We start from the raw sequence: 139380 nt of genomic DNA, 5'->3' as shown, positions 1-139380 counted from the left end.
TACATTGTTTTCGCCGGTTCCCCTGAGTCAAGACAGCTCAAGTAGTCGGCGACGGCGTGTTGTACCCCGGGTCAATGCTGAATCTGGAAATCAAACTCTTGGAATAGGAGCATCCACCGAGCCAACCGTCCGGTGAGGGCTTGTTTATTGACCAAATAAAGAAGGGCCGAGTGATCCACGTGAAAGGTAAACTTCCGGCCCAAGAGGTAATGCCGGAATTTATTGATGCTATAAATCATACCGAGGGCCTCCCGCTTGGTGGTGGAGTAGTTCTTTTCCGCGGTCGAGAGCCGTCGGCTGGCGTAGTACACGGGCCTATACCAATTTGGGGGTGTGCATTGCATCAGGGCACTTCCGATGGCGATGTCCGAAGCATCTACAAAGACATGAAACGGTTCGGACCAAACCGGAGGTTAGACCACCGGGGCATGTGAGAGCATTAGTTTCAGGGTCTGATAGGCCGTGTCCTCGATTGACGTCCATTGGAAGGGAAGGCGATGGACTGCCGCATGTAAAGGTGTCGCGAAATCGGCCAGGTGTCCCACCGGGCGTGCCAAATTGTGTTACCCGTTCCTTTGGGTGAACACCTTCGATAGACCTGCGGCTTTCGGTATCCAAGGGCGTGGTACGTGAAGGCTCGTAACATAGGCTTCGTGAGGGAGAAAATGATCAGAGATAAAACACTAGCGAGATCTTGATAGGCGTTGGCGGCGCTGAAATCATAAGTATGAGCCAAAGCACAGACACATGGAGCAAAATGGACACAAATTAGATATATTACTACAACACCAAAAGGATTACAGAACACGACCTACGGCCGGTGACCTTACAGGATTATCTAGTTACGATGGACTAAGCTAGTGCTTCTGCCTATATTTTTTGCCTCCGCTCTGAGGTACTGGACCTCATTTAAATAACGTTTCCCCTAATACACAGCCGAGCCGTCGGTGGCCCATGATACTCGGACTCGGCGCTCGCTGGCGTTCTTTCCTACTCGGTTACACTACCGCCATTTGCTAATTTCCTAATTTTACATTTCTGTCCTCTCGACAACACACCCGTGTTGTTTTCCTCTACAAGCAACATCAATTGAAGCTCGAAAAACGAACGCGTATTCTCCCTCGTACAGACCGCCGTTTGGAAAGTTCCGAACCTGGACACTAGCCCACCAAGGCAAACTTGCACCATCTCATCCTCCTCGACGTTCACGTTGACGGAGCCGACTAAGTCACAAATTTCCTTGATTCGGGCAGTGTAATCGGCCACAGACAGATCTTTCTGTTGGACATTGCTCTGCTCCTAACTGAGCTGCAGCTTCCTGGTCGTTGTGCTTGCGGTGAAAATCTTTTGGAGATTCGCCCACGCGTCCTTTGGCGTCTTAGCATCCTGAATATAACTCAATAGTTGGTCGCTCACACAAGATGCAAAGCAGTAGAGAACTCTGCTTGCCGCTTGTTCCCAAGCCAAAAAATCTCTGTGTGTCAAATCAGGTGCTACATCATTGGCTCCTTCGAAATAACTCCAGTAGCCGTGACCGACTAGGTACTAGTGCATCTTGTACAACTAAGATGCATAGTTGCTCCTGTTGAGCTTTTTAGTTGGTAGCGAGCTTCCCATACCTTGTACATACTTCGTGCTCAGTGAACACATTTTATACAAGCCCTGACAATTGGGCTGACACAAGTACTGACAGTACTTGACTACTAATATATGAGCCAACTACACACACTCCCAAAATTATTCCTTACAAGGAATAACTTCCTAACCGCCTATTATGTGCACGGTTTTACGCACCGACTGTTGAGCTTGTCTCTTAACAATATGCACGTATCTGTGTAACAATTTGCAATTAATATTCTTAGGACGTAAGTGTTGTTAAAGATAATCCCTACTCTTCTTGTTTTAGGGCGCAACCAAGATTGAAGTGATAACCTATCGGACTGCAGCCAATTCCTCTACCACTGAGCTATGCACCCCTTGATGGATTCTTTTGTTTAACTCCAATATCCAACAAGATTCCTGGCAATAGTATTTGTATCATGTTCATGTGCAAAGATTTGAAATTAATAATCTTAGGTTGTGAGTGTTGTTGGAGGTAATCTATCCTCTTTTTGCTTAAGGCTACATTGAGGATTAAACTGATGACCTATCAGGCACCAACCGATTGCTCCACCATTAAGCTATGCACCCATGATTGGTTCTTTAGTTTATTCCAATATCCAAGAATACGTCTTGCCGATAGTATTCATATCATCTTAGATTTGAAACATTCGACACATAATGCATATGCATGTTTGTGTGTAACAATTTGCAATTAATATTCTTAGGATGTAAGTGTTGTTAAAGGTAATCCTACTCTTCTTGTTTTAGGGCGCAACTAGGATTGAACGAATGACCTATAGGATTGTAGTCGATTGCTCTACCACTGAGCTATGCACCCTTGCTGGATTCTTTTGTTTAACTCCAATATAAAACAAGATTCTTGGCAAGAGTATTTGTATCGTGTTATATTTGAAACATAACGGATACGCATGATTGTGTGCAAAGATTTGAAATTAATAATCATAGGTTTCGAGTGTTGTTGGGTACAAGATTTGAAATTAATAATCTACACTGTTTTTTCTTTAGGGTACAAGTAGGATTCAACTAGGGATCTATCAAACTACAGCCGATTGCTTTACAACTCAGTTATGCACCCATGATTACTTCTTTCGATTATTTCAATATATAGTAAGACGTCTTACCGATAGTAGTCATGTCATCTATATTTGAAACATTCGACACATAAGGCATATGCATGTGTTGGGATTACGGTCCCTCCGGATGGGATGTCCGGAGATGAATGACGGCAAGCCCGGTTGCGGTTACGGAACCGGATGATGAAGACCCCGGTTACGGAGCCGGATGATGAAGACCCCGGTTACGGAGCCGGATGATGAAGACCCCGGTTACGGAACCGGATGATGAAGACCCCGGTTACGGAGCCGGATGATGAAGACCCCGGTTACGGAGCCGGATGATGAAGACCCCGGTTACGGAACCGGATGATGAATGTACCCGGAGAGAGATCCGGATGCGGAGACATATTTGTGAATATGTTTGCCAAGAGCCCTTGAGGCTATATTTGTAAATAGCCCGAAAGTCATATGTGTATAAATATGACTTAGGGCAAACAGTTTTATGTGGTTGTTGCTCATTGTCTGTTTTTCCACTTAGAGGGAGCGAAGTGAGAGCAGCCGAGAGAGAGAGAGAGAGAAACGAAGAGGTCGACGCCTCTGTGTAATACCGCCGCCTGTGGCGAGGACAGCGAGCTCAAGGTCGTCGCCTTGCAGCTCGCCATTGTATATTCCAGTGTATAGTGGTAGTTGGAGTCGTGCACTCCCGTGGTTTTTCCTGTTTAGGGTTTTCCACGTTATACCCTGTGTATTCATCTCTCTGTGTCTCTGTTTTCATTTTTCTGCTGCATTGATCCGTGTTGTCTCGGTTGTGGCCGAGAGGCGAAAGATTTGATAGCGTCAAAGCTTTACAAAGTGGTATCAGAGCGACTGTTGCAGAAAATGGAAGGCGGCGGCAGCGGGCAGCCGATGATGATGGTGCTGAATGCACAGAATTACGCCGACTGGAAGATCAAGATGGAGGATCTTCTGATTGTTCGGGACCTGTACGAACCGATTGACAGGTCGGAAATACCGAAAGGGGTACTTGAGTCGGAGTGGAAGCTCCTGAACCGGAAAGCCGTAGCGACGATCCGACAATACGTCGATGTAAGCGTCCTACAACATGTGGCGAACGACACCAACGCATACGAGATGTGGAAGAAGCTGTCGGGCCTCTATGAGAGGAAGAATGCGTTGAACCGGACCTCCCTGATGAGGAAGATTGTGAATCTCAAGTACCGGGACGGCGAGAGTATGGTGGAACACGTAAGCACGTTCATGGGATTCGTGAACCAGCTTGCGGCGATCAAGTTCCCGTTGGAGGATGCAATGCAAGCCATCATCCTGATGTGTACATTGCCGGACAGCTGGGAGAACTTGGTGGTGACTCTCAGCACCTCCTGCACGGAAGACAACTTGTCCCTACAAACGGTAAAGACAAGTATTCTAAATGAAGAAGCGCGTCGGAGAGATAAAGAACCGGCCTCCGACTCGAAGGCGCTGCTTACCGAATCGGAACGGGGAAGACACTGGAACCGGAGTCCGCAAAGACGGGAGAAGTCGGGGACCCGGTCGCAGTCAAGAGGAAGACCCATTTGCTTCCACTGTGGGAAGCCGGGGCACTTCCGGAAAAATTGTCGGCATTACCGAAAGGACAACGGAGCCGACGACACCGATTCGAAGAAATCACCGGAGAGAAACGGTGCATACCGGGGAGCCACGGACCGGAGAGGTCCGGATCGGCGAGGGCAGGACCGGAAAGGAACGACGGCACTCGCGGCAAGTGAAGAAGAGATAATGCTCATTACCGAAGAGAGGGAGCTGAACCTTGCCGGCGTAGAGATGACCTGGGTGGTCGATTCCGGAGCGTCGTTCCACCTGACCCCGGAGAAGAAATACTTCTCATCCTACACAGCCGGTGAGCACGGCTGTGTCCGGATGGGAAATGAAGGTACGTGCCGGATAGCCGGCATAGGAGACGTGTGGCTGATGACATCAACCGGATGCAAGATGCTGTTGAAGGATGTGCGACACGTTCCGGAGGTCCGATTGAACCTGATCTCGGCCGGGAGGCTAGATGATGAAGGCTACACGGGTAGCATCCGGAACGGCGTAATGAAGTTCAGCAAGGGGAGCCTGATAGTGGCTCGGGCCCGGAAGGTCAACACTCTGTACCTGATGAATGCCCGGTTATGTCCGGAAGAGCTGAATGTAGCAGCCGACACTGCCAGTGAGCTGTGGCACAAAAGACTGTGCCACATGAGTGAGAAGGGGATGAAGAGGCTTGCAGAAGACAACCTTATTCCAGTGAAGCATGTGCACCTGGAGAAGTGCACCGACTGCCTGGCCGGTAAGCAAAACCGGACCTCCTTCCACTCAAGGCCACCGACGAGACGTAGCGCACCCTTGGAGCTGGTGCACACTGATGTGTGTCAGGTAGAAACGAAGTCACATGGCGGAGCCCAGTACTTCGTGACATTCATTGATGATCACAGCCGGAATCTGTGGACGGCACCGTTGAAGACAAAGGACCAAGTGTTGTCCGTCTTCAGAGAACTCCACGCGAGAGTGGAAAGAGAATCCGGCAAGAAGCTGAAAGCGATACGAGCGGATAACGGAGGGGAATACCGGGGGCAGTTCCAGGAGTACTGCCGCTCGAAGGGAATCCGGCTCGAGTTTACTGTGCCGAAGACGCCGGAACTGAACGGGCTGGCCGAGAGGATGAACCGGACCATAATGGAGCGGGTCCGGAGTATGCTGGCGCATGCGAAATTACCCAAGGGGTTTTGGGCTGAGGCAATGTCGACGGCGACATATGTGATAAACAGATCACCCTCAGTTCCTTTGGACGGAGACACGCCGCAGAGAGTGTGGACCGGTAAGGAAGTGTCCTACCGGCATCTGAAGGTGTTCGGGTGTCTCGCATACGTGCATGTGGCAAAGGACCGGAGAGGAAAGCTAGATCCTAAGACCCGGCCATGCATATTCCTCGGTTACGGCGACGACGAGTTCGGCTACCGAGTATGGGACCCGGTCGACAAGAAGATATTCAGGAGTCGAGACATCATCTTCATGGAGGACAAGACACTCGCCGACTGGGAGTCGGACAAGAAGGTAAGGAGCTCCAAGTCGACCGGTGAGGATCAACTCTACGAGGAGCTGTCCCGACCGGCAAGGGACCGGTTAACACTCGAAGACCCGGCCGAAGACGGTGAAGAAACAGAACCGGCTGAAGAAGATGAAAATGATACCGGAACCGGCCCCGATCCCGAAATGGATTCGGATGAAGAAGAAGAATCGGAAGAACCGGTTACCGAAGCTCCCGAACGGAGATATCCTCTAAGAGAGAGAAGGGCCCCCCGGAGATTTCCGGAACCAGAGCACGTGCTGCTAACCGACGAGGGGGAGCCGGAGAGCTTTGAAGAAGCAAAGCACGACACCCAGAGCCGCAGGTGGTTAAGTGCCATGCAGGAGGAGATGGATTCCCTGCATGAGAACCACACATATGAACTTGTGGAGTTGCCGAAAGGAAAGCGGGCACTTCGAAACAAGTGGGTGTTCAAGCTGAAACCGGGAGATGCCGGAAACCCCCAGAGATACAAAGCCAGGATCGTGGTGAAGGGGTTCCAGCAGAAGAAGGGCGTCGACTTCGACGAGATATTTGCCCCGGTAGTGAAGATGACCTCCATCCGGACGGTGCTGAGCATAGCGGCAAGCATGGACCTCGAGGTAGAACAGATGGACGTGAAGACGGCATTCCTTCACGGTGACCTCGAAGAAGAGATCTACATGCAGCAACCGGAAGGATTCGAGAAGAAAGGGAAGGAGCACCTGGTATGCCGGTTGAAGAAGAGCCTTTACGGACTGAAGCAGGCTCCCCGGCAATGGTACCGGAAGTTCGACTCCTTCATGACCGACGAAGGGTACCACAAAACGCAGGCTGATCACTGCGTGTTTGTGAAGAAGTTCGAAGGAGGAGACTCTCTAATACTCCTCCTGTACGTGGACGACATGTTGATCGTCGGACGGGACCAGGTCAAGATACGGATGCTGAAGAAGGCTCTTCACCGAACCTTCTCAATGAAGGACCTGGGTCCGGCGAGGCAAATACTAGGGATGCACATCATCCGGGACCGGAAGAAGAAGCAGTTGTGGCTGTCACAGGAGAAGTACGTGACGAAGGTGCTTCACCGGTTCAACATGTCGGAAGCAAGACCGGTCGGATCGACCCTCCCGGCAAACTGCAAGCTGTCCAGCAAGCAATGTCCCAAGACAAAAGCTGAAAAGGAGGATATGATGAAAGTGCCGTATGCCTCAGCCGTCGGGAGCTTGATGTACGCCATGGTGTGTACGAGACCGGATATAGGATACGCAGTCGGAGTGGTGAGCCGGTACATGAGCAATCCCGGCAAAGAGCACTGGAACGCGGTCAAGTGGATACTCCGATACCTGAAGGGCACAGCGAATGTGTGCCTCCGATTCGGCTCCGGTAAGCCCGAACTCGACGGCTTCACCGATTCGGATATGTCGGCTGATGCAGATACCAGCCGGTCCACATCAGGGTATGTGATGACGTATGCAGGGGGAGCCGTTTCGTGGCAATCGAGGCTGCAGAAGACGGTTGCGTTGTCAACCACGGAGTCGGAGTACATGGCAGCTGTTGAAGCCGGCAAGGAAGTAATATGGATGAAGGACTTCATTAGAGAGCTCGGTATCCGGCAGGAGGAGTACCGACTCTACTGCGACAGTCAGAGTGCAATCCACCTTGCGAAGAACGCGGCCTATCACTCCCGGACGAAGCACATCCAGCGAAGATATCACTGGATCCGGGAAAGGATAGAAGACAAGGAGTTCGTGCTGACGAAGCTCCACACGGACGAGAACGGGTCGGATATGCTGACCAAGGTGCTCACACCCGACAAGCTGGAAGCATGCCGGAAGAGGATCGGATTGGAGAGACATCCCATGCCGAAGTGAAGGGGGAGTTTGTTGGGATTACGGTCCCTCCGGATGGGATGTCCGGAGATGAATGACGGCAAGCCCGGTTGCGGTTACGGAACCGGATGATGAAGACCCCGGTTACGGAGCCGGATGATGAAGACCCCGGTTACGGAGCCGGATGATGAAGACCCCGGTTACGGAACCGGATGATGAAGACCCCGGTTACGGAGCCGGATGATGAAGACCCCGGTTACGGAGCCGGATGATGAAGACCCCGGTTACGGAGCCGGATGATGAAGACCCCGGTTACGGAACCGGATGATGAATGTACCCGGAGAGAGATCCGGATGCGGAGACATATTTGTGAATATGTTTGCCAAGAGCCCTTGAGGCTATATTTGTAAATAGCCCGAAAGTCATATGTGTATAAATATGACTTAGGGCAAACAGTTTTATGTGGTTGTTGCTCATTGTCTGTTTTTCCACTTAGAGGGAGCGAAGTGAGAGCAGCCGAGAGAGAGAGAGAGAGAAACGAAGAGGTCGACGCCTCTGTGTAATACCGCCGCCTGTGGCGAGGACAGCGAGCTCAAGGTCGTCGCCTTGCAGCTCGCCATTGTATATTCCAGTGTATAGTGGTAGTTGGAGTCGTGCACTCCCGTGGTTTTTCCTGTTTAGGGTTTTCCACGTTATACCCTGTGTATTCATCTCTCTGTGTCTCTGTTTTCATTTTTCTGCTGCATTGATCCGTGTTGTCTCGGTTGTGGCCGAGAGGCGAAAGATTTGATAGCGTCAAAGCTTTACAGCATGTTTGTGTGTAACAATTTGCAATTAATATTCTTAGGATGTAAGTGTTGTTAAAGATAATCCCTACTCTTCTTGTTTTAGACCACAATCAAGATTAAACTAATGACCTATGGGACTGTAGTTGATTGCTCTACCACTGAGCTATGCACCCTTGGTGGATTCTTTTGTTTGATTCCAATATCCACCCAAAATCTTGCTAATAGTATTCATACCATGTTATATTTGACACATAAGCGATACACATGTTCGTTTGCAAAGATTTTTAATTAATAATCTCGGGTTGTGAGTGTTATTGGAGGTAATCTATACTCTTCTTGCTTTAGGGCACAAGGAGGATTAAACAGATGACCTATCTGACTGCAACCGATTGCTCCACCATTGGGCTATGCACTCATGATGGGTTCTTTTGTTTTTTCCAATATCCAATAATAGGTCTTGCCGATAGTATTCATATCATCTTAGATTTGAAACATTCGACATATAATGCCTATGCATGTTTGTGTGTAACAAGGACTCTTCCGCGGATCCGCCTTCGGCTTTTTCAGCTGATAGGAAATCGAATTTGTCATCCAATTTGGTGTCACGGTTACTTCCACTCCTTTCTTGCTCCTTTTCGTGGTCTTGCGGGACTTTTCTCCCCCTCAAGTTCAGCACGTCGAGTCACCGCAAACCAAGCACATCCGAGAATTGCCGCAACTTGTCCAGACCAAGGGGCTTGGTGAAAATGTCGGCGTGCTGCCGATCTGTCGAAACATACTGAAGTTCAACTTCACCATAGAGGAGACGCTCGCGGACAAAGTGGTAGTGCACCTCAATGTGCCTAGTCCGGGCGTGGAAGACGGGGTTCTTCGCAAGTTGGATGCTGCTAAGGTTGTTGCAGTAGATTTTCGTCGGTTCAGACACCTGCACTTGCAGATGCTTAAGTAGCCGGTTCAGCCATATGGCTTCGCATGTTGCGACATCCGCTCCTCGATACTCAACCTCTATGCTCGATAGTGCAACTATCGGCTACTTCTGGCTACTCCACACAATCACGGCGCTCCCAAGGGAGAACGCAAATCCGTATGTGGATCGGCGATCGGCGGTGTTTCCGGCCCTCTCGGCATCCATATAGACGACTAGATGCGTGACTTTACCAGTCCTTAGTGCCACTGACGTACCCGAGTACGCATTGCACGCATTGAAGGTGCTCCTCGGTTGGTCACGCCATCAACTGATTAATCAAGTTGACCGGGTAGCTGAGGTCCAGTCGGGTGATAGTCAAGTATATGAGGCTTGACAATCTGTCGAAACCTTTTCGAGTCATAGACCTTTCCGGAGTCGGGGCGAAGCTTCATGGTCCTGTCGAAAGGAATTGAGACGGACTTACAATCCGCCATCCCGAACCTGAAGAGCATACTCAACACATAATGTCGTTGGCTAATCAGTATGCCTTCGGGGGTTCGGATCACTTCGATCCCAAGAAAGTAATGAAGGTCCCCCAGGTCCTTCATATTAAATGATGACGCAAGTTGGAGCTTTACGCGGTCAATTTCATCTAGATCGACGTCGGCGATGACCAAGTCATCAACATAAAGTAAAATACGAACAATGAAGAGTCTGATTTGGATGTCGCAAATCCCATTTGACGCAATCGCTGCGTGATCTTCGCATTCCAGGCACGCAGGGTTTGCTTTAGTCCGTAAAGGGACTTCTTCAACCGGATTACCGCCAAAGTGTTCGTTTTGGAGTGAAATCCGGGGGATTGTGCCATGTACACTTGCTCCTCAAGCTCGCCTTGGAGGAATGCATTCTTTACATCCATCTGATGTAAGTGCCAACCCTTCATCGCAGCTACCACAAGCAAAACACGGACGGTTGTCATCTTCGCAACCGACGCAAACGTCTCATTGTAATCGAGGTTGTGTTGTTGCATGTAGCCTTTTGCTACTAACCGGGCCTTGTATTGGTTGACCGAGCCGTCGGTGTTGTACTTGACCATGTACACCCACCTGCATCCAATCGGTTTTACACCCTTGGGGGCGTCAACCAGGTCTTAGGTTTCATTCTCCGCAAGTGCGTTCATCTCTTCCTCCATGGCGGCACGCCAATTCGTGTCCTTTGCCACTTCTGCGTAGCTCTCCGGCTCACGCACTTCCGCTACGCGTGTCATGTACACATAGTGATGCGTCATGTACTCGTTGTATCCGAACTACACAATAGGGTTCTTCTAGCGATTAGATCGGCGTAATTGCTCATTAGCCGATGTTGAGGCCGTTCTGGCCGACGTCGGCTTCGCTCTTGAAGGCCCGTCATCGCTCTTCTCCGAGTCGGATTCACGTCGATCCGACTCGTCCCTATCCATGCCGTACTCCAGCATCTTCTTCTTTCCCTTTTCTCTGCGCGTAAGCCGTCTCTTCGGCTCCCTGCGCAAGGAATGCACGGCAAAGTCTCTAGTACTTGCCGGCTCTTCATTTGACTGGTTAAACCGACTCAGTTGCTCATTCGGTCCACTTAGCCAAAATGAGATCGGACTCTCTTCAAGAGTTCCGACTTCGCGTTCATCAAGGGGAATCTCAGCCTCGTTAACCTCATCTTTAGAGCTCGGATTGGAGCTGAGGTCTGGAGTCGAAGGCAAGTACCAAGACGCAAAGTCATCGAACACGACATCGCGACTTATGCGAGCTTGTTTGGTTCGGGGGTTATAACTATCAGGAGCAGTACTAAGACAAAGAAGTATTGTCAGTAACAGTACTAAAATAGAGAAGGAATTAGTACTAAACGATGAGGATTAGTACTAAGGGAGGTGTAGAACTCTCGAGAGAAGGAGAGAGTGAGGGAGAGAGAGAGAATGAGGATAACAAAAGATATATATTATGTTATGGGCATATAAAATAGTAGCTATGAGGCTTAAGATTGGTGTTGAACCGATTTGGTTCGAAATAATGCCTTGTGCCTCCTTTTATAGTGTTCTCAAGAGTACTCCTGAAGTTTCTAGAATGTTTTAGAGAAATCTGGAATATACATCAATTTTCTATAGTAAAATCTAAATGAAAATAATATTCTTCGTATTACAACATATAGTCTAATGGTCAAAAGCTCGGCCCATGTAACATAAGGTCATGGGTTCGAGTCTTGGCATATCATGACATTATCTCCCCTTTAAAACGAAGAGTGGCACGAGTCGTTTTGGATTGAGGACCCGGTTTGTCTGGATATTGACGATGGAAATCTTCAAGAAGAGCACAAGCATTGGTCACATTCTCTATAGGTTCCTAAGTACGCTCACTGGGACTATATCCTAGCCAATCGACTAAATAGTAGAGCTTGTTGCGAACAATCTTGGAATCGAGGATGGCGGCAACCTCATACTCAGGTCCATCTTCAAGCTTGATTGGGGCTGGAGGTTGTTTAATACGACCTGGGATGGTGTTGTCTTGATAGGGTTCGAGGAGAGAACTATGAAACACCTGATGTATCCGAAGTTGTGGAGGTAGATCGAGACAAAAAGCGACATCATTAATTTTTCCGATAATACGGAAAGGACCTAATCGTCGGTAATCCAACTTCTCGCATGGGCGAGTAGTCTGGATGTGTCGTCGTAGTAGCCACACCCGATCTCCAATGTCAAAACTGGATGGAAGTCAATGATGATCCGCGTAAACCTTGTGAGTTTGTTGAGCTTGCTGTAGATGAATAGATAAATCCGCTTGTATCTTACGTAGCCTCTCCAAAGGATCCTTTGCACAAGGATTTGTATGTAACTCTAGGGTTTCAAATACACACCACCGGGGCTGACAGCCTGTGTAAGCATAAAATGGTGTCACCTTTGTCGATGAGTGGACAGAGTTATTATACGTAAATTTGGTGAAGTGGAGAATATTTGCCCAGTCATCTTGATGATAGCTTAAAAAGCACCGAAGATACTACTCTAGTGTTTGATTTGTTCGTTCTGCTTGGCCGTCTGTTTGCCGGTGGTAGCCGGAGGAGAGGTTACAAGTGACCTTAAGCATTTTAAAGAGGTGCTTCCAGAACTTCGAGACAAATTGGGGTCCACGGTCGCTGATGATACTATTGAGAAGGCCATGATGCCGATATATTTCACGCATGACAATTTCGGCGGTTTCTTCACTAGAGATTTCCTTGGTACATGGCAGGAAATGGGCCATCTTTGTATATGGATCTACTACTATTAAGATCTCATCGAATCCCTTAGAGACCAGAAGATCTGTGAGGAAATCTAGGGCAATGGATTGCCATGGCTTGCTTAGAAGGGGCTTGGAATTGGTAATGGTTCTAATAAACCATATGGATGATGCCTTGGCATTTTTGCTCTGCAACATGTATCACAAGTCCAAACAAAATCTTCGACAAATTGTCGCATATTGGGCCACCAGAAGGATCATTGTACTAAATCTAGTGTTTTAGTACTACCAAAATGCCCAGTTGTATATGTGCCATGACAGTTTTGGACTACTTGAAGGCGACAAGTACCATTAGGAACATACAAGAGTTTCTTAAAGAATAGTAATCCATCATGACATTTGAATTGTCGATAGTCCATACTTGGTTGTTGCGACTGTGAACAAGATGCCCGAGAGGGATCAATTTGTGCTAGAATGGCTTGAGCGAAAACATATGTCTTCAAGTCCTCACGTATGGTATTGATAATGTGGGAATCCAAGGGCATACTGAAGACCTGCGTTGCTTGCAGTCGTGCCGGTCCCAAGATTACTTGCTTTTGGTTGTCGAAAGCCGGCTCGCCGGGACGCGGTGCTAGATACGAACGTCGTGATAATGCATCTGCCTTCCCTTGTTTCTTCCACAGACGATATGTAATTTTGAAGTCGAAACGAGTGAGGAATTGGACCCACCGAGCTTGACGTCGATTTAACACACGAGCATTCTGAAAGTATGCAAGGTTTTTGTGATCACTGCATACGATGACTTGATGAGAAGACCCGTCTAGAAAATGCCTCCATTGCGTAAAAGAGTCCACTATTGCTAATAGCTCCTTATCATGAATATCATAGTTGATTTCCGCGGCGTCAAACTTGCGTGAATGGGAAGCCACAAGATGTAACTTCGCATCATCGCCTTGTTGAGACAGAATGCTACCCAAGGCGAAATCCGACGTGTCTGCTTCAATGATGAATGGTTTCTCTGGATCAACATGAGCTAAAATAAGAGCTAATGTAAATGCCTTCTTGAGACTCTCAAAAGCAATGTCCGCTTCTTCAGACCAAACGAACGATTTTCCCTTCCTGGTAAGTTGTGTGAGAGGTAGAACAAGCTTTGAGTAATCTTGTATGAACTTGCGGTAAAAATTGGCAAAGCCTAAAAAGCATTGCACATCTCGCAACGAACGCGGAGTCTGCCAGTCTACCACCGTTTTAACCTTAACTAGATTCATGGAGATGCCTTCCGAGGAAATGACATAGCCCAAAATTTCTACCTAGTTGCACCCCAAACTACATTTTTCCAGTTTTGCATAAAGACCATGTTCTCGAAGTCGTTTTAGTACTAACGGTACATGAGAATCATGCTCTTCTTGGGTCTTCGAATAAACCAGTAGATCATCCAAATAGATGATCAAAAAATCATCCAAGAGATCTTGGAATATATCATTTTCCATAGGTTGGAAGACTGTTGGCGCATTAGTGAGGCCAAATGGCATGACCGTATACTCAAAGTGCCCATATCTGGTGTGAAACACAGTCTTCCATTCATCTCCTGGTCGGATCCGTACGAGGTTTACACTCCTCGTAAGTCGATCTTTGTGAAGAACCTTGCACCATTGATCCGTTCTAAAATACTTGAGATAAGGGGAAGTGCATACCTATTCCTGATGGTGACTTTATTCAACCCACGGTAATCTACGACGAGATGAAGTGATCCATCCTTTTTCTTGACGAAGAAAATGGGTGCGCCGGCTGGAGATTTCGAATGTCGAATGAAACCATTTTCCAAATTCTCCTCTATATAGGCTCGAAGGACTTCTAGCTCGGTTGGTGACAAATTGTAGATCCGTCCCCATGGTGGCTCTTTTCCCGATTGTAAATCGATGGGGCAATCATACGGTCGATGGTGACACTTTATCGAACACATCTTCGTAATGATGATACTTCTTTGGAAGTTGAAGGTGGACTCCTCTTTATTGATACTGGAGGGGTTTATTGATATTGCGAAGAGAAACATTTCTTCCTTGCGTCCTTCCTCACACAACTGATGTAGCGAAATGGTTGCAATATTATGAGTAGATCCTTAGGTTTGTCGACACCGTATTTCTCTTGTTCTCCAATCTATGGTTGGGTTATGCAATTCAAACCATGGTAATCCCAAAACAATGAGATGTTCTGGGATACTAATTATATTAAATGATACTACACGTGCTAAGTTATCTAGGACAATATTAACGGGTTCTAACTCTTCTATAATATTCCCGGAAGCAATGGGACGACCATCAATGACTACTACAGAGGCTGGATATGGGAATTTCTTTAGGGATATCTGATGAGCTTGGGCAAAATTCCTATCCATGAAGCAAGAGTTGGCTCCGGAATCTAAGAGTGCTAAGACATGTACTAGAGGAGTACTTTTAGTATTAACCATTACTTGAGCTAAGAACACATTGCTAACTTGCTTAGAGAGAATGGAACCACTAATGGGTTGCACAGATCTAGGGTTGTCCAACCAAACGGCTCCTATTTTGGCTGGACTTAATCGTTTAACTCTTCTTCTAGTTGACTAAGGATTTCAAATTTGTTTGAAAGGCTTGGGCTATTAGGACTATCAGACACACTTAGAGGAATAGACTCGACAGGTTTAGTACTATTAGTACTAGTGGTTATTTGATTTACCTGCCTTTTCAGCCGATGGGGGCAGTTCACTGCAATATGCCCCGGTCCACCGCAATAAAGACATAATCGATTTTCCCTGCATCGTTGCTTTTCCTCTTCCAATAGTGGTCCGCGGCGACATGTGGTGTCGATTTCCATTGGAGTCGGAGTATTTGTTGGAGACGTATTGAATGACTCCCTTGGGAAAGGCTTTGCTACGATTGAAGCATAGGTGGGCTCCGATCTTGTCTATGGCATTTGGAACTGACGTTCCGAACATCGTTCGAAGAGGCGATTATCGCATCGCACCACACGACTGATTGCTTCTGTCAATGACTTAACATCATTACGTAGGCCAAAACAAAATTGCTCCATTAGTGCCTGGTCATCCTAGGGAATATCGTTGGCGAGAATACGGAAATCCACAGCATAAGCCGAGGCCGACCACTCACCTTGGCGCAATCTTCAGATTTTGTTGATTGTTGTTCTAACATTGTCGGTATCTCCAAAACAGGCTTTAAACTCGGTAATAAACTCTTTGAAATTATTTAACAAGGGAGAGCTTTTTTCTAACAAGGGGGGTGAACCATGCCAAAGTCGTGCCACTAAGTAGAGTGCCTACTAGTCCCACTCGTGATGCATCGGTGGGATATCGAGAATGATGCATTTGAATGACTAATCGTACCTGACTAAGGAATCCTCTAAACTGCGATCGCGTTCCATCGAATTTCATGGGAAGGCCAATCTTGGGTTCTTTGTGAATCCCTTGCGTAATGGGTCCTTGTCGTTGCATTGCTACTAAGGTTACTTCGAGTTGTTGCACACGTACCACTAGTTCCCCATGTTGTTGTTGCATTTGCTACTTTTCTAAGGAGATTTGTTGAAGATCCCCCAACAACCGTTGATTTTCTTGTTCCAAAGCAAGGAACTTCTCTTTCAAGCATTGTAGCTCTGAGAAAACAAATTGATATACTTGAGCGCTAACAGTGACCATAGTATGAGAGAAAAGAGGAATAAGAGATTAGTATGAAGGGAGGGAGAAGTAAGAAGATAAAGGAAGAGAAGGAAGGAGAGGAAAATCGGTTCAAACTGTCAGGAGCAGTACTAAGATAGAGAAGTATTGTCAGTAACAGTACTAAAACAGAGAAAGAATTAGTACTAAAAGATGAGGATTAGTAGTACTAAGGGAGGTGTAGAACTCTCGAGAGAAGGAGAGAGAGTGTGTGTGTGTGTGAGAGAGAGAGAGAGAATGAGGATAACAAAAGATATATATTATGTTAAGGGAATATACAATAGTAAATAGCAGGCTTAAGACTGGCGTTGAACCGATTTGGTTCGAAATAATGCAATGTGCCTCCTTTTATAGTGTTCTTAGGAGTACTCCTGAAGTTTCTAGAATGTTCTAGAGAAATCTAGAATATACATCAATTTTCTATAGTAAAATCTAAAGGAAAATAATATTCTTCGTATTACAACATATAGTCTAATGGTCAAGAGCTCGACCCATGTAACATAAGGTCATGGGTTTGAGTCTAATGGAATATACATCAATTTTCTATAGTAAAATCTAAATGAAAATAATATTCTCCGTATTACAACATATAGTCTAATGGTCAAGAGCTCGACCCATGTAACATAAGGTCATGGGTTTGAGTCTTGCCATATCATGACAATAACACTTATAACCCTTTTGTTCGTCCAAATAGCCGACCAAGATACACTTCTCAACTTTCGCGTCAAGCTTCCTCCGCTTCTCCTTCGGCACATGCACATAGGCGATGCTACTGAAAACCCTCAAGTGTCGTAGATTTGGCTTCCTTCCGAAATACAGCTCATGTGCCGACACTTTTTCTCTGATCCGATTCTGGATGTAGACCGCGGTTCGGACCGCTTCGGCCCAATAGAACTTGGGCATGCTCTTTTCTTCCAGCATTGCCCGCGCCGCTTCCACAACCGACCGATTCTTCCTTTCGGCTACGTCGTTTTGCTCCGGCGTATACCTGCAACTGAATTCGCGCCGAATTCCCATTTGTTGCAGATAATTGTTGAATTGGCTGGAAAAGTACTCTTTTCCGCCATCTCACCGCCGGCACTTGATCTTCCTCCCTGTTTCCCTTTTGGCAAGCCTTTTGAGCTTCCGGAAATAGTCGAAGATTTCACTCTTCTTTTCAATGAGGTAGATCCATGTGTGCCGGGTGTAGTCGTCGATGAAGGAGACAAAATATTGACTCCTGCCAAGACTCACATTCTGTGTCGGTTCCCATACATCTGAATGTATCAAGTCGAGCTTATTTCGGCTCCGATTACATCGTTGGGGAAAGGAAGTCGGTGTTGCTTCCCTAGCTGGCAGGCTTCACAAATTTGGGCCTTTCGACCACTGAATTTTGGCAATCCGAACACAACTTGTTTCAATTGCAGGTCCTAAAGCCTTTGGTAGTTGACGTGGCCTATCTGCTTATGCCACAAGTCGATATCCAACTCGACTTTTTGCCCTTTCGCAAAAATGGCGGTACCTACGCCATTAGTGTCGAGGATGAACATCCTCCCATCTCTGCACCCTTGCACAATAACTTGGCCTTCTTCCTCGATGAAGCACCCAAGATGTGTGAACCGGACTTGCATCCCCTAGTCGACGATCTGTCCGACCAACACCAGATTCTTCGTAATTGTCGGGACGTATAACACATTCATTAGTTTCCCTTTTTGCCCAACATGGCTGAGGGGAATTTCACCGACATGTACAATCGGATGCGGAGTGTCGTCTCCTGTTGCGACTACTCCCGGTTGTTTCGGTTTTTCCAGATATGAAAGCCACTCTTTATGGTTCATCATATGGTTTGACGCTCCGGAGTCAACGTACCACACTTCGTCCGATTTCGGGTTGGTCCTCTTCATCAAGTTCGCTTCGTGTCTTGTCACGAAGGTTGTCCCCTTTCCGACTTTCTTGGATCCTTCAGCACAGTGCGTCCGTTGCCGATTTCCTTGTTCGGTCCGTCTGGATCCAGATCCGGTTTTCTCCGAATCGGTGCGCTTCTTCCAGCACTCGCTCTCCTTGTGGCCTTTCTTGCCACAATACCAGCATTCCGCAACGTGTTTCCCGTGTCAGTTCTCGTCGCCTCCTCGACTCCCCCTGCTTCCGGAGGGTTCGGAATTGTTGTCGGCATCACCACGATGCCTTCTTCCTTGCTCCCATCAGTTGCCTCCATTGCACGTCGATTCGCCTCGTCCACCAGGACCATAGGGCCTATCTCTCTCCGTGTACAACAACTTGTTATTGGCGTGCATACTCGTCGATGCACCCGCATGATTCTCCTCTACAAGGAGCATCGACTGCAAGTCGAAAAACGACGGTGTATTCTCCCTTGTACAAATAGCAATTCGGAATACTCCGAACTTCGACGCCAATCCTCTGAGGCAGATATGCACCATTACGCCCTCCTCAACGTTCACATCAATGGAGGCGAGGGAATCGCAGATATCCTTTATCTTGGAGGTGTAGTCAGCCATTGTCATGTCTCTTTCACACACATTGCTTAACTCCTATTAGAGTTGGAGTTTCCTTGTTGTGGTGCTTGCGGTGAAAATCTTTTTCAGATTTCCCCAAGCATCCTTCGGCGTTCTTGCATCCTGAATGTAGCTCAAGAGTTGTTCGCTCACACAAGACGTGAAGCCATAGAGAACTCTGCTCGTCGACTGTTCCCACGTCGGGAAGTCTCTGTGTGTCGATTCGGGTGTTGCATCATTCGTTCCATCGACATAGCTCCAGTATCCATGTCCGAGCAGGTACTGGTGCATCTTGTACGACCAAGATGCATAGTTACTTCTGTCGAGCTTCTTAGTTGGAAGCGAACTAGCCATACCTCTATCCATTTGTTTCCTTTTCGTTCTTCACTGAGATTATGTTTTTTTTTATTGTTTCGAGCTGAAGTCGGTTGCAGAGGTTCTCAAACCTCGTGCTCTGATACCATGTGAAATGTAACATGCGGAAGCTATACGAAACAAAGAATACCGTCAGAGAAAATCAGGTTTAATGGAGAGCTTAAGACACAATGTACGCGGCAGAGACAGAGAGGGAATGAACACACAGAAAAAACTAAATTCAAAATAATGTGTAAAACTCTATACATAAGATGTGCTCAGGGAGCACTTTTATACAATTCCATACTGACTGACAAAAGTACTGACACGTACTTCAATGCTCATAACTGAGCTCCTACACTAACTCCCAAATATATTCCCTCGCGGAATATGTGTTCAACAGCCTCCCGGTTTCCGCACCGATCCGACCTCTTGTTGTGCACCGGTTTATGCACCGATCCGGCCAATGTTGAGCTTGTAACTCAAAATCTTTGCAATTAATATTGTTAGGATGTAAGTGTTGTTAAAGGTAATCCCTAGTCTTCCTATTTTAGGGCGCAACCAAGATTGAACTAATGACCTATCAGACTGCACCTGATTGTTCTACAACTGAGCTATGCACCCTTTCGGGATACTTTTGTTTAATTCCAATATCCAAAAAGAATCTTGCTACTAGTATTCGTATCATGTTATATTTGACACATAAGGGATACGCATTCATTTGCATAGATTTGAAATTAATAATCTCAGGTTGTGAGTGTTGTTGGAGGTAATCTATACTCCTCTTGCTTTAGGGCACAAGGAGGATTGAACTGATGACCTATCAGACTGCAACCATTGTTATGTTTATTCCAATATCCAGTAACATGTCTTATCAATAGTATTCATATCATCTTAGAATGTTTCTTACAGGTAGTATTCATATCATCTTAGATTTGAAACATTCGACACATAAGGCATATGCATGTTTGTGTGTAACAATTTGCAATTAATATTCTTAGGATGTAAGTGTTGTTAAAGGTAATCCCTACTTTTCTTGTTTTAGGGCGTAGCCAGGATTGAACTGATGACCTATCGGATTGCAGCTGATTACTCTACCACTGAGTTATGCACCTTGATGGATTCTTTAGTTTAACTCCAATATCCAACAAGATTCTTGGCAATAGTATTTGTATCATGTTATATTTGACACATAACAGATACACATGTTCGTGTCCAAAGATTTGAAATTAATAATCTTAGATTGTTAGTGTTGTTGGAGGTAATATATACTCTTCTTGCTTTAGAGCACAAGTAGGATTGAACTCACGACCTATCGAACTCCAGCCGATTGCTTTACAACTCAAGTATGCACCCATGATTGCTTCTTTCGTTTATTTCAATATCTAGTAAGACGTCTTACCGATAGTATTCATGTCATCTATATTTGAAACATTCGACACATAAGGCATATGCATGTTCGTGTGTGACAATTTGCAATTAATATTCTTATGATGTAAGAGTTGTTAAACATAATCCCTACTCTTCTTGTTTTAGGGCTCAACCAAGATTGAACTCATGACCTATTGGATTGCAGTCGATTGCTCTACCACTAAGCTATGCACCCTTGGTGGATTTTTTTTTTAATCCCAATATCCACCCTGATGTATTCGTATCGGGCCAAGTAATCAAAACCCTCAGTAGGCATAGAGTGAGGCAACATGTGTTCGCGCTCTCCATTCGCCGAAATTAAGTACCATATTTTACAAATAAGGGATACGCATGTTCGTGTGCAAAGATTTGAAATTAATAAGCTCAAGTTGTGAGTGTTGTTATAGGTAAACTATACTCTTCTTGCTTTAGGGCACAAGGAGGATTAAACTGAAGACCTATCCGACTGCAACCAATATCTCCACCATTGAGCTATGCACCCGTGATTGGTTCATTTGTTTATTCCAATATCCAATAATATGTATTGCCGATAGTATTCATATCATCTTATATTTGAAACAAATGACACATAATGCATGTGCATGTTTGTGTGTAACAATATGCAATGAATATTCTTAGGATTTAAGTGTTGTTAATGGTAATTCGTACTCTTCTTGTTTTAGGACGCAACCTAAGGATAGAACTGATGACCTATGGGATTGCAGTCGATTGCTCTACCACTGAGCTATGCACCCTTGGTGGATTCTTTTGTCTAATTCCAGTATCCAACAAGATTCTTGCTAATAGTATTCGTATGATGTTATATTTGGCACATAAGGGATACGCGTGTTCGTGTGCAAAGATTTGAAGTTAATAACCTCGGGTTGTGAGTGTTGTTGGAGGTAATCTATACTCTTCTTACTTTAGGGGACAAGGAGGATTAAACTGAAAACCTATCGGATTGCAACCAATATCTCCACCATTGAGCTATGCACCCATGATTGGCTCTTTTGTTTAGTCCAATATCCAAGAATACGTCTTGCCGATAGTATTCATCTTAGATTTGACACATTCGACACATAATGCATATGCATGTTTGTGTGTAAAAATTTTCAATTAATATTCTTAGAATGTAAGTGTTGTTAAAGGTAATCCCTACTCTTTCTATTTTAGGGCGCAACCAGGATTGAACTAATGACCTCTCGGATTGCAGCTGATTCCTCCAGCACAGAGTTATGCCACCTTGGTGGATTCTTTTGTTTAATTCCAATATCCAACAAGAATCTTGCTAATAGTATTCGTATCATGTTATATTTGACACATAAGGAATACGCATGTTCGTTTGCAAAGATTTAAAATTAATAATATCGGGCCCTATGACTGTTGGTGGAGGTAATCTATACTCTTCTTGCTTTAGGGCACAAGGAGGATTGAACTAAAGACCTATCGAACTACAACCAATTGCTCTACCACTGAACTATGCACCCATTATTTGTAGTTTTCCTTATTCCAATATCCAGTAAGATATCTTATCAATAGTATTCATATCATCCTAGAATGTTTCTTACAGCTAGTATTCATATCATCTTAGATTTGAAACATTCGACACATAAGGCATATGCATGTTTGTGTGTAACAATTTAAAATTAACATTCTTAGGATGCAAGTGTTGTTAAAGGTAATCCCTACTCTTCTTGTTTTAGGGCACAACCAGGATTGAACTAATGAGGTATCAGACTGCAGTCGATTGTTCTACCACTTAGCTATGCCAGCTTCGTGGATTCTTTTGTTTAATTCCAATATCCAACAAGAATCTTGTTAATAGTATTTGTATCACGTTATATTTGATACATAAGGGATACCTATGTTCGTTCGCAAAGATTTGAAATTGTTGAGAATCAAGCTCAACTTGGTCTAGTGTGTGAACTCACCTTGAGAGTGAATAGACACTCCAACTGTCAAGAGTCACCATTAAGTCACCACTTTGTGTTCTAGCATTTAGTATGGGTCAGAATCATATTCTATGACACATAACTTATGAGCTTTCATATTCCCCATGCTCCATGAGTCTTGTAGTTAATGAAGAGACAGGGTGACTATATAAAGCACCCTCCTCCCACCTTGTATTATGTTGAGTCTTTCTCATTTATTAATATACTTTTACCTTGCGTATACTCTGTGTCTCTCTCTCTCACACACATTTATTCCGCTACCCAAGAATCATACCCAATTCTTTACAGAAATTAATAATCTAGGGCTATGAGTGTTGTTGGAGGTAATCTGTACTCTTCTTGCTTTAGGGAACAAGGAGGATTGAACTGATGACCTATCGGACTGCAACCGATTGGTCTACCACTGAGCTATGCACCCATTATTCCTTTTTTTGTTTATTCCAATATCCAATAAGACGTCTTATCAATAGTATTCATATCATCTTAGAATGTTTCTTACAGGTAGTATTTATATCATCTTAGATTTGAAACATTTGACACATAAGGCATATGCATGTTTGTGTCTAACAATTTGCAAGTAATATTCTTAGGATGTAATTGTTATTAAAGGTAATCCGTACTCTTTCTGTTTTAGGGCGCCACCAAGATTGAATTAATGACATATCGGACTGCAACCGATTGCTCTACCACTGAGCTATGCACCCATTATTTGTTGTTTTGTTTATTCCACTATCCAGTAAGACGTCTTATCAATAGTATTCATATCATCTTACAATGTTTCTTACCACTAGTATTCATATCATCTTAGAATTGAAACATTCAACACATAAGGCATATGCATGTTTGTGTGTAATAATTTACAATTAATATTCTTAGGATGTAAGTTTTGTTAAAGGTAATCCATACTCTTCTTGTTTTAGGGCGCAACCAGGATAAACTGATGACCTATCAGACTGCAGTCGATTGCTCTACCACTAAGCTATGCACCCTTGATGGATTCTTTTGTTTAACTCCAATATCCAACAAGATTCTTGGCAATAGGATTTGTATCATGTTATATTTGACACATAACGGATACACATGTTCGTGTGCAAAGATTTGAAATTAATAATCTTAGGTTGTTAGTATTAATAATCTTAGGTTGTTAGTACTGTTAGAGGTAATCTATGCTCTTCTTGCTTTAGGGCACAAGCCTAGTTGGATTGAACTGATGACCTATCGAACTACAACCGATATCTCCACCATTGAGCTATTCACCCATGATTGGTTCTTTTGTTTATTCCAATTTCCGCTCAGTAGCACTATTTATACAAGTCCTCGTGGGACTGACAGAAGTACCGCGTACTTCAATGCTCACACGAGCATCTGAAACTTACTGCGAGACTATAACTGCCTAGTAGTCTAAACTAATACTAGGGCTCCGGTTACCGTCTACATCCGGCTAACCGGCTCCCCAGCTCACCGGCTCTTTTGCTTGACGGCTCGGTTGCTCATGGCTTACCGATTCGTCTCACTTGCCGGCTCAGGCTTATTCAGCCGATCCGGCTCCAATTGAGCTTGCCGCTCAACACTTCCCCTCAAGCTCAACTTGAGGTTGGATCCTAGTGTCAGCCTCTGTGGCAGTCGATTCTTCCAACCGACTTCTCCTGGCGTCGCTCAGCCTTGGTCGCGCTCCTCGTCTGGTCCGGTTCTGTTTGCCGCGACCCTTCTAGTTCTGCATGCCTCGACCTTCTCGGTCAGGATGTTTGCTCAATAGGCCCCTCTCAGCTCCTTCGTTGTTATAACTCCGGCGCTTGCTGATCCGTCGGTTCCTCCGCGATGGCATCGACTCCCGCTGCATCCGTGTTTGCTTGGCCTTGAATTGATCCGGTTCTTCCGAATCTGTCTGTTGAACCAAATTGATTGTCTCCGATTCGTTCCAGCTCTTGTCTGAATCGGTTGCTCCCGATTCGTCTTCTAGTTCCAAGCCCTTCACCACATCGGACCATGTCCGGGTCTTGGCCTTCATTCTTCAGTCGGCTCTGTCCTTCTTGACTCTGTCGCCGTTGTCGTTTGTTCCGACTTGTTCATGCGTGTCGACTTCCCTTGTCGACTCGGCTCCTTTCTTCTTCTTGACTCTCCCTTCGTCTGTTCTTCCCTCACCGGCGCAATCGGCAGTCTCTTTGCCTTTGCCCGTTCCGGTGTCTTTGCCCGTTCTCCCCCTCAAGTGTGGCAAGCATTTCTGTGAAGTGCTGCAACTTGTCCGATCCGAGTGATTTGGTGAAAATGTCGGCAACTTGCCGATCCGTGTGAACATACCGAAGTTCGACCTCACCGCTTAGGACACGCTCACACATGAAGTGATAGTGCACTTCTATGTGCTTTGTGTGAGCATGGAATACAGGGTTCTTGGCGAGTTGCATGTTGCTTACGTTGTCGCAGTAAACCAGAATCAGGGTCGGTACCTCGATCCGTAGGTCTTGCAACAGTCGCCGAAACCAAATGGCTTCACAGGTGGCAATGGTAGCGCCCCGATACTCAGCCTCAATGGTCGACAGAGCAACTGTTGGCTGCTTTTTGTTGCTCCACGCAACAGCTGCGCTCCCAAGGGAAAACATAAAACCGGAAGTGGATCTGCAATCCGACAGATCGCCGGCCCAGTCAGCATCCATGTAACCGACTAGCTCTTCGGTTATACCTCGCCGGTATAACAGTCCCTGGTCCTTCGTGCCGCTTACATATCGCAGTATCCGCTGCGCGCACTGAAGGTGCTCCATGGTCGACTTCTGCATGAACTGACTTATCATTCCGACCGGATAACTGATGTCAGATCGCGTGATAGTCAAGTAAATAAGGCTTCCGACAATTTGTCGGAACCGTTTGTCGTTGCAGGCCGGTCCAGAGTTGGGACGAAGCTTCTGGTTCCAGTCCAAGGGTGTGGAGACAGGTCGGCATTCTGTCATGCCGAACTTGTACAGCATATTCAAGACATAATGTCGTTGTGAGAGCAATATGTCGTCGGGGGTTCGGATCACCTCGATCCCAAGAAAATAATGAAGGTCCCCCAGGTCCTTCATCTCAAATGCGTCTGACAACTGGGACTTGACGCAGTTGACTTCTGGAAGACCCGGTCCAGTGATGACTAAATCATCAACATACAACAGGATACATACCGAACCGGCTGAGCCTTGTCGGATGAACAACAAAGAGTCAGACTTGGAGGCCGCAAACCCCATCTTGCGCAACTGGTGCGTGATCTTCGCATTCCAAGCTCGAGGGGCTTGCTTCAAGCCGTACAACGACTTCTTCAGCCGGCATATCGCCGACTTGTTCATCTCCGATTTAAAACCGGGAGGCTGAGTCATAAAGACTTCTTCTTCAAGATCACCTTGAAGAAATGCATTCTTCACATCCATCTGATGAAGATGCCACCCCCTTGCCGCAGCAACCGCCAGCACCACTCGAACCGTCGTCATCTTCGCTATAGCAGCGAAGGTCTCGTCGTAGTCGATTCTGTGGGTCTGCGTGTATCCCTTTGCCACTAACCAAGCTTTATACCGATTAACAGAACCGTCGGCATTGTACTTTACTTTGTACACCCACTTGCATCTGATCGGTTTACAGTGACTGGGAGGGTCAACTAGGTCCCATGTCTCGTTGACATCAAGTGCCCGCATTTCTTCCTCCATAGCGGCACGCCAATTTGCGTCCTTTGCCACTTCTGCGTAGCTCTCCGGCTCACACACTTCCACCACCTTAGTCATGTACGCATAGTGATGCGCCATGTACTCATTGTACCCGTACCGCTTGACGGGATCCTTCTGGCGGGTGGACCGGTGTCGAGGTATTCCTTGCGGATGCGTGGAATGTGGCGGGACCTCGGGGGTCCTGTACCGAAGAGCAAGAGAGAAAGGAGAAGAAACCCACTGCGTGCGAGCGTAGATTCACAGGGACACGGCCCTTCGACACAAAGACGCGAGTGGAACAGCGACACAAAGAGACACGAATGTATGTATGTATTAACAAAGACAAACAATCAAAACACGAAGTCAGTTACAACCGAACAGGCCGGCGAACAGATGCCGATGCCTGTTCGCAAACACGCAGAAAGGAAGGAGAGGGTTAGAGGTGCTGCCGGAAGCACTCGGGCATTCCTCAGAGCAGCGCGAGCCTCACGAAACCTGCATAGAAAGAAGCTATGGAGTTTGCGAGCCAGAGAGAGAGAGAAGCCTTCGCCCACAAACCGACAGCACTTCGTCCTCGACTCTCCGCGATCCCTTCCTCCTCCTCGTCTCCCTCCTTTTATAGGCAAGAAGGGAGCCGTTTCCTATTAACTTCTTACCTACCGAGTCTTCCTACCTAGGATCTTCTATGTACAACGTAAGGCGTACGTTGTCGGGGTTGCTACGCCCTTGCGTGTAGAAAGGAGGAGGGACCACGGGGGTCTCGAACCGAAGAGCAAGAGAGAGAGGAGTAAGAGAGAGAGACCCGATTACACAGAACCGAAGATCCGATTGCGCAGAACCGACGATTGCACAGGGACACGGCCCAACAAACAGGGATCACAAATAAACGCCGACGCAGATGGACGCAACAACGAGAGATATGCGCTTATGAATGCAAGAAAATAACAGACTAAAGTATTACAACCCACGGTGGGGCACAAAATAGATACTAACGAAAACGAACAGGGCGGCGAACAGCTGCCGACCCCTGTATGTCGCGACGCACAAAAAGGGAAAACAGGTCGGAGGTGCTGCAGGACGCACTCGGGGCGTTCCACGGAACAGCGCAAGCCTCCTCGAAACCTGCACAGGTACGCGATGGAGCAGAAGACAGAGAGAGCAGGAGTGAGAGAGAAGCTCCGAAATCGGTTCGGCAGCACTTCGTCCTCTCCGCGGGAGATGTTCGACTTCTCTTCTTCCTCTTCCTTTTATAGCCCGTCAAGAGGCCGTTTGGCATTAACTGCATACCAACCGAATCTACCCACCTAGGATCCTCGTATGTGCCTACTTCGTCCTTAGGTACTTCTTGGCGCGCGCGTGTGTGTAGAGCCGTTTCCCACGCCTTGTTCCTCCGATTCCTCTTGTGGGCGGTTTTCTTCACGACATCCGCCCCCACCTAACCGCGCATCCACCGGCATGCGCCAAATTAAGTTGGCACGGAGAAAACCGGCCCGCCTTTACTCTTCGCCTGCCGGCCCTTCCTCGGCCTCGGATCGGTCGTCGCTGCTGTCCAGGAGAATCGGGTCGGGTTCGTCGTCGTGCCGCTTCTTGAAAGCTTTGATCCTCTTCCCGGCCACGGGTATCGCTATTCTCGTACCGTCGAGTTCCGCCAGATGATACGTCCCGTTGTCGTTGGCGCTCTGTACCGTGTACGGCCCGAACCATCTCCGTGCGAACTTCCTTGTTGCTCGGTGCTGGTTGTCGAGGCTGCTGTCGTAAACGAGCACCCAGTCACCTTCGCCGATTTTCTTCGGTCGTAGCCGGTGCGTTCGGTCAAACCGGGCTTTGTTCTTCGTCCTCGCCACCCGGAGCTTCTCCGCAGCCAGTGCCACGTCCTCCGGTCTCCGCTCGAGCTGTCGTATACGTGCGGTCAACAACTCCTCCCGGCTCATCTCGTCCCTCCAGTCGACCGTTGCCCACGAGGAGATCGTCCGTTCAACCGGCATGATCGGCTTCTGGCCGAACATGAGCTCCGTCGGCATGTACCCGGTTACCGAACTGTGCGTGGTCCGGTCTGCCCACAAAGCATAAGGTAGCAGCTGCGGCCAGTTACCGACTCGGCCTCCGCATGCCCGAATCAACGCCTTGACGATCGGTCCGTGTCCGCGCTCCACCTTTCCATTCGCCTCCGGATTGTACGCAGTGGTGAGCGAGAGCTTGACTCCAAGCCGGTCGAACAGCTCCGCGGCCTCTTCGGAGTCCAACTCCCCTCGGTCAGCCACGATCTTCCCGACGCACCCGTACCGGCATATCACGTCCTCGACTAGGAACCGACACACGGCCGCGGTCGTCTTGTTCTGAAGGGCTCGGCCTTCCACCTGGTTCGTCAGGTCTTCCCGCGCTAGGACCAGATACCGCATCTGTCCTACCCCCATCGGCATCGTCACCAGATCTACCATCCATTTGAAGTGGATAGTCGGAGGGTACGTAGGGTGAAGCCCGTCCCGGTGTCGGACTATCGAGTGCATCTGACAACTCTCGCAAGTTGACACGAACCGATGCACGTCCCGGTACAATCCCGGCCACCAGTACTTTCCCTTCAGCTTCTCAAACGTCGCCCACGTTCCACGGTGTCCAGCCCAAGGGCTGTCGTGGTAGGCCGCCAGTAGCTCCTCCTGTACTTCCTTCATTGCCACCACTCGGAGCGGGACGCCGTCCCTCTTCTTCGGGTGCTTCCATAGATGCCCATCTCGGAGAAAGAATCGATATGCTTTCTTCCGGATCCGGTTGGCCTCGTCCTTCGTCCATGACGCATCGGGCGTCATTGTCTTCAAAAACCCGCCGATCTGCAGCCATTCCCCGTCGTACTTGCTCGCGTCGAACTCGTTAAGCGCCGGAGTGCTCATCCCGTCGGTCGTTATGTATGCCGCCTCGAAGAAATCCACGCCGACTTCTTCGTCTTCCGAAACCATGCCGCCCTCGTCGTCGAACCTCGCCCTCGAAAGCATGTCGGCCATGGCGTTGTCTTTCCCGGAAAGGTGTCGTATTTCCGGGTCCAGGGACTTGATGTACGCTATCCACCTGAGCATCGCCAGGTCCGGAGTCGCGCATCCGGAAACCATTCCGAGAATCGGCAGGCAATCCGTCTCGATGATCACTTCTGTCCCTATCAGGTAGTCTTTGTCGGCCTTAACCGCCGAAACAATACCCCAGAGTTCGCGTTTAACCTGGCCGTATCCTCGCTGCCGTTCACTGAGGACTTTCGCGCCGAATCGGATCGGAAACCGATTGCCGTCCTCGTCTTCCTGGTTCACGACCCATCCGATCCCGGTCGGACTGGTATCCACCGTTATGAATACCGGGGTACCCTTCCCGTATACCGCCTTCCGGAGTGCCGGTGCCGCTGCAAGGGCCTCTTTCAGCTTCCGGACCGATTCCGCGTGTTCGTCTAGCCATTCGAACCTTCGCCCCTTTTTCAGCAACCCGTACAGTGGCTCCGCGACGTGTGCGTAATGCGGGATCCACATGTGGTAGAACGCGCATGCCCCCAGGAATCTCCGTACTTCCGTGACCGAGCTGCAGTCGGGCTTCATCGCGGAGATGGCTTCTACCTTTGCCGGAGACGGTTTCCGGCCATATGGTCCGCACAGGTGTCCGACCACCATGATTTCTGACTGTCCGAAGGCCGACTTCTCCCCGGAGAAGGTGAGTCTCGCATCCTCTAGCCTTTGTAGCACCTTCTCGCAGTCGTCGATGTGCGTCGCCACGAATCGCCGGCATCCGTCCGGCCCGATCGTCTCGTCCTTTTCTTCCACCGGGCATCCCTTGATCGGGATGTCGTCCAGAAACGGCATGGTGATGTCCGGGATACAGTCCCTCAGAACCTTGTTCATCGCATTCACCATGTGGGCCACCGAGTTGGTCCCTCCTTGCGGCAGTGTACACATCCGAACTAGGCCGAGGGGAGTTCGCATCGTCGTAATGTCTCTGCTCTCCACGGCTAGCTGGAACTGGTCGTACCCTGAGTATAGATCCCCGACCGAGTAAATTGACCTTCCGGCGAAGGCCTCCGCGAACTCGTCTATGGTCGGTCCGATCCCTGCGTTCCGAATGGTCACTCGATTGACCGGCTGCAGGTCCTGGATGAAGCGCAGCGAACCGTTTTTCTTCGGTACGGTAAACCATCGATTCGAATATGGGGCGCTCGACGGCTCGAGAATTCCCATATCAACTTTCTGCCTCAGCAGCTCCATCAACTTCGGGATGTGAGCTCTCGGAACCGGGATTGGCTTGAGATTCCATGGTACATGCGGTACCGTGAATATCACCATCGGCTCCACGATCGTCGGGTCAACGCACCCGATTTCCTCCGGCGAGAATGCGAAGGCTTTCCCGTGCCTTCCGAGCATTCTCCGAAACCGGTCTTCCTCCGCCGGCAGTAGGAACCCGCCCCCACCGATTTTGAGCTCTCGGAGCGTCTCGTCAGTGAAGGTGTGCCCTATGCAGGCCGGATCTCGTAGACTAGGGTCCGATGCAACCCCTTTGATTCTCGAGGCGCTGTCCTCCGGTAAGGGTGCCGCTACTGGCCTTACCTTCCGGTCCACAGTCTTGTACTTGGTGTTTACGTGGGCCGTCCGAACTGACTCGAGCCCTCGACCGAAGTCCGCGATGACTTCGTACATCTCCTCGGAACACACCGGTATCGTCCGGTCTTCGTTAAGGCCTTCTTCGACTACCTTTCCCAGCATTCCCAAGGTGTCGTCGAATGAGACCGCCTCCACGGCTCCGTTGATTTCCTCGTCCGGGCCGAGAACTCCGCACGCTCGAAGTCTCGCCTCCGTCTTTGTTTTCTCTCGGCCGGCGATGCCGACCATCGCACACGCTCCGCTGTCGGAGAACAAAAATTCCCTACCTATGGTACAAGGTTTCTTCGGTTTTATCGTACAGGTGTGGGGTTTTCCCGGGGTGTCCGGACTGTCGCGGCCCCACGCCTTGGCAGCCCTCTCTAAAAATCCTCTCGGTTGTCGGAACCGAGGGAGTCGCGGTTACGTTCGTGGTTCGGCCGTACCGTCAGAAACTGGACCGAATGGCGCCCGTCTTGGCTTTTGACCCTCGCGTAGGCCGAACCATTGTCCAACACCTTGGTCTCCATCCGCGCCGCCGTGATGTACGGCTCTCCCAGTATGACCGGATGCGAAGACGTCTCCTGCACGAAGAAGTGCTGGTCAATCTCGACGTCGCCGATCTTGACTCGCACATTCGGACAGGCCCCGTGCAGTTCCTCGGTGGCGCGCGTTTCTGCCCTTATTTTCCACCCGTGCTTGGTGTTGATCGGCCATTTGCCCTTCTTATAGAAGTCCATGGACATCAAATTGATCTCCGATCCGTGGTCCACCAAAGCTATCACCGGTTCCTGGACATCGCCGATCTTCACCGGGGTTTCCGTGGTCGCTCGGGCCCAGTGCGGTCTCGAATAGTGGCTTTCCGCCCACTCGTCTCCCAGCGCCATGTCGTCTAGGTGCGTCGTCCGTACTTCCACCGGTCTTTCCGGTTCTGTCTCCGTTGACAGCCTCTTCCGTTTCACCAAGTCCACGATGGAGTCGTGGAACTCCTTCTTGGCGATTCCAAGCACCTCCCGTAGCGACAGCTCCACCTTGCTGTCGAGGATCCGTTCCTCCAGGACCTTTCGTAAGTCCGTGGTTCTTTCTATCTCCGTCCCCAGACGGTACCCGCCCTTCTGGGGTTTATCTTGCGTACTGGCCCCGCCGGCTTCGTCCCGTCGTGGCCCGGACCGGGTCTCGTATCGTTGTGAGGGCCCGGTCGTCCCGGGTTTCCCCACCCGCTTCTCTTCTACCAGAGCCTCGTAGTTCCGGCAAGCGGCTTCCACGAAGCCCGTCTTTTCCTCGACCGGGTCGCTCCACCCGGTCATCTCCCGTACCCGTTTCTCCGCACGGTCCGATTCCTCCCCCTTTAGCCCTGCACCGGCAAGGCCTTCCAGCATCGTCGGCCAGAATCCGGCTTTGCTTTCCTTTCGGGCCTCGCCGCCCCCGACTCGAATACCGGCCGACGCCGAGTAGTGGACGGTTTCCGCATGTCGGGCCGCCGCCTCTTCCATCAACCTCTTCATTCCGCCTCGCCCGTCGTTTCGGTTTAGGGCCCTTCTCGTGTCGTTGGCGTGAACCCGGCCTTCCCATAGGTACACCACCCGGTTCCTCAGCGCCTCTGCGAAATCGCCGCAGTCTTTTCGGATGTGGCCGACCCCGTCGCACCACATGCACCTGTTCCCTGCCGCCGGCCGTCGGTCACGAGCAGGTTCTCCGGCTTCTCTGCGGGCTTGTGCGATTTGGAGGTCTTTTATCGCCCTCGTCAGTTCCTCCAACGCAGCTCCTCCAGTCGAGCCTCTGATCACGCCGGTCGGAGCTGAACCGGATTCCAGCCACTCCCGAGTCTCTTCCCTTCGCACCGGCTGCGCCGGCTCGAGTTTCCTCGCCGCGACTGAGCCCGACCCGGCTGCTCTGTCATCCTCCCATTCTCGCCGTTTGTCGAAACGGCCGCAGGCCCTCTTGACCGCCGCCCAGTCGGCTGTCAGCCCGTTTTCGGTTTCTAGCAGGGCGCCCACGTGACTCCGATCCCTCTCGTCAACCGATTTGACGAACAGCAGGACCCGGCTTGTATCCAGGACCATCCTGTCAAGCGCCGAAAGGCGCGCGAAGTTCTCCTTGAACTCCCGGAGGAGTGCCGACGCATTCCTTCCTTTCCCGGGAGACTCCACCCACTCCATGAAGCTTCGCTTCGAAAGCCGGAGCGCGTCGTCCAGTCCGTATTTTTCCAGGAGCCGACCTTCGAACTCCTCCCAGGTACGGCTCTCCGCCCGCACCTCGAGCACCTCCGCGTGGATGCTCGGCATCGCCACTCGGGGAAAACCGGCAAGGCGCCTGTCTTCCGGAATGTCCCGCATTAACATTTCCGCACCGTAGGACGCCAGGTACTTCGTGGCATCTTTTCCGGTGAATCGACCGATCGCTCCGACGACCGCCTCAATAGCTCTATCGAGGGCGCCGGTGCCCTCGCGCGCGCTTACTATCCGATCCACGGCCGAAGCCATGGCCTCTGCAAGATCCGCCCCCTTCATTTCCTGCTCTTCTGCCGCCTCTTTCACGTCGGGTTCACCAAGATGTCGGGGTTGCTACGCCCTTGCGTGTAGAAAGGAGGAGGGACCACGGGGGTCTCGAACCGAAGAGCAAGAGAGAGAGGAGTAAGAGAGAGAGACCCGATTACACAGAACCGAAGATCCGATTGCGCAGAACCGACGATTGCACAGGGACACGGCCCAACAAACAGGGATCACAAATAAACGCCGACGCAGATGGACGCAACAACGAGAGATATGCGCTTATGAATGCAAGAAAATAACAGACTAAAGTATTACAACCCACGGTGGGGCACAAAATAGATACTAACGAAAACGAACAGGGCGGCGAACAGCTGCCGACCCCTGTATGTCGCGACGCACAAAAAGGGAAAACAGGTCGGAGGTGCTGCAGGACGCACTCGGGGCGTTCCACGGAACAGCGCAAGCCTCCTCGAAACCTGCACAGGTACGCGATGGAGCAGAAGACAGAGAGAGCAGGAGTGAGAGAGAAGCTCCGAAATCGGTTCGGCAGCACTTCGTCCTCTCCGCGGGAGATGTTCGACTTCTCTTCTTCCTCTTCCTTTTATAGCCCGTCAAGAGGCCGTTTGGCATTAACTGCATACCAACCGAATCTACCCACCTAGGATCCTCGTATGTGCCTACTTCGTCCTTAGGTACTTCTTGGCGCGCGTGTGTGTGTAGAGCCGTTTCCCACGCCTTGTTCCTCCGATTCCTCTTGTGGGCGGTTTTCTTCACGACAACGTGCATGAAGAGCCGGTTCCTATGCTCCGGCGCACCGATTCCGCTCGTGGACGGTTTTCTTCACGACATCCGCCCCCACCTAACCGCGCATCCACCGGCATGCGCCAAATTGAGTTGGGATGGAGAAAACCGGTCCAGCCTTTATTCCTCGCCCGTCGGTTCTTCTTTGGTTTCGGATCGTTCGTCGTCCCGGTCCAGGTTATCCGGATCCGGCTCGTCGTCGTGACGCTTCTTGAACGCTTTGATCCGCTTCCCAGCTACTGGTATCGCCATTCTCGTGCCGTCGAGTTCCGCCAGATGGTACGTCCCGTTGTCGTTGGCGCTTTGTACCACGTAAGGCCCGAACCACCTTCTTGCGAACTTCCGTGTTGCTCGGTGCTGGTTGTCGAGGCTGCTGTCATAGACTAGCACCCAGTCGCCTTCCTCGATCTTCTTCGGTCGGAGCCGGTGCGTCCCGTCGAACCGGGCTTTGTTCCTCGTCCTTGCCACCCGAAGCTTTCCCGCAGCCTGCTCCACGTCCTCCGGTCTTCGCTCGAGTTGTCGTATGCGCGCCGCCAATAGTTCCTCCCGGCTCATCTCGTCTCTCCAGTCCACGGTTGCCCATGAGGAGATCGTACGTTTCATCGGCATGACCGGCTTCTGCCCAAACATGAGCTCTGCCGGCATGAATCCGGTTACCGAACTGTGCGTAGTTCGGTCAGCCCACAACGCGTAAGGCAGCAGCCGTGGCCAGTTCCCGACTTGCCCTCCGCATGCCCGAACTAACGCCTTGACGATCGGTCCGTGTCCGCGCTCCACCTTTCCATTTGCCTCCGGATTGTACGCAGAGGTAAGCGAGAGCTTGACCCCTAACCGGTCGAACAGCTCCTCGGCCTCTTCGGCGTCCAACTCCCCGCGATCAACCACGATCTTCCCGACACACCCGTACCCGCATATTACGTCCTCGAGCAGGAACCGACATACGGCTGCAGTCGTTTTGTTCTGAAGGGCCCAGCCTTCCACCTGGTTCGTCAGATCTTCCCGAGCCAGGACCAGATACCGCATCTGTCCTACTCCCATCGGCATCGTCACCAGGTCTACCATCCATTTGAAGTGGATGGTCGGAGGGTACGTAGGGTGAAGTTCGTCCCGGTGTCGGACTATGGAGTGCATCTGACAGCTCTGGCAAGTTGTCACGAACCGATGCACGTCCCGGTACAGTCCCGGCCACCAGTACTTCCCCTTTATCTTCTCGAACGTGGCCCAGGTTCCACGGTGTCTGGCCCAAGGGCTGTCGTGGTAGGCCGTCAGTAGCTCCTCCTGTTCTTCCTTCATCGCCACCACCCGGAGCGGGACATCGTTCCTCTTCTTCGGGTGCTTCCATAAGTATCCGTCCCGGAGAAAGAATCGGTAAGCTTTCTTCCGGATCCGGTTGGCCTCTTCCTTCGTCCATGACGCATCCGGCGTCATTGTCCTCAAAAATCCACCGATCTGGAGCCACTCGTCGTCATACTTGCTCTCGTCGAAGTCGTTAAGTGCCGGAGTGCTCGTCCCATCGGTCGTCACGTACGCCGCCTCGAAGAAGTCCACGCCGACTTCTTCGTCCTCCGAAACCATGCCGCCCTCGTCATCAAACCTCGCCCTCGAAAGCATGTCGGCCATGGCGTTGTCCTTTCCGGAAATGTGTCGTATTTCCGGATCCATGGACTTGATGTACGCTATCCACCTGAGCATCGCCAAGTCCGGTGTTGCGCATCCGGAAACCATGCCGAGAATTGGCAGGCAATCCGTCTCGATAATCACTTCCGTCCCGATCAGGTAGTCTTTGTCGGCCTTTACTGCCGAAACGATACCCCAGAGTTCGCGTTTAACCTGGGCGTACCCTCGCTGTCGCTCACTGAGGACCTTCGCGCCGAATCGGATTGGGAACCGAATGCCGTCCTTGTCTTCTTGGTTGACGACCCATCCGATCTCGGTCGGACTCGTGTCCACCGTTATGTATACCGGGGTACCCTTCTCGTAGACAGCCTTCCGGAGCGCCGGTGCTGCCGCAAGAGCTTCCTTCAGCTTCCGGACCGACTCCGTGTGCTCGTCTCGCCACTCGAATTTCCGCCCCTTCTTCAGCAACCCGTATAGCGGCTCCGCAACGTGGGCGTAGTGCGGGATCCATATGTGGTAGAATGCGCATGCCCCCAGGAATCTCCGAACTTCCGTAACCGAGCTACAATCGGTCTTCATCGCGGAGATGGCTTCTACTTTTGCCGGAGACGGCTTCCGGCCATATGGTCCACATAGGTGTCCGACCACCAGGATTTCTGATTACCCGAAGGCCGATTTCTCCCCGGAGAAGGTGAGCCTCGCATCCTCTAGCCTTTGTAGCACCTTCTCGCAGTCGTCGATGTGTGTTGCCACGAATCGCCGGCATCCGAGTGTCGCGTCCTTCTCTTCCACCGGGCACCCCTTGATCGGGATGTCGTCTAGAAATGGCATGGTGATGTCTGGGATGCAATCCCTCAGTACCTTGTTCATTGCATTCACCATGTGGGCCACCGAGTTGGTCCCTCCTTGTGGCAGGGTACACATTCGCACTAGGCCGAGGGGAGTTCGCATCGTCGTAATGTCTCTGCTCTCCACAGCTAGCTGGAACTGGTCGTACCCCGAGTACAGATCACCGACCGAGTAAATCGACCTCCCGGCGAAGGCCTCCGCGAACTCGTCTATGGTCGGTCCGATTCCTGCGTTCCGAATGGTCACTCTGTTGACCGGCTGTAGGTCCTGAATGAAGCGCAATGTTCCGTTTTTCTTTGGTACGGTAAACCATCGGTTCGAGTATGGCGCGCTCGACGGTTCGAGAATACCCATATCGACTTTCTGCCTCAATAGCTCCATCAACTTCGGGATGTGAGCTCTCGGTACTGGAATCGGCTTGAGATTCCACGGTACATGCGGTACCGTGAATATCACCATCGGCTCCACGATTGTCGGGTCTACGCACCCGATCTCTTCCGGCGAGAATGCGAAGGCTTTCCCGTGCCTTCCGAGCATTCTCCGAAACCGGTCTTCCTCCGCCGGCAGTAGGAACCCGCCCCCACCGATTTTGAGCTCCCGGAGCGTTCCGTCGGTGAAGGTGTGTCCAATGCAGACCGGATCTCGCAAACTGGGGTCCAACGCAACCCCTCTGATCCGGGACTCGCTGCCCTCCGGTAAGGGTGCCGCGACTGGCCTTACCTTCCGGTCCACAGTCTGATGGAAATTAAATCGACACTTTCCAAACTTCACCTCTCGGCCACAACCAAGGAAACACACGAATCGTTGTTGCAGAAAATGGGAAATGCGAAAAATAGAGTGGACACACGATTTAACGTGGAAAACCCTGTACGGGAAAAACCACGGGAGTACAAGACTCCGAACCAAAACTATGCACAGAGAAATATACAATGGCGAGCTGCAAGGCGACGACCTTGAGCTCGTTGTCCTCGCCACAGGCGGCGGAAATACACAGAGGCGTCGACCTCTTCCTCTCTCACGCTCTATCTCTCTCGCGGCTGCTCTCTCTTCACTCCTCTTGAGTGGAAAAACAGAAAAATGATAAGCAACATTAAAACTGTTTGCCCTAAGTCATATTTATACACATATGACTTTGAGGCTATTTACAACTATAGCCTCAAGGGCCCTTGGCAAACATATTCACAGATATGTCCCCGCATCCGGATCTCTCTCCGGGTACATTCGTCATCTGGCTCCGAAGCCGGGGTCTTCATCATCCGGTTCCGGAACCGAAACCGGGCTTGTCGGCATTCATCTCCGATATCCGACCATCCCATCCGAAAGGGACCGTAATCCCAACAAACTCCTCCTTCACTTCGGCATGGGATGTCTCTCCAATCCGATCCTCTTCCGGCATGCTTCCAGCTTGTCGGGTGTGAGCACCTTGGTCAGCATATCCGACCCGTTCTCGTCCGTGTGGACCTTCGTCAGCACGAACTCCTTGTCTTCTATCCTTTCCCGGATCCAGTGATATCTTCGTTGGATGTGCTTCGTCCGGGAGTGATAGGCCGCGTTCTTCGCAAGGTGGATTGCACTCTGACTGTCGCAGTAGAGTCGGTACTCCTCCTGTCGGATACCGAGCTCTCTAATGAAGTCCTTCATCCATATTATTTCCTTGCCGGCTTCAACAGCCGCCATGTACTCCGCCTCCGTGGTTGACAACGCAACCGTCTTCTGCAGCCTCGACTGCCATGAAACAGCTCCCCCTGCATACGTCATCACATACCCTGATGTGGACCGGCTGGTATCTGCATCAGCCGACATATCCGAATCGGTAAAGCCGTCGAGTTCGGGCTTACCGGAGCCGAATCGGAGGCACACGTTTGCCGTGCCCTTCAGGTATCGGAGTATCCACTTGACCGCGTTCCAATGCTCTTTGCCGGGATTGCTCATGTACCGGCTCACCACTCCGACTGCGTATCCAATGTCCGGTCTTGTACACACCATTGCGTACATCAGGCTTCCGACGGCAGAGGCATATGGCACTTTCATCATGTCCTCCTTCTCAGCCTTTGTCTTGGGACTTTGCTTGTTGGACAGCTTGCAGTTTGCCGGGAGGGTCGATCCGACCGGTCTTGCTTCCGACATGTTGAACCGTTTAAGCACCTTTGTCACGTACTTTTCCTGTGACAGCCACAACTGCTTCTTGCTCCGGTCCCGGATGATGTGCATCCCTAGTATTTGTCTCGCCGGACCCAAGTCCTTCATTGAGAAGGTTCGGTGAAGAGCCTTCTTCAGCATCCGTATCTTGACCTGGTCCCGTCCGACGATCAACATGTCGTCCACGTACAGGAGGAGTATTAGAAAGTCTCCTCCTTTGAACTTCTTCACAAACACGCAGTGGTCGGACTGCGTTTTGAGGTACCCTTCGTCGGTCATGAAGGAGTCGAACTTCCGGTACCATTGCCGGGGAGCCTGCTTCAGTCCGTAGAGGCTCTTCTTCAACCGGCATACCAGGTGCTCCTTCCCTTTCTTCTCGAATCCTTCCGGTTGCTGCATGTAGATCTCTTCTTCGAGGTCACCGTGAAGGAATGCCGTCTTCACGTCCATCTGTTCTACCTCGAGGTCCATGCTTGCCGCTATGCTCAGCACCGTCCGGATGGAGGTCATCTTCACTACCGGGGCAAATATCTCGTCAAAGTCGACGCCCTTCTTCTGCTGAAACCCCTTCACCACGATCCTGGCTTTGTATCTCGAGGGGTTTCCGGCATCTCCCGGTTTCAGCTTGTACACCCACTTGTTTCGAAGTGCCCGCTTTCCTTTCGGCAACTCCACAAGTTCATATGTGTGGTTCTCATGCAGGGAATCCATCTCGTCCTGCATGGCACTCAACCACCTGCGGCTCTGGGTGTCATGCTTTGCTTCTTCAAAGCTCTCCGGCTCCCCCTCGTCGGTTAGCAGCAGGTGCTCTGGTTCCGGAAATCTCCGAGGGGCCCTTCTCTCTCTTAGAGGATATCTCCGTTCCGGAGCTTCGGTAACCGGTTCTTCCGATTCTTCTTCATCCGAATCCATTTCGGGATCGGGGCCGGTTCCGGTATCATTTTCATCTTCTTCGGCCGGTTCTGTTTCTTCACCGTCTTCGGCCGGATCCTCGAGTGCTAACCGGTCCCTTGCCGGTCGGGACTGCTCCTCGTAGAGTTGATCCTCACCGGTCGACTTGGAGCTCTTCATCTTCTTCTCCGACTCCCAGTCGGCGAGTGTCTTGTTCTCCATGAAGATGATATCACGACTCCGGAATATCTTCTTGTCGACCGGGTCCCATACTCGGTAGCCGAATTCGTCATCGCCGTAACCGAGGAATATGCATGGCCGGGTCTTTGGATCTAGCTTTCCTCTCCGGTCCTTTGCCACATGCACGTATGCGAGACACCCGAACACCTTCAGATGCCGGTAGGATACTTCCCTACCGGTCCACACTCTCTGCGGCGTGTCTCCGTCCAAAGGTACTGAGGGTGATCTGTTTATCACGTATGTCGCCGTCGACATCGCCTCAGCCCAAAACCCCTTGGGTAATTCCGCATGCGCCAGCATACTCCGGACCCTCTCCATTATGGTCCGATTCATCCTCTCGGCCAGCCCGTTCAGTTCCGGCGTCTTCGGCACAGTAAACTCGAGCCGGATTCCCTTCGAGCGACAGTACTCCGCGAACTGCCCCCGGTATTCCCCTCCGTTATCCGCTCGTATCGCTTTCAGCTTCTTGCCGGATTCTCTTTCCACTCTCGCGTGGAGTTCTTTGAAGACGGACAACACTTGGTCCTTTGTCTTCAACGGTGCCGTCCACAGCTTCCGGCTGTGATCATCAATGAATGTTACGAAGTACTGGGCTCCGCCATGTGACTTCGTTTCTACCTGACACACATCAGTGTGCACCAACTCCAATGGTGCGTTACGTATCGTCGGTGGCCTTGAATGGAAGGAGGTTCGGTTCTGCTTACCGGCCAGGCAATCGGTGCACTTCTCCAGGTGCACATGCTTCACTGGAATAAGGTTGTCATCTGCAAGCCTCTTCATCCCCTTCTCACTCATGTGGCACAGTCTTTTGTGCCACAGCTCACCGGCAGTGTCGGCTGCCACATTCAACTCTTCCGGACATAACCGGGCATTCATCAGGTACAGTGTGTTGTCTTTCCGGGCCCGAGCCACTATCAGGCTCCCCTTGCTGAACTTCATTACGCCGTTCCGGATGCTACCTGTGTAGCCTTCATCGTCTAGCCTCCCGGCCGAAATCAGGTTCAATCGAACCTCCGGAACGTGTCGGACATCCTTCAGCAGCATTTTGCATCCGGTCGGGGTTGTCAACCACACGTCTCCTATGCCGGCAATCCGGCACGTACCTTCGTTTCCCATCCGAACACAGCCATGCTCACCGGCTGTGTAGGATGAGAAGTATCTTCTCTCCGGGGTCAGGTGGAACGATGCTCCGGAATCGACCACCCAGGTCGTCTCATCGCCGGCAATGTTTAGTTCACCTTCTTCGGTGATAAGCATGATTTCTTCCTCACTTGCCGCGAGTGCCGTCGTTCCTTTCCGGTCCTGCCCTCGCCGATCCGGACCTCTCCGGTCCGTGGCTCCCCGGTATGCACCGTTTCTCTCCGGTGACTTCTTCGAATCGGTGTCGTCGGCTCCGTTGTCCTTTCGGTAATGCCGACAATTCTTCCGGAAGTGCCCCGGCTTCCCACAGTGGAAGCATGTGGGTCTTCCTCTTGACTGCGACCGGGTCCCCGACTTCTCCCGTCTTTGCGGACTCCGGTTCCATTGTCTTCCCCGTTCCGATTCGGTAAGCAGCGCCTTCGAGTCGGAGGCCGGTTCTTTATCTCTCCGACGCGCTTCTTCGTTCAAAATACTTGTCTTTACCGTTTGTAGGGACAAGTTATCTTCCGTGCAGGAGGTGCTGAGAGTCACCACCAAGTTCTCCCAGCTTTCCGGCAATGTACACATCAGAATGATGGCTTGCATTGCATCCTCCAGCGGGAACTTGATCGCCGCAAGCTGGTTCACGAATCCCATGAACGTGCTTACGTGTTCCACCATACTCTCGCCGTCCCGGTACTTGAGGTTCACTATCTTCCTCATCAGGGAGGTCCGGTTCAACGCATTCTTCCTCTCGTAGAGGCCCGACAGCTTCCGCCACATCTCATATGCGTTGATGTCGTTCGCCACATGTTCTAGAACGCTCACGTCTACGTATTGCCGAATGGTTGCAACGGCTTTCCGGTTCAGAAGCCTCCATTCCGACTCAAGTACTCCCTTCGGTATTTCCGACCTGTCAATCGGTTCGTACAGGTCCCGAACAATCAGAAGATCCTCCATCTTGATCTTCCAGTCGGCGTAATTCTGCGCATTCAGCACCATCATCCCCGGCTGCCCGCTGCCGCCGCCTTCCATTTTCTGCAGCAACCCGCTCTGATACCAAATGATGGAAATTAAATCGACACTTTCCAAACTTCACCTCTCGGCCACAACCAAGGAAACACACGAATCGTTGTTGCAGAAAATGGGAAATGCGAAAAATAGAGTGGACACACGATTTAACGTGGAAAACCCTGTACGGGAAAAACCACGGGAGTACAAGACTCCGAACCAAAACTATGCACAGAGAAATATACAATGGCGAGCTGCAAGGCGACGACCTTGAGCTCGCTGTCCTCGCCACAGGCGGCGGAAATACACAGAGGCGTCGACCTCTTCCTCTCTCACGCTCTATCTCTCTCGCGGCTGCTCTCTCTTCACTCCTCTTGAGTGGAAAAACAAAAAAATAATAAGCAACATTAAAACTGTTTGCCCTAAGTCATATTTATACACATATGACTTTGGGGCTATTTACAACTATAGCCTCAAGGGCCCTTGGCAAACATATTCACAGATATGTCCCCGCATCCGGATCTCTCTCTGGGTACATTCGTCATCCGGCTCCGAAGCCGGGGTCTTCATCATCCGGTTCCGGAACCGAAACCGGGCTTGTCGGCATTCATCTCCGATATCCGACCATCCCATCCGAAAGGGACCGTAATCCCAACACAGTCTTGTACTTCGTGCTAACTCGGGCCGTCCGATCCGACCCGAGCCCCCGATTGAAGTTCGCGATGACTTCGTGTCGAATACAAGTGTATAATGGACGTATCCACACTATCCCTTTGTATAGCTCAAGTTTGGGCCATTTGTGTAATTAGCATAAATGGGAGTTGCCCTTAGTCGGTCACTATATATAGTGACCTTGTAACCTTTTTGTAAGGTTGGTTGTATTATTGTTTCTATGGAATAGAAAGTCTTTTGTGCCTCCCTCTCTCTCTCTCTCTCTCTGTGCACTATCTCAGAAACTGTCATACGCAGGTATCAAACAGGAAAAGAATGCTTCTTGATCTTCCGCATTGACGGCCTTTGTTTCCAACATCTGGTATCAGAGCCTGCACAGTATTCGGTCCTTCAATCCGCTGTCGGCCGTCGTCTCAGCCTGCACAGCATTCGGTTTCCTGCGTCATTCGAAGAAGAGACAAGAAGAAAAACGAGGCTTGCATCTCATCGCGTTAGATCATCTTCGCTTGGAGTAAGCCAGTCGGTTGTACTCTGTTCCTTGTGATCGTAACCGCTCGAGGTGAAATCCCCTTGTGCAACATTGACACGATCGTGCTCCACTCGGTTAAACGGCATCCGAAGAGGTCATCAAACGTTGCTCGCCGCTCATTGTAACCACTCGGTGCAGATCGGTCTCAAGAAAACAACCCAAATTCGTGCTTCATCCGGCTGATCGACATTCGGGAGGATCAGTTGGATCTGTCTCTCTCGTTGCTGCAGTCACCCGAAGCAGAATCGGTCCAGACAATCGGTTTCAATAATCGGTATTTGGCATATATATTCGGAAGCGAACCGGGCTCACTCCGACTTGGCAACATTCGGGAAGACCAGTCGGTTCTGTCCCTCAAGTTACCGGAGTCAATTCGAGCAAGTTCAACAACACATATATCCGAAGCCGAACCGACTCGGGTCCAAATCCGACTAGAACGATATCAGGTGAGCCAACCGGCTGCACTCCAACAAGGTTCGTAGTCCACTCCCAACCGAGCTTCGTCAACCGAAACCAAATTTGATGGCATCAACATCCGGCTCGTCAGAAATGAGTCTACGAAAGTTCGATGGATCGAACTTCAACTTCTGGAAGGAGCAAATGCAGGACTATCTCATAGTCAAGGGGCAAATCGATCCCATCGAAAATGAAGAACCTCCAGAAGGATACAAACCAATTGAGTGGCAGAAGCTGGACAGAATCGTCCGCACCACGATTCGGATGCACCTATCGGAATCGGTATACTTTACGGTGCAATCGTGTATGACAGCATTCGAACTGTGGAAAACACTGTCGGACACCTACGAAAAGAAGGTCGCTGCAACGAAGATGTTTCTTATTCGGCGCCTCTACAACTTGCGGATGAAAGAATCCGATTCGGTTCAAGCACATCTAAATGAGTACGAAAGCATAAGCTCCCAAATCTCATCTCAGGGGACGGCAATCGAGGATGAACTCAGAGCAATGATACTCATGAGCAGCCTTCCCTCATCATGGGAAACTTTCGTCACAACCGTGTGCAACGCGTCAACCACGGCTGTTAAATACTCCAAAGTCACGAGTGCAATCCTGACCGAAGCAGCTCGGAGAAAGTCTTTCGCCAAAGACTCAACAGACGACGCTTACGTAGTACAAGGTTCGACAGACCGATCGAACATACGAGGAAGAGATTCCTCACGGCAGCCGAACAATCAGCGAAGACGGAGCCAGTCACGGGATAATCGAATCTGCAACTATTGCAAGAAACCCGGACACATCAAAGCCGACTGCCGCGCACTCAAGAACAAGAACGACAAGTCTCAGAAATCAGACAAGAAGAGTGGCCGGCATGAGGAGATCAATTACGTCAGCTTCTCAGCTGATGTGCTACCAAACGACCCGAATATACTATCAATCGAAAATCCAGTCGGATCAGAAGTTCTGCTCACGACTGAAGAATCGAGCACATGGCTCTTAGATTCGGGCGCGTCATTTCACGTGACTCCTCATCGATCCCAATTTCGGCAATATACGATCCGTCACTCCGACTCAGTTCGAGTCGGCAACTCACAACACTGTGACATCATTGGAATCGGCACAGTAGAGCTCAACCTTGCAGGTGGCTCTACACTTGTACTTCACAATGTCCGACATGTACCCGAGCTCTCAAGGCCATTGATCTCAGTCGGACAACTAGATGAAGACGGCATTCGTGTCGGTTTCTCTTCGGGAGGGTGGACACTCCACAGGGGGAACCTCCTGCTTGCTAGAGGACCCAAGATACACTCACTGTATCCGTTACATGTTACGCTCAGGGAGGGTAACCTGTTTTTGGTGGATATTCCTGTGTCATCACTATGGCACAGAAGATTAGGACACCTCAGCAAGGCCGGCATTACACACCTATCTAGAGCCGGATACATCCCTAAACTCTCCTTCTCCGACCATCAATTCTGCGAACATTGCCAGTATGGCAAACAAGCAGCCGCATCACACCCGACATCAGCACCAAGAGAAACGAGACCTCTCGATCTAGTCCACTCGGACGTCTGTGGCCCAATGCCGCATCAGTCTCTTGGCGGTGCCTCTTACTTCGTCAGTTTTATTGACGATTCGACTCGAAAGGTGTGGGCTTATCAAATTCGCACCAAAGATCGTGTCTTCTCGATCTTCTCCGATTGGCTCGCTATGGTAGAAAATCAAACTGACCGAAAACTGAAATGCTTTCGGACTGACAATGGGGGAGAGTTCAAATCCGAAGAATTCGTCAAATTCTGCCGACAACGCGGCATCCGACGTGAATTTACGGCACCACACAGTCCGGAGCAAAACGGGATTGCAGAACGAATGAATCGGACAATCCAAGAACGGATAGTTTCCATGCTCCAACACTCCGGACTGTCGGATGGCTTCTGGGCAGAGGCTCTACTCACGGCAGTACACATAATCAATATGTCGCCAAGTAGACCTCTAGGACTTCAAATGCCTTAGGAACTATGGATCGGCAGTAAGCCGAATTACGACAAGCTGAGGATCTTCGGATGCGAGGCGTACGCCCTTATTCCGAAAGATGATCGCCGAAAACTTGCACCTCGGTCCAGGAAATGCATTTTCCTTGGATATGGATCAGACGGCGAAATGGGATACCGACTCTGGGACCCCGAACGCAGACAAATCGTTCGAAGTTCGGACGTTGTGTTCAACGAGTCGGCTATGAATCCATCAGTCGAAAAACCGATCGAAGTCCGAAGGGTAACATTTTCCGATGTGCCGACCCTTCAAGAAGGCCCCGCTCTTAACACACGGTCAGCTTCACGGGTAGTTGAACCTTACACTACCGACTCGGACAACTCTGACTCGGCACAGCCGAATGATTCGCTTTCGGACCATCCGACCTCGATACCCGATGCGACCAGTCCAATCATACCTCGACGATCCGAGAGACTGTCGCAACCTCCGGAGAGGTATTCTCCTGGAATTTTCTTCACCGACGCCGGCGAACCGACGTCTTACGAAGAAGCATCGACATCTGTCGATTCAGCCACCTGGCATCTGGCGATGGAGTCGGAAATGCACTCCATTCCGGCAAACAAGACTTGGGATCTGGTCGAACTACCTAAGAATCGACGTGCTCTTCCTTGCAAGTGGGTTTATCGACTAAAAGAGACGTCTGATTCGACCACCCCAAAGTACAAGGCCAGATTAGTTGCAAAGGGCTTCCGACAAGAATATGGCGTCGATTTCGACGAGATTTTTTCACCAGTGGTGAAAATGACAACCCTTCGTTTTCTACTCGGCGTAGTGGCAGCCGACAACTTGGAGCTGATTCAGCTAGATGTCAAAACAGCCTTCCTCCATGGTGATCTTGAAGAGGAAATTTATATGGAACAGCCAAAAGGCTTCGTGGCAACTGGCCAAGAACATCTAGTCTGCCGACTCAAGAAGAGTCTATACGGCCTCAAACAGGCACCGCGACAATGGTACAAGAAGTTCGACGACTTCATCCAATCGATCGGCTTCTCAAAAAGCGATGAGGACCATTGTCTTTTTACCAACACAGCTCAAGATGGATCACCCATCTTCCTCATCATTTACGTGGACGACATGCTAATTTCTGGACGCCACGCGGGCGAACTTGCCGATCTCATTCGGCAACTGCGGTTGAAGTTTTCCATGAAGGACCTCGGTCCGGCACGACACATCCTTGGCATGAAGATTAGTCGGCATCGCGATAAACGACATCTTTTTTTGTCTCAGACCGACTATATCGGACGTGTCTTGGAACGCTTCAACATGCAATCAGCCAAATCTGCTTCAACCCCGCTCCCCATGAATCTTCGGCTCTCTCAGCGAGACTGCCCGACATCCGGTCCGGAGGGGGAAGATATGAAGTCGGTACCGTATGCACCGGCAGTCGGCTCCCTTATGTACCTGATGGTCGCGACACGGCCTGATATTTCTCATGCCGTAGGAGTCGTTAGCAGATTTATGCACAATCCTGGCCGATCGCATTGGAACGCAGTCAAGCATGTGTTCAAATATCTGGCTGGCACAAAAGATCACGGCATTCTTTTTGGTCCGAACTCAACCTCAAGCGTAGTCGGTTACACCGACTCGGACTTCGCCGGCTGTATAGACAGTCGGAAATCAACAACCGGATACTGCTTCAAATTCGGCAATGGAGCAATTTCGTGGAAGTCGAAACTTCAGGAGTGCACAACGACCTCAACGACCGAAGCAGAATATGTAGCTGCGTCCGATGCTGCAAAAGAAGCTTTGTGGCTCGGCCGGCTGGCGCACACGTTTCGGCAAGTCGACCATGACTCGGCTCCAGTTGTCTATAGTGACAGTCAAGGTGTTGTTGCCTTGTCGAGAAATCCGGTTCACCACAACGCCTCCAAACATATCGACGTTCGATATCACTTCGTTCGGGACTGCGTAATTTCAGGGAAAATCGGTCTAGAGAAAATATCCACAACCGACAATGTCGCAGATGGAATGACCAAGTGTCTTTCGGCAGACCGCTTTCGGTCTCTTCGGCATCAGATGGGCGTAACGACAAACCAGTCCGGTTAGAGCCGGACACAGCGCAGGATGATTTCGGACAACCGACATCAGTTCCTTAATGATCGGCTTCAACTCTTCCGACCCGACCAGTCCGGTCTTCTGCCTTCGGACCCTGCCGACTCGAACAAAACTGATATGTCCGAGAACCTAGGTTTATACCTGTAATCTTAGATAACCCATGTATACGCCCATTACGGGGGAGTGTCGAATACAAGTGTATAATGGACGTATCCACACTATCCCTTTGTATAGCTCAAGTTTGGGCCATTTGTGTAATTAGCATAAATGGGAGTTGCCCTAAGTCGGTCACTATATATAGTGACCTTGTAACCTTTTTGTAAGGTTGGTTGTATTATTGTTTCTATGGAATAGAAAGTCTTTTGTGCCTCCCTCTCTCTCTCTCTCTCTCTGTGCACTATCTCAGAAACTGTCATACGCAGGTATCAAACAGGAAAAGAATGCTTCTTGATCTTCCGCATTGACGGCCTTTGTTTACAACACTTCGTACATCTCTTTGGAACATACCGGTTTCGTCCGGTCTTCGTTAAGGTCTTCTCCGGCTACCTCCCTCAGCATTCCCAAGGTGTCGTCAAAGGAGACCACCTCCACAGCTCCGCTGATTTCCTCGTCCGGGCCGAGAACTCCGCACGCTCGAAGTCGCACTTCCGCCCTTGTCTTTTCTTGGCCAACGATGCCGACTATCATACACCCTCCGTTGTTGGAGAAGCAAAACTTCCTACCTATCGTACAGGGTTCCTTCGGTTTCGGTTCTATCGTACAGTCGGGGGGTTTTCCCGAGTGTCCGGGCTGTCTCGGCCCCACGCCTTGGCAGCCCTCTCTAAAAATCCTCCCGGTTCTCGCCACCGAGGGATTCCCGGTTTCTCTCGTGGTTTGGCCGCACCGTCAGAAACTGAACCGAATGGCGCCCGTCCTGGCTTTTGACCCTCGCGTAGGCCGAACCGTTGTCCAGCACCTTGGTCTCCATTCGTGCCGCTGTGATGTACGGTTCCCCTAATATGATCGGATGCGAGGACGTCTCCTGCACGAAGAAGTGCTGGTCAATCTCGACGTCGCCGATCTTGACACGCACGTTCAGGCAGGCCCCGTGCAGTTCCTCGGTGGCGCGCGTCGCCACCCGGATCTTCCACCCGTGCTTGGTGTTGATCAGCCACTTTCCCTTCTTATAGAAGTCCATGGACATCAGGTTTATTTCCGAACCGTGGTCCACCAGTGCCACCACCGGTTCCTGAACATCTCCGATCTTTACCGGGGTCTCCGTGGTCGCTCGGGCCCAGTGTGGCCTCGAATACTGGCTCTCCGCCCACTCATCTGCCAGCGCCGAGTCGTCGATGTGCGTCGTCCGCACCTCCACCGGTCTCTCCGGTTCTGTCTCCGTCGACAGCCTCTTCCGTTTCACCAAGTCCACAATGGAGTCGTGAAACTCCTTCTTGGCGATCCCTAGCACCTCCCGTAATGATACCTCCACTTTGCTGTCGAGGATCCGTTCTTCTAGGACCTTTCGTAGGTCCGTGGTCCTTTCTATTTCCGTCCCTAGTCGGTATCCGCCCTTCCTGGGGTTATCTTGCGAGCTGGACCCACCGGCATCGTTCCGTCGTTGCCCGAATCGGGTCTCGTACCGTTGTGAGTGCCCGGCCGCTCCGGCTTTCCCCACTCATTTGTCTTCTACCAGAGCCTCATAGTTCCGGAAGGCGGCTTCTACGAAGCCCGTCTTCTCCTCGACCGGATCGCTCCACCCGGTAATTTCCCGGACCCGTCTCTCAGCGCGGTCAGTTTCGTCTTTCCTTAGCCGTGCGCCGCCAATGTCGAATACAAGTGTATAATGGACGTATTCACACTATCCCTTTGTATAGCTCAAGTTTGGGCCATTTGTGTAATTAGCATAAATGGTAGTTGCCCTAAGTCTGTCACTATATAAAGTGACCTAGTAACCTTTTCATAAGGTTAGTTGTATTATTGTTTCTATTGAATAGAGAAAGTCATTTTTGTGCCTCCTCTCTCTCTCTCTCTCTCTCTCTCTCTCTCTCTCTCTCTGTGCACGATCTTGCAAACTGTCATACGCAGGTATCAAACCCCAATCGAATGCTATCTGATCTTCCGCATCGACACGGCCTTGTCTTCAACATTTGGTATCAGAGCCTGCACAGTATTCGGTCCTTCAACCCGCTGTCGGCCGTCGTCTCAGCCTGCACAGCATTCGGTTTCTTGCGTCATTCGAAGAAGAGAGAAGAAGAAGAAGAACGAGGCTTGCATCTCATCGCGTTAGATCATCTTCGCTTGGAGTAAGCCAGCCGGTTGTACTCTGTTCCTTGTGATCGTAACCGCTCGAGGTGAAATCCCCTTGTGCAACATTGACACGATCGTGCTCCACTCGGTTAAACGGCATCCGAAGAGGTCATCAAACGCTGCTCGCCGCTCATTGTAACCACTCGGTGCAGATCGGTCTCAAGACAACAACCCAAATTTGTGCTTCATCCGGCTGATCGACATTCGGGAGGATCAGTTGGATCCGTCTCTCTCGTCGCTGCAGTCACCCGAAGCAGAATCGGTCCAGACAATCGGTTTCAATAATCGGTATTTGGCATATATATTCGGAAGCAAACCGGGCTCACTCCGACTCGGCAACATTCGGGAAGACCAGTCGGTTCTGTCCCTCAAGTTACCGGAGTCAATTCGAGCAAGTTCAACAACACATATATCCGAAGCCGAACCGACTCGGGTTCAAATCCGACTAGAACGATATCGGGTGAGCCAACCGGCTGCACTCCAACAAGGTTCGTAGTCAACTCCGAACCGAGCTTCGTCAACCGAAACCAAATTTGATGGCATCAACATCCGGCTCGTCAGAAATGAGTCTACGAAAGTTCGATGGATCGAACTTCAACTTCTGGAAGGAGCAAATGCAGGACTATCTCATAGTCAAGGGGCAAATCGATCCCATCGAAAATGAAGAACCTCCAGAAGGATACAAACCAATTGAGTGGCAGAAGCTGGACAGAATCGTCCGCGCCACGATTCGGATGCACCTATCGGAATCGGTATACTTTACGGTGCAATCGTGTACGACAGCATTCGAACTGTGGAAAACACTGTCGGACACTTACGAAAAGAAGGTCGCTGCAACAAAGATGTTTCTGATCCGGCGCCTCTACAACTTGCGGATGAAAGAATCAGATTCGGTTCAAGCACATCTCAATGAGTACGAAAGCATAAGCTCCCAAATCTCATCTCAGGACATGGCAATCGAGGATGAACTCAGAGCAATGATACTCATGAGCAGCCTTCCCTCATCATGGGAAACTTTCGTCACAACCGTGTGCAACGCGTCAACCACGGCTGCTAAATACTCCGAAGTCACGAGCGCAATCCTGACCGAAGCAGCTCGGAGAAAGTCTTTCGCCAAAGACTCAACAGACGACGCTTATGTAGTACAAGGTTCGACAGACCGATCGAACATACGAGGAAGAGATTCCTCACGGCAGCCGAACAATCAGCGAAGACGGAGCCAGTCACGGGATAATCGAATCTGCAACTATTGCAAGAAACCCGGACACATCAAAGCCGACTGCCGCGCACTCAAGAACAAGAACGACAAGTCTCAGAAATCAGACAAGAAGAGTGGCCGGCATGAGGAGATCAATTACGTCAGCTTCTCAGCTGATGTGCTACCAAACGACCCGAATATACTATCAATCGAAAATCCAGTCGGATCAGAAGTTCTGCTCACGACTGAAGAATCGAGCACATGGCTCTTAGATTCGGGCGTGTCATTTCACGTGACTCCTCATCGATCCCAATTTCGGCAATATACCATCCGTCACTCCGACTCAGTTCGAGTCGGCAACTCGCAACACTGTGACATCATTGGAATCGGCACAGTAGAGCTCAACCTTGCATGTGGCTCTACACTTGTACTTCACAATGTCCGACATGTACCCGAGCTCTCAAGGCCATTGATCTCAGTCGGACAACTAGATGAAGACGGCATTCGTGTCGGTTTCTCTTCGGGAGGGTGGACACTCCACAGGGGGAACCTCCTGCTTGCTAGAGGACCCAAGATACACTCCCTGTATCCGTTACATGTTACGCTCAGGGAGGGTAACCTATTTTTGGTGGATATTCCTGTGTCATCACTATGGCACAGAAGATTAGGACACCTCAGCAAGGCCGGCATTACGCACCTATCTAGAGCCGGATACATCCCTAAACTCTCCTTCTCCGACCATCAATTCTGCGAACATTGCCAGTATGGCAAACAAGCAGCCGCATCACACCCGACATCAGCACCAAGAGAAACGAGACCTCTCGATTTAGTCCACTCGGACGTCTGTGGCCCAATGCCGCATCAGTCTCTCGGCGGTGCCTCTTACTTCGTCAGTTTTATTGACGATTCGACTCGAAAGGTGTGGGCTTATCCAATTCGCACCAAAGATCGTGTCTTCTCGATCTTCTCCGATTGGCTCGCTATGGTAGAAAATCAAACTGACCGAAAAATGAAATGCTTTCGGACCGACAATGGGGGAGAGTTCAAATCAGAAGAATTCGTCAAATTCTGCCGACAACGCGGCATCCGACGTGAATTTACGGCACCACACAGTCCGGAGCAAAACGGGATTGCAGAACGCATGAATCGGACAATCCAAGAACGGATAGTTTCCATGCTCCAACACTCCGGACTGTCGGATGGCTTCTGGGCAGAGGCTCTACTCACGGCAGTACACATAATCAATATGTCGCCAAGCAGACCTCTAGGACTTCAAATTCCTCAGGAACTATGGATCGGCAGTAAGCCGAATTACGACAAGCTGAGGATCTTCGGATGCGAGGCATACGCCCTTATTCCGAAAGATGATCGCCGAAAACTTGCACCTCGGTCCAGGAAATGCATTTTCCTTGGATATGGATCAGACGGCGAAATGGGATACCGACTCTGGGACCCCGAACGCAGACAAATCCTTCGAAGTTCGGACGTTGTGTTCAACGAGTCGGCTATGAATCCATCAGTCGAAAAACCGATCGAAGTCCGAAGGGTAACATTTTCCGATGTGCCGACCCTTCAAGAAGGCCCCGCTCTTAACACACGGTCAGCTTCACGGGTAGCTGAACCTTACACCACCGACTCGGACAACTCTGACTCGGCACAGCCGAATAATTCGCTTTCGGACCATCCGACCTCGATACCCGATGCGACCAGTCCAATCATACCTCGACGATCCGAGAGACTGTCGCAACCTCCGGAGAGGTATTCTCCTGGAATTTTCTTCACCGACGCCGGCGAACCGACGTCTTACGAAGAAGCATCGACATCTGTCGATTCAGCCACCTGGCATCTGGCGATGGAGTCGGAAATGCACTCCATTCGGGCAAACAAGACTTGGGATCTGGTCGAACTACCTAAGAATCGACGTGCTCTTCCTTGCAAGTGGGTTTATCGACTAAAAGAGACGTCTGATTCGACCACCCCAAAGTACAAGGCCAGATTAGTTGCAAAGGGCTTCCGACAAGAATATGGCGTCGACTTCGACGAGATTTTTTCACCAGTGGTGAAAATGACAACCCTTCGTTTTCTACTCGGCGTAGTGGCAGCCGACAACTTGGAGCTGATTCAGCTAGATGTCAAAACAGCCTTCCTCCATGGTGATCTTGAAGAGGAAATTTATATGGAACAGCCAAAAGGCTTCGTGGCAACTGGCCAAGAACATCTAGTCTGCCGACTCAAGAAGAGTCTATACGGCCTCAAACAGGCACCGCGACAATGGTACAAGAAGTTCGACGACTTCATCCAATCGATCGGCTTCTCAAAAAGCGATGAGGACCATTGTCTTTTTACCAACACAGCTCAAGATGGATCACCCATCTTCCTCATCATTTACGTGGACGACATGCTAATTTCTGGACGCCACGCGGGCGAACTTGCCGATCTCATTCGGCAACTGCGGTTGAAGTTTTCCATGAAGGACCTCGGTCCGGCACGACACATCCTTGGCATGAAGATTAGTCGGCATCGCGATAAACGACATCTTTTTTTGTCTCAGACCGACTATATCGGACGTGTCTTGGAACGCTTCAACATGCAATCAGCCAAATCTGCTTCAACCCCGCTCCCCATGAATCTTCGGCTCTCTCAGCGAGACTGCCCGACATCCGGTCCGGAGGGGGAAGATATGAAGTCGGTACCGTATGCACCGGCAGTCGGCTCCCTTATGTACCTGATGGTCGCGACACGGCCTGATATTTCTCATGCCGTAGGAGTCGTTAGCAGATTTATGCACAATCCTGGCCGATCGCATTGGAACGCAGTCAAGCATGTGTTCAAATATCTGGCTGGCACAAAAGACCACGGCATTCTTTTCGGTCCGAACTCAACCTCAGGCGTAGTCGGTTACACCGACTCGGACTTCGCCGGCTGTATAGACAGTCGGAAATCAACAACCGGATACTGCTTCAAATTCGGCAATGGAGCAATTTCGTGGAAGTCGAAACTTCAGGAGTGCACAGCGACCTCAACGACCGAAGCAGAATATGTAGCTGCGTCCGACGCTGCAAAAGAAGCTTTGTGGCTCGGCCGGCTGGCGCACACGTTTCGACAAGTCGACCATGACTCGGCCCCAGTTGTCTATAGCGACAGTCAAGGTGTTGTTGCCTTGTCGAAAAATCCGGTTCACCACAACGCCTCCAAACATATCGACGTTCGATATCACTTCGTTCGGGACTGCGTCATTTCAGGGAAAATCGGTCTAGAGAAAATATCCACAACCGACAATGTCGCAGATGGAATGACCAAGTGTCTTTCGGCAGACCGCTTTCGGTCCCTTCGGCATCAGATGGGCGTAACGACAAACCAGTCCGGTTAGAGCCGGACACAGCGCAGGATGGTTTCCGACAACCGACATCAGTTCCTTAACGATCGGTTTCAACTCTTCCGACCCGACCAGTTCGGTCTTCTGCCTTTGGACCCTGCCGACTCGAACAAAACTGATATGTCCGAGAACCTAGGTTTATACCTGTAATCTTAGATAACTCATGTATACGCCCATTACGGGGGAGTGTCGAATACAAGTGTATAATGGACGTATTCACACTATCCCTTTGTATAGCTCAAGTTTGGGCCATTTGTGTAATTAGCATAAATGGTAGTTGCCCTAAGTCTGTCACTATATAAAGTGACCTAGTAACCTTTTCATAAGGTTGGTTGTATTATTGTTTCTATTGAATAGAGAAAGTCATTTTTGTGCCTCCTCTCTCTCTCTCTCTCTCTCTCTCTCTCTCTCTCTGTGCACGATCTTGCAAACTGTCATACGCAGGTATCAAACCCCAATCGAATGCTATCTGATCTTCCGCATCGACACGGCCTTGTCTTCAACAGGCAAGACCTTCCAGCATTGCCGACCAGAATCCGTCTTTGCCCTCCTTTCGGGCCTCGCTGCCCCCGACCCGAATGTCGGCCAACGCCGAGTAGTGGATGGCCTCCACGTGTCGGGCCGCTGCCTCTTCCATCAGTCTCTTCATACCTCCTCGTCCGTCGTTTCGGTTTAGGGCCCTTCTGGTGTCGCCGGCGTGCACCCGGCCTTCCCACAGGTACACCACCCGGTTCCTCAACGCTTCTGCGAAATCGCCGCAATCCTTCCGGATGTGGCCGACCTCGTCGCACCACATGCACCTGTTCCCTGCTGCCGGCCGTCGGTCACGAGCCGGTTCACCGCCTTCCCTTCGAGTCTGGGCGATCTGGAGATCCTTTATCGCCCGCGTCAACTCCTCCAGCGCTGCTCCTCCGGACGAGCCACTGACCATGCCGGTCAAAGCCGGACCGGTTCCGAGCCATTCCCGGGTTTCTTCCCTTCGCCCTTGCGGTGCCAGTTCAAGCCTCCTTGTTGTGACAGAGCCCGCACCGGCCGCCCCGTTATCAGCCCATTCTCGTCGTTTGTCGAAACGGCCACAGACTCTCTTAACCACAGCCCAGTCGGTCGTCAGCCCGTCTTCGGTTTCCAGCAAGGAGCCGACTTCATCCCGGTCCCGCTCATCCACCGACTTGACGAACAATAGGACCCGGCTCGTATCCAGAACGGTTCGGTCAAGCGCCGAAAGGCGCGCAAAGCGTTCTTCGAACTCCCGGAGGAGTGTCGATGCGTTTCTCCCCTTGCCGGGGGACTCCACCCACTCCATGAATTCCCGTTTCGAAAGCCGGAGCGCATCGTCCAGCCCGTATTTTTCTAGGAGTCGACCTTCGAACTCCTCCCAGGTACGGCTCTCCGCCCGCACCTCGAGCACCTCCGCATGGATGCTCGGCATCGCCACTCGAGGAAACCCGGCAAGACGCCTCTCTTCCGGAATGTCCCGCATCAACATTTCTGCCCCATAGGACGCCAAATACTTCGTGGCATCCCTTCCGCTGAACCGGCCGATCGTACCGACGATTGCCTCAATGTCTCTGTCGAGGGCGCCGGAGCCCTCGCGTGCGCTCAATATCCGATCCACGGCCGAAGCCATGGCCTCCGCAAGATCCGACCCTTTCATCTTCTGCTCTTCTGCCGCCTCCTTCACGTCGGGTTCACCAAGATGTCGAGGTATTCCTCGCTGATGCGTGGAATGAGGCGGGACCTCGGGGGTCCTGTACCGAAGAGCAAGAGAGAAAGGAGAAGAGACCCACTGCGTGCGAGCGTAGATTCACAGGGACACGGCCCTTCGACACAAAGACGCGAGTGGGACAGCGACACAGAGAGACACGAATGTATGTATGTATTAACAAAGACAAACAATCAAAACACGAAGTCAGTTACAACCGAACAGGCCGGCGAACAGATGCCGATGCCTGTTCGCAAACGCGCAAAAAGGAAGGAGGGTTAGAGGTGCTGCCGGAAGCACTCGGGCATTCCTCAGAGCAGCGCGAGCCTCACGAAACCTGCACAGAAAGAAGCTATGGAGTTTGCGAGCCAGAGAGAGAGAGAAGCCTTCGCCCACAAACCGACAGCACTTCGTCCTCGACTCTCCGCGATCCCTTCCTCCTCCTCGTCTCCCTCCTTTTATAGGCAAGAAGGGAGCCGTTTCCTATTAACTTCTTACCTACCGAGTCTTCCTACCTAGGATCTTCTATGTACAACGTAAGGCGTACATGCATGAAGAGCCGGTTCCTATGCTCCGGCGCACCGATTCCGCTCGTGGACGGTTTTCTTCACGACACCGGCGTAACTCACCATTACACGGTTTAAGGCCTTTCTTGGTCGGTTCGGTCTTCGTTGCCGAAGATCCGCCTTTCTCCTTGCCGGAGTCAAATGCACACCGATCCGACTCATCGTTGTCAGTTTCGAATTCCGGCATCTTTTTCTTCCCTTTCTCTTTGCGCGTGAACCGTCTCCTCGGTTCCTTGCGCGAGGAGAGCACGGTAGAGTCTCCACTACTCGTCGGTTCCTCATCGGACTGGTCAGATTGACTCAGTCTCTCGTTCGGCCCGCTCAACCGAAACGATTCCGAACTCTCATCCTGAGTCCACGCTTCATCATCATCTACATGGGCAGGTTCAAGCTCACTAGCCTCATCGTCCGGCATCAGGTCGGATTCGGAAGTCGGGGCCGGTAAGGAGTACCACAATGCTGATTCATCGAACTTGACATCTCGACTAACTCGGACCTGCTTTGTCCGAGGGTTATAATACTTATAACCCTTTTGCTCTTGAGCATAGCCGATTAGGATGCATTTTTCCGATTTTGCATCCAGCTTCCTCCTCTTCTCATCCGGTACATGCACATATGCAATGCTGCCGAAGATCTTAAGGTGTCTTAAATTCGGCTTGCATCCGAAATACAGCTCGTGAGCTGACACCTTGTCACTGATCCGGTTCTAGATGTAGACAACCGTTCGGACTGCCTCCGCTCAGTAGAATTTGGGCATGCTCTTCTCCTCCAGCATTGCCCTTACCGCATCAATAAGCAACCGGTTCTTCCTCTCGGCAACACCGTTCTGTTACTGTGTGTATCTACAACTGAACTCTCGCTGAATTCCCTTTTGCTGCAGATAACTGTTGAATTGGCCGGAAAAGTATTCTTTTCCGCCATCCGACCGCAGGCATTTGATCTTCCTCTCTGATTCCCGTTCCACCATGCTTTGGAGACTCCGGAAACACTCGAAGACTTCACTCTTCCGCTCAATGAGGTAGATCCATGTGTGCCGCGTATAGTCGTCGATGAAGGAGACGAAATATCGACTCCTGCCGAGACTAACATTCTGTGTCGGTCCCCACACATCCAAATGGATAAGGTCGAGCTTGTTACGGCTCCGATTACGTTCGGTAGGGAATGGAAGCCGGTGTTGCTTCCCGAGCTGGCAGGCTTCACATACTTGGGCCTTCCGGTCGCTGAACTTTGGCAAACCGAAAACAACTTGTTTCGCTTGCAGGTCTTGAAGCCTCCAGTAATTGATGTGCCCTATCCACTTGTGCCACAGGTCGATGTCCGATTCGACCTTCTATCCTTTTGCAAACAGAGCGGTGCCGACGTCATTGGTGTCGAGGATAAACATCCTCCCGTCTTTGCGCCCTTGTGCAATAATCTGGCCCTCTTCCTCGATGAAGCACCCGAGGTGCGTAAACCACACCTGCATCCCTTGGTCGACGATCTGTCCGACCGACACCAGGTTCTTCGTGATTGTCGGAACGTGTAATACGTTCATCAGCTTCCCCTTCTGTCTGAGGTGGCTCAAAGGGACTTCTCCGACGTGCACAATTGGGTGAGGAGTGTCGTCTCCGGTTTCGACTACTCCTGGTTGATCCGGTTTCTCCAAAAAGGAGAACCACTCTTTGTGGTTCGTCATGTGGTTCGATGCACCGGAATCAACATACCACACTTCCTCTGATTTGGAAGTGATCTTCTTCATCGAGTTCGCCTCGTGCTTCATCACCAAGGCTGGCCCGTTACCGTTCTTGGATCCTCCCGATACCTTCGCGTAGTGCGAGCTTTGCCGACCATCCTTGCCGGCCTTGCCGGATCCAGATTTGTCCGAATCGGCGCGTTTTCTCCAGTACTCGCTCTCTCTGTGGCCCTTTTTGCCACAGTACCAGCATTCCGTTGCAGTCTTCTCTTGCCGTCTTCCGGTGCTGCCATGACTCCCCCTGCTCCCGGAGGGTCCGGAACTATTGTTGGCACGTTCTTTGTGCCTTTGTTCCTGGTCTTGCCGGCCGCCTCCATTGCGTGCCGACCCACCTCGTCCACCACGCCCACAGGACCGATCCGCTTCCGTGTACAGCATCCGGCTGTCAATGGGTGCGTTAGTTGACGCACCGGCATGGTTCTCCTCTACAAGGAGCATCGAATGTAAGTCGAAAAATGATGGCGTATTCTCCCTTGTACATACCGCCGTTCGGAACGCTCTGAACTTAGACGACAGGCCCCCAAGACAAACCTGTACCATCTCGTCTTCCTCTACGGTAACGTTGATAGAGGCAAGCGAGTCACAGATCTCTTTGATCTGGGCCGTGTAACTCACCACCGACATGTCCTTCTGTTGGACATTGCTTAACTCCTGTCGGAGTTGCAACTTCCGGGCTGTAGTGCTTGCGGCGAAAACCTTCTTCAGGTTTCCCCAAGCCTCCTTCAGCGTCTTGGCGTCTCGAATGTGGCTCAGCAGCTGGTCTCCAACACTGGACGCGAAGCAATACATCACTCTGCTTGCCGATTGTTCCCACACTAGGAAGTCCTTATGTGCCGCATCAGGTGTTGTTTCGTTGGCTCCTTCGACGAAACTCCAGTAGCCATGCCCAAGCAGGTATTGGTGCATCTTGTACGACCAAGATGCGTAGTTGGATCTGTCGAGTTTCTCCACAGGGAGCGAGCTAGCCATCCCTCTATCCACCACTTCTCTGTCTGCTGTTCTTTCGACCTGTTAGGGTTTGCTTTCAAGCGTTTGTCGGTTGCAGAGGTTCTCAACCCTCATGCTCTGATACCATGTAAACGTAAAAGCAGAGAATACACAGAGTACATGGGAGAGACAGAGAGAGCAAAACGTAAAAGCTATATTCAAAAATGATATAGACACTCTGTATTTACAACTGTGCTCAGTAGCACTATTTATACAAGTCCTCGTGGGACTGACAGAAGTACCGCATACTTCAATGCTCACACGAGCATCTGACACTTACTACGAGACTATAACTTCCTAGTAGTCTAAACTAATATTAGGCCTCCGGTTACCGTCTGGATCCAGCTAATCGGCTCTGTTGTTTGCCAGCTCGGTTGCTCATGGCTTACCGATCCGTCTCGCTTGCTGGCTCAAGCTTATTCAGCCGATCCGACTCCAGTTGAGCTTGCCGCTCAACAAAGGTAATCCCTACTCTCCTTGTTTTAGGGCGCAACCAGGATCGAACGGATGACCTATCATATTGCAGCTGATTGCTCTACCACTTAGTTATGCACCCTTGGTGGATTCTTTTGTTTAATTCCAATATCCAACAAGAATCTTGTTAATAGTATTCGTATTATGTTATATTTGACACATAACAGATACGCATGTTCGTGTGCACAATTTTGAAATTAATAGTCTCGGGCTGTGAGTGTTGTTGGAGGTTATCTATATTCTTCTTGCTTTAGGGCACAAGTTGTATTGAACTGTTGACCTATTGGACTACAACCGATTGCTCTACCACTAAGCTATGCACCCATTATTCATTCTTGTTTATTCCATTATCCAGTAAGACGTCTTACCGATAGTATTAATATCATCTTAGAATGTTTGTTACTGATAGTATTGATATCATCTTAGATTTGAAATATAAGACATATGCATTTTTGTGTGTAACAATTTGCAATTAATATTCTTACGATGTAAATGTTGTTAAAGGTAATCCCTACTCTTCTTGTTTTAGGGTGCAACCAGTATTGAAGTAATGACCTATCGGATTACAGCTGATTGCTCTACCACTTCGTTATGCACCCTTGATAGAGTCTTTTGTATAATTCGAATATCCAACAATTTTTTGCCAATAGTATTCATATCATTTTATATTTGACACATAAGGGATTTGCATGTTCGTGTGCAAATATTTGAAATTAATAATCTCAGGTTGTGAGTGTTATTGGAGCTAATCTATAATGATGACCTATCGGACTGCAACCGATTGCTCCACCATTGAGCTATGCACCCATGATTGGTTTTGTGTTTACCGATACTATTCATATCATCTTAGATTTGAAACATTCAACACATAAGGCATATCATCTTAGATTTGAAACATTCGACACATAAGGCATACGCATGTTTGTGTATAACAATTTGCAATTAATATTCTTAGGATGTAAGTGTTGTTCAAGGTAATCCGTACTCTTCTTCTTTTAGGGCGCAACCAGGATTGAACTGATGACCTATCGGACTGCAGCTGATTGCTCTACCACTGAGCTATGCACCCTTGATAGATTCTTTGCCAATAGTATTCATATCATGTTATATTTGACATGTAAGGGATACGCATGTTCGAGTGCAAAGATTTGAAATTAATAATCTCAGGTTGTGAATGTTGTTGCAGGTTATCTATACTCTTCTTGCTTTAGGGCACAAGTAGTATTGAATTAATGGCCTATCAGACTGCAATCGATTGCTCCACCATTGAGCTATGCCCCCATGATTGGTTCTTTAGTTTATTCCAATATCCAAGAATATGTCATGCTGATAGTATTCATATCATCTTAGATTTGAAACATTCGATACCTAAGGCATATGCATGTTTGTTGTAACAATTTGCAAATAATCTTCTTAGGATGTATGTGTTATTAAAGGTAATGCCTACTCTTCTTGTTTTATGGCGCAACCAGTATTGAACTGATGAACTATTGGACTGCAACCGATCTCTCTACCATTGAGCTATGCACCCTTCATGGACTCTTTTATTTAATTCCAATATCCAACAAGATTCTTGCCAATAGTATTTGTATCATGTTATATTTGACACATAAGGGATACGCATGTTCCTGTGCAAAGATTTGAAATTAATAATCTCAAGTTGTGAGTGTTGTTGCAGGTTATCTATACAGTTCTTGCTTTAGGGCACAAGCATGATTGAATTGATGACCTATCGAACTGCAACGGATTGATCTACCATTGAGCTATGCACCCATGAATGGTGAATCTTTTGTTTATTCCAATATCCAATAAGACATCTTACCGATACCATTCATATCATCTTAGATTTGAAACATTCGACACATAAGGCATATGCATATTTGTTGTAAGAATTTGCAATTAATATTCTTACGATGTATGTGTTATTAAAGGTAATGCCTACTCTTCTTATTTTTTGGCGCAACCAGGATTGAGTTATGCACCTATCGGACTACAACCTATTGCTCTACGATTGAGTTATGCACCTTTGATGGATTCTTTAGTTTAATTCCAATATCCAACAATATTCTTGCTAGTAGTATTCATATCATGTTATATTTGACACATAAGGGATACACATATTCATGTGCAAAGCTTTGAAATTATAATCTCAGGTTGTGAGTGTTTTTCAGGTTATCTATACTCTTCTTGCTTTAGGGCACAAGCATGACTTTTCAGGTTATCTATACTCTTCTTTCTTTAGGGCACAAGCATGACCTATCGAACTGCAACGGATCGCTCTACCAATGAGCTACGCACCCATGAGTGGTGAATCTTTTGTTTATTCCAATATCCAAGAAGACATCTTACCGATAGCATTCATATCATCTTAGATTTGAAACATTCGAGACATAAGGCATATGCATGTTTGTGTGTAACAATTTGCAATTAATATTCTTAGGATGTAAGTGTTGTTAAAGGTAATCCCTACTCTTCTTATATTAGGGCGCAACCAGGGTTTAGCTGATGACCTATCGGATTGAAGTTGATTGCTCTACCATTGAGCTATGCACCCTTCATGGATTCTTTTGTTTAATTCCAATATCCAACAAGATTCTTGCCAGTAGTATTCATATCATGTTATATTTGACACATAAGGGATACACATATTCGTGTGCAAAGCTTTGAAATTATAATCTCAGGTTGTGAGTGTTGTTGCAGTTATATATACTCTTCTTGCTTTAGGGCACAAGCAGGACTGACTTGATGACCTATCGAACTGCAACGGATTGCTCTACCATTGAGCTATGCACCCATGAGTGGTGAATCTTTTGTTTATTCCAATATCCAATAAGACATCTTACCGATAGCATTCATATCATCTTAGATTTGAAATATTCAACACATAAGGCATATGCATGTTTGTTGTAACAATTTGCAATTGATATTCTTAGGATGTATGTGTTATTAAAGGTAATCCCTACTCTTCTTGTTTTAGGGCGCAACTAGGATTGAAGTGATGACCTATCGGATTGCAACTGATTGTTGCACGACTGAGCTATGCACCCTTGATGGATTCTTTTGTTTAATGCCAATATCCAACAAGATTCTTGGCACATAAGGGATACACATGTTCGTGTGCAAATATTTGAAATTAATAATCTCAGGTTGTTAGTGTTGTTGGAAGTAATCTATACTCTTCTTGCTTTAGGGCACATGCACGACTGAGCTATGCACCCTTGATGGACTCTTTTGTTTAATGCCAATATCCAACAAGATTCTTGGCACATAAGGGATACACACGTTCGTGTGCAAATATTTGAAATTAATAATCTCAGGTTGTTAGTGTTGTTGGAAGTAATCTATACTCTTCTTGCTTTAGGGCACAAGCAGGATTGAACTAATGACCTATCGGACTGCCACCGATTGCTCTCCCACTGAGCTAGGAACCCATGATTGCTTCCTTTGTTTATTCCAATATCCAATAAGAAGTCTTACTGATAGTATTCATATCATCTTAGTTTTGAAACATTCGACACATAAGGTATATGCATGTTTGTGTTTAACAATTTGCAATTAATATTCTTAGCATGTAAGTGTTGTTAAAGGTAATCCCTACTCTTCTTATTTTAGGGTGCAGCCAGGATTGAAGTGATAACGTATCGGACTACAACCGATTGCTCTACCACTGAGTTATGCACCCTTGATGGATTCTAGATTCTTGCCAATAGTATTCGTATCATGTTATATTTGACACATAAGGGATACGCATGTTCGTGTGCAAATATTTGAAATTAATAATCTTAGGTGTTGTTGGAGGTAATCTATACTCTTCTTGCTTTAAGGCACAAGAAAGATTGAACTTATGACCTATCAGACTACAACCGATTGCTCTACCACTGAGTTATGCACCCATGATCAATTCTTTTGTTTATTCCAATATCCAATAAGATGTCTTACCGATAATATTCATATCATCTTAGATTTGAAACATTCGGCACATAAGGCATATGCATGTTTGTGTGTAAAATTTGCAATTTATATTCTTAGGATGTAAGTGTTGTTAAAGGTAATCCCTGCTCTACACCCTTGATGGATTCTAGATTCTTGCCAATAGTATTCGTATCATGTTATATTTGATACATAAGGGATACACATGTTCGTGTGCAAATATTTGAAATTAATAATCTTAGGTGTTGTTGGAGGTAATCTATACTCTTCTTGCTTTAAGGCACAAAAGAGATTGAACTTATGACCTATCAGACTGCAACTGATTGCTCTACCACTGAGTTATGCACCCATGATCAATTCTTTTGTTTATTCCAAGATGTCTTATCGATAATATTCATATCATCTTAGATTTGAAACATTCGGCACATAAGGCATATGCATGTTTGTGTGTAACAATTTGCAATTTTTATTCTTAGGATGTAAGTGTTGTTAAAGGTAATACCTACTCTTCTTGTTCTAGGGCGCAACCATGATTGAATTGATGACCTATCGGACTGCATCCGATTACTCTACCACTAAGTTATGCACCCTTGATGGATTCTTTTGTTTAATTTCAATATCCAACAATACTTCTTGCCAATAGTATTCGTATCATGTTATATTTGAAACATTGGACACATAAGGCATACACATGTTCGTGTGCAAAGATTTGCAATGAATAATTTTAGAATGTAAGTGTTCTTGGAGGTAATCCCTACTCTTCTTGCTTTAGGGCGCAAAGCCTATCAGACTACAAAGCCGATTGTTGTACCACTGAGCTATGCACCCTTGATGGATTCTTTTATTTATTCAAATCTCTAATAAGACTTCTTACCGCCCAAGATTGAATCGGTGACCTATCGAACTACAAAGCCGATTGTTGTACCATTGAGCTATGCATCCTTGATGGATTCTTTTGTTTATTCCAATCTCTAATAAGACTTCTTACCGATAGTATTCGTATCATCTTATATCTGAAACATTTGACACATAAGGCATACACATATTTGTGTGCAAAGATTTGCAATTAATAATCTTAGGGTATAAGTGTTGTTGGAGGTAATTCCTACTCTTCTTGCTTTAGGGCGCAACCATGATAGAACTGATGACCTATCGGACTGAAACCAATTGCTCTATCACTGAGCTATGCACCCATGATTGGTTCTTTTGTTTATTCCAATATCCAATAAGACTTGTTATTGATATGATAGTATTCATATCATGTTAGATTTGAAACATTCAACACATAAGGCATATGCATGTTCGTGTGTAAAAACTTGCAATTAATAATCTCAAGATGTAAGTGTTCTTGGAGGTAATCCCTACTCTTCTTGCTTTAGGGCGCAACCAAGATTGAACTTTAGACCTATCGGAGTGCAGCCGATTGTTTTACTACTTAGTTATGCACCCTTGATGGGTTCTTTTGTTTATTCCAATATCTAATAAAACTTCTTGTCAATAGTAAGTGTATCATACGCTTACGTAGAACTTCTTGGTTACATAGAGCCCCGTTAGGTGTATGGGGTTCAGGGCTTGCAATCCATGTATTCAACACCGAACGGGGCTCTACGTAAGCAACCATGATTGAACTTATGACCTATCGAAGTGCAGTCAATTGCTCTACTACTTAGCTATGCACCCTTGATGGATTCTTTTGTTTATTCCAATATCCAATAAGACGTCTTGGTTGCTTACGTAGATAGAGCCCCATTAGGTGTTGAAATCAAATGTCTATCCTTGAGCTTGTTCCATCTAGTAATTGAGGTGTGGGAGTACAATTGAAAATAAACTATTCAATCATATGCCAAAGGGAGATATGACGCATACCAAGGCATGTCTTTGATTTGCATAAATGACTAAATTCACTTTGGTCATTATACTTTTGCGAGACAAAAGGCACAAAAGGTTCCCAAAATGTTTTGTCATTTTCTTTGTCACAAAAGGCACATATTTGTGTGTAATGTTGTTTCAAAGTGCCTAAGGCCGAGGCACGAACGTGTATAATCAGATCACGAGTACATGAATGACATACACAAGCTTAGATGGCTAGAACTGTTCACACACACACACACAAACAAACAAACAAACAAACAAACAAACAAAACTATGCATGGAGAGAGGCAAAACAACATGTCCATTGCAAAGAGAACAATTCACACACACACACACACTCTCTCTCTCTCTCTCTCTGGTGAAAACACACAATTATATTAATAAATGTGTGTAAAAAACACTACTTACAATAGGTGTGACAATGGAGTATGGTCACCCACTAACTACACTATAGTACATGGGTAGTGGAACATGTTGAATTGCCAATAGGCAAGACGAACACTCCACCGAGGAAAGAATTTCCACTTGCTCCAATAAAGAAAATTGCCACATTAGTACTCCCTTCAACTTTCGTAGCTATGCTTTCACTCCATGTCGACCATCGAATGCAAAAGTGTTGCGCATATTCCAATTATGAAGTAATCCCCAATATCTCAGAAATTGAAAAACTATCTCCATCTCTAATTTTGGGTCAACCTATGTAAATTGTGCAAACACCCATTGTCTAGGTGTCAAATAACACTGATATAAAACTTGCCAAATTTGAGAAATGTAACTCCAAATTTGACAAGCAATCGGACATTGTATAAATCGATGAGTATTATCTTCCATTTGAACAGTGCAAAAGAAACAATTACTTGTTGCTAATCCATGACGCTTTAGAGCTAATCCTAAAGGCAAACCTCCAATCAAAACTCTCCAAATGAAGACCTTTGCTACAAGTGGCAATTTAGAATGCCAACTACGTTGTAAGATCTGCCACCAACCATGATCTGACTTGTGTAATCTCCATTCTTCTTCAGCCTTAGATGATAACCATCCAAGAGACTCAACAGAGCAATGATACAAAAGATTAGTAGTCACTTGTAACAACGATGTTTGACCCTTTAAACACCAATCAAGCCATGATTGTTCTCTTGTTTGTAGAGGTAAGGGACCTTGCATCAATGCAATATTTTGTAGTTGTTGCCAAATAAACCCATAATTAGGCGGAATACATAATAATTGTTGTGCTTAAGCAAACTCCAAAATTCTTTGAGATGGAGCCTCAACTATATCTCCCACCTCTTTGACCCCCAAACGAAACAAACGATTAAATTGAGAGCACAATCTCTCCTTTCTTGGCCAACATAATAACCGAGAAGACACAAGCAACTCTTTTTGCAAAGAATTACAATGCTCTCTACTAAATGATGGTACCCTCTCTCTCTCTCTCAGATTGCTAGAACTGTTCACACACACAAAACTATGCATGGAGTGAGGCAAAACAACACAGCCCTTGCAAAGAGAACAATTCACACACACACACACACACACACACACACTTTAGTCTCTCTCTCTTTTTATCGTAATTAGCTTACCCTAGTGGTAAGTTGATAGCACTACAAGCACTGCGTCCTTACTTGGGTTTGGAACCCAATTTTCTCACCTCTCTATTATATACTACATATATATCTCTATTTGACTAGATGCCACTGTGAAATGTAGAGGTTGAACCCATGACCACCTGGTCTCTATTGGGCAACCTTACCAACTGAGCTACATCCATCTGAGCATAAATGCCACTTTACTCTCTCTCTCTCTCTCTCAGAGCTAAATCCATCTGGCCATAGATGCCACTTTAGTCTCTCTCTCTCTCTCTCTCTCTCTCATACCAAAGCACATGCCCTTGCAAAGAAAGAGAAGAGTGTTGTGTGTGTATTATGTGTTGGGGGATGAGGTGGTGTGTACACACACACACACACACTCTGTTGTTAAGTCAATGGAGAAAAACCAAAAGGAGCAGGGGAGCAGCAGAGAGAGAGAGCAGGGGAGACAGTAGAGTAGAGTACTCAGTATAGTGCAGAGGAGAGACTGTTTATGTGTGTGTGTGTGAGTTCAAACACGCCGTCTCTCCCCCCCTCCAACTAAAAACCCTGTTCCCCCCTTCTCTTCCCTGCTTTTGGCATCCTGCAGAAGAGAAGAAGAAAGAATTTGCCCGCACCCTCATCTCATATCTGAGAAGAAGAAAGAAGAAAGAAGAAAGAAGAGAGAGAGACACACACAGAGAGAGTATTCCTTGAATTGAAGAATAAGAAGCCTCTGCTGCTGCAAATTTCTCAGAAGCAGCAACGTAGAAATACAAGTAGAGATAGAGATAAGAGTTTATTCCCCGAAGAAACAGAAAAGGTCGCTGCAGATTTCTCAGAAGCAAAGGGGGAGAGAGACAGACAGACAGACAGACAGACAGATTTGCAGTTGTTGGGTATCACATGCATGCATGGAAGAAGTCCGCGACTCTGCTGCTAGTCATATAAGCCCCTCCCCTCGGGGTCCTCCTTTTGGAGGTGGATCCTATAATAGCTTCCATCACCACCTCCACCAGCAGCAGCAGCAGCAGCAGCATCAGCATCAGCATCATCAGCAGGAGGAGCAGGAGGAGCGATTGGAAGGGTCAGGCTTTCATATCCTTCGAGGGGCTTCTATGAATATGCTCCATGCCCCCACTGCTATGCGCCATGGCCATAACCATAGCCATGGCCACATCCGCACCTTATCCAATCTAAATTCTACCCCTAACCTTAACTCTGACCCGGTCACCTCCGCATCTGACTTCAACATCAACATCACTAACCCTAACTCTAACAACACATCTTCCTCTTCTTTCTTCAGGGAGGGAGAGGGGGCTGGAGCCGGCAACTCGGGCCTTGTAATGAGCGATTTCGGAGGAGACCGCTCTCCCTCCTCCTTGGAGCCTGCCAAGAGGAAGAGGGGAAGGCCCCGAAAGTATGCCAAAGATGCAAATGGAGTGTCCATCCTCATCCCACAGTCACCTCGACTGCTCTCTGCATCCTCTTTTTTGAAGAAGAAGAACTTCAGCTCTGGAAAAAAGGCTCAGCTTTTAGCATTAGGTACATTTCTTCTCTTGTGTCTATGATGGGTTTCAATAAGGATTCCTTTAACAATATATTTACTCAATATGCAACCTCATTCCAGATTTATTTATTTCCCTTCAAGTTTAGTAGTGTCTGTCAGGTTTGTTTAATTTCCCAAATGCGTTCAAGTTAGTTTTTCAACTAACTTTTTATGTAGATCGCATCTGCCGAAGTTCATGTCCATAGCTTCACAGAATTTTGAGGTTACCGAGCAGAGGGTGCAGCTGCACGTTTCATTTTCTATTATTGAGCAAGGACTTCCCATATAGATTTATATATTATAATGAAACTTATGATTATTTTGGCCAAAGCCTCTTACAAAATTTTGATTCCTGAACTAGCTCTCTTGAACTGCCTGCCCCAGCACAGCAAACGGGATTTTAGGAAATCGTATCAAATTTACATGGACATGTTTTTATTAGTTATGTTGAGGTTCTCAGCTTTTGGAACATGAAAGCTTGTTATTTTAGCCTGTAGGGTGTAATGTAAAATACTAGGATTACAACAAGGGTTTGCTCTTTGCATCACATATTTATCACTTAAGTATTGTGCCACTCATGAGATACAAATTGTAGCAAATGCTTTTGTATCCATGACAAGAGTTTCCCAATGCATTGTGGAATATATTAATTTATATCTTTTGGTATGATGCGAAGATGGGAAACATGTGACAAAATTACTTTGGAATCTTTCAAAACTGTAAGCTTCATTGTTTGGCATCTTTAGGCACGATGGGATGATTGGAAAAAAAAGATTTTTCTGGGCAAAGGAGATTAAGAAATATGAAAAAGGGCAAGGAAAGAGATGCAAAAGGGAAGGAGAGTAGAATGCGCTACAATAATGTATGGTAGGCATCGTCTAGTTCGTCTTGTGGTGCTTAAGGATGCCCACACGACTTCTGTTGAGTTTAGGGATGTTTGTCAATGTTGTTTACAAAGCAGGGTGAAAATTGCAGAATGATATCAAAGCCCTTCACAGGGGCTTCTTGTGCATATCACTTAGAAAATCTTTTATGGTTTTTGTAGAAATTCTTATACATTGCCATTTTGTTGGGTACATTTATTGCGGCCTATGACACTTTGTATGTTTTCAGCTTTAGCAATAGGGCTTTCATTAAAAAATAGTGTCATTATGCAGATTGTGAGAAAGTTACTATCCCTTCTAATGCACAGTTATTTATCAATAATCCCAGGGTTCATGCAATACTGAAAACAAGTTTGAGGGTGGTGCACTACGTGGGAAACTCACTAAGCAAATTGTGCAAAAATTTCTATGCCTTCTTCTAATGCACAGAAATTTGCCAATAATGTCAGCGAACACATGACATTGAAAACAAGTGAGATTATGCACTGTGTGGGAGCTATGACCATGCAAATTGTGAGGAATTTACTATGCCTTCTAGTTCACAGAAATATATTGTTTCCCCAATATTCTTAGAGTTCATGCAACATTGAAAACATATACATATATATGTTCTTGCACAATTGTCTCTCTCATCCTAGCTTTATTGAGCAGTTTGTAAAGACCCCCTAGAAATCCTCTTAAAGTATGAGGAATCATTAGACAATAGAATAAGGGACATGCTATAGTCGACGATTCTCTGCAATATTTTTTTTGCCATATTTATTGTAGGTTCCCTAGCCACCATTCATGTATATTTGGTATGGTGTAAAGTAGTACAATCCATTCTGTGTTCATTGATGTGGACATTAGCCTAGGCCCATGGGCATCATAAATACAAAAAAGTGAAACATGGTAGCTTATTTACTATTGGCATGAGTATCTTTGTGATACAGCAGTTTGCATCTTTGTAGTCTTTGTACATTGTAGATACCTTCTGTAAAAAACAGATGGAGTGACTATGTATCGTTAGGCAAGGCTCAAGGGCATCCTATGCAAAGATATGGGCACCTTAAAGAGGATTTATGTGTGCTTTATGAGTGCATGAATGAGCTGCATTTGTTGTGGTAATATGGGGTGTTTGGCAAAAGATTAAATGGAACAAGGAACAAAAGCTCCACCAAATGTGCCAACTGTAAGCTTGGAGGACTGAGTTGCCTGGAAACAATAATGGATTAGAGCTACTCAGAAGAATTTTAAAGGACCATATATGCCTAGAAATGGAAGAAGTGAAATTACACACATATGCTAGAGGGAGGGAAGGATATTTGTGTGTGTGTGTGTTCACGCGCATGCATGGGAGATAGATAGATAGATGGATTCTATTATCATCTTCGGAGGTCAAATATGATCTATGAGACCAAAGATATTACATTTCACGTAATACATATGAAAGTGAGTAGCGACTCTCAATGTTCAAGAACTTTACCAGTGAATGTTGCAATCAAAGAAGTGTTAATGCTTTCTGAGAACCAAGGCTTATCTGTGATGATGCTATGATGCTATTTGAACACCAAACTTGTCGAGTTCAAAGAAGTGTTAATGCTCTCTGAGAACCAAGGGTTATTGGTGTAGTGAAATGTCATTGGATATATTCTGGCAATTTTACCTTGTATTGGGGGTTAATAGTTGCAATGTAACATTCAAAATTTGACATTTACCATCTTGATACTTCATCCTTAGTGCCTCTAATAATCTAACCTAGATGATCACATACTTCATAGCATCACCTGAGACCGACCTCCAATGGATCTTTACGCCCCATCTCTTAAACCATTTCATAATGTCAAGCACCCAGCTAGATGAGAGGATTTTTTTTTATTAGTTTTTTGTAACTTGCATTCTATGTCTGAGCTTGTTTTGGCAATCTATGATCAGGGATATTCTTGATTTTTGTGATATACTTGTATAGTCTTTGCGTAGGTAGTACTTGAGAGGATAGGAAGTTGAGGAATTTACCCCCAATTGTTTGCATAAGAATAAGTTTTGGATTCTCTATTTCATTCTATGCACTAAGTAAGATAGTGCTACCTCACAACTGAACTCCATAAAATGACTTTTCCAACCCGCTTAAAGTTTAGACTCATAGCATAGATTCCACCTATTTGTTGATGGGACGTTAATGCCAAGATATTTGAAGGTTTGCAACACTTGTATGGGATTTCCCTTGTATGTAAAAGTGGGATAGTGTCTTGATTGTATTTGCTTTATTGGCATCATTTTTGTTTTGTGCATTAGCCCACAGATTTGACAGAATGTGTCCAATACATCAAGTAATTGTTGCATATCATCAAAAGTAGATGAGAATAAAACAAAATTGTCGGCATATAGTAGTATACAAATAAGTTCATGCATGAATCTTGGGCCATCCAATGCTTCTCCTTTTGCAGCCTCATTTACTATTTTTTCAAGTTAATTAATGTCAAATGGCCTATAAGACCAAAGAGAAGATGTCATCTTAAAATGTAGTCTTGTCTTGCAGAACAAACCAAAATAAACGTAACTAAGTTTTTAAAAAAAACCTAAAAGTGACTAAAGAATTCCACTATATATATATATATGTGAGATTCTCAAGTAAGATAGATTGTAATTTTTGTCTTGGAAAGATCCCTAGCATCGGTTGATCCAAAATGGAGAGATCTCCAAGGCAAGGGAAGCACTTATGATGGCAACGGCCTTTATCTGGCGATGGCAAGGGTGAAGAGCCAGGGCCGACGTGCATGAAAAATTGCTATTGACCAATCTATTGTAAACGAGCAAGTATAGAAATCACTGCATAAGTACATGGCCTAAAGCATTTTTTTCTTTGAACACTTTATTTAAAGAATTGAAATCATAAAAAGATGGAATGCATATGAAACACCAAATTGCGTGTGTAAGGTTGCAAGGAGTATGACATGTGTTGCATAACTACTCTCCTAGGGTGTTATGATAGATTCTTGGCGGGGCTGTACAAACTGATGAGGCCAAAGGTTCAGGTAAATATGAACACCAAGGAAGATGATAGAAATATCCAGTGGTACAGGCAATAATAGAGTGAAAATCCCAGACAAACATGAAGAATGAATGGAGGATGAATGCCTGGTGAGATGATGAATTATGATGACATGAGAGGACCCTGATACACTTCACAAGGGGGTTTGTCTGGGTACTGACAGAAATGTTTATGGGCTAGGAAGTGATACAGCCAAAGACTTCAACAAAATTGCAAGGAGCTGGACTGCTGAAAAGCCTTGGTATGTACACTAGGCCTGTAATGCTCGGGAATGTTGCTGTAAACAAGAAAGACAAGCAGAAACAGAAAAAACCTCGTTCGCATGGTCCTATACTGACATGAAGGGCATTGATTGTTGGTTTTATCCACACAAAATAAACCTGAAAGAAACGGCCATCCCTAAACTCTGGTTATTGTCTTGGCCTATGCCCCCACAATGGTTTATGGGTAAAACGTTTTTGTGATTTACAATTGAGGAGAGAGTGCTTTTCCTATACTCGTTGCGGTCATGTGACCTAGTGCTTTGCATCTTTGTAATATGCATGAAATAACGTTTACAAAAAAGAGTATTTTTGTGCTTTACAGGAGCTGCAGGTCAAAAATTCACCCCACATGTCTTAACAATTAATGCAGGAGAGGTATTAATTTCTTTGACATTGACTTTGGAATTGATGGGAATGGGAGGATGAAGAAACTCTAGTAAATAGAGTGCACCTAGTGCTAATTCATAAATGAACACAACCTAGAATCTTGACAGAATATCAGAGATAAACTAAAAAACCAAATGTCTTGAGTTCTTAACAGTAAATGCAGGTCAGAATATCATTCATGTCTTAACAAGTAATGCTGAGAGGTATTAATTTCTTTGAGATTGATGGGAATGGAAAGATGAAGAAGCAGTAGTGAATATTGCTAAGTTATAAATGAACAGAAATATTAGAATTCTTGACAGTATAGTTGAATATCACTCAATGTCTTAAAAATTGATGCAGGAGAGCTATGATTTCTTAACAAGTAATGCTGAGAGGTATTAATTTCTTTGACATTGATGGGAATGGAAAGATGAAGAAGCAGTAGTGAATATTGCTAAGTTATAAATGAACAGAAATATTAGAATTCTTGACAGTATAGTTGAATATCACTCAATGTCTTAAAAATTGATGCAGGAGAGCTATGATTTCTTAACAAGTAATGCTGAGAGGTATTAATTTCTTTGACATTGATGGGAATGGAAAGATGAAGAAGCAGTAGTGAATATTGCTAAGTTATAAATGAACAGAAATATTAGAATTCTTGACAGTATAGTTGAATATCACTCAATGTCTTAAAAATTGATGCAGGAGAGCTATGATTTCTTAACAAGTAATGCTGAGAGGTATTAATTTCTTTGACATTGATGGGAATGGAAAGATGAAGAAGCAGTAGTGAATATTGCTAAGTTATAAATGAACAGAAATATTAGAATTCTTGACAGTATAGTTGAATATCACTCAATGTCTTAAAAATTGATGCAGGAGAGCTATGATTTCTTTCACATTGACGTTGGAATTGAATGCCAGGATGAAGAATTAGTAGTGAATAAAGTGCAGATATATTGCTAAATTATAAATGAACAGAAATATTATAATCTTGACAATATAGCAGTTAAAGTTAAAAACCAGTAGAGCTACTGCCTCATGAAATCCATGTGAGTAAATTTGGGAATGATAATGGTAGAATCTCCATATGGAAAAATTACACAAAGAGCCATAACTAGCTGTGTTCTAGAATTTTATGATTCCTTATCCTTCTGATCTTAAAAGTGTCAATGTCGAGTGATCAGAAGCAGATACTCACAAATACAAGATATCAACCTTTTAAACTTTTTTTGTTATTCCCGTTTGAGGTAATTTATCAGTGAGCTGAAATCATGTCAGTTGACTGGTTTTATTAAGGCCATGCTTCAGTTGTGTTTTCTCTCTGTATTGGTTAAAGTTGCTTTCTTACATGGTTCAAAGTTTATTGTAGATTTTTTACATTTCCAGATTGTTATCTTAGAATTGAATAATTACATGGTTTCAGGATGTGTCAACAAGGATCATAACTTTTACAAGCCAGGGACCCTGGGCTGTGTGTATACTGTCAGCTAATGGAGCCATTTCAAATGCAACACTTCGTCACCCTGGAGTCTCTGGTGGTGCTGTTACATATGAGGTTTGCACTTGTCACCTGCAGAATCTTTTGGTTTAATTGCTGCTTCAACCACACTGTAACATTAGAGGTTAATGAAATACAAGATGCCCAAGTTCGGAAACTTTGAAACTCGTTTTTTCTGTCTCTGTTCCTATTACACTAGTGACTATGCTACTATTTACTAGATTAAGTCTTTTTTTTAATCATTCCTTTTGTTTTGAAATTGCCCTTTTCATCATGTATGGTTTAATTCCTGATTCATTAGATATTTTCTTGAAACGGAAATGAAATTATGTAGGAACTCATGGGTCTGCTGTAATATGGTTCAATTTCATTCTTCTCTGAGGCTGCCTTATCTCATTTACATTTGTATCTCTTAAGGAATGAAAAGAAGCTTGCAAACGTCTTTCTGAGGAAACACTTATCTACTGTTTACGGCAGGGTCATTTTGAGATTCTGTCCTTGTCAGGCTCGTTTCTTCTTACTGAATGTGGTGGCACACGCAGCCGCACTGGAGGATTAAGTGTGTCTTTGGCAGGCCCAGATGGTCGAGTTATGGGTGGGGGGGTTGCAGGCCTTCTTATGGCAGCGAGTCCTGTACAGGTGCAACAACAGTAGCTGTAAGGCCTGTTTAATTAATTTTCTATAAGTCTGCTAACAACTGGGTATTTTTTTTATGTTTCTCTTAGGTTGTAGTAGGAACTTTTTTCACAGACAATCAGAAAAGTGTGGGAAGTGATGAAGCAGTCTCTGCTGGTAAACATCCCACTCTATTATCTGTAGGAACTTCTTCTTTCCCCACCATGCAACACACACGAATGGACGGCATCGAATTTATGCAGGATCATATGATGGGCGATGCTGAGCAGCATTCCTCCCGAGTTTACCATATTATGCCTTTGCAGTCTATTGATTGGGGTGGAAATTATGAAGCTGAAGCACGGGGTGATACAGAACCTGAATCAACCTGAGTTATAAATCAGTGCGATGGTTTTGCTTCTTCCCATCTTGTGCATGCCTCACAATTTTTGAAGAGCATATGATGTGAGGTGTATGGCTAAGCCATGGAAGGCAGACGGATGGGTTTTCGCCCTCATATTTTGAGCCATAAATGCTTGCAGCTGCGCATGGCCCTTCTTTGAGGTATTGGCACCCAATGTCGGTGTCTTTTGTATTGTCAATGCTCCTGACCTAGATGAGCACATTGTATTGTTTCAAGAATCTAGGAGCAGTCAAAACGATGGTTCGTGTTTATGGCATCCCTGCCTCTATTAGATGTTGTAATCATCATCTAGATGTACTGTGTTAATAAAAGCTTTGCTCTGTGGTTTTACTCCCTTTTATATTTTTAAGGTTTTAGTTATGCTCTCTTCAAAAAGCTTACATCAGGGTTCTGGGCAGCAATGCACTTCGGCAGTATTATTGTACATCTGCTTTTGCAGTAATATTGGAGCCTCCGAGAATATCAGCAAATACATAGCAAACTTGGATTCATGATATAATTCCACACTCCATGACACTCTTAAGGGATTATAATTATTATTTCATAGCCATTAGTATGGATTATGTGACCTCTAAGGGTAATTTTGACAGTTTCATGTAGAAGAGGAAAGTGCGTTTTACTTATATGAGTGAGTGTGAGGAGCCAGAGTGGAATAGGCAAAGGAGACCCTAATGTGCATAAACCATGTACCACACTCTAGGTAGCTGAGGTGGTATTGATGCTCAAGCTTGGCAATCCTCAGTATGGCATTCATCATCTATTTGGTGGCAGTTGTCATTTTTATGTGTTGCAGCCTGGTTGGGTTGATATGTGGCTTCTTTTTGCCTTAGCCATGCATTGTGTATATCTTGCCACTTCTCATAGGCGACGCTCTTTAGATGCTACCTCCTCTTTAAGCTCCTATACGAGCCTCGTCATCGTGCACAACTTCGTTTCAGTTGTCCTTGTGGATGTGGCTGATGCATGGTTTCTTACATGTGGGTGGTTGAGGGATTGTTATTGGGTCGTTGGTTAGTTGTGCCCAAAGTTGCTTCAACTCCTAGGAGCTTTGGATGAGCTTCAAGATGGCTTGCTCCCGAGTCTTCTAATCTAACAATCAATTACTGTGTTGATGATGAAGTGGTGAGAGTGAAAAACAATTCGAGCCTAGTATTTTTGCCCATCATGTTTTTGGCCTTCTTATGGGTGGTCGGGGGTAGTTGGGTGTGGGGGGATAAACACAAATATGGCACAATCTTTTAGGATTGGTCATGACTCATGAGTATGGGAATGGGCTCCACTACCACATTGCTATTGGCTATTCCCCGTTTATCATGTGAACCGAACGGAAAGAGTTGGCGATCATGGCACAAAGAGATAGAGATACTTGTTTCACATGACAATTTGGACGAGCGTGTTTGCGAATCTAGGAGCTAAATTAAGTATTAGGCTAGAACATCATACGACCAATGGAAAAATAAAACGGATTAATCAAGTGCTAGAAGATATTGTCCATTAGACACTTTAGGGAAGTTATTTGTTGTTGCTTGAGCTTGTATGTAACTCATGAAAGTATTTACAAACAAGTTTTTTCTTGATTGAGCTAAATTATGGGCTCAAGTAGTTTGTGTATATTTTGCAGGATAGAGTAGTCATAATCCATGTGCTTCATGATATTAAAGATATGAGGAACACGTTGGATATGGTTAAGAGAAATATGCAATATGCTATGGACAAAACAACTTTTTGGACATGAGCCATAATCCAAGTTCCTTTTGAGGTTGGAGAATTGGTGTATTTGCCAGTTATTCCCCATATTGGTGCTACTATTAAGATGCCTACACTACCTTTGTGATATTGAGGTTTGTGGGTGATCATAAAGAATATATGGGAGGTTGCGTACAAGATATTTTTGGCAATGGGTAGTTGTATGATGTATGTATTTGTTAACTCTTCGGGCTGGACAATGGCCTAACACAGGGTGTCTACGGGAGACACTTCACCAAAGGGTGTTACAGCAACCGGATTAGACTTCAACGCTTAATCCGACTTAGTTAAGTTACTTATTAGGATCGTCTTCATAACACACGTAAGATATAACAATTAAGACAGAACGGCAATTAACACAGAGATATAACAACGCTTACGCTTTCATTAATTAACCGCTAACTATTACATTGTATCCGGGCCTTTAAATAGGTTTCCAGTCTGTATTACAAAACGCGGGATCGGTCCGGATCCGGAACGGCATACCGATTCCGGTCCGTCCGTCCACACTTATAGCTTAATTACAACCACATTCCTACTACTTAATTAGCTCTCCGTTTCCCACTCTGGACTCCTTTGCCGGCCGGTAACACATGGCACGCCCCTGGGACAGTACCTTGTACGTCGAATCCACAACCGACCCTTGTTATTCTTCGTCCAAAATGTCCAGAATGCTCTGTTCGAGAGGCTCCAATGGTTCATCTGGAAGTGGTTGTTCTTGTTGCTGCTCTGTTGCTGTCTGCTGCGGCGGGTTCGTTGGTGGTTGCTACGGCTGCTCCTCCGGTTGTGGCTCTGACACCGGCGTCTCCGTTGTTGCTCCCTGCGTCGTGGTGGTCTCTGGTTGACTGGTTCCCGGCTGGCCCTCAGCCGGCGACGGTTCCTCATCACTAAGGTTAACCGTTGTCGCTTCCCGTGCTTTTTCTTCCCGTACCCAGGACCGCTCGTAGCTTTCAAACTAGATTTGAGCGTCTAGCCTATCATCGTCCAGCTGAGCTACGAGCTGCCTGACCTGCGCCAGCTGTTCATCTGCCAGGACTTGGAAGTCGTCGGCCAGCTCGTCCCGTATGGCGGTGAAGTCCTCGGAAGTCAACGTATAACAGTCATCTCCTTCCTTCCGCTGGTTTGCCACATCCGCCCGTAGCAACTGGAGTTCCGCCGCGTTTTGTGCCCACTTTGTCCACCATTTTACGGAGCTTTCATCAATCAAGTGCTTCGTCTGATTCAGCCATGCCCGGAGGATGGACTGAATCCGGCTCGTTCCCAATTGCGATTTGGTTTCCGCCGCTTGCCGTTCCTCCTTCAGTTGTTTGATGATTTTTACGTTGTCCTCCGCTTGCGCCTTGTAATGCGTCAATTGCCTTTGATATGTACTTTGTAATTTCTGCAATACTGTTGACGCTCTCTCTTTGTCTTCCTACTGCTGCCTCTGGAGCTCCATCCGGACTTTCTCCGCCTCTTCCAAGCGTCTTGTATTTTCCGCCCGTTCGTCGGCGATCGCCGTCGCGGCCCGATCAACTGCCTGCTGGAGCTCGGCCATCCGTTCTTTATGCTCCGTTTCCAGCCGTTTGTAGTCCCGGTGCAGGTGCTCAAAATCATCCGTCTTTTGCTTGAGCCGTGCGTTGATCTGACGACGGGCCCGGTCCTCACAGTCCTTCTGCTAGCGGAGCTCTTCCTTTAGCCGTTCAATCTCTATTTCCGCCGTTTTCCGTAGCTTGTCCTTTTCCTGCAGCACTTTGTCTTTCTCCTCCTTTAGCCGATCGTACGCTTGATGGCCTTTCCAGAGGCTCTCCTCTGCCCGGCGGAGGTTCTCATCAGTCTTCTTCAATTCGGCTTCGGCCGACGTCTTCAATTCTCATTCATGACTCCTTAGCGCTTCTTGTGCGGCAAGTTCCTCTCTCAATTCCGCAAGCACCCGAGCTTGCGCCGCATCTCTCGCCGGAACGGTTTCCGTTGCCGGGGTCTTATTGTTATGTACAGGTCGTTCCGTTTCATTATTCTGTACACTTACCGGAGTCACCGGTGATTGGATCCGTATTTTGGCCATCTCTGTCGTGACCTGATCCAAGTCTTTTTCAAGGCACCGGATTCTGGACCGGGCCGTCTCTAGTTGTTCGGTTGTGACGAGCAACTGTTGGCTTTGCGCTCTTTCTTCCGCCTCTATATACCCCACCGCTCCGGCTATCTGTTCGCCTATCCACCGGAGCCACAGGCTACCGGTGCCTTGTTGTGCTTGCACGGAGGTTTGATAGATGGGCTCACTTGTAGAGGGGTGGTCCCGCCGAGTTGCGCTGAGTTGCAGTTCCGTTTCTGCCCGTGGACCCTCCTGCTGTCCTGGTTCCCCTTGCGCTTCTTCTTGGCTCACCGAGGGAGGCTGCAGTGACCTTTCCGGCTCTGGCGGGATGGGGCTTGCCGGTGTTGCCGGTGGTGCCGGGGCTTCTGTTTCCGGTGCCATCTGCACCGGTTCCGGTTCCTTCCTTGGCGTGGGAGTCTCAGTATGGGGAGCCGGTGCTCCCTCCGTCTGAGGGTCCGAACATTTCCCGGCTGTCTCAACGGTCCTTGCCGATGACCGTCACTGGAGGTGCTCTGTAGGCTCCTCCTCTATTTCCTCCTCCTGAGCTCCGGCATTGAGTTTTGCCGCCAAGGGGTCCACTTCTCAATTCACCGGTCTGCGGAGTGTGACCTTTACGGGCCGTGCCGGTGGTTCCTCCTGTGCCTCCGTTGGGCGCTTCCGGCTGCCACTTCCTGCTGCCGCCTGGTCTGCATCCGCCGCCTTTCCCTTACTGGCCTTAGAGGCCAACAACTGTTGCCGTTTGGAAGCCGTCCTTGGGGTGTCGTCCGACACTCTTCCTCGCTTCTTGGGCTGGACGGTCTGAACGGGTGGCACCAGCAAGGTGAGCCACTGCGTTACGGCGTGCCATATCCTTCGTCCTCCGGTCCACCTGGGGTTTCGTTGCTGCTACGGTAGTTCGTGTGCACGTTGTATTCCCCTTCGGAGTCCGATTCATATGCTGAAAAGGCCTCTGCTTCGCCTTCTCCGTTTGCCAACGCGTGGAGAAGGGATTCGGTTTCCCGGAGGCTGCTTAGGCTGCTACCGTCGTCCGGGTGCGATGTTTGCTGTAACCAGAGGGAGTCCTCCGCTACTCTCCGGATTACGTTGGAAAACGAGCGATCCGCTCTAATTTCCTGCGCCGCTTGCTGGAAAGCCTTGCGTCTCCTTTGCCTTTCGGCAAGGCGTCGAGTTCGATCTGTAACCAGGTCGTGCGTTGATCTAGACATCCATCCGTGCCGTCGTTCGCTGCAAAAACAGGAATCGTGGTCGCCAAAAACTGTGTTAACTCTTCGGGCCGGACAATGGCCTAACCCAGGGTGTCTACGGGAGACACTTCACCAAAGGGTGTTACGGCAACCGGATTAGACTTCAACGCTTAATCCGACTTAGTTAAGTTACTTATTAGGATCGTCTTCATAACACGCGTAAGATATAACAATTAAGACAGAACGGCAATTAACACAGAGATATAACAACGCTTACGCTTTCATTAATTAACCGCTAACTATTACATTGTATCCGGGCCTTTAAATAGGTTTCCGGTCTGTATTACAAAACGGTGCCATCCGCACCTGTTCGGGATCGGTCCGGATCCGGAACGGCATACCGATTCCGGTCCGTCCGTCCACACTTATAGCTTAATTACAACCACATTCCTACTACTTAATTAGCTCTCCGTTTCCCACTGTGGACTCCTTTGCCGACCGGTAACAGTATCCATCCCACATGCATGTTTGTAGATTGAAGAAGTGTTTATTAGATGAAGATATTGATAAAGTCCTTTGGTAAGTTGATTAGGGATAATTTTATATCATAGACCTTGAGAGAAGTTGAGGAATCATATATTTCATAAATTTCTAGTGTTTTGGAAATCTTGTCCTTCGTCCAATGTTGCTTGAGAGTTGAGAGCAATTTTTGGATTTGGAAAGCATTTCGTGACATCCTATTTGAGGATGATGACCAATCATTTAACGAGGATGGTGTGTCACAATTGTACTTGTTGTGCGGCCATTATGAGATGTCTTCAATGTGGATGTGCAATGTGAACACACAACTTTGTAGTCTCATGGGAATGGGGTAGACATGTAAACTAATCTTGATAGTGAGTTAGTACATAAACACATGTCGTAAGGTTGGGATGACTTAGAAATACAATGTTCCTTTTTTTTATTTTCTATTCTTCTTCTTGACCAATTGTGATGCCTGATTCTCCATGTGGGGTGTGTGTGTGTGTGTGTGTGTGTGTGTGTGTGTGTGTGTGTGAGAGAGAGAGAGAGAGAGACCATTGTTTATTGATGTTTATGGGATCCATTTTTACAAGTGAGTACTAATCTCTTGTATCATTGCTCTGCTGAATCTCTTTGATGACTATCATCTAAGCTTGAACAAGAATGGAAAGTAGATAACTCTAATTATGGATGGTGGCAGATCTTAAAACATAGTTGACATTCTAAATTGCCACTTGTAGCGAAGGTCTTTATTTGTAGAGTTTTGATTGGGGTTTGCCTTTGAGATTAGCTCTAAAGCAACGTGAAAGTAAATGGGCAATTGCTTCTTTTGCATTGTTCAAAGTGGAAGATAGTATTACTTACCATTTCACACAATGTCCAATAGCCTGTCAGATTTGGACTTATATTTTTCTCGAATTTGGCAAGTTTTGTCCTAGTGTTATTTGACACCGAGGCAAGGCATGTTTGCACGATTCACACAGATTGGCCCAAAATCAAAGGTAGGACATTATTGTCCTATTTCTAAGATAAGAAATGATGACACGAGACCCCCTTCCAGGGGCAAGCAAAGAGTAAAAAGAGTAGATGAGGGTGGACGGCTACTACTCGGACGGAAGAGAGAAATGTTAGGGCTGTAGTCTGAGGGTTGGGTGGCGGGAGGGCTGCCACTAGCTCATGGTCCTCATCTCTCATATTGAAGAAGTTAGGACTTAGGAGGAAGAGGCTGGGATGGTTATAACTTATGATCACTTACTTATCCATTAAGAGATATTTCTAGTTTATTCATATTCTTGGGAAATCATCATCCATCGGAGGAGACAGATCAGAGCAGAGACTGTGTTTTGCATTTGGAATCGAGAACCCATTATCTATCTACCATGGCCTCCTCCTCCTGTCTACGCGTCTCTTCCTTCCTTGCTGGGGACAACAACTCAAGAAGCCTTCTCTCCTGCAACACCTTCAAAGCCCCCCATGCTGTTCACTACCCCTCTCCAGGTATGATCCATCGCTGAGTAGAGGTGTAATGTAGACAGAGACACCGTAGCTTTTTCTACTATGATCACTCTTGCAATTTGTCGGTTTCCCCCTCCTAACTGAAAGAAAAAACAGTCGGTTTCCCCCCTCCTAACTGAAAGAAAAAACACGATTCCAACTTTGTGCCTTTGCCATTGGTTAATCGCCGTGGTATGCTCATTTTAATCGTGCATTGTCGTGGTTAGAATTGCCATTGTTCACCATGAGCCGTTGCTTGGCTTTAATCTTCTACATTATATGAATGAATTTATCCTCACTTGTTAATCTTTGGTAATAGCACAGGCCTGGTTTGTGTCTTGTGACCAAAAAATACGATCGCAAGTAGTGCCTTTGCTACTGGTGAATAGCCATGGTATGCCCAATGGCATTGTGCATTTTCATTGTTAGAAACACCGTTGTTCACCATAAACTGTTGCTTGGCTTCGATCTTCTACATTATGCGAATGAAATTATCCTCACTTGTTAACCTTTGGTAATAGTACATATCTGGTTTGTATCTCGTGCTTGCACAATTTACTAGCTGACCTTGTGGAACGTAAGTGTTTATAACACACGACCTTCTGGTCTCTGCGGGACACCTTATCAACTGAGCAACATCCATCTGCTCTAGATCTCTGTCTCTCTTTCTCTCTCTCCATGTACACATGCGTGTAGAATATATATGAGGGTTTTTGTGGTTGTATTTTTGTCCTTCAACAACTTAAACAGTCCCAAGCATTGTTAGTCTTTGTAGCTAGGGTTTAATCCATATCTATCAATCCAATTGTAGCTATTCACAATACAATAGAGATTCCTCAATTAATTTTGTCTAACAAATTATTAAATTTCTCGCTTTTTCCCTCTTTCGTTTGCCCAAAACCTCCTCGGTTCCACTCCGGGTGCCTAAGCTCATAAATCTACTCAATATTTAGTGAAGTCAATGTGAATTGAGGCAGCAAGGAGAGCTGGATTATCAACTGGAGATTATGAGGATGATGGCAGTTGTTGAATAAATATTTCAAGACCTGGACAACATGATGACATGGGAAGGACAGTCAAACATTCAGCCAGGTGACTATTTTAACAGGAAGAACATCAAAATTTCCTAAAGGTCTACAACAAAGAGATGCAACAGAAAGGAGTCTAAGAAATAGGAAAAAAATCTCACTTTGATTGAATGAAGACTGAATTTGTAAAGCCAAATTGGTGAGCTATAACCCAAATTGCAGATTTCGAGTGACTGTATTTTTCCCATCTGATTCCACCCATTCAACGAAATGATGTAGATTCATCCTTGCCAGGTCGTGGAGGGAAAGCTTATTGAGCAGTGCTCAAAATTAGCTCAAGTGGGCAGATTTTAGCTCACTAATTCGACTTTGCAAATTTTCCTGTGCCACTTGTTTAAAGCAAGTAATTTTTCCTACCACTTTTTCCTTCATTTTCATGTTGTAGACTTTAGGAACTCGGAAATTTTCCGCACATCAAGTTGGCTGATTGTCCTTCTCATGCTGGCAATGTTGTCCTCCTCATGGAACATCCAGGAAAATTGATTAAGTGACCACCATTGTCCTTTGAATCTCTTGTTAATCCTCCATCTCACCTTGCCGCTCCAGTTCATGTCAAGCTGACCAAATATCTGTTGAGGATACTACCGGCTACAACCGGTTAACACAGGATGAGTATGATAATTAAACAAGAAATAAACTATTAGAACATAAATTGATTGGAGAATCGTCTTGCTTATTAACACCTTGATATCCCTTGATTACCATTGCTGATCCCTTTGCTTCAGCAACAGTTCCTTAATATTGCTGCAAAGTCCACAATGGAACTGGTCTGTCCAAGATTGGGCAGATTTTTGTATGTTGTTACATAACACCAAGGCAATGGGTATATATGGAATATACAATGATTAACCAAAAATCAGAGATGAAGGTCATTTGATCTCTTTTTTGAGGTATTGAGAATCAGGTCATAATTGGGATATGTGCAACACCTTCATGTTTAATGATAGGCATGGAGTTACGGCATATTTATGGAATTTGGAGTATTAATTTGGCAAATCTGATTATTGGAACAAGTGGAGATCCTCTTCTTGGTAGAGTGTTCTTCCTGGCTACTGGTTCTTCAACATGTCCCACTACAAGTATTGGCAACACTAAATTAGTCACAATAACATTGTAGTGTTTTTCATATGCAATTACTAAGATTGTGTGTGTTTGAGAGAGAGAAAGAGAGAGAGGGACTGAATCCTACTGTGTATAATGGATGTTCAGCTCGAGCTCAAACTTTCCTCGAGGGAGAAGAGATCTCTAAGATAACTAGGCAGGTTGGTTGTGGGCTTTGTGCTGCAGCTGCTGTGTTGAATATGTGGTCTGCAGTTCCCAGTTTGGCTGCATCTTCAGTGGTAGGCATAAGATGACCGGCACCACTAACACCTTTTAGATGAGGCTTGTATCATATTACCTGCACACTGTTGATATTATTATGCTGGATGCAGAAACTTCCACCTCTTTCGACAGATCCAAATCGATGTGAGAAGGCATTTGTGGGAAACACGATAGGTCAAGCAAATGGAGTAGCAGATACACTTCTTGACTTGCGTTTCTGTGATTATCAAAATGACAAAACAAATCTGAAGGGCAAGACATTGTCTGCAGCTCTGATGCCAGATGCAAAGTTTGATGGTGCAGATATGACAGAAGTCACGATGTCTAAAGCATATGCAGTAGGTGCAAGCTTTAAAGGTGAGTGCATAAGTGCTAGTTTATCATATTCATGATAGTAAATGTTGAAGTATTGGATGGGCACTGATGTATTTGCTACATATTAATTTCTCAAACCTCTTCTTTTGTAGGGACTAACTTTACCAATGCTGTTCTGGACCGGGTTGTATTTGATGGCGCTGACTTGCAGGGGGCTAATTTTAAGAATGCTATACTCTCGGGCTCCACTTTTGTTAATGCAAATTTAGCAGATATTAACTTTGAGGATGTTCTCATTGGTTATGTAGACCTGCAAAAGCTATGTAGAAACACAACCATTTCAGAAGATGCTAGACTTGATCTGGGCTGTAAGAGTTGAGAGGGGTATGAATCCAATTTCTTTTCCAGTGTGTACTTGTAATCTGTATTGTAAACAAACCAAAGAAACAGTGTTCATCTTCATCAATGTTTTTGCTAAAAGCATATTTTGCTACCATACGCTCCTACTGTATAGGCACAACCAAAAGCCATATATGTGTCACATGATTTTCCATACTCTTTTTGCAAAGGTGGGTGCAGTTCTTCCCAGTGGCATTGCATTCCAATGTATCTGAGGCACATCACCTCTTTATGTTGTAGCTTTTTCATTCCCTTGATATCAACTTTGTCTCTCACAAATAAATAAAGTTATTGTACCTGTTCTAAATCACTTCTTTCCATTCCTTTTGTTTATGGATTTCTCGCTTGATGTGGTGCCACGCTGTGACCACAAATTGGTCTCGAGATTAAGAACTTGAATGTTATGTCCCTAAGAAAACTTCGGATTATGTCAAAGATGTATGCTTGTTGTTCTCGTGAATGTGTTAATTTTTATTCTGAAAAAATATTGATAAATTTAATATTATGTGATACGTTGCATCTATGGAGATGATTAATTTTACTTAATATGGGAACGAGTGACTTGACATTGCTTTGTAGGTGAACTGGTTGACTTGAATAGAGATTTATTACTTGACAACCTATGAACCTAGGGCCAACACTCAAGAATTTTGCAACCTTTGAACTTAAATCAAAATCATGCAACCTTTGATGCAAATTGCTTGCTTGGACAAAGGTCAGGAATTTTGATTTAGGGAAGAACTTCCACTTGCTTGAGTCAACCTTATCTCAAAACTTTCGTTTGAGGACATGTTATAGAATCTAAAGGCATACATACCCCAATTTTCTTGAAGCGTTGTTTGAGCCATGAAATCTAACATGAACAAACACCATATGTGAATTCATATCTTGATAGGAATGTCAAACAAACATTGGACGCCCAAGGGAACTAAGAAGTTGAAACTCTCTAAGAACTAGTCATTAAACCTTTTTGGGAAACAAAACTTTGAGCTAGTTCATGCTAAAAGAGTTGGGGAAGAGGTGATTGAACCAAACCTCTTGCTTGAGAATCAAAAGGTACTCAACTGACGAAAATGAAATCCAAAAGGTCATCGAATGCAGTGTGCAATAATAGGGGCAAAATCACATGGACACACAATTATGAGATGGGTCACTAGAAGAATAATTGGAGTAATAAATCATATTATAGCATATAATAAATAATGCTTTCACAGCAAGGTGGGGAGAAGTCTTACATAAGTAAAATGAAGCACAACTCACATCTTGCTCAAGGACAAGATATGTGGCAAGTGGTGTGCAAGAAATTAAGAGCCAAAAATATTGAAAAAACTCATTTTTCTTACTTGCATAGAGAATGTAAGAACCAAAAGAATAATTTAAGATATGAAAAAGGTGGCCTAGTCACTCACCTAGAGTTCCTACTTGACCACAACACTTATACAAGAGTTCATCCCATGAAAAAATCCACCATAGAGCAAATCAAGATCCTCCCACAATGTAGGCATTCTTCCATGCATCATCTTCATGTGGTGATGTCCTCACCAAACTTTTGACCCCAAGCCACCATAAGTTTCCTCTTCATTTCTAAGGGCAACACTTTCTCACTTGCGTCTTTGCAAGTTGATGGGGACATCCTTGGACCCAATGGCATGGTTGTTGCCTTGGTAATTGACATAACTCATAGTAGGATTCCCTAAGTGTTTAACCTCCAATTGAAGTTTGTTGAGGCTCATCTCGGAGAGGAGCTAGAAAATGCCATTGGTCAATTGTAATTGCAAATCAATGCCTGTATTATGGTGTTTAACCCTCTTAGCAAAGCAATAGATGGAACCCATACCAAGTCACATCCTTAACTATGCATGTTTTCTCACTTGACTTGTCACAATAGTTGAGGAGATCCCAAAGAGGATGCTTCCCTTACATACAAACATGAATCTCCCCAAGGAGATGCCTCCCTCTTACAATATAAACCCCCCTCAATAGCCAAGGTAGATTCATGGTCATTGAGTAGAAGTATGGCAATAACCTAATCAAATATACAACAAGAGTAGCTTATTAGTTGGATTGAATAGCTAATAACAAGGTGCCCAAGGTTGATCATGAAAGGGGCATAATGAGATATTCGAGCAAAAATATTGTTCAACCGAAGCCAAAAGAAAAAACAAGAGTGTTGGAAGGAATCCATTTCGCAACACTAATGGCACGTGGGTTGAAGGCTGCAGCCATGGGGTTGACATGGCACTCGTGATCAAAATCGCTCATTAATTTTAGCATGACATCGTGCACACTGACAATTGGCTCTTAAATAACATTCACATTCACATTCGTGTTTTCTTCGGGCGAAAATGGGAAGGAGAAGATTGAACTAGAAGGGTTGTGGCCAGATCTGGAATTTGAGGAAATATGAGGGCTATTTTTCTGAAGGGGGCTGGCTATTATGCATACATAGATTTTTCTTCTTGCTGACATGGAACTCCGTGAGCCATGGAAACACCCTCAAGACCCCTTCACACACGCGCGCACGCATACACACACAACCCCTCCCGTCCCGTCATTTCCTTTGAGACCTCCGTAGCCCTAACCCTAACCCTAACCCTAACCCTAAACCAGAAGCCCAGTGCGTAACCCTATTAACCTAATCGTACTACCCTGATATCGTAATCCTCATTACCTAACATTCATGGATACATAGCTGCGCCATCGCCATGCTTCTCCACTCGCAGCAGCAGCAGCAGCAGCTTTTTCGTCACAGATTCGTGGCCGGACCTAGACATCTCTGTTCCAGCTCAAGCTTCAGACTCCGACAAGAAGCAATATCTGGCCTTTCTAAGGCGAGATTTCCTTCCATATCCAAATATGTCAGAGAGAACAGAAGTATAAGTGGATCAGACGGATCTGTCCTTACTAAGGTTTCTGCTCTACAGAGTTCTTTTGATCCCTTTCTGACCGAAGGTCCTTCCTGTGTATTCGTTGGGCCTGTTGAGACTGCAGATAAGGACAGATTAGAAGCCTTATATCAACAGGTATTTCTTCTCATTTGCTAGCTTTAGGAGATAATTTTGGTGTATAGAATTGCAGCCTTTAAACTTGTTACGCCTTCTTAGAGAATTGTGTGTCAAGGTCTTTTAATTTTGTTCATTTAAGAGAATTTGTGGGTTGAATACAGTCTTTAAACTTGGTTCATTTAACTCGATATTTCTAGTTGAAGATGCTAATAGAGGAATCTGCATCTAGTTTTATCCATCTCTGCACTACCCGTGATGCAGTAGTGTAGATGGTAATAATATTAATGCATCGTAAGGTGATCAATTATGAACAATAACTTTACACTGCATCTTTGTCTTTATTCCGAAGTATAAGAATTGATGGTACTTTTTGTCTACAGGCACGTGACTCTTACTATAATGGAAAACCATTAATTTTGGACGATATGTTTGATAAAGTCGAGGTATGAAAACAATGCTCCTGATCCAAAAATTGTGTTTGTCATGTATTTAAGTATCTTTTGTAACTAGAAGTCACCTTTTGGTAACTAGAAATTTCTTTTGGTTGGGAAAAATAAAGTTTTTCATAATAACTTTGGTAGCTGTGACATACTGATCATTGTGGATGATATTGGCATGACATTAGTACATAAGGCTATAACTAAGAGAAACAGCAGATGAATTTCATCATCTTGAAGAACCAGTCCATGAAAACCCTTCAATAGGTCTGCCTTGAAAAGTTGTTTACCAAAGGGTCTGTAGTAAGTTTATGTCTGATTGAAAAAAGAGCATCTATCCTCAGCTTTAATGAACTTCAAAAACATGTTTGGGATCCCAACCAGGTTAGGTTGAGGTGGTACGGATCAAAGCTTGTTTTAAAGTATCCTCGTTGCAGCCTCAAGCGGTTATCTGTCTATGCTGATGCTGAGGTAAGCCCATTGCTTTTTATGAATGCCATGTTTCATTCGTTTTTATGGCACATTGATCTCCAGGGAAAGACTCTGAAATGCCTATGGATCAACCACTGAAAGATAGAAAAAGGGGATGACGTGACCATATTATCATCCTTTCAGGAAATAACAAAATAAGGAGAAACTCAGGGTTATTTCAGAGTTTTTTCCTGTCTCCATTAATAGGCATACTGAGTCGATTGTCGGTATGGAGGGAGGATGAACAGGTCGATGATTCTCAGGTGATGGCATTAGCTAGTGTATGGACAATGTTTCTGGTGATTGGTCTTGTGGCTGCATTGGGTCCATCTGCATGTGCTTTCAGCAAGGTGTGTGAAGATGTGGTGTCTTCCTTTGTCTATCACCAGAGACCTCCAGCAACATCACATATTGGATTAGCATTGAATGCATCTATAACAGTTACCATTGGATTTGCCATCGGTGTACCTGTAGCAACAGCTGCGTGTAAGCTGCCAAAGTCGCATATGTTGATGTTGAAGCCTCTGAAATCAGATGTTTAGTTAACTAATAAGAAGCATCGATTGATTTTTTCAACAGTTCAATCTCTCAAGGGCCTTTGGAGGGGTGAACTTGTTGCGCTCAAAGGTTGTTGTCCTAGTTGTGGAGAAGAGGTATAGTTATAGAAGTAAGCTGTCATTGATTTTTTGGAAAATCTCTCCATGGTCTCAGTGATGTAAAGTTATCAGTTATTTTTGCTGATGGGTAAGATTTATTGTGTTTGTTTAGGCTTGTATTGACTGCTTTTGTTCTTGTATTTATGCGGGGTCGTGCTGTTAAACATCGAAGCATTAATGTTAACATCTTCACATAATCATGATGGATAGCATTGCAGTAGGACCAAAACTTGCAACATCTAAAATTGTTTTTCTGCACCATCTAGGATGGCATTCATGTTTTACTTACCAACTTAGCAAGTATACACATGCATGCTCATAACATTTCTATCACAACATAGCAAGTGCACATTTCTATTTGACATTTCACTTCGACCTTTTTGGGAATTGCATATAATATGTGGTCCATTATAAGAATGATAAAAAGCAGTGAAATCCCTTGAAACATTGTTTGTGCCTAGTCCTAGTCAAGATTATATGAAGCATCTGAGTCTCACACTGAAGCTCAATGCATGTCCGAAAGTGAAGATTGTTTGATACATCTGGTTAATGTGCAATGTAGGTTTACACTTTCATACGAACAGATAATTCTTTACATCCTCGACATAAGACTGAGTGTCACGTATGTGAGCAGCCACTCGTATTCCATGCCAAAGTTAAGGTATGTTACAATGTATTCCACGCCAGCTGTCATTGTATTTAAGACTTAATTTCTTCTTTTTCACTATTGTAGCCATCAAGTTCCCAACTGGGCAGGCCATGGGCATATGGTCGAATTTATTTGGTGAGACGGGCTAAAGATTTAGCTCCTCGAGAATGAAAACGAATGGTATTTCTCGGAGTAGCAAATATTGATTTGTGAGGATTAGTGGAATTTATATGAGGGGTTTTCTTCAAGATGGATCTCTCTCTCTCTCTCTCTCTCTCTCTCTCTCTCTCTCTCTCTCTCTATATATATATATATATATATATATATATATATATTATATTAAAAAGTCAGGGTTCGTTGTGAAGAGGTGCGCATTTTTAGGTGCCTCATCCATTCAATGACATTTTGCTAAAACTGTACAGTAGATGCATTTTGCTCAAATTTTGGCTTGTCCATCACGCACGCCTTTTTTCAGCCTTAGATGCTGTTTATTTTGCAATTGTGTATATCTGTAATATGTTTATCCAAGTGAATACAAATTGATGATGCTTTGCTTTAGTTCCTCAGTTACTTATGTACTATGCACAATGCACTGTCTTAAACATTTTAACTATCATCCCTGATCCCCAGTTATCTGTTTCATTTGAATGAATGGTTATCTAGTATATGCAAGATGTTTGTGCAAGTATATTCACATTTACTTGCAAAAGGCTCGTCATTTAAACCTGAGATCATCGCATAAAGATTTTTTCCATTGTTTTACATCTGAGCAAAGGCAAATTATTCCAATGGTTTTTTATATTTATCAGGAGCATCTCATTCTTACTACTAACAATGTTGTGTTCATGTTCTTAAACTGAACTAAAACTTAATCCTGTGTAACCATGCAAATTTATGGTGATTGATATAAATGCTCGGTGAGGGGTACGTGCAGGTAAAGAGGCTACACAAAAGCAACGCCTCCAAGAAGACTTCTAGAAGCTTTTAGTGTAGTTTCCAAAGAGGGTAGGAGATTTTATTTTATTCAACACCATAATCATCCTTGCCCTCGTGTATGGTGCAACCATATGGGCTACATGGTGCCCCACATACACAAATAGAGCACCTGCTACTCATAATGTTGTCACGGATGATATGTACCTAAACCTGCAGCCAACAAGATCTTAGAAGCTAAACTGGCCACAACTCTCCATAAATGAGAATATTACAAAAACCAAGGTACATGGATGATATATACTCGACCTAAGAGTGCCACAAAGCAGTAGACCAACTCCAGTAAAATACCAACAATTAGTGATCAAAGCAAGATGAGCAATTACATACATAGAGTTGAACATTCTGCAAATAATCCAAGCAAGGAACATTTTGTGCAAAAGCACCAAAGTTGCAAACACCATAGAGAAGTATTCCAACATCTATGTGGGCTTCACCACAACAAAATAAATCATGGAGAAGGGAAGCCTACAACACTATGGCAAATATTGTTCGATCTTGAGAAGCATGTGGAATTAACGCTTCTATTAGCACTCAGGATGCAACAAAAGAAGTAGGTGATATGCTTAGGGAAGTGTTGGTGTGAAAAAATTTCAACTTAAGTTACAGATTTAATGGAGTGGTTGACAGGTTAAACTTAAGTAAATGGCAGAGTCAACGCTCTAATGGTTAAATTGTTTTTTAGGAGCTTTGATATACAGCACGTTTATTCTACCCCAACAATTCCTGCCATAATGCAGAAATTTTCCATCCTTGAGAGTTTGAAAGCTCTCAACTTCTTGGCAATGTACCTGACAATAGCCAGCCACTAACTCATCCTATTCACATTTCAAGCAACACCATACAGTGTATTAGTCGAATCTTAGGGTTCTTATCACCATAGAGGTATCCAGCCCTGAAAATTTTGAAATTGTTAATTCCAAGCCATGGATCTGACTGTAGCTAATGCATGCTCATCCTCTTCAAGTTCCCGGATATTTTCAGGTTTTCATCACATAAATCACATTATCAAATTTGTATATTAATACAACTAAATTTTCAATAAAATTCATTGTAGCAAAACAGTTTGACACTATCATAAATCCAAACTAATATACATTCACCACTCTTATCTATCCTGACAACAATAAAAGATATTTTTGTATATCGAATATATTTCGTAAAGGTGAAGCATTAGACAAATAAAATTCATGGATTAGTAGTTGCTTTCTCCAAAATCTTATCAGCTTCTTCCAAAGACCGAACCAGATGACTGATCCGATACTGAAGCTTAGCATTCTCCATGGCAAGCCTTTCTTGTTCTTTCCTTGACTGTTTCCAATTCCGAAGAAAAAGTTACTTTATCATTTGAACCAGATTTATCTTGCATAATTCATTACAGTATGATACAAAGCATTACACTAAATAACCTGTTCTCTTTCAGCAGAAATTTCTGCCTTCGCTTTTTCCATCTTTTCACGCAGGTCTACCAGAGAGCTCAACAAATCACTGGTATCAGTTGATGCCTTTCCTGCACATCTCTAAATAATGAGTTAACAGAATGATAGATCACAATATAGTTACAACGTGCAAGTCCATTTATAACAGACCAGTTCTCAAGGCAGCTTCAAGCTTAGCTAGACGATCCTGGAAAGTATACACATAAGAAAATGAAAATCATGTAGAAATCAGAATGGAATGCAATATCAATTATTAAGCTACATTATAAAAGTGCGACACATAAATATAGAACTAGAATATTTACATACAAATCTACATTGCATGAGGTACGGATCTCAATTAGTACTATTTTGGCAATCACCTTACCACATCGGATGGACTCCATTAAAATTATTTCACTTACCCATCATCAGAGCCTATGTGTAAATGAAGGTTGATATATCCTAAATACATGAATTGCCACATTAAGCTTATATCACTTTTCCAAAGAGCGATCAACAGATTCAACCATGAAGAATAGAATCAAGTAAGACAGGAACTAGTATGATGTCTCAACAGCAATATATAACCAGCATGAGGAATGGATCTCGGATGGACTCCATTAAAATTACTTCACTTACTCATCATCAGCCTATGAGTAAATGAAGGTTGATATATCCTAAATACATGCTTATATCACTTTTCCAAAGAGCGATGAACAGACTCAACCATGAAGAATAGCATCAATTAAGACAGGACCTAGTATGATGTCTCAACAACGATATATAACCATCATCATTTGAAAAAAAGCTACATATCTCAAGAAAATTCAATCATATATCGTATGAGCTTTTTCTATATACTTATCTTGATTCTCAATGTACAAAATTCAATCATGATTATTTGAATGTACAATCAACATTATCTCATTTTTTCGAAGTTTCACCTTTGAAGAGGCCAATGGTTTGTTGAAGGCTGTGGCTAGCACAACTGAAGTAAAACAAAGTGCCCACTATAACTCTCTTCGGTCTCTATATAGATGAGGTACCACATTACATATAGACATTCAGCAGTTCGGGAGCATGCCTAGCAAGAATAGACATATACATTAATACACTTAGGAGGAACCCCAAATACATCCAAACGCCTGAAAAGTATTTTGTGCAGACAAAAGGTTTGTCAGTAAACATAGATAAAACTAAAGTGATGGTGTTTGACACCACTAAAGCATGGGTAGCAAGATCAGAACCAGAAATCTTCTCAGGAGAGGAAAAGGTGGCATACACAAACCTAGGAGTAACATTCAAAGGTCCTCGGTTCTCCTTATCGAAGTTTGCTTGTGCTGTACTTTCGCATGGATATGCGGCCCTTCATCGTCTTTAAGAGGCAATATGCACATTTGCAATTCCAAGAGCCACAATAAATTGTGGCTATTTAATACACTTCTCTATGGAGTACAAAACTGGGACGGAGTATTAAAAAGGCAAATAATTGGAAAAATTTAGAGAGACCCCTTTAGTCTCAAAGATTGCCTGCATGATAAGGAGCAAGCACCAGTGCCCATGAGATAATCCGGGTAGAGATGGGAGCAGCCCCAATAATCATCAAGATATTATTCCCATCAGTGACCAGTGTACAACGATTTTGGGAGCTCCCTATACAAAGGTACTTAAGGTTGCCACTTATGTCAAAAAAGAGCTTGCTGAACATGGAGATGCTGAACATATCCAATTTACCTCAAGCATTAACCTCAGTCAAATTTGGAATTGGAAAGTTGGCATTTCTTGCAACTGAGACCATATAGCATGGCAATTTCTAGGAATAGAAACCTTGTCCTAGCTGTCCAAAACTTGTAATTAATCTTTGGGTTCCAACATGGCATCTTGTACATTATCCAAAACCAAAGCGTGCCATTGGTTAAATTGGGTTCAATTGGAGTGATTACACTCCCATCCCAAAACACAAGAAGTTACCAATACCTCCAATTGCAAAGAATTTGTATTTTCCCTTTTGGGTGATGCATGACACTAAAAAAACTAACACACTCTACTAAGAGGCAAAGAAATGTTGAGTTATCAATTCCCACCACATTTAATTTGTCTATCACTATTAACACCTTGCCAACAAGAGGCTGCAATCTTTGTTTTTGCATTCCTAATATCTTCTTTCTCAATTAAGTAAACAACAATTTCCGCCCATGGTTGTCCCTCAAACATAGCCTTAAGAAAGAAGAGTCTTCAAGCTACCTATTCCATGTAGACCTACATTATGTATATTGATATGTGTACACATAAATCATCACATGAATCCATTTCCATATATCGCCTCTCAAGACTTCAACATCAAATTGTTCTCATGTTTGTAATTTGAGGGCATCCACTAAAGAGTGGGGCGATGTGACTTGGTCTGCCTCACAGCATACATTAAAATCTCCCATGAGGATCCCTGGTCGTCCATCCGAAGAACAAGGGGCGAAAATTTGCCATTATAACTTCAACGCATATATTCCAACCACGTGAACAAATGGAGGGCCTTATGCTCCACTTCACATAATACATCCCATTGATTTTGTTGCAAAGTAACTCATGCATCTTAAATTAGGAGAGCACACTCCCTATGTGTTTCATGTAGTTACCTTAACTCCTTACTATTTCCCTTTAAACTTATCATGTCTCTTCCATCACTACTAAAGTTTCTACCAAATTTGGAAAGCTCCCAACACGGCATAAGAATTAATTTGATTATGCAATTTTGTTGACGTGGATGGGGGGTTGTTAAAATAACTAGATGTCATATTCCATGAGTCAGTCTGTCGTACCATGAGCCATTCTGTTGTCTCATCATTTTCTTATCTTCACCCATTTTATTCATCCCCCCATGGCCATTGTGGACTGTAATAAAAACCACATGATCAAATGTCAACATTCAATCTCCACCCATAGTTAGCATGCATGTTCGAGAACTTCTTGTAATGTAACTAGTGGCCTCCATGGCAATATATGCACTACACACCTTAAATAAAATACTGACAATCTTGTATATATATTTTCTTGTTGCTCTTGAGAATTTAATAAACCTCAAAAGGCCACATGAACCAACATACACATATTTTACTCAATCTTTTAGTAAAAATGCACCAAACCATTGTTCGACCCAAGGTAAAGTTAGCATTTTTCTAGTAAAAAACAATGAGTGTTGTACCATAAAATATTGAGAATGATTGCAATAACTACTTGATCTCAGCTTTCTAAAATATCCTTTAATCCTTGGTCATCTTTAATACATTCAACAAACAATGTTAACATTATGTTTCATTATCTTCTAGTAACACATTTACAATACATTTTAAATACTTCCATTGAGTTAATATTTTATTTACTGAATCAATATACATGGTCTCCACATACATCAATGTTTGTGCTTCATTCACCTCATTATCATTATACGTACACTTTTTCCTTTTGCCATCACACACCCCACAACAATCAACTACTTGAATTTTTTACTCCCTCAAATCAAAATTTCTGCCCTTCCACCTACACCACCTTGCTCTTGTAGTGTCGTTAACATCCTTGTAACAGAAAACCCTTTCACAAACACAACTTCATTGCTTATACCAACTTTGCCTTGGGTCAAACAATGGTTACTTGCACTTACACGTAGACCGTTCTCGTGAATTAGCAGGTCAACGGTGAGAAAAAAGTTAGAAAAAGATGTTAGATGCTCATTTCACAAGGTCGTGTAAATATGAAAAGAAATAAAGAACAAATAAGTATTAATGGCCTAATAGTTAGGACCATAGATTGAACCATGCGTGATATGCGTGGTATTCGACATCCGCAATATTCGTAGTATTCGAGAATATAAAATTGCTCCAAGAATATTATAAAACCATTCGTTTATGGAAAATAAATTTACATAATAAAAATTATTCAATTCACTTAAAAAAAAAGGAAAAATCACCAATTAATAGAAAAATGGAAGGTCTTCAAAATCACACTAACATAAGAAAGAAAAGTTTTAATTAAAGCGATTATGAGCCCTTTTGATGCATCTGAATGGATGATTTTAGATGATTTTGTCTTTGACCTTTTCCTTACAGTTCCTGTATTTGAAAGTATATTAGAGGTATGATTTTTTCCTTCTCTTTGTCCTTTTCTTAACTGATGCTTTGAAATGATGGAAGCAATTACTTAAGCTTGAGATTGATCTGAAGATCTTCCTGAAGCCTTACCGTGTGAAAAGCTCAGTGTCGTTCTTGATTTCCTGCTTTTTTTCATCTCTTTTGACTCATCTGTCTTCTTATTCAAACAATAATTCTATCTGCAATCAATGATGAAGGATTCCTCAAGAAGTGGATTCATCATCGATCCATGAATGCAAGTATTCTTTTCAACAAGATTTCACATTTTATCAAATTATTACACCATAGGATTCTTCAAGGAGCTTCTTGAACAAGCTTTCACGGGTCTGTACACGTGAATCACTCTTCAAGAATCTTCATCACCAAACAATGGAAATGATCCACCAGATGCATCAACATAATGAATTCTGCATAACCTCTTCTCAGGGATCAAAGAAAGATCCAATCCATTATACATATGATTCTTCGACGAGATTTATCATTAAGCGATGGATTATTTCAGAATAAAATGAGACTCTGCATATAATGTATATAAACTCCTCTTTCACAGATCAAAGAGGAATTATAACTCTTAAAAATGTGAATGATTGCGAAGAGCTTCTTGATTGAGCCATGGAAGTGTAGAAGCTTCTTCATTTTCCATGGCTCAATGAAAATTTGTGATCCGAGGAGCCGATGTTTGATGTTGTTCTGTGTTGATTGTTGATTGCTATTCCCTGCAGAGCTCTTCTCTATTCGCTACTCGTCGAATGCATTTTTTCAAAAAAAAGAATAGGGAAAAAAAAGGGGGGAAAAAAAGTTAACGAATATTGGAAGAAATATTCTTATACGTATTCGTTGGTATTCGTGGGGGAGGCCCCACGAATGCGAATATCTCAATCTATGGTTAGGACCATTGAGTATGTACAGAGGGGTGCAGAGTTCGAGTCTCTGCCAGCGTGAATCAAGGGTGTTTTATTCTGCTTTATTTTGAAGAAAGGGAGGGAATAATTTTGAAAATTCAGAAAACAGGGTCCGCTTCATCTATAAAAAGGAGGGAGGGGTTTATTTTGGGTCTCATTTTGTAGCTTGTGGTGCACCATTAGGGTTTGGAAGTCGCCCATTTTGAGGTAGAGGGTGTACCTTTTAAGGTTTCTTTTCCTCCTCCTCCATCGTTTCTAGGGTTTCTTCTTAGTCTCTTCATATACTTCTTCTTCAGGTTTAGGGTTTCATGTTCCCGTATAAGAGGATTTACGAGTTCGGGCTTCTTTTTATGTGATCTCTTTGGTTCTTCTTCTTGTGGGTGTGAGTTTTGTGAGGGCTCTTTCTTGTGAGTGTTCGAGGTTTCTTCTCTCTTCATTACTCGAGAGGTTTTGTTTTGGTTTGGGTGTTTTCTACAACGGCGACCCTTTTCGGCATTCCGGTGGCGGTCTTCTCGGTGGTCCGGGCATCCTCTCCATGATGGAGAGTGCTTCGTGTGGCAGCGGTTTCGTCAAAGGCAAGCTAACACTGTGATGGATCATTGAAGGGAGAACGAAGTGACACGGGAACATTATACCATCTTCAGGGGTTGACCAACGGTGGTAGTCACGGTCTCAATGGCTCACTTGACTTGAACCAGTTTTTTTTTGTAGATTTTCTTGTAAAATCCACCAAAATCGTGGCATCAAGCCATTTTGTTGTAAACCTGTTTCGTAACACATATTGTGTACATTTTTGGCCGAAATTTTGTCTTAATCTCACGTAGTCCCTAAATCGAGTGTTAATCATCTCTTAAGTCACGTTAATCATGCCGAACCCTAACATCGTCGGCAAGTCGAAAACCAACGCAACCGAACCAAAACCGACGCGGCTGAATGCTGACGCGAGTCGGAGGTCAACGCGGCCGGAAGCCACCGAACCGAAAGCACCGTGGGCCGAAAGCCTACGGGCCGAACCTTGTAAAGTACAAGACTTTCGTCTTCTGACTCCCTAGTCTGTGACCCCCGTGGTCTCGCCCAAACTAACCCACATGCACAAAATATTCACGACATATTTGGTGAATATTTCGCACGTGCGGGTTGGTTTGGGCAGGACCACGGGGGTCACAGACTAGGGAGTCAGAAGACGAAAGTCTTGTACTTTACAAGGTTCGGCCCATTAGCTTTCGGCCGCATCAGCTCATGATTCGGTGGCTTTCGACCGCGGCGGCTTTAGACCCACTTTGTACATACTCAATGGTTCTAGCCACTAGGCATTAATACTTATTTGTTCTTTATTTCTTTTCATATTTACATGACCCTGTGAACTGAGCGTGCAACGTGTTTTTCTCACCGTTGACGTGCCACATCACGACATCATGTAAAGTACGTGTATGTTGGTCCTCGTGGTTTTTTCGAGGTTTATTAAATTCTCAAGAATATGACATTTCATGACAAAGGAACCACATAAGGAGAGAATTGTGGAGTCTCAAGAAATTGAAATAGCAATGCAAGTTTATCCTTGGAAAAATTTAGAGCAAACAGAGTCGGCGGCAGTGGGACCCTGACTTGCAAGTGAGACTTCCGTTCCAAGAGGTTTGGGGATAAGCTCTACCCAATCCAAATTTTTCCGATCAAATGGCCATGGTGGATTGAAGAATATAGGTAGAAAGGCCATAGAAGATTCAAACCTATCGAGCGTATATTCACAGAGAACCAAGAAAAACAACCAAGGTGGATGAATAAAATGGGTGAGGATAAGAAGCTGATGGAACAACATAGACAACTGACTGTTTTAATGAATCCCCAATGAGGTTAACAATTGACAAGGATATGGTCAATTGATGGGGCAACATAGTGGTTGATGGAACAACAAGACAACTAATTGTTTACAACTCCCCAAAGAGGTTAATAATTGACAAGGGTAGGGTCAATATGCCTTGGGAGAAACGTATGCAAATACAACAATCAAGTAGACAAGGAGTCACACTAATTCTTCTGCAATTTTGGGAGTGTCATTAATGCCCTTAAAACGGTGCCCTTGCACCACAAGCATGACTTCTTTCTTTTGTTCTTTTGCACCACAAACTTATAAAATGTCTAGCAAAGTAAAGCAGAAAAAGTCCTTAAACAAAGAAGTTGCCCTAGAAAGCTAGGTTGTGATCAACATAAAATAATATAGGGAATATGACAAGTAATGCAATTGAGGATACAATAAACAAAATAAACACATATCTTGGAGGGTCAAAATATGACTGGGTCAAAACATGAACATTCACACAAGATGACGCAATATGACATCAATGTCATATGAAATGAGCCTCTTAGGGAATGGGGGAGCCCCTTCTTAATTTCTGAGATCAAGAGGAAGTAGCATGCTTGAGGTTGTTCTATTGATAGTGTCATCACACGATAACAAGTGCCATACTCTTGACTGTGGATTGGGATGCTAGGTTCATGTGTGATAGGTTAGAAAGATGTGGAGGCTCATGTTTCACACATTATATCACATATATTGCACCAAATCACAAAACAATCTTCTTCTTCAAATAGACTTCACAATCACACACACATCCTTGAGCCAGCTCCCTTATTTGCAATCTTCACCATCACTCCAATATGATATAACACACAATTTATTTGATGTGGGATGAGGCATTGGGGCACCAACAAAGAGACTCATAAACTGTGCTTGTGCCCCATTCAAGTTCAAGAGTATAAGTATCACAATATTACAAAATGCTCCACCTTTATCACATTCAAGCTTGCATTTCCCACATTTTCAACCCTTACGTATCCCTAAAAAACATTCCTTTCTTAAGAGCTCTATGCGCTCTCAATTGCACACTTATTAGTAACATTATAGAACATCAAGAATCACTTATCAATTCCACACGCACTATGTGAAAATGTTTCAATTTGGCCCCGTAGGTCATTATTGATCTCCAACAGCAATAATAAAAGCTAGTTATCGATCAATGTTTAGATTAAAAATTCCTATTATAATATAGAGTTGTTTCTTTTATTTTGTATGACTACAAGGTACGATGTTTCATACATGGTATAGGCATATCCTAAAGAACCAATGTTAAAGGCTATTTTTAATGGATTTAAGGGTAAGATAAGAGGGAAACTGGATATCCTAGGGCTTGGAACAACCCATAAGGTTTGGGAGCATGTGGAAACTTGTGGCAATCTAGGAACCTCAGGAGTCAAGCTATATAATGCATACTAGAGATCCCCTCTACACAACATCTTTGGGATGCTGTTGAGACTTTCTGGTGATGCAAAACTTTTGGGAATTGTCTAACATCTAAGGTATAACACAAGGCCATATTCAGTGGGGTTATGTATTGATCTCCTGTCCCTTTTTCAGGAGTAGTTGGTGTGATTAACAACCCTTAATCTATTCTTTTCTTTAATCTTTGAATTAATTGTTTATAATTAATATTTATCATAATAATACGATCATATTCTGCATAGATACAATTCTAAGTATCCATGCTCCATTTCTCATGAATTCAAAAGTGACCGCATAAGTTTAAATAATTGTATGCTTCACCTTCTAACCATCTAATGTGAAACAAAAGTAATGTAACCCTAGCTTTCCCCAAAATCGACTTTTTTCTTGAATCTTCTCTTTTTACCTGCAGCTCTTTTTTATTCTTCTTCCTCAGTTGACCTTCAAAGTTCACAACTCTCCTCCACATTTTCTCCGTGCTAAATCAATCATCGTGGTAAATGAGAGAGGTTCGATGTGGAGATTGATTGAATTATATCTCTCACAAAAAGTAGCCAGATTCGTATCTACATCAAAGTCTTAAAAGAGATGGACAATGAGATATTCGGGAGCTAGAATATGATAGCGAGTACTTACTAATTACTGCTCTCTCTGTCTCTCTCTCAACCTCGCTCCCTACCCATAGTTACCACGTGTGTTTCTTGCAGACCTTCTCTCTCTCAGTTTTCAAGTTTCGGTCATGATTATCCTCTCTCTCTTTCTCTCTCTCACCTCAGCAAGTGATGCTCTGTCGTGGAAGGGCTTGAGGAAGTCAGGCAACGTGGAAGCGGGGCCGTCACCTGCTGCTGCTGCTGCCGCCGAGGCCGCCATGGAGACTGCTGTGTAGCGATATATGCTATTCAAAAATCTTCTTCCCTTGAAGTTGAGAACGAACACAATGACAATACCCTTATGTGTATCATGTATGTATATATGTACATCATTTGTATGTATGTATGTATGTATGTATGTATGTATGTATGTATAAATTATATGGTGGTACTGGAAGACTTATGAAAGAAATAGTGAATAAAAAGCTACTTATATTTGTCTCTCGCCCCCCCTTCCCTTGCCATGTGCCTTGTTTTAGACAATACACAATGTACATTAGGGTAGGGTTTAGACAGCCTTGTTTTAGATTAGAAGAAGCCCACACTATAGACATATGTATATATGTCCAAATAGATTTTCATGCCCAATATGTAAGTAATAAAGTGATGCTTACTATGTCCTAGCCACATTGTGTAAAAGAAACATATTCACTATCAATATTCTGCTTTTCTTAAGACGTCTCCTAAGGGGTAAACCCCTCCTATCATTAACCCTTTATATAATAAAAACTTTGTACCTCTAAATGCAAGAAACGGTGCCAACTAAACCCTCTCTACCACTATCTGACTATGGGGTTTTATAATTCTCCATTCTTTTCATAACCCTCTATGCCATCCACTTGTACATGCAAAGTCAGGTTGTGATAATGTTTGCTTTGGTGAGATAACTTTATCCTACAAATGTCTAATCACATGAAGTGAAGACTTCGTGAAATCTAAATTTGGGCATTCCAATGTTTGCCAACCCTTCATCTTAAAACAAATGAGTCTATAATTTTTAGGAATGCCAACTTTTGTCCTCATTTAGAATGCCATATATTCTCCTTTGGATAGCCAACATTGCATCCTATTATCATAACCAACTTAAGTCTTGCCATCAAATGAAATTGATTTCAGAATTGATTATTACCCTCACATTGCAACGTTCTCAAAATCCAAAGTATGAGAACATTTCATTTGTCTATTACTATTCATTACATCCCATTTGTGGAGGTTGTTATCCTTGTTCTTTTACCATAAATCCTCATGGATCATTGTCCTTTTAAAAAATAACCCCTCCTTTCTATGGAAAAAAGGACACGCCTATATCCACAATTGTTTACCTTCAAATATTGCTCTAAAAAAGGAAATCTTAGACCCACCATATATTTATGTAATTTTAACATTGTCACCTTCGAGCCTTTATGGAGTACAAACATGATTCCATTCACCCAATATAAACCCATTTTGTCCCTATTCTCAATTACATAAATCACATTAACAACCCTTATCAAACACACACCGGTCAAAGGCTCCTATTTAATACCCTCCAAACCAATTGGACAATTGAAGCACCCACAAACCATACCTTGATGAACAACAACTCCTACCAACCAATATCATACAATTTCCTCTTTGTACATGAAATGAATTATGATTTAAGCATGATAATCTTCAAAGTCTAGGCTATTGCAAATAGAGAGCCTACAATTCCATAGCTTTGACAATGTCAATAACGACATACCAAAACATGACGTGATAATTTGTTAATACTTGTACAACGTAGGGATTCCCTACTTAGAGTATATTAGTGTTATTGCAGTTGAATATAACAAACATATAGTTGTATTTTAACATTGGCCCACATTCATTTATTTAACAATCTATTTATTATTATAGTATATTTATGTATATTGTCAATGGAAACACATCAGACTTTACCAATATTTATTCTATGACGTACATGAAAGTGACCATTCTAGAGTTCTCATATTCTTTAACCCAATTATAGGATGGACTCAATAATTCAAGCTTGGCAAGTGAAATGTAACATGTGATGGATTTTGCAATTCAATGCAACAAAGTGGCCTTCTATCACAACCTCAAACAAGACGGGTGCTCAAGTGCCTCGATGATGTCTTGTGCATTGATCTCAAATAACACGTTACTTGGAATATTGTGATGGCGCCAACAATTCGAAGCCTGCGCGAAGGGAGGTTTCACATTTATTTGAGTTCAATGGACAAGGTATTTCTCGAGAAGCGATAGCATCAGCAACAACTTAGAACAAGTGTCAAACAATACAATACAATACATACATACATACATACATACATACATACATACATACATACATACATACATACACACATTATATACATACATACAAAACACACATACAAATATGTACATGCATGCATGTAAGGGAGAGAGGTGATGGCATGGGCCATGAGCGGTCCCATCATGGAGGTGTGTGTATGTGTTTTTGTGGTCGCATGCGCTATCGTTCCGCGTGGACATGGAAACAAAGGCGACGCGACACAAAGAGAGAGAGAGAGAGAGAGAGAGAGAGAGAGAGAGAGAGAGAGAAAGACACAGACACAGACACAGACAGAGGCCGTATTTAGCAGTACATGGAGATTAGGGGTCGAGCCTAATTAATTGACAGACGAGCTGCAGAGTAGGGCAGATCAGACCAGATCAGAGCAGAGCAGATCAGAGCATAGGACTCGCTAGTTGCTGTGTCTCATCATCATCATCATCTTCTTCTTCTTCTTCTTCTTCTTCTTCATCGCAAAGGAATGCAGACGGCTACTGCTAATCCATCCCCCCTTGGCCCTTCCTCTTCTGTACGCAGTAGCAACAGTAGTTCCCCAAATCCTCCAGATGTAGCTGTTAATCCCACCTCCCCTCCCCCTGCTCCTGATCCTCCCCAATCGCGGCCCCTGCCACGGCCACGACCCCCCTCTCGTTCATCGTCCACCCCATCCTTCTCTTCTTCCCACTCTGCTGATTTTGATGCTCATGTCCGAACACGGGTGGGCATATATGAGCTTAGCCGTACCCTGGGTGAGGGAAATTTCGCCAAAGTTAAACTTGCCAGGCATGTTACGACTGGTGATACTTACGCCATCAAAATTTTTGACAAGGAGAAAATTCTGAAGCACAAGTTATCCGAACAGGTGTGTGATCTCTTTGATGTGTGTATGTGTGTATGATAGAGCTCTGCACTGCACCGAGTTTTCTTGTGGTCTCTGCAATCTGCAATAAACATATTCACTCTGTTTCCACCTCCACAATTATCTCAGATCAAACGTGAGATCTCCACTATGAAGCTGGTAAAGCATCCGAACATAGTGCAACTTTTCGAAGTAAGTCACCTGCCAATCGTATTTCATCATTACTGATTTGGATCCACTCTCTGATCTTTGTATTGATATCAGATCTAAAATGCCTTGATGTGTGTGTTAGTTTTATATATTAGTACTCTTTTCTGATTTGAAGGTCATGGCCAGCAAGACCAAGGTTTACTTTGTTCTCGAGTTTGCTGCTGGAGGAGAATTGCTGAAAAAAATTGTAAGTAGTTGAGCTAGGTCTAGATTGTGGATTATTGTACCTAGTTAGTTTTCTTATGAATCAATTTGGGATGTTCTCCTTATGAGCTGATATGGAATGTTCTCAGAGATACCAGCGGAGACTGTCTGAGAGAGAAGCCAGGAAATATTTCCAGCAACTAATTAACGCAGTAAACTACTGCCACAGCAAGGGTGTATATCACAGGGACTTGAAGGTTATTGATTAGATCACCGGTCATCTGAATCTGTGCATGCCGTGTAATAGGTCTTCTTGTTAGGTTAACCTTCAGCACACAATCCTGTTTTGTCTTTGCAGCCTGAAAATTTGCTCCTAGATGAGGATGGCAATCTGAAGATATCTGATTTTGGATTGAGTGCATTGAAAGAACAATGTTTGGTAAGTCAAATATAACATTCACAATTGCCATTTGCCACTCTGCAATGAAGGAATATCGTGTGTGTTATTATTGATAATCATTAAGTCTTCTCCTTCAGACAGATGGACTTCTACATACTGCATGTGGAACGCCAAATTATGTTGCTCCAGAGGTATTTGCATTCCTCACACATACACATGTTAATATTTGTTTGTTATTGATCATGTTGATTTGTTTTGTGGTGTGTTAGATCATCTGTAGCAAAGGCTACGATGGAGCAAAAGCAGACCTATGGTCATGTGGTGTAATCTTGTTCGTCTTAATGACGGGATCGCTACCTTTTGAAGATGGAAATCTGATGCAGCTTTATAAGAAGGTGTCATCTCTTAAGAATCATATGTGTTCCACCACCACATGTCTACTACATATGGATGGTGTATAGTATATACCTGTTTGGCTTTGCCTAAACTCGAATTCCTGTTTTTGATGCTCCCAGATTATTAAGAGTGAGTACAGAACTCCACGGGGCTTCCCAGAAGGAGCTCAGAAGTTGATCAGAAGGATATTGACACCAAATCCAAAGCACGTAAGACCTACATAACATAATTGTGAATAAAAAATGGGTACATGCTGCATGTCCATATAGAATGGGCAACTCAATCTTACAAGATTTATATATTGTGCAGCGGATCACTATGGCGCAAGTTCTTGAGGATCCCTGGTTTAAGGAGGGGTACAAGCCAGAGAACAATAAGGTTGAGGAAGAGATCAACGTTGATGATGTCCATATGGTCTTCAATGACTCCAAAGTATGGGAAACCCAAATGGGTAGTTTAATTCTTTATCAGCATCTCCTGGATGTAGCTTTTACTGAGAATGCTGAAAACTTCCTGTATTAGGAGCATTTTGTGACTGAAAAGAAGGAACCCAAAGTATCCAAGCCTCCTTTCCTTAATGCATTCGAGCTCATATCTTTCTCTAGTGGTCTGAATCTCTCCGGGTTGTTTGAAACAACAGAGGTCTGTTGCATATTGTGCTGAGTAGTTTTTTTAACCCTGGAAAAAACCAAAAAAAAAAGAATTTTGATCCAGTTTCTCTCATTTAAAAACTCAGACAATGAAAAAAAGTTCAAGTTTCACATCTATGCATCCTGCATCGGAGATCATTTCAAAGATGGAGGAGACTGCCAAACCCCTTGGTTTCAATGTTGAGAAACATGATTTCAAAGTAAGCTTTTACATTCTATTTCTACTAAAATTTCACTCAATTTCTACTTGTTACTTATTCACAACTTCTGCCCTTTTTTCTGTTCTATTTCTACTCAACTTCTATGCACATACATACTCACACTCGTCATTTTACTCCCAGCAATGTGTGGAGGCTGTTTTATGTTGAATAATATTGAGGTTTGCTCATGCAGTTGAAGCTCCAAGGAGCTACAGCAGGTAGGGAAGGACAGTTATCTGTAGCGACAGAGGTCAGTTCTATGAGGATTTTTTTGTTGGAAATATTGTTTAGTATGGGAATTATTAATATTGATGTTTGCTGTGATATTGGTGGTTCAGGTTTTTGAGCTCGGCCCCTCTCTATTTATGGTGGAGGTTCAGAAAGCAGAAGGCAATACCCAGGAGTACGATACGGTAACAACAGTTACACAGTTATTTTCTTCCATGCATGGGCAGGCTTGTTGAGGTTCAGGGGGAAACCCTTTTTATTTCATTATGAAACCTAACTCAGGGATTTTTTACGGTAACAACAGTTACAGTTCTTTTCTTCCATGCATGGGCAGGCTTGTTGAGGTTCAGGGAGAAATCCTTTTTATTTCATTATGAAATTTAACTCAGGGATTTTTCCTTCTTTGCAGTTCTGTCAGAATTTTTCAACTGGATTGAAGGACATAGTATATAAGAAGAACGATGATAACACGGTAAGTATATAAGAAGGAAGTATATAAGAAGAATGATGATAACACGGTAAGTATATAAGAAGGAAGATGAGAACACGTGTTGATACATAAAGTAGCCTACCGTGTGAAAATCATAATGAAGAGTAAGATTGTTGGAGAAGAAGATTGCAATCTTACTGCTATATTGCCTTGCCATTATACAGACAGGACCTTTAAAACTGTGATGGTTGGTAATGTAGTCCTGGTGTGAAGCATATAGTTCCCGGTGTACTTAATAGTGAGCGGTTCCTTAATTTTCAAGGTACCTGGTGGTGCAAAATTAGAAAAGTGGGTTTGAGGGAGCTTGTGTTATAACTGCCAGCTCGAGCCATAATACATGTATGAAACACTGCTGGGCCACTCCGTCAGAAGGATTGCAAATTAGAGTTTCTCAAATAGGAGTTTTTAACGGTGGTGTTGGTTGGTAATCTTTTCATTTGATGTGGCGCAAAAAGGAAAGTTAACAATATTGTGAAATGGAGGTTGCAGCAAAGCTTACATGCACTTACCATACATTTACACTGGTGGACATTGGCTTTCATAATGTAATGTGAACAACTTTGGGGATGTATACTGGTGAACATGGTTTTTGTAATCTATAATATGAATAACGTTGGAACATATACTAGTGTACATGTCTTTTGTAATGGTGTAATATGAAAACCCTTCAGGGACATACAAGTTGACTGTAGTATTTGGATGATTGTCACCCTTGCTCTTATGAGCATTTGGTAATGGTGTAATATGAAAACCCGTCAGGGCCATACAAGTTGACTGTTGTATTTGGATGATTGTCACCCTTGCTCTTATGAGCATTTGGTAACGGTGACTATGTGTTGTACCATATAAAACTTCCCGCACTGACAACTGTTCTTTGCCAAATATATGTAAATTTGAACTGCTATGCTGCAGAAGATCAATAAGAATGTTTATTGCTTTGATGAACATTTTGGTAATGGAGACTAATTGTATAAAAACTTTTGGCACATATTTGATTTAGATTGCGGAGGGATAATGCTGCACAAGATCATTAAGAATGTGTAATAAGTGTGCTATGGGAAAATGTGTAAGGTAATTTTAAGAATCAACAAGAATAATAGGGCCTTCTGACGTATGCGTAAATGTGAATTTTGTAGCATGGCTTTATTGCAATGTTAATGTGCCTTAAATGATGAGATAATTGTAATTTGTGATCCATGGCTGAAAATGAAGCAGAAAACCAAAATATGATGTATATTAGCAGTTTTTTTTTCTTTAAGATAACTCAGCCGAAAGTACCTGTTGCATATGTTAGTGAATGAACTGAACATATGAGCAACGAAATTAATAAGGTGAGGTTTTAGGTGAGGTTTCTCTAGACATGGTGCTTGCAGTTATGGATTGTCATAAAAATTTTAGCCAATAGCAAGCGTTTGTTCTCTTTACCAATAATTTTCATTTTGAAGTTTTATTGTATTTCTAATTCACCAAACATGTGTTTGTCCATGTCAACCTCCCAACATGTGAAAAATCCTAAAACAGTTGCGAAGTAAAAGTAATATTTGATTGAGATAGGAGTTCACACTAAATGTTACTGGTTCAATGTGACACATTTGCAAGGCATTATATGATAGTAGACAATTGCTCATCCTCACGAAGTCCAAACATCAAATTTTGTGATCCATGCTCTATTGTGAATTGTGGATCATTACACTACTAATTGAATACAAGTTTGGAAGTTGGCAGAATGTTTTAACATGATACAAAGCTACATGGTATATTTTTGTAACCAGAGAAACCATACGTAAGGTGTCTTATAAGTTATATTTATATGGTATATTTCTGTTCACAAACATTAAAGATCAGGATAAATAAAAAAACATATTGAGAATATTCTCACATTTCATAGTTGCAAAATTTCAAAAGCTGTTGAGTGCTCGTGAAATATAATATAAAGAAATAAAAAATGGGTGTTAGAATTTTAATCTTCCACATATCCATCAGGATTAGCTTTCTCAAACAGAATTGGCCAAAATGGCAAACAAACTTGAGGTGTACTTAAATTCCACCTCTATGGTTCAGATAGATTCTGATAAAAAGGACACCTAATTGACGGAGGTTTTTATCTAATGCAATTGTTCTTGGTACTTCAACAAAATCATTAGAAAGGAAATTTTCACTTTCAGTCTATAAAGGTATGCTTTTTACTTTTTCTACATACTAGAAAACTTACCATACGCCCATTGTTTGCATACATGTGAACAAAAGAAATTGATTTTTAATGCTTTAGAGACTAAACTTCATGAAATGCAATGACAAGTAAACGTATGTTTATTGCCTTTTTTAATAATAGAATACTGACCAACCCAGTCATTCTTAGCATATATGCGCACACAATATTTGATTTCTAATGCTTATGAGAGTAAACTTCATGAAATGCAATAACAAGTTAAATTCTCCGAATTTCAACTCTTTATTAGACAAGAAGGTCAATTCAAAAAAACAATCCAACCAATATTACACAAATAAGATATCAATCGTTTAGTTGCTTCTTATGTCCGACCAAAAAAGTGAGTTAAATATTTAAAAACTTAAAGAGTGAAGCAATATTCTGAATAACTTTCCGTTTCATTGCTAAATAGCTAGGGATAATAGGTTTATCATATTGCACATTCACGCTCTCCTTTCTTCGTTTTCGAAAGAAATTTTTCATAATTTGAGAGCATTCACTTGCCAAAACTCCCCTTCTCACTTTGACATCACAGTTAAATGGATGGACGCAATTCTTTCCATAGCTCTTCAGGCCATCCACATCATTTGGAGAAGTTGAATCCAACCTTGGAAAGAGGCTGTAGATCATATCACCACCACTGGTTGAGGTGAATATAAATTCTAATCACTACTTACAATAGCCATATCAACAAATATATCTGTAGAAATTACTTAACAATGCATCTCTAATATAGTTTTCTGTTAGATCTTTTTCTACTAGAAGCTATTAAAATGGTAGTTTACCCCAACATGCAATAACTGCAGTGCTATGAAATAAATCTGCCTATCTAATATTCCTTACTTCCTTCAATTCCAGTTTTCAACTACTCATCTAATACAAATACTCAAAAGTTAATTATGTACACCTTCTGCTGATCTTCTTTCTATGAAGGCTTTGCTTTTAAACATTGGGTATATCCATGTTTCCTCCAAGGAATAAGTTTCTAATCACTCAAATAAAACTGAACATTTGAATATAAGTAAAGAGTTCCAACCTCACCCAACTTCCATCTGCTCCCAACAATGTGTTTGGAGCTCCCCATACAAGTGCACTGACCCTTGCTTGAAGAAGAGCTCCAGCGCACATTGGACATGGCTCTAACGTAACATACAGTGTTGAATCCTAACATAAAGACATTGTTCTCAAGTCAAAAATAGGATGGAGTGACATAAAAGTGTCCATAAGATTGAATTCACGATAATGTTAAATTCAGTTAGTTACCAGCAAGCGCCAACCACCTAATAGTTTTGCAGCATTGCGTATACAGATAATCTCTGCATGTGCTGTCGGGTCCTGGTTGCTTTCCACACTGTGAATGGGTGAAATAATGTTTTATTGGGGAAGTTCAATGCATAAATTTGGCCATATATGGAAGAACAGAGTCCTTAACATAATGGAAAATATTGAAACCACCTTCACCACACATGTCATGGAGGAAACAAGTCATTTCATATGCCTTGTAAAACTTTGCGATTGTCACAATTAGTAGAAATGTATTGCATAGGTTCAACTACTGTGGGAAAATTATTTTCCAATTCACAATCAAATATTCTGACTTGCAGAAACCTCGACCACACATGTCATGCAGGAATCGAGTCATTTCATACGTCTTGGAAAATGTTGGAAGCTAAACTGCTGTCAGCAAATTATTTTCCGGTTCACAATCAAATATCTGGACTAGCATCACTAGTTATGCATATTGGGTTCTATAACTATAGCTAAAAAATGAAAATAAACATCTTGATATATGCATGTGTCACAAACACAGCAACACAATGGTTAAGGAAGAAATTACCTACAGATTGTGGGCCCTAGCAATAATATCACCCTGAAACACAATCACAGCGCCCACAGGAACCTCGCCTTTGGACGCAGCCTTGGCTGCTTCCACAAGGGCTTCTCTCATGAACCTCTCGTCCTCATTCTCCTTGGGAGATGATCTCTCATCCAACCCCTCCCGACCACCGCCATCACGGCTTGTTATAGCGGCAGCAGATTCCGATGCCAGTCGCCTGGTTTGCTGTAGCAAGAGCAATGGTGGTGGTGGTGGTGGTGACGAGGCGAGAAGGGTGTTTCCTGCTGGTAGAGGTGGGTGATGATGGCGTCCCTGGAGATGAGTGGTGATGGGGAGAAGGATGCAGGGGGAGAGTGCCCACATCACTCCGAACCGCTGGTACTTCCCAGTGGAGATGGAGGGCCAACGAACAACGACAAACTACCTACACCATCCCCATCAAAATACCCCTGCTTCTCTCTGTCTCTGTCTCTCTGTCTCTCTGTGTCTCTATGTCTATGTCTGTCTGCTTGACTGTCTCTGGAGCAGAATGGATCTTTTCTGAGACTGTAGTTATTGTTTTGTGTTTTAGGGCATGGTGTATGTATATGTATGTATAAATGACCAAATGTTTGAACCTTTGGCTTTGGGACCTGAACCGGGTGTGGTGTTGCCTCGCACCTTGGGGCGTAAAGAAGCATCGAAATGATCTCTCGACTCCAGGACTGATTGATGCTCCTTCCGCTCTCGCATTAACTCACTAAATTTCGAATCTACGAGGTTCTGCCGAAAACATTCCTCATTGTTACTCTTATCATTATAATGCCAGGTCTTTTGACAATCGATTGTTTGTCGATCCCACCCCCTCCCCCACTTGAACACATTGTGAGTCTATGCTTAGTGATGTTTGTTTGGTTGTGATCGGAATATTGGATCGCCCCCATCTCCCATGCGGCACTTAAAAACAAGTATTATCGCCCAATGAAATATACGGGTATCCCACCCACAAGGGATTCCTTTTTAGGTCGATATGAAATTGATGCCAATGCACACATAGTCGTAACTAATGCAAAGCCATGGAGATAATGATACAATGATCAGCTATGGAGCGTACTTAAGCGATACTCTTGGTGGGAAAAGTGTATGGTGAGTATCAAGCACACCAATTTTCATTCATTAATGTAGAGATTCTTCTAATGATGTTGCTTATTAAGGGTATTGTTAGGTAGGATAGATCTCCAATGAAGACACGTTGCCGCAATAATAGGCATGAGATGTGGAATTGGTTTAGAATTTGTTAATTGTTTGTTTTGGTGATGCCATAGAGATAAGTATCTTACGGAAGGGTTAAGGCAATGCCTCTTTAGCCATTTCCCAATACTTCATTTTGGAATAAACTTTTTGATATTTCGTCTCGTTCTTACGGCACATCTATATCTATGATTTTCGATTGGGTGAGCTTTTTGAGATTTTGAACCGTATGATATCACCTAATCAACTTGTTGTGTGTGGAATTTTTGTTCTTCAAGCACTATCTTGTGCAATCATTGTATGATTATCTCTATGTCTAGGATATATATCCTTTTGACAAATTTCAAATATTCTTCAAGTGCTCTTTGAGGAAACTGAGAGGATACTTTTGTATACTAGTATTTTTGTGGGGTTTCACCCCATCTCCCACCAATAATATAAAGCAAAGTTAACAAATGTATTAGAGAGGGTATGTAAGTGTCATATGAGTTGGAATAAATCTTTAGTATGGCTCTAAGTTGGCGCAAAGAAGACCAAGCATCCATAAAAACCAAAGGAAAAATATGTAGTATGTACAATTTGTTGGATATGGCTAATCGAATGAGATGATAATTTGCATTTGATAATTTTCTTGGATTCTACATGGTCTTTGTGGATTGAAATATGGGTTTGGGTTTTGCCAATGCTTGTACAAGGCACTCAAATTTTAGACTGTGTTTGTATGGACGCTCCTACATTTACACCCAAAGTAGGTTAAAGGCAAGATGGGGTCATGTGCCAATGCCTTTGTGGGTTTCGTGGCTTAAAGTGTAATTCCCAAGTTTCATGGAACGCAATTTGTTTTTTCCCGGACAATGAAAGACTCCCTAATTTTGACTTCCGAGGTAGAATTGATTGTTCAAATTAACACATAGCTTTTGTATCATCCTTGTCATGTTGGATCCTTTGACTTTTTGTATGCATTTGTGAAGCTATATATTATTTCAGCCCTCATTCTTCTCAAAACTATTACAACATATATATTCTACATATGCGTAGAAGGAACAAGAAACAATATAGCTACCATTTAGGAATGCCCTATTTTGAACAAACACTAAGAGGCTAACACGACACCACAAGAATTGACTCGAAAGCAGGTTATGAATAAGTTACACCACATAGCAACATACATGCAATCAAAGAAGGCTTTATCATCTTGTATACATAACATGAGGATGATGGTTCAAAAGTTGTGGTCAGGAAAGAGCGTGGTTAAAACATTTCCAAGTATGATATTGTCAAATGAAATGGAGCTACCATACACACAAGACATTTTTAAGTAAGGTTATAATGGTGACCTTCTAGATCTCTCGTTAATACCCTCAACTTCAACTTATGTGATATAATCTTCTACAAGTAAGATGATGCTAATAGTGGTTTAGATGCTAAGATAGGTTAATGGAGAAAGTATAAATGCAAACATGTAATAACGAGTACGAGAAAAACAAAATGGGATGGCTAGTAGCTAGAGAATCATATGCTTGCCACTTTAATAATGTTGGGCCCCCACATTATCACACATATCACTTGCGTGATGTGTCTAATCCTTTTAGAATGGTTCTTGCCATTGGAATTAACAACTCGTATAGTTCAACACATTTCCCATATTAGGTGTTGCACAAACTCTTTCCATCCAAAACCGAGTGTGAAACGAGGCTTTGTCCTAGCAAGACCTTGCGATGGGGGCGTGGAACTAGAGCGTTAGTGCTTGGGGCATTGTTTAATGCGGGGGAAACCATACTACCAAAGCAACAATAGATTTGAAGAGCCCCAATAATTTACATGCAATGAATCAACAACACATTTAAGAAATGGTTGATGCCAAAGGAGTCTTTTTGCTAACCAGAGTTGGATACAAAGATTAAAACATGGACTTGACCTGAACAAAAGGAATCAAAGATTCTAACCTACATACATACATTTATACTTAAATAGTATACATACATGATACATATACATATATGTATGTATGTATATTGAATCAATCCTTCAATTTCTCTTCTGCATCTTCTTCTTCTTTCATTTTGATTCCTTTGAATGCTAGATTTAACACCTTCCTCAGTCAGCACCTCTGTGTTAATCATATACTATGGTCATAATGGATTGCTTCAAACCTGCATATCCCTACCTAAAGAAGAAGAAGAAGAAGAAGAAGGACAAGGACAAGGACAAGGACAGGACTTCCCCTCCCACTGCTAAACCTCCCGTATATCCCCAACATACCAATTCCACTACAGTTAATAGAGTCGATGACGATGATCAAGAATCCACAACCACGATCACGAGTGTTCGCAATATGAACAGATCCCGTGCTGTGGCGTCCAATACCCGCCATGATACCTTAATCAATCGAATGATGTTTGGATGGAATGTGGTTAAGCCTAGTCTTGATATGATGATGAGACTAAGGTTGAGGATACTCAATCGTCTGATAAATTATAAGAGATTCCTGCTGCATCCATCAAAGCATTTCCACAGACAAGAATCGAGCAATCGGAACATCCTCGCAAGCCACTATGACTCATTCACATACTCTCTCAACTTCGACGATCATCAGATTCTTCATCATCATCGTCATCAGCAGCAGCAGCAGCAGCATGGTTATCTTGATTAATTCTTTCTTCTTCGTCTGTTGGGATTGTCGCTGGATTGTAGGATATGGGGTTTTCGCTTCTTTTTCTCGTTTTAGAACATTGGGTCAAGCTGAATGGAGGACATAAATAAGATCATGTCGTTTCTCTAATTTAAGTGGCCAGCATGCTTCCATTGAATTTGTCATAATTTTTTAGAGATACTGTAGGCATAGATTCCTATGCAAATTGAAGTAAATTATATCAATCATCCCAACCAGCCATTGTATACTAGGCCCTCATGATCTTGCTATAATTTGCTACTCTGATTAATATAGTTTAGATTTCCCAACCCTGCACGCAGTTAACCCTTGTATGCGCACATGCCAGACCTTAGGAGGCATCTCTTAGATCGGTGAACATCCAAGGGTCATGGCTTAAGTCATTACCATTGATCTGACAGACTGACACTACCCCCCACCCCCCTTCTTTTGGATGCGTTTACATCCTACATAACAGAAAGTAAGAAATTGCTTCTGAAGCTCATTTCCGCTCCGGTTCTCTTTCAGATTTACCCAAACAGAACTATCCGGCTAGTTAGCCTTACTTTCTCCATGAAATAAAATTAGTGGTTTTTTTTTTAGGTCTCACACCATGGCCGCTTCCCTTTTCATGCGATCGAGAATCCACACCTGATTATTTTGTTTAAGGGGTTTTACATGGAATAATCAATGGAACGCACATCACCAGGGTCCAGATAAATTTGGAGACGTTCATTTAATTAGCTGGAAATTGTAGTCCCAGATAGCTAGCAGCAGCCTGCAACGTAAAAAGCATACAAAACTGTGTCGCAAAGTCCATATTTTTGTGGCTACTCACGGATCATAAGCCATGCCCGAAACGCCTGCTCATAATTATTAACAGCAAACCAAATCTTTGAATACTTTAACGAGCTCCTATGGTTAATTTGGAGAAGTACCATACTGGATTCACCAATTTAAACAAGTAGAAATGACACGCTTAGGTTTTCTCTCCAATTGATTCACACAGACCCCCCCCCCCCCCCCCTCCCCTCAGATTTTTCTCTCTAGTATTTCTCTCCCCATGATGGATCTCTTTGAGGGGTGTTTGAAAGCTTAACAGATCCGAATACTCATTGTCATTAAATTGCCCAACAGATTAGCAACTCCATTTTACCCAGGGTTCATGCTCTTAATTATGAGCACACTCTCGAGCTCTGCCATGGGAGCTCGTTCTGTAAAGTTCCCAGCATGCCATTCAAATCTTCCTTTGCTCACCTTTCTGTAGAGTCTTGTGGTGTCTCTACTCCCATGATGAATGTGATGGTGAGGGGTGTATGTAATGTACATAATGTGCGTGTTTTGTGTTGTGGGAGAGCATCCCATTATGTGGGAGTCTTCTCTAGTGGTTGTGTGCATGTTTATGGCCCTGCTTTCTCAAGCAATGGTCAATTTCCCATTCCGACCCACAATTTGTTCTCCCATGTCCCTTGTGCCTACACACACGCGGAACACCAAAACATTGCCTTAACACGTGGAAGACTGAATCATTGCGCAATAACTCGAACAATATGTTGCGGGACACGTTTGTTATTTATTATGTGTTGCAAATGACCTTATGTGTAAACGCTTTCACGATGGTAACTATTTTGAGGACGTATGATTCATACGAGGAGGCCAGAAAAACTTTGCATTACTAGAACTGGGATTATGATGGTTTGCACCATAGTTGACACAACTCCGCAATTCCCGAGAGCAACGTAACCTTTCAAAATGGAGGATGGAGCCATGCTCCCACATCATTCTACAATGGACACATTGTCTAATGTCCAACATCCCACAAATGATTGTACACCCAAACTAAATCATTGTTGAATGTGATAAATGCATGATTATATGATAGGGAGCAATGGATGTAATGCTCTTGTGGTTGTACTATAGTGAGACTTTACATAAGGTCACTATTCTTGAGCTACAATTGTTGGCATAATTGAGCAAGGTGGTCTACTTTTTGTAGCAACACTATTACAACTTCCTTATTTGACAAAATGTGGAAGTACGAAATCAACCTTCACCTAAAATAGTTCCACATTAGGTAAGATTATCTTGTCACAAATGTCACGACTCACAACCCTACAAACAAAACGATACAAGGCTATGAACAAGATAACATGCAATATTTGAAAAAAACAAATATATTGACACAAGGGATATACAATAGAACAATGGAAACTTGATGATAGAGATTCACAAAACATTGAGATTGGATTATAATGCTAAACAATGCAGATAACTATTTTATATTGCATGCCTATCCATGTGGAATAAATCAACGCTATTGTGGGAAAATCCTCTACACCAATAATTTAAGATAAGTCAAGAGTAAATCATTAAAATTGTAGGTTGATTTACCCATAATGTCTAAAATCTCTTAAAGGCAATGCCTCAACATTGTGTTTTAGCATGTGATGTCTTGTTTACCTCCCACTCTCAATAATTAACATGACTCCCTAAAAGGAGGGTGTTAGACTCAATAATAACATAATAAAGTTGGAGCTTCATCGGCCATGAGATTAAGAAATTGGAAATTACATGCACAATATCTCAATTTTGCCAACCATCCAAATTTTGCAATTTATGAAAGCGTCATTAGTGTTTTTACAATCCTAATTAATATCTTAATTCAGATTGTTATGTGGCAATTAATGTCTTGTTGCTTCTTACAAAGAATAATTCATAACTAATTAGCATATACTACATCCATTCACGAGAAAAGCTAGGACATTAGTGGTTAATTATATTAAGTTCCCCCTTATTTATGCTTTGAGGGGATATATTGTGTATCAATGGGTGTGAACTTAAGGTAAATTGGTTATTGATAATTTTGCCTTCACACGAAGTAGTAATGCTTCAATTCTATGAAAAAAAGGATCGCAATGTGGTCATTGGCCCAATAAATTATTGTGGTAAATTGGTACATTTTCAATTAAATTTTAAGCTCTATACAAATTGGGGGATCATGAAGGTGGACTCCTATAGCAAGAATTAACATAGGGAAGGTTTAAAACCCATAAACATATCTGTGATGTTAGGGCCAATAACAAAGTTATGTCTAGTAAGAGAGGAAACATATGGATACTCAAGTCATTGATGACATTTTCAATTTGTAGTTACTCGGACCATTGATGTCAAGGGAGTACTTCATTATTCATTTAAAGTTTTCACATCAATTTAGCTAACCATCGCAATGACAACGACATCAACAGTTGGCCTCATGATCTCCATGATAAATGTTATTATCATTATACAAGTCATTCCTTTCATAACCATTGTGATAATCTCCATAGTATGACATTATCATGCCAATAAAAATGATTTATATATGCATAGCATCATGATTCACTTAAAAAACAAAGTACAAGTGGATAATGTGACAATTTAATGTTAAATTTTAACAAGTAACTCATGTTACTTGAATAAACAGTGATTGACATTACCATTACTTAGTCTTTCTTGTGATAGCTTTACAAGCTACGCTACAAGATAAGATAGACTTTTGGACAATTGGTATGCTATTTATGAATATTACTCCAAATACGAAGCACATTTCAAGTTTTCATTGTATGACTAAGTACCTTATTTTCACAAGGTGTATATTTTGACCCTCGATGTCTCAACTACCAATTGACCTTGGAACCATGGGAGATAGCCGCCACTCATCATATGGTTCACCTACTCAACTTGTGGTGAGGCTCCTCGTGAAGTTCGAGTAACTAAAACTTAACCATTATATGTTTGTCAATTTCAAACGAGAACGAACACAAATTTTGCGATCTTCCGAGAGAGAAAGATAGAAGAGAGAAGAAGGGTAAAGATGATACATGGGTCCAAAAGTGAAACATTTTCCTCATAGTATGTGTGGAGATTCTGTGGAATCGATCAACGATCCTTGATGTTCGAGGATTTACTAATGAACCTTGCCATTATTGAAAGTGTGCCCAATGCAACTGTGAGGGGAATGTGCATAAGGAGTGGATTGGATTGACGAGTTGGTGTTGAAATCAAACACAAATGCGGTCAAAGGCATAGTGTTTCATCAAAGTGTGATATGCTCGGACGCCCGAGCATTTATTAGGACAAGATATGCATAGTCAACTAGTTGTGTGTCTAGTGTCCACTGCCATGACAACACCCTATCACACAAATGTGGTCAAAGGCATAGGGTTTCATCAAAGTGTGATATGCTCGGACGCCCGAGCATTTATTAGGGCAAGATATGCATAATCAACAAGCCGCGTGTCCAGTGTCTAGTGCCACGACAACACCCTATCACACGTTGAGAGAGGGAGAGAGAACCCATTGTGTTTTGTGTTGTGTTGTGTTTGTGTTTGTGTGGTTAGAAATCGAATCAGATGACCTAACCAGGGTTATGCGGAATCCCTGATGAAGTCTGGTTCACCTGGGGACAGGGGAACCGGCAGTAGCCGGTGGTAGCGTCACAGCAGGCATCCTTCACAAATTTTTTTGTTTTATTGTTTTATGTTGTGCCTTGGTTTTGCTGACAACCTTTTCCTTCTCCGTTCAGTGTAGCGTTTCTACCTTTCCTCTCTGAGTCTCTGTCTGTTGGTTCTGCAGTTAATGAGAGCTCGATAGGTGTCGCCGTTAACTACTACTACTATTCTGTTGTTCAATAGTTGCGAAGTAAGGTAAGGTTTTCGATATTGTTCCGATTCTGTCATGTTGTTGCAGAGACAGAGAGAGGGAGAGAGAGAGAGAGCGGAGATAAAAGAGTTCTTTGGGCCCTCGTTACTGCTCTGCTGTTCAAAAGTTTGAATTTATTTTAGTTCGTTAATTTGTGTGAATTTATGTAAAATTCGTGTCCATTCCAGTAAATTTCTAAGCAATATTTGTAAGAATTTTCATAAACTATTTGGTTATGTGCTGTATTGATGTCTATTTGTCTTGTAGGGCTGCAAAGGCAGCCTATGTGCAGCACATACTATTAGCATGTTTACTGTTTTCACTGCTCAACCTTTTATGATTTTCCGTGTATCAAGTCAAATTTCAGTTTCTGAAGTGCTAAACTCCTTTTATTTCCTGTGGTTGTGTAAGCGGATAGATTGGGTTCATTTCATGTGTACATATCCATTGCTTGCATGTGTCTGTTTGTCTATGCGTGTATGAGGGAAGAAAGAAAGCCATATTCACATGCACTGAGTTCCTCGAAAAAATATGGAACCAAAAATTTATTCACTGAATTGGATCAAAAGTCAAACATCAAATCAATTAAATCCACTTTGGAGGAACATGCAAATATTAATGAAAAACCAAGATTTATGCATTCATGAGGCTAGAATTCTGCATAATTAGCTGTTTTTAGAGGATATCGGAAATTCATTGCATTCCACTAGGTTGAGACAGAGAAAAAGAGGGGAAAGAAATGTGATATTAACATCCAAAGTGACCTATGAGACCTAAGTTACAACCAAAATATGGTATATGGTACCAATGTGAGATTAAAAGTAAGAAATGGACATTTTGGATATGTTACAGGATTTTTTACTAACTCTCAAATGCGACACTTTTTCTACAATGATTCCTTCACTTCCGGGTAGTTCTGATGACATTCAAACCCATCACAATCCAGATATACAAGCTATCCATGAAAATCCTATCATTGAATTTTCAGAGCCTCCAAATGATATACCTCTTGATTTGAATTCTGCTGAAAAAGGGTCTCAAAACCCACCTAAAAATCAACATGAGGGCAATGATGTCTCACAGCATAAAGACTTTCAGCAAGAGGTTGTTCCTGTAATTATAGCACCAATTGCTGATGAAGCTGCTATACTTAGCGGTGTTGGAAATGGCTTTGATTCGCCTCCTCCTAAAACTAGAAGTGGAAATTCACGCCAATCAACAGCCCAGAAGTCCCGTTGCCATTGGACTCATGGTGAAATAATTGCCCTTTTTGATGCAAAAAAATCTCATGCTGAAAGAGCTGAGCTTGGTTTGAGAAAGATGAGGTCTTCTTCATCAGGAAAATGGGATGAAATAGCTGATTCTTGCAAGAGCGTTGGAGTTAACAAAATGGCATCTCAATGCCGGGATAAATGGGAGAGATTATGGCCAAATTTTAAGAAAATATTGGATTGGGATAAACAACCTCCTGATGGGAAAGCAACCTACTGGGCAATGACAGAGGATGAAAGGGAGAGAGAGGGATTTCCACGACTTTTCGATAAGGAGCTTTTTGATGCCATGTTCGCAAGATTTGGTTTTGTTGCATCCTTGAACCTGCCATCTTTTGTTGGGAACCCGCTTATCGAGAATTCAGGTTAGAGCCACTTGAGACAGAATTAGTAGCAGTTATGAGACTAGGCTTTAATTGCTGTTAACTTCTAGTCTGACACGCCTAATCTATTAGGATATAAAGGAACAAAATGGATTAAAGTAGAATGTTCAGATTTTTACCTGAAATGGGACCACTTTAATTATTGCTTAGATTTTCTTTAAAGCCTTGATGCTCTTAGATTCTAGTTTCAATAGAATTAGGAAATATAAAAAAAGGAATGAAAATAGAAAATTTACTTTTGACCGAAGACAGGAGGAATTTGATAGGTTGGATTCTCTTGTAGGTTTTTGAAATTTCATAGTTTTGGAGAGAATAAACCTATTAAATTGATTAAAACATGAAAACAAGTGTGAGACAGTGTTTTTTGTTGATTTAAAATTTGAACATCAACTTAGACGAATTTCCTTAAATTTTGATGCCATCGATGTCATGCTTGCTGTGCTCTAGCTATTCTCCATGGATCAGTATTGTGTGAACATTGATATTCTCTGAAAGTGAAATTGCAGGAGAAGCAGCAACAGGAAATACTGAGGCATTACCGTATGTTAGTAATGAAAATGGTCAAAATGGCACAACTGTAGTTGAAGATACACCTGCCGTTGTAGATAATCATGCACCACGATCGTCTGGTCGAAAGAGAAAAACCCCTGATCGCTTTGGTGTTCTCAAGCCTACTCCTGATAGTAATAAGAAGGTGGATATCCTTTTAGAAGCAAAAGAGGAAGAGGATGGTGGCAATGCCTCCAGTAAATCATCCAAAGATGGACAATCTAACAAAATCAAGTCACCGTTAGATTTAGCTGAGTACCGATTGCTTTTGGAGGAGAGGAAATTGAAGCTCGCTGAGAGGAGGTTCTCCCTCGAAGAACGAAAATTGGAAGCAACCATAGAGATTGGTAAGGGTTTGATTGCGTCAATGGAAAGGATGTCATCTACTATATCCAGCCTTGGCATCGTATCTTCCCTACAACAATAATAGGTGAGGCATATTGAATGGTCTTTTCATATATGCATGCACGCACACGCACACGCACAACAACAACAACAACAACAACAACAACAACAACAACAACAACAACAACAACAACAGCCCACCCTCTAATGTACCCTGGCAATTTTGGGATCAAAATATATATTGTGTAGATCAGTGTTTTTTCATAGGTAACATTGAGGTTTGTATGTAAACCAACATTGTGAATATTGTTGGGGCACCAACACTTATCATTGCTAAACGTTGTGCACTCCACTGATGTAATTGGTTTATGCATATTTTTGGTTTTGTGGTTTTCTATGTATGACATTACAGCCTGTTTTTGTAGCTGAACATGGAGGAAAATTCATGAAGCTGATCCTTGCAAGTTCCAATCTCGTAATGATAGCATATGGATCGTCATGACATTCACATGTCTATATTGCTAGGGGCGAATTAATCCTACTATTCATGATTGGATGGCCTTGACCTGACCATGATTTGGATGGCTACATTGTAGATATAGACTTAGGTATTAGCTACCCTTGGCTAGGTTTTAGCTTTGTTAACATGATGATGAGAGTGTGCGGTCGTAACAAGCATGAATTGATTATTAGAAAATAAGTTCATTTAATTAATACAACACTATGTGGGATTTCATATGTTAAAGGTATAAAACAGGAGCTGGTTCATGCATCAATGAAATGAGTCGTGGTATAAATGCATCTTTAAAACCCTTCCAAAGGTATGTTGAATGGGTCTATTTTTCTTTGACTTCCAATAGGGGTTCCATTTGGCTTGATGAATTTTCAAAGAGAACTGGTGTTTGCTTTCTCCAAACCCTAAACCTTTAAATTCTATAGTTATATCGATCTAGGTGCTTACTGAATGGTTTTCTATTTACTCTACAATCCATCATTCCATTCCTTGGAGTACATAGAAGGAAAACCGTGGTTAGCTAACCATAAACCCTAAGTTACTAGGCAAGCATGTATATGGATCCATGTATGAATTAAGAAACAAAGACTTAACAATAGATGCTGAGATGTTCCATGAGGTACAAAAACACTAGTCTCTTTGCTTATTTCTATGCATTTAAGATTGAGGGGAATAATAAATGACTACAATGAAATGTCGCACCGCTATTCTATGACATTGGCGGCAAAGTTGTAAATATATTCAAGTTTCTGAAAATTACCCACAAATTTTTTGTAGCTGCTTGTTAGGGGTTCATTGCTAAGGAATGCCACTTTATATAATGATGTATATACATCTGTTTGAAAGATCAAAGCTCTTTTTGACTGCATCAGCAAAGATTGCCAAAGAGTATTCAAAGACCATCAACAATGGTTATCGCAATGATGTCATAATTCATGCTTTTATTATTTGTTGTGTGGTGTGCAATATAACCGGAAGGAATCCATTAGTGATATTGTTCACTAGCTATTTATGAAAAGAAATTTGGATCCACTTGTGAATGCATTTGTTTTGATGTTCATGATTTTAAGATAATAACACATTTGGCTTTTCATTTGAATGAGTAAAGGTCAAGATGCAATGTAGATTGGTAACATAAGTGCCTATTCTAGTCACAAAATAACTGCCTCTCATTTTATTCAAAGCCTTCCTTGCTATTGGCACGATTTAAATTGATTTCTAATAGACACATGAATGGTGCACTAATCATAGGAAACTTCATACAATAGGACTAGGTACAATAAGAAAGATGCTACATCTGGTCACACTACTAAAGAAGAAAAGCAGATGTGGGATGCAAGATATCTCAATGTGCAAATCATTGGATCCTTGGGCCACAAGACCCCATTATAGAACAAGAAGGAAACTTAGCACCAAGGTTGAACATAATAAGAAGCAATCCGCTATATCAAATTTTGGAGAGTTGGAAGGAAACCACTAGAGCTTGGGTTGTCATTGTTCGAAGATCTCACTTATTTGAGAAGATTGTCATGACAATTGCAAGGATCAAATGACCTTCCATATTCTTTTGAGACAGTGATTTAATGGAGATGCAAGCCAACCATAGAAAACAATAGGCAAATATCATGAAAGCAAAGGGAAGGGAATGAGCTAGTTTATCAATCGCATAAACATTAACAAAAAGGCCCTTGAATATGGATTTATGACCTATAAGAGAATTTAATCAAAGTTACACATGGAGTTTGAATTTACAACATAAACTTTGGAAACATATCAAAAGACGATGTTGTTCAATCTAGCAAAATAAAAAATATTTGATAACACTTGATTTAAGGCACTAGTTGTGAATTTTATCAATAGAAGCTACCATGATGATGGTACACAATCCCGTCATAAAAACATATAAATATCATATGATAAGAATCATTGGAGTTGGTGTACATGATGAGCCATCTGTGTAAATCATGAGATATTGTTGGAGTACACTACACTACACAACAACTTATGCATATGAACTCACATTCCTTAACCCAAACATTAGATAACCGTCATTTGATGCAAAATCTCAATTTGATACCATGGTAATACATAACGACTTTTGAATACTCTCTCTGCAATGGGAAACGACAAAACAACCCTTATACGATACAATAAGTTTTGGCAACCAATTTCTGGTTTCGTCATGAGAGAGAACAATTCTTGAACCACTTGGAAAAAGGATTCATTGTGTTCAACGAAAATATCTATTGAATGGGTTTTCGTCACGAGTGTTTTTTCCCCCCCATGTACACTCTTGAGTTCTCTTCCAGTGCTATGTGATATAAAGTTTGTACAACCTGCAACGAAGCAAGAAAGCACATTTTGAGAACTCCATATGGTAGGTACCCAGGTACCATCAACGAACACGAATAACTCAATGAAAAAGGGATGCGGAATCGATGAGTGGGAACAGAAGATAACATAAAAAGCCACACGTCATATGCAATCCGCTCGAATTCTAACATACCATGTGGGGTATACATGATGACTCACACATAATAGTCTCTTTGAGGATTCGAGCTCACAACCCCTCAAACCCTATCACCAATATCAAAGAAGCATTGATTGCCACCCAGCCACAGAAGAAGAAGAATAGCCCTTCGCCACAAACACAAAAACATGAAGGATCCCGTTCCATTCTCTTCTCCTTTGAATTAGAAGAAAACACTTAACGAACAAACAACATCATTATTCTTCCGCAGGCTATGGCAGCATCTTCCTTCTCATCGACCTTCCTTCAGCTTTCCACTCCCTTCCCTGTCCATCATCAGCAACAGCATCCCCCTTCTTCACGCAGACTTTGTATACCTCGAGCTTCTGGTAACTTTCTTCGTCCTCTCTCTCTCTCTCTCTCTCTCTCTCTCTACTTGGATTTCCATGGATTCGTCTGACAAGATCCTAGAAAAAATATGCTTTTGAACAATGGTAATAAGGTTTCATCTTCAGTTCCATGGTTTCTTATCAAAAACATGATGCATTCAGATGTAGTAGGTTTTTGTAGAGATCTTGCTATGATTACTTTTATAGAATATAATAGAAACGTTTCCCTTTCGAAACGCTGCTTAAACTCAACGTTATCATGATGCATACATAATTTCATCATCCCGTGGACAGAAAAATGTGAGTTCAAATGACTGTAAAATCGATATAGAATAGAAGCTTTTCCCGTTGGAGTCGTTGCTTAAATTCAAATAATTCATGCTGCATACTGTATTCCATCATCTTCAGAAAGGAAAGGACAAATTTAAATGCCTGTTAAGTTGATAAACTATAATGTAGCATATGAGAAATGGACAAGTCTCCACTTTTCTGATCAATTATGTTGTGGATTGTTGTAAGGTGCAGCATTCGGATGCATGTTTTTTGGTTGACTTCTAGATATCTGGGTTAGCAACTGCAGTATAGAATTGAAGATCATAATATCTTTTTAAAACGTTGCCAAAACTCAACCATAACATGGTGTATATGCTATCCCGTCATCAGTGAAGAGAGAAAGATGAGTTTAAGCGTCTGTTAAATTTGTGTACTTTATAGAGTAAGATATCAGGAATGAATAAGTATCCTCTCCTCTTCCCTATCAAAAACTCATGGATGAGTACACAGCATATTTGGTTCATTCCTAGGATTTTGGTTTTCAACTGTGATATAGAATAGAATACCATGTTTGCCTTTTGAAAGGATGTAGACCAAATCAATCTGCATTCAGTATCTCATCATCTGGGGAATGGGAGCAAGACAGACTCTAAATGTCCATTAGATTGATAGTATATGAATTATTATAAAGAGAGGACAAGATATGAGAACTGGAAAAAGACGAGTCTCAAAGCCTGTTTAAACCCATAATGGACGGGCAGTATGAGAACTGGATAAGTTTCTTCGCAATGGATGGTACTTCATTGGCTAGAGTAGCTCTGAGAATGAGAAATTTCATTGATTTTCCCCTTTTTGTAAGGCTAAGGTATCCTTTTAATATTGTTTAGAGTTCCTCAAAAAATCCTCTTTTCTTTGTGTAGCAAGTTACTTTTCATTTTTATTTTTGGACTTATTGAATGAGAATCTGCCATCTGAGTTTTGTAGATAATCAATAAAAGATAATACAGTAGGATGGAAACCAAACCCTACAAACACAGCCAACAGTTCAAGTGTGTTTCAGCTCTACAACCCACATTTAGAGCCTCCAAATTATTATCTACTGAGCAAATAAGTGAAGAGAGCAAATAAATTATAATTCTCGCAGATTTTTGCTTTATTATAATTCATCCCTCTCTAAACCTGAATTTTGAAATTTCATCAAAGGGAGGTTTGTTTAGCTTAACCAAGTCTTTCTCATGGTGCCAATTGTCACCTCTTTAAAAACAATCATATTCAGTCACTCATGAATTCTAAGTGAATTCATGTGGGGATGAGATTAAAGTGAATTTGTAAGCCACAACTTTACAATTGGATAGATACACCTCCAACAGTCAGTATCCAATGCTAACTGAATAAACTACATTCCGATCCCAGAGTTGCCAGTGATTGTTGTGTCCAGTCTAAACACCATTGGGCCTCGCCCAAATTTACATTGGTTATGCAATGTCATCTTGCCCAATTTAAAGAGTTCCGAGGAGCAAGTAAAAGTAAAATAAAAATTAAAAAATGGAAGGAAAATTAAGGAAAACAATGTCATTCAAGAGAACCAAAAAATCTTCTTCTGGTATTAGACACCCTACAAATAGGCGGTTTTAGAATTTATACCAACCAGGAACAAATACACTAAGACTCATATATCAATCAATTGAATGCATTTTATGCATGGACTTAAAATCGAACTACATTTGAACTATAATATGAAATCGAAAGTTGATATAATCTGTCATTACATTGTGGTCCTCATTATCTTCAAATGTTGAAGCATATTGGCTGCTCTCTTTCTCTTTTTCCTGATTCTATTAAGAGAGGTGGAACTCACTTCATTTGAGGGGTTGACCTTAGGCCACCCTTTGGAAGGAAACTTGATAAAGAACAGAAAAGAAGCAAAAGTCTTTTATGGCAGCTAATAGGAAGATTCTTGGCAGAATTGAGATCTGATTTCATAATTTTGAGGTAAAAGCCCCAGGTGCCTCGTATTCTATGGCACCTATTCTGTAATAAAGATGGCAGTCTTCCGCCAACGTCCTCGGCAATAAGAGTGGCAACTAGTTAGCTGTCAAATTGCTTAATTTCTTTTATTATAAAAGGGTGCCCTGGTTCTCTAAGGATCCTTCCCTGGTGCCTAGTCAGCTCTCAATTTACTTGTTTTTGACATTAAAAGGGTGCCCTGGCTCTAAGGGATCATGCCCTGGAATTGGAGACCTTGTGGAGAGTCAGAAAGTTTACCCTAACCTTGTGTCTCTTTCTCTAATTTTTGACATTAAAAGGGTGCCCTGGCTTAAAGGGATCATGCCCTGGTATTGGAGACCTTGTGGAGAGTCAGAAAGTTTACCCTAACCTTGTGTCTCTTTCTCTCAATTTACTTGTTTTTGACTTTAAAAGGGTTCCCTGGCTCTAAGGGATCATGCCCTGGTATTGGAGCCCTTGTGGAGAGTCAGAAAGTTTACCCTAACCTTGTGTCTCTTTCTCTAATTTTGCAAAATCCTGTTTTGCTGTTTTTTGATCTTCATCTGGCTTTCAAATTATCTTGATCATTGAGATGTGTTTCTGAGGCAAATTTTACTGAAAACTGCATGTGTACCTTCTGTTTTTGGTCAACTCTACTCCATAAACCCAGTAACTGGTATCAAAGCTTTGTTATGTGTTAGGACTATACACCAGTGTACCTGGAACTTTATTCAGACAATCGTTGAGGATGTGTTTTGCTTCCACAAGAAGCTCCGAGGCTGCATTGTCTCTACACCAACATCAACTTGTGCTTTCTAAGGTTTCACGACCTCATCTCCCTCTTCTTAGAAAGTGGGAATGCCGTTCTCTGTTCTCCTTTCATCATGGCAAGTACATCTCTGAATATTGTGATTAAATTCAAGGGTGGTTTTGAGGGGTATGGATTCAATTTATGGAAGGTTAGAATCGGGAGTACTGGAGCTTTATTCAGGCAATCTTTGAGGATATGTTTTGCTTCCCCAAGAAGCTCCGAGGCTGCATTCTTTCTACACCAACGTCAACTTGTGCTTTTCAAGGTTTCACAACCTCATTTCCCTCTTCTTAGAAAGTGGGAATGCTGTTCTCTGTTCTCCTTTCATCATGGCAAGTACCTGTCTGAATATTGCGATTAAGTTCAAGAGTTTTGATGGGTGTGGATTCAATTTATGGAAGGTTAGAATGGAGAGTACACGCTATCTACAAGGGAGTGCAAAGGTGCTCGAAAAATATGTAACCAAATGCATTATTTATGGTAGATACAAGACTTTTCTATTCGCATCTGGATCATTGATTCTGGTGCCTTGTTCCACTGCACTCTCTTCCAAGGAGTGCTTCCTCTCATTCCGTGCAAGTAACATTGGGAATGACACTTGCAACATCGATGGATTTTACGTAATAAGATTGGCCATGTAGAATAGGCAGGCGCCGACATTGGAGGCAGCTTGGTTTGTTCTAGGAATCAAGAAGAGCTAGCTGTTCCACAGCCCCTATAGGCGGATCATGTAAAATTTCACATGGGATAAGGCTCATTCCTCCTCGCAACAAGAAAGACGCACTCTATTGCCTCTCTGGATGGACTCTTCCAGGTAGTTTCATTATTATAGTAGAATCTAAGGATGGACTCAAATTAAGAGATGAAGGGTTTGCTTGTACGAGAGAAAAGATGTTACATATCCTATCTTTGTTTGACAAGCTGGTGGCCAAGCTTAGTTTTTGTAATGATTGTAGTTATAGCAAACAAATTAAACCTTCTACTACTCTGATCCTTTTCATAAATTGCTCCACTTCAGCTTACACTCAAATGTATGCTCTATGCCTACAAAGTCCTTCGGTTGATCTCTACACTTCACTATTTTTGTTGATGATTACCCTTGAAAATACTTTATATATTTGCTAAAAGATTACGTAGAAGTTTTTACTGGATTCAAAAAGTTTTGCTTGATAGGTTGGAGATTGAAATGCTTGTGAAAAAGTAATGGAGGTGAGTACACTAGCACTCAGTTCCGGATTATTGTCCTAAACATGGGATTAAAAATTGAGCTTATAATTCCTTATAATCCAGCCTCAGGTTTGTTTGGTTTGGCATATTTGCCTCTGATGAACATTTTACATATCAAACATCAACCCTGAATGTTGGGTTCAATATAAGGCAAGAACCTCTTGACCATATTCCACGTTATCTCATTACCAAAATGAGTATTAACTCTTGTATAGCCCTCAAACTCTGTTGCACCTGATCACACAAGCTAAGTATTGAAGTTACATTATTGCATCAAAATGTGCCAAATATAAAGGTATGTAAGGTATGCAATGAAGGCCTAGTAGAGGATGAATATCACTTGCTTTTTAACATGCGCAGCACATAGTGCAATTTGGGGGTGATAAGTTGAGTGTCATACTTGAGACACCATGTAAAAGGTTGAGTTCATATGTCTATGCCTTATTCACACATAGAGATTTTGTGCTTCAAAGTACTCAGGTCCCATGGGTCAATATTGGCGTCATATATGAATGCTAAAAAGAATCACAAATTGTATCTTTGGCTGTGAATTATCCACATCGGAAATGTTGACAAGCATGTTGAAGGCTAGATCCATCAAGAGTATCTTGCTTGGATCTGGTGAGGAAACTGAGATTGGATATAGGGTTTCATTACCATAGTTCAGAAAAGTGGTGAGAAGCTAAGATGTTAGTGTTTAATGAGGCAAAGCTACTAAAAAACCTCAAAACAAAGAAAAAAGCTAAATTTCAGCAAGAAAAACTATACATTTACCAAGAAATCGACCCAAAAATGGCACCTCAGCAATTACAAACCTGAACATCATATTGTGCCTGCTGAACAGCAACAACTTGGACATGATATTGTGCCTGCTGTTCAGCAACAAGGTAACATTCTGCTAGATTGGGAACCAATTCCAGACAATATAGATAACTGGGTTTGAATATCCAGAAGACCTAGGTGTCCGATTCAGTGGTACACTCATAGGTTTGTTTTTATAGAAAAGGTAGAGCTTCTCACATTGAAAGAGGCAAGGACATGTGAACTTTCAAATAAGTGGTGGGGGCGTTCTCATTAAGGATCTTGGACATGCTGAGCATATTCTTGGTATGAATATCAACCTGAACATGCTGTTGTGCTTGCTGAGCAGCAACAAGGTAACATTCCACTAGATTGGGAACCAATTCCAGACAATACAGATAACTGGGTTTGAATATCTAGAAGACCTAGGTGTCTGATTCAGTGGTACACTTCATCCCCATAGGGTTGTCAGGGGAGAGCTTCTCACACTGAAAGAGGCAGGGACATGTGAACTTTCAAATAAGTGATTTCGTTCTTATTAAGGATCTTGGACATGCTCAGCATATTCCAGTATGAATATCAGGTGAGACAGACAAAAAGCCATTGTTTCTTTCTCCAGAGAAGTCTATCGAGAAGTTTTTGGATAGATTTCATATGGGCTCTTTTCAATATCTCTTCAGCTAAAGAGAAGTTTTCAAAAGGGAGATTGTCCCACTACTGATCCAACATTACAAGAGATGTGGATTGTTCCATATGCGGATACTTGATGTACTCTATGGTAACAGCACATTCAGACATCAGACATGAAGTACGACTAGTGAGCAGATGTCTGTGGGCCTGTGATTGGGCTGCAGTCAAGTTCATACTCAAGTTTCGTCATGGCACAAAGGGACAACGTGTGCTATGGCAAAGGGAACCTGAATCTCAACAGCTACTTTGTGATTTTGGCATGGCAAGCAATGTGGATACTCGGAAGGTATACATATTCACTCTTGCTGTAGGAACTATTTCATGGAGCTCCCAGCTTCAACAGATAGTTTAAATTTCTTGGAGCTCCCAGCTCCCAAAGTACATCCCAGCTATAGAGACTTCCAATGAAGCCCTTTTTTTAGCTTGCCTATGTACTTACTCATGGACTTCCATGAGTCTTACATTTTGACAGCCAAAGGTGCTATATGCTTGGAAGAACTGTATGTTTCACGCATGGACAAAGTACATTAATTTCTGGAGACCGGGACTACTTCATTCTAGAGTTGATTGAAGATCCTTTTGGTGGGGAAACTCTTTAAGGTGCCTTCTATTTTATGCCACATTCTGTATTTAAGATGGTAGCCAGTGTTCTGTCAACTCACATGTTTTAAATATTAGAAGGCTGACGTGCCTCTCAAAGGGTCATGTCTTGGCATTGGAGACCTTGTGGGTAGGTATTTCTCTTTCTCTAAGCTGGCAAAACACGCGTTTCGCCCTTCTCTGGTCTTCATCCTGCTTTCAGTTTTTCCCTCGTTCAGGTGTGTTCACAGATCGAAATTTACTGATAGCCGCATGTATATCTTCTGTTTTTGGTTGACTTTATTCTGCAAACCCCTCACATATGACTTTATGGTGAACATAATCTGCCAGAATCCTTTCATGCCTACATGAATGTACCTTAATAACAGGAGATTGAACAGAATCAAAGTAAAAACATTGGTTATCAGAAGAATCAGGACTAGATGTGCTAGATTTCTAGTAAGCTTCAAGTTATTTCTCGTTAACATATTAAAGAGTTGCTGATTCCTAACATTAAATCCCACATGAATGTACCAAATCAACAGGAGATTGAATGAAATAAAAGTGACAACATTGGTTATGTTGGATTTTGAGTAATCTTTAAGTTGCCATTCTCCTTTAACCTATTAAAGACTTTCTGAATCAATAACATAAAAATCACCGTGGAACTATTGTTTTTTGTTTGTTAAGTAGAATGATAATGATTAGATCATCTGGAAATTTAGTGGTTCCTGATATATTTACCATATTTATGTCAAAGACACACCAAAACAATCAGTCATGACAAAAACAGTTCATCTACATATATTACATAGCACCATTTGAACTCGTATCTCCTCCTCCTCAATTGTCATCTATACTTCTATTATTACTGTTGTCCTGTAACCTGTTTGGTGCTCAATCAACTGTTACTACTAAGTGGATAGTATCTCTGGTCTTCTTTCTTGAAGTTTACTCTTTTAAGTCGATATTGACCAATTCCATATCATCTTTTGAAACTTTTATGATTGCAAAGTGTATGAAACCTTAGATAGATCATGATATTAGAAGAACAGGCATGTGAATGGGTATGGGGACAGTTTCAAATAAGGATAGCCTGAGGATGACATTAAAACTCTTTTTTTTGAACATAACATTTAAATTTCTTCTTCCTCATGCCTTACTTCTCTTTAAACATCAAATTCTACATGCTTATTAAAATTCACTTCGTCTAAATCTTTACTTATGGTACCCTTTTTTGCGAATGAACACATTCAATTATCCAGGAGAGGGAAGCCTTAGTGAATTTCTAGTACACTGTTACTAGGTGATTGTTGCATGCTTGGAAAAAAGAACATTTACTTTTCAAGGATGACGATACTATGTTATCAAGCTTTATTCCAAATTATTTGCTCTATGTTTCTGATTGAAACAGCTGATGATGACAAATCTCTTGAGTTGATGAGGAAATTCTCAGAGCAATATGCACGGCGTTCTGGGACATATTTTTGTGTGGACAAAGGAGTTACAGCTGTGGTCATCAAAGTTAAGTTTTGCGAATCTTCATAATATGATGAATCTAAATAAAGTAAATTGATAGAAAATTTGACGGAGTCGCCGATGTAGATTCCAAGATAAATATTTTACGACTATTGAAGTGCAACATGTTATAGTTCCAAGTCAAGAATATGCCTGAAATGGCACTTCTAGATGTGTAGCTTTTCCTGATGTCTCCAACACACCTAAGCTATCTATAAATAGGATGACCTTGACAGGCAAATTTTGTATTTGGTTGAGGGTAACCTGAGCACAAGTATCCCACTGCATATCGTGCTCCACAATTTTTCTTGACTTGTATGCATCACACATTTGCTTGTTCTGTTAATACAATAAAAATAGCTGCAGAGGTGTCAGATCTGGTGGTGTTCTGTCCTCTTGATGAATCATGATTCACCTAATGGTGATGATAAAAAAGTTGGATTGGATGACAACTTTGTAGCTGCATTATTTTTATTTTTATGCATTTCTAATGGCGTAACACTGAAATTAGAATCAGTTGTAGCCTACACATTTTTTGTTTGGTTAGGTGTAACTCTAGTGGCTTCCAAGGCTGTAGATTGATTATCTTTTCTCAGAAATTAAATCTTCTTTACTGCCACCAGTTTTGCTTTTTTCCATAGATTTTTATGTTTTAATTTCATCAATTCGTTTTTAAATGTTTTTATTGGTTGAGTCCTATAGGGTTTGGCAGAGCACAAAGATGCTCTTGGGGCTCCCCTTTGTCCTTGCAGGTACATTCCCAGTCATAGATGCTGAATATGCATCAATGGTTCAAGTATTTGACTCTGAGCTATCATATTTTGGTGACTTGCAGGCATTATGATGATAAAGTAGCTGAAGTTCAACAAGGGTTTTGGAACTGTCCATGTGTTCCTATGCGGGAGAGGTAATTATGTCGTATGAGAGTGTTATGATGACTTAAAACACCAACTTTTCATTACGTAACGAAGTGTCTTAAGCACATAATCAAGGATTGTACTGCTGTTTCACCTGTGGTTAATGTGTTAGCTATCAGCAAGTGTTTAGTAAAGATGACGTGCCTTTTGTTTTTGTATGGCATACTGCAACCTTACTAACTATCTTTAGCAATATTGTTTCATGCTGCTTGTATCATCAACTTTACTGAATATATTTTCCTCTTTTGATGAGCAGCGTTATCCCCTAAAGCTATGTTTTATGTTGCAATACTAGAACATGCTCACATCACATCCCTAATCTCCAAGTATTTCTACTATGTAGTCGCTTCCAATAGATCCCATCTCAAGTAGGCTGAAGGGCTCTCTGTAATGAGTTGTATTCTTTTGTGGTACTAGTTAACAGTCGACAATGGAACCGAACCACGGGTTAACGGCTTAATGGTTTAACGGTTTGATTTTTTTAAACGGTTTGGTTTAACGGTTTCGTGGTTCTGTTCAGTTCAGTTCAAGTTTCAAAATTTTAAACGGTTCAGTTTTTGAACCGAACCGAACCGTTGCCGATTGTTAATACTAGTGCATAGAGAGAGGCCTATGGAGAATATCTCTAAGGATGTCGGCAAGTTCATTAACACTCTGACTAAAGCATCTAATGTTCAAGTTGGGCTGTTTCTTGGCCTTGGTGCAAATATCATGGCCGTATGGTTGAAACATCAGAAGGTGAACGATCCTGTGTACCAAGATGGAATTAACTCAATCCTGGCTCAAATGAAAAAACAGTGATATTTCTCATGTTCCCTTGCATATGTTCCTGTTTAGTCTGCAGTTACTTCAAGCTAAGTTAACTTGTGCTGATTATTTTATGGTAATTCCTAACCTAGAAAGTCATAGAGGAACATTGTTCCTACTCCCTATCATAGGAGTGGGCAGGAATGGCATAATAAATTTACTATGGGTTAGTGGATGGGTTAAGGCAGTTACATTTCAGAATGCTCACTAGGATTTGTTTATTAAGATTTTAATGGGATAGTTTAGAACTAGTTTTTTTGCTTGAAAAGGGAAGGATATTTAAGGAGGGAGTACAGTAGTATAGTTTTATGTTGCCTTTTTGCCTTTATACGCAGTTTAGTGCTCTAATTGCAGACTGGACTGGTTCTAGAAACTCTTTGGGATTTCCCTTCACCATCAGGCAATCGTGTCGTTCATGGACTAGATTTGAAGCTGTATTTTTTTAGCTTCTGCAGTAATTTCAACGATTGTGTTGCCAGATTGTATATCCATTGTGTTAGAGCTTCTGTGGGTTCTTTGTACATCTTTACAGTAAATATAGATGTTTCTATTGTGAAAGAGAGAAAGAGAGAGGTTGGTAAGGTTGTTTGGCGGTGACCAGAAGGTCATGTGCAATGGCATCTAGTAAATTAAGAAAAATATGTATGGTGTAATAGAGGTGAAAGTTGAGCCTTTAACCCCAAGGCTGAGAGATTATTAGCTAATTATTGCAGAAAGGAGTGCCACTGTATGCTTTTTTTGACAGACGATAATGATTTTGCTGGAAAGGAACAGGTTAGAAGACCATTTGATGATAAATGATTACTTTGCTTTAATTCTTGTTTAGAGTCTTAATATGCTGGGCTGCTGACACGTGATTTAATAATACCATGTGCAGGAGATCACAATTCAGGAAATCAAGGATTTAACTGCAAATTTCTAGCCTTCCTGACAGTGTACCATTATATTTCTATACATAGAATGATGTTTGGTGATGCATTTTCTGTTTGTTGTAACATTTGGGTACCATTTATAAAAAGTTGTCAATCGTGATGAAGGAAATTACCATGATTGATGCAGTATTACAGTATAGAATCACTTTGTGAAATTTGAAAATTGTTCAACATAACAGAAGTATATGGTAGGATGAAGTAGAATTGTGAAATTGTAGTTTCCTCACTACTATTAGTTGATAAAGTAGCTTCGCGTGTATCCTTACTGTGTACGTTACCATGAAGTTGTGCATTATGTGTGAAAAATGCGTCCTTTGTAAGTTTGTTGAATGTGTAGAGTGATATGTCTTTGTCCTGTCACATACAGCTGGCCATACTGTTGCAAATGCATAAAGCAAGTGTTCACAATAACCAGAATTGAGTTTGTATGCTCTTGAATTGAGAGTGTGAATTCGGCAATGCCCTTACTGGTTAATGAGTATCAAGCCTTTGTTTTTAATTCGCTTTGTCTTCGCTTAGGTACCTTTATAGTGTTTCGACTTGGTCAAACCAACAAGTTTAAGTTGTTTGTGCATGGACAATAATCCAGTGGGTTATGGTAGAGCTTCTTTTGGTGGAGTGCTACATTATTGGCAACTGTAATACTGTCACATGATTGGATTGAGTCAATTTAGTTTTGGATGTGATTCCCATTGATCCAAAAAAGTGATTCCCATTGATCCAAAAAAGTGGAACATAGATAAATACTAGTGATGATCAGGATGATATATAATGTAGTTAAATTTTAGTTCCTAGTATATAATTTGCATTTTCTCTTTACCAATTTATATAAACAGTCCTCTTTGAACGGTTTAACTATGGAGAGATAGAGCATGCACATTTGACATCTTACCATTCCATATGCAGATAACAATGGTAAGATAGGGCATGCATTTGGCCTTGTGTATGAGAGTATATAGAATTTTGGTGGATCTCCTTGATGAGAAGTGTGCCGCCATATATTTTTGGATGAGAGTATGGTATATGATGTATTCAAAGCATTGGACAAAATCTGTCCCGTCAACTAGGCAGTATGCACATAAACATGATTATTGCATTGCTGGATTCAAGCTCAACACCTTGAGTTGTAGAATGACATCAAACTGATTTATATGGGAACGCATATGGTCACATCTTGTAAGAGTTCTACAAAAACTATACCTTATCTTAAGAGCAATGTTCTTATTGTTGACTTTTCACATTCCAACACAGAATTGTAATTCCAACACCTCCACTGAATCAAAATACACGGATCTAATAAGTTCGACCTGTCTAGCATTGAGATTTCTAAATCTCAACTATTTTATGATGAGTAATTCCTAGTTTTCTCAATGTCGGAATTTCACTCAATAGAGTGTAGAGTATCTTTAATGCCATTGTGATTTTCTAGTATCTATAACCTAGAAAATACCCTAATAAATGACTCCTACCTAAATTAAAATTGCTGTTATGTCATCAATGAGAGGCTCGGATTATAATGAGCTTAAGTTCAATGAATAAATAATTCATATTGTAGGGTCAGATTTCTACGCACATATCTTTATTTTCAAGAAGCACAATGCTTTTGCAGAGCCAAATCAGAGATTTACACTGTTAACATCACAATACCACCCCACCAGTTGATAGTCATAACATACTACAAGACCAATGGAGCCTCAGAACTTCAGTAAAAACCTTTTGTAAATGAGAATGAAAC

General features: G+C 43.7%; 8 protein-coding genes and 1 non-coding gene across 13 annotated transcripts; 6 read left to right on the top strand and 3 right to left on the bottom strand.

The window, feature by feature from the left end:
* Positions 1 to 60947: 60947 nt before the first annotated feature.
* TRNAC-GCA (transfer RNA cysteine (anticodon GCA)) lies at positions 60948 to 61019 on the bottom strand. The gene has a single exon. It is a non-coding gene; the product is annotated as a tRNA-Cys (tRNA).
* Positions 61020 to 67892: 6873 nt separating this feature from the next.
* LOC147858057 (AT-hook motif nuclear-localized protein 5-like) lies at positions 67893 to 76290 on the top strand. The gene is made up of 5 exons (XM_087327129.1): positions 67893 to 68862; positions 73367 to 73419; positions 74843 to 74974; positions 75395 to 75556; positions 75643 to 76290. Exons 1-5 carry the CDS (start codon positions 68232 to 68234, stop codon positions 75922 to 75924), a joined length of 1260 nt encoding a protein of 419 aa, XP_087183255.1. The 5' UTR covers positions 67893 to 68231; the 3' UTR covers positions 75925 to 76290.
* Positions 76291 to 82754: 6464 nt separating this feature from the next.
* Positions 82755 to 86161, top strand: LOC147858056 (Tetratricopeptide repeat (TPR)-like superfamily protein). Its single transcript, XM_087327802.1, has 4 exons — positions 82755 to 82976; positions 85271 to 85401; positions 85495 to 85741; positions 85852 to 86161. The coding sequence occupies exons 1-4, from the start codon at positions 82859 to 82861 to the stop codon at positions 86076 to 86078; spliced, it is 723 nt and encodes a 240-aa protein (XP_087183928.1). The 5' UTR covers positions 82755 to 82858; the 3' UTR covers positions 86079 to 86161.
* A 2427-nt stretch (positions 86162 to 88588) lies between these two features.
* Positions 88589 to 91571, top strand: LOC147858055 (PGR5-like A protein). The gene is made up of 7 exons (XM_087327630.1): positions 88589 to 89121; positions 89484 to 89546; positions 89925 to 90011; positions 90260 to 90497; positions 90591 to 90664; positions 91230 to 91328; positions 91401 to 91571. The coding sequence occupies exons 1-7, from the start codon at positions 88804 to 88806 to the stop codon at positions 91485 to 91487; spliced, it is 966 nt and encodes a 321-aa protein (XP_087183756.1). The 5' UTR covers positions 88589 to 88803; the 3' UTR covers positions 91488 to 91571.
* Positions 91572 to 93294: 1723 nt separating this feature from the next.
* Positions 93295 to 102983, bottom strand: LOC147858054 (threonine-tRNA ligase 2). The gene is made up of 4 exons (XM_087326905.1): positions 102823 to 102983; positions 93899 to 93935; positions 93719 to 93819; positions 93295 to 93620 (listed from the first exon to the last, which is right to left on the bottom strand). Exons 1-4 carry the CDS (start codon positions 102919 to 102921, stop codon positions 93498 to 93500), a joined length of 360 nt encoding a protein of 119 aa, XP_087183031.1. The 5' UTR covers positions 102922 to 102983; the 3' UTR covers positions 93295 to 93497.
* A 2253-nt stretch (positions 102984 to 105236) lies between these two features.
* On the top strand, positions 105237 to 108574 carry LOC147858053 (CBL-interacting serine/threonine-protein kinase 9-like). Its single transcript, XM_087326904.1, has 14 exons — positions 105237 to 105862; positions 105989 to 106051; positions 106185 to 106256; positions 106363 to 106470; positions 106572 to 106652; positions 106751 to 106804; positions 106883 to 107008; positions 107129 to 107218; positions 107319 to 107441; positions 107532 to 107651; positions 107746 to 107859; positions 108053 to 108109; positions 108198 to 108272; positions 108497 to 108574. The coding sequence occupies exons 1-14, from the start codon at positions 105482 to 105484 to the stop codon at positions 108569 to 108571; spliced, it is 1539 nt and encodes a 512-aa protein (XP_087183030.1). The 5' UTR covers positions 105237 to 105481; the 3' UTR covers positions 108572 to 108574.
* Positions 108575 to 110998: 2424 nt separating this feature from the next.
* On the bottom strand, positions 110999 to 113155 carry LOC147858052 (uncharacterized). Of its 2 annotated transcripts, none has more exons than XM_087326617.1 (4): positions 112628 to 113152; positions 112050 to 112137; positions 111823 to 111950; positions 110999 to 111405 (listed from the first exon to the last, which is right to left on the bottom strand). In XM_087326617.1, exons 1-4 carry the CDS (start codon positions 112984 to 112986, stop codon positions 111132 to 111134), a joined length of 849 nt encoding a protein of 282 aa, XP_087182743.1. In that variant the 5' UTR covers positions 112987 to 113152; the 3' UTR covers positions 110999 to 111131. The 2 variants fall into 2 exon arrangements, with proteins under 2 accessions (XP_087182743.1, XP_087182744.1); XM_087326618.1 differs by having other exon boundaries at positions 111164 to 111405; positions 111828 to 111950; positions 112628 to 113155.
* A 7858-nt stretch (positions 113156 to 121013) lies between these two features.
* Positions 121014 to 124469, top strand: LOC147858051 (uncharacterized). Of its 4 annotated transcripts, none has more exons than XM_087327063.1 (3): positions 121014 to 121188; positions 122036 to 122819; positions 123344 to 124469. In XM_087327063.1, exons 2-3 carry the CDS (start codon positions 122075 to 122077, stop codon positions 123811 to 123813), a joined length of 1215 nt encoding a protein of 404 aa, XP_087183189.1. In that variant the 5' UTR covers positions 121014 to 121188; positions 122036 to 122074; the 3' UTR covers positions 123814 to 124469. The 4 variants fall into 4 exon arrangements, with proteins under 4 accessions (XP_087183189.1, XP_087183188.1, XP_087183186.1 ...); XM_087327062.1 differs by lacking the exon at positions 121014 to 121188 and having other exon boundaries at positions 121212 to 122819; positions 123344 to 123816; positions 124144 to 124469; XM_087327061.1 differs by lacking the exon at positions 121014 to 121188 and having other exon boundaries at positions 121213 to 122819; positions 123344 to 123816; positions 124157 to 124469.
* Positions 124470 to 126817: 2348 nt separating this feature from the next.
* On the top strand, positions 126818 to 137763 carry LOC147858050 (ferredoxin thioredoxin reductase catalytic beta chain family protein). The gene is made up of 6 exons (XM_087326857.1): positions 126818 to 127104; positions 134886 to 134995; positions 135692 to 135741; positions 135825 to 135896; positions 137427 to 137487; positions 137591 to 137763. Exons 1-6 carry the CDS (start codon positions 126990 to 126992, stop codon positions 137633 to 137635), a joined length of 453 nt encoding a protein of 150 aa, XP_087182983.1. The 5' UTR covers positions 126818 to 126989; the 3' UTR covers positions 137636 to 137763.
* The last annotated feature ends 1617 nt before the right edge of the window (positions 137764 to 139380 follow it).

This window comes from Azolla caroliniana, unplaced genomic scaffold (genome assembly GCF_043228905.1).
Source record: "Azolla caroliniana isolate FFs.n. ecotype wild unplaced genomic scaffold, voAzoCaro1.0.p SCAF_11, whole genome shotgun sequence".
Lineage (NCBI taxonomy): Eukaryota > Viridiplantae > Streptophyta > Polypodiopsida > Salviniales > Salviniaceae > Azolla > Azolla caroliniana.
The sequence above is the reverse complement of the archived record's forward strand: the minus strand, read 5'-3'. Positions and strand labels throughout refer to the sequence as shown.

What these genes read in the sequence shown, in the direction of transcription:
- LOC147858052 (XM_087326617.1), bottom strand. Translation starts at nt 112,986, where the DNA reads ATGTGGGCACTCTCCCCCTGCATCCTTCTCCCCATCACCACTCATCTC. An exon ending in ATTGCTAGGGCCCACAATCT is followed by an intron (nt 112,138 to 112,627) that starts GTAGGTAATTTC and finishes ACCCATTCACAG; the next exon opens with TGTGGAAAGCAACCAGGACC. An exon ending in GCAGATGGAAGTTGGGTGAG is followed by an intron (nt 111,406 to 111,822) that starts GTTGGAACTCTT and finishes TATGATCTACAG; the next exon opens with CCTCTTTCCAAGGTTGGATT.
- LOC147858056 (XM_087327802.1), top strand. Translation starts at nt 82,859, where the DNA reads ATGGCCTCCTCCTCCTGTCTACGCGTCTCTTCCTTCCTTGCTGGGGAC. An exon ending in TGTTCACTACCCCTCTCCAG is followed by an intron (nt 82,977 to 85,270) that starts GTATGATCCATC and finishes ATGGATGTTCAG; the next exon opens with CTCGAGCTCAAACTTTCCTC. An exon ending in GTTTGGCTGCATCTTCAGTG is followed by an intron (nt 85,402 to 85,494) that starts GTAGGCATAAGA and finishes TGCTGGATGCAG; the next exon opens with AAACTTCCACCTCTTTCGAC.
- LOC147858051 (XM_087327062.1), top strand. Translation starts at nt 122,012, where the DNA reads ATGGACATTTTGGATATGTTACAGGATTTTTTACTAACTCTCAAATGC. An exon ending in CCCGCTTATCGAGAATTCAG is followed by an intron (nt 122,820 to 123,343) that starts GTTAGAGCCACT and finishes GTGAAATTGCAG; the next exon opens with GAGAAGCAGCAACAGGAAAT.
- LOC147858053 (XM_087326904.1), top strand. Translation starts at nt 105,482, where the DNA reads ATGCAGACGGCTACTGCTAATCCATCCCCCCTTGGCCCTTCCTCTTCT. An exon ending in ACATAGTGCAACTTTTCGAA is followed by an intron (nt 106,052 to 106,184) that starts GTAAGTCACCTG and finishes TCTGATTTGAAG; the next exon opens with GTCATGGCCAGCAAGACCAA. An exon ending in AGTTATCTGTAGCGACAGAG is followed by an intron (nt 108,110 to 108,197) that starts GTCAGTTCTATG and finishes TTGGTGGTTCAG; the next exon opens with GTTTTTGAGCTCGGCCCCTC.
- LOC147858054 (XM_087326905.1), bottom strand. Translation starts at nt 102,921, where the DNA reads ATGGCGGCCTCGGCGGCAGCAGCAGCAGCAGGTGACGGCCCCGCTTCC. An exon ending in TGAAGCTGCCTTGAGAACTG is followed by an intron (nt 93,820 to 93,898) that starts GTCTGTTATAAA and finishes AGAGATGTGCAG; the next exon opens with GAAAGGCATCAACTGATACC. An exon ending in TTTCTGCTGAAAGAGAACAG is followed by an intron (nt 93,621 to 93,718) that starts GTTATTTAGTGT and finishes AATTGGAAACAG; the next exon opens with TCAAGGAAAGAACAAGAAAG.
- LOC147858050 (XM_087326857.1), top strand. Translation starts at nt 126,990, where the DNA reads ATGGCAGCATCTTCCTTCTCATCGACCTTCCTTCAGCTTTCCACTCCC. An exon ending in GCTCCCCTTTGTCCTTGCAG is followed by an intron (nt 135,742 to 135,824) that starts GTACATTCCCAG and finishes GGTGACTTGCAG; the next exon opens with GCATTATGATGATAAAGTAG. An exon ending in ATTTTGCTGGAAAGGAACAG is followed by an intron (nt 137,488 to 137,590) that starts GTTAGAAGACCA and finishes TACCATGTGCAG; the next exon opens with GAGATCACAATTCAGGAAAT.
- LOC147858057 (XM_087327129.1), top strand. Translation starts at nt 68,232, where the DNA reads ATGGAAGAAGTCCGCGACTCTGCTGCTAGTCATATAAGCCCCTCCCCT. An exon ending in GGCTCAGCTTTTAGCATTAG is followed by an intron (nt 68,863 to 73,366) that starts GTACATTTCTTC and finishes TGTGCTTTACAG; the next exon opens with GAGCTGCAGGTCAAAAATTC. An exon ending in TAACAATTAATGCAGGAGAG is followed by an intron (nt 73,420 to 74,842) that starts GTATTAATTTCT and finishes ACATGGTTTCAG; the next exon opens with GATGTGTCAACAAGGATCAT.
- LOC147858055 (XM_087327630.1), top strand. Translation starts at nt 88,804, where the DNA reads ATGCTTCTCCACTCGCAGCAGCAGCAGCAGCAGCTTTTTCGTCACAGA. An exon ending in ACCTGTAGCAACAGCTGCGT is followed by an intron (nt 90,498 to 90,590) that starts GTAAGCTGCCAA and finishes TTTTTTCAACAG; the next exon opens with TTCAATCTCTCAAGGGCCTT. An exon ending in TATTCCATGCCAAAGTTAAG is followed by an intron (nt 91,329 to 91,400) that starts GTATGTTACAAT and finishes TCACTATTGTAG; the next exon opens with CCATCAAGTTCCCAACTGGG.